General features: G+C 42.2%; 3 protein-coding genes, 1 long non-coding RNA gene and 1 other non-coding gene across 13 annotated transcripts; 3 read left to right on the forward strand and 2 right to left on the reverse strand.

The window, feature by feature from the left end:
- Nucleotides 1-2,115: 2,115 nt before the first annotated feature.
- DENND11 (DENN domain containing 11) lies at nt 2,116-51,264 on the reverse strand. 3 transcript variants are annotated; one of them, XM_063641674.1, is made up of 9 exons: nt 50,969-51,264; nt 33,930-34,029; nt 32,829-32,987; nt 21,484-21,637; nt 11,644-11,782; nt 10,544-10,675; nt 10,261-10,411; nt 9,527-9,595; nt 2,116-8,357 (listed from the first exon to the last, which is right to left on the reverse strand). In XM_063641674.1, exons 1-9 carry the CDS (start codon nt 51,234-51,236, stop codon nt 8,339-8,341), a joined length of 1,191 nt encoding a protein of 396 aa, XP_063497744.1. In that variant the 5' UTR covers nt 51,237-51,264; the 3' UTR covers nt 2,116-8,338. The 3 variants fall into 3 exon arrangements, with proteins under 3 accessions (XP_063497744.1, XP_063497743.1, XP_055140241.1); XM_063641673.1 differs by having other exon boundaries at nt 2,116-9,103; XM_055284266.2 differs by having other exon boundaries at nt 2,116-8,230; nt 50,969-51,263.
- A 6,836-nt stretch (nt 51,265-58,100) lies between these two features.
- Nucleotides 58,101-96,691, reverse strand: LOC134736927 (uncharacterized). 2 transcript variants are annotated; one of them, XR_010121423.1, is made up of 6 exons: nt 96,578-96,691; nt 95,800-95,984; nt 82,689-83,328; nt 82,396-82,570; nt 79,126-79,234; nt 58,101-60,193 (listed from the first exon to the last, which is right to left on the reverse strand). It is a non-coding gene; the product is annotated as an uncharacterized lncRNA (long non-coding RNA). The 2 variants fall into 2 exon arrangements; XR_010121422.1 differs by lacking the exon at nt 82,396-82,570 and having other exon boundaries at nt 83,175-83,328.
- On the forward strand, nt 63,299-86,839 carry WEE2 (WEE2 oocyte meiosis inhibiting kinase). The gene is made up of 12 exons (XM_055284270.2): nt 63,299-64,104; nt 69,116-69,312; nt 71,112-71,157; nt 74,277-74,449; nt 76,117-76,238; nt 78,332-78,478; nt 79,151-79,258; nt 79,404-79,489; nt 80,241-80,411; nt 82,496-82,638; nt 85,016-85,158; nt 85,795-86,839. The coding sequence occupies exons 1-12, from the start codon at nt 63,763-63,765 to the stop codon at nt 85,818-85,820; spliced, it is 1,704 nt and encodes a 567-aa protein (XP_055140245.1). The 5' UTR covers nt 63,299-63,762; the 3' UTR covers nt 85,821-86,839.
- On the forward strand, nt 83,167-83,331 carry LOC129485619 (U1 spliceosomal RNA). The gene has a single exon (XR_008658748.1). It is a non-coding gene; the product is annotated as a U1 spliceosomal RNA (small nuclear RNA).
- SSBP1 (single stranded DNA binding protein 1) lies at nt 96,383-110,796 on the forward strand. Of its 6 annotated transcripts, none has more exons than XM_055284277.2 (7): nt 96,383-96,790; nt 97,954-98,020; nt 101,000-101,060; nt 102,395-102,535; nt 102,735-102,822; nt 104,310-104,398; nt 109,112-110,796. In XM_055284277.2, exons 2-7 carry the CDS (start codon nt 97,997-97,999, stop codon nt 109,153-109,155), a joined length of 447 nt encoding a protein of 148 aa, XP_055140252.1. In that variant the 5' UTR covers nt 96,383-96,790; nt 97,954-97,996; the 3' UTR covers nt 109,156-110,796. The 6 variants fall into 6 exon arrangements, with proteins under 6 accessions (XP_055140252.1, XP_055140248.1, XP_055140251.1 ...); XM_055284276.1 differs by having other exon boundaries at nt 96,700-96,970; XM_055284274.1 differs by having other exon boundaries at nt 96,700-96,883.
- Nucleotides 110,797-117,101: the final 6,305 nt, after the last annotated feature.

Raw genomic sequence — 117,101 nt, forward strand, 5'->3', positions numbered from 1 at the left:
CCTGATTGATTTGCCAAGGCTTTGCCAGCCAGTCATTAGCACCATTTACTTTTACTACCGCTGATATTTTCCTTTGTTCAGTGCCCCTGAGGTTCTTACACTCTAGGGGGCAGTGCACCACAGGAAGATCAATGAGGGAGGATTGCGAGGGGGATGGAAGCAGAGCTGGCAGGCCTTAGCTACAGGCTCACTCTCAGGCAGATCCCTTTTAAGATAGAGTACATACACCATGCCCACACATCCCATGGAGAGAGACCAATGCTTTAGTAGATTACAGAACAGCTATGAAAAGTCCATGAATGACGATCACAAAAAGGAAGGCTTATTTCACACTGTATTCTTCAAGGTGGTAAAAGTTCTGCTTTTAGTAAAAACAGATGGTTCCAAACATCAGCATAAAGATCACTCCTCCCATACCACCCACAGGTAGGGAGGAAGGATGCTGTGGTATATGAAAACAAGTTTTCACCTGAGCTGAGAGCATTTAGCATATCCTGGTTCTGTAACAGTATCAAGGACCAGTGCAGAATCTGGCTTTCTGCTCTGATAGGCTACCAGTGTGTGTTTATGTGTGCTCATTTTGTGGTTCTAATCATAATGGTACATATAATTAGGGAAGGATATGGAAGCCACTTTAGAATCTTATTCATTTTTAAATATAAATAGGCCTTGTTTCAAACTTTGTTTTCTTGATTCAGGCTCTTTCCTATGAGGGCTTGGTTTCCTTATTGTTGACTGCTTTGTTCTTTGCCTTGTCCTTCCCTATAAAGCCTGCATTGAAGACGTTTAATAGTGCAACTAAAAGAGAGTCGGCTGAGTGAGGCTTGTCAGCCAAAGCTGGAATGCTGAGCTATCTGGAGGAGAACCTAATAACCCAATTTGGGGATGGGGCCCAGGAATCTGCATTGGGAAGTCAGCCACCCTTCCCAGGTGATTGTTTAGTACAAACTTTTTGACAGATTAATTTCACTCAAATGCAAAGATTAATCCCAGCACTTTGGGAGGCCGAGGCAGGTGGATCACCTGAAGTCAGGAGTTCGAGACCAGCCTGGCCAACATGGTGAAATCCGATCTCTACTAAAATTACAAAAATTAGCTGGGCATGGTGGCATGTGCCTATAGTCCCAGCTACTCTGGAGGCTGAGGCAGGAGAATCGCTTGAACCCGGGAAGCAGAGGTTGCAGTGAGCCGGGATCACACCACTGCACTCCAGCCTGGGTAACAGAGCAAGACTCCGTCTCAAAAAAAAAAAAAAAAAAAATACCGTAGTTGCTTTCTATGAGATAGGGTTTAAAATAAAGCTTTTTTCCTTTCCCTCACAGCTGTTTTGCACATATTTGGATGCAGTTATATTTCCTAAGTGCCAGTGCTTCACATATGTAACTGATGCATCAGTTCTCACAACAACCCTAGGAAGTAGCTACAGGTTGAGCATCCCTAATCTGAAAAGGTGAAATCTGAAATGCTCCAAAATCCGAGTTTTTGAGTGCCACCATGATGCTTAAAGGAAGTGCCCAGTGAAACATTTTGGGTTTTGGATTTATAATGCAAAGATTCTAAAATCCTAAAACGTCTGAAATCTGAAAATACTTCTAAGTCCCAAGCATTTCGAATAAGGGATACTCAGCCTGTAATAATATATGGTTACATAGCACAGAAAATAGGAACCTGGCTTTGAATCCAGGCCATTTGATTTAGAGAGCCGCCGATAGCAATGTACTCTATACCGGTTCTAAATACATACTGTAACTCCCCAAGAGGTTAAAAATGAAATAAAAGTTTAGAATATACACATACACCAAATATATACCAAATACATAGTTTTAAACTGAACTTTGATAAGAGAGTTTGTAAAGTAAAAGGGTGGTGGTCTCTGTGGGATTCTAGAAGTTTCCTGATATAATTAAGGGTACACAGCCCTGGCTCTTCTGGGTGGCACAGTTATTCCCAACTTTGTTTCCCATTACCTGGAGAAAGTTTGTCCAGACCGTGGCTTCTAGAAGGACAGGTAGCAGCTCCCCAGTCTCCTCCATCAGGCTCTGCTCATGGGGTGGGTCACCATTCCTTTCTACCACAAACCACATTTCTTGGACTGGAGAAGGTATTGCAGCACGCTTGTTCATGTTAAAATGTGAACTTTAATTGTAAAAATCATTTTCTGTAAATATAGTTATATCAACCTCTCTGCACACAACTTGGTTCAGATATATACAGACATGATATTCAAAGATGTTATTTGTACCACAGAACAAAATCAATTCAAGAAACATTTACTCTTAGCTTCAGGATTAACCCCAGCTTTCTTTAGGCCTTAAAATGACCACCACTGGACGCGGAGAGAGAGCACGGCATACCTAGGCACACCAGTATTCAGGGCAAAATTTATGAAGTGTCTTACTAATTTCATAATATGAGGTAAAGACCCAAAACAAAAATAGATTCAGTCTCTCGTATTGCTATAACTCTTAGGCTGGGGTATTAATCAAAATAGGATTTTTACATTTAAGGCGACAGGGAGGCTATGCTGATTCTAACTCAGAAAGAAATGGGAAAACAGTTTTTCTAAGGCTACAACTATTTGTTTAGGCTTATTTTCCCGGACCTATACAAAAATTCAGTCAACAAGCTTTGGGTAAATAAAGAAAATTCATTTTGCTTTCCTCTGCTCTGTCCCTGAAGTCACTCATCCAGGTTGGCTGCTCAAACGCCAAGAATCTCCACCATTCTTCACTTGACAGTCTTCGTGGACGCGTTAGAACCAAACTTTTTTTTGTATAACACCATCTAAAATTTTTTAGTATACTTTATCTTTCTTTAGTTTACCCAAAGGAAGGAGTTTTCACTCTAATGTCAATATATTTGCAACCATCCAATTCAATGACCTCTGTGTGGACTATTCACTTTGTGGATCATCTCTGGCTAATTTAAAACATCCTGCCTCATCCCCACATTCGCTGACTAGCCTTAGAAAGCAAAGTAAATTTATTATTAGTCTAAATAAGCATTCTACAGCAAACATAAGTAATTCACACCTGGCCTACTATGGAAATTAAATTTTCTGAATTTAGATCATATTAGCTCTAAAAGCCCCACAGTATGCTAAAAGTCGAAAATAAATTCTAAAAAGAGGAAAGCAAGGCTTTTTTCTCCATCATCATTTCTTTATATAGCAATAGAAAATTCTTATTCCCCTTCTAAATTTGCAATTTCATCCAACTGCCCCTAAATTCTAGTTCCAAAAACAAATTAAAGTGCCAGTTATAACACTACCTCCCACTCCCACCTCTCTCAAGAAAGAGGCCTAAAAATAAGAATGATGACATTTACCCTTTTTTCTACTAGAGCTTTACTGAAGGTTGGTATTTTTATGTCAACCTTCCTAGGACTGTCAAGACTGCCTCCTAAAGAACGCTGTCAAGATTTCATAGCACAGTCTCCTTATTCACTCTCCAAATTATTTACATAGTAAAACTTCTATGGGGTCTCAGCCACCACCAAATTACAAAACTGCCCATTTCTTCTAGAATAATAGTTTTAAAATTTCCTTCCATTTCAGTATATGCATACTCAGTTCATCACATAGTAATATCAATAAAAAAATAAACTTCCATTTCTTATAAGAAAAACATTAACTTAATTCACAGTTAGCCTTTTCCCACAACACTCAACACTCCAGTAGCTTCTAGGAAGAGAGGTATATTAGTAATAAAAATGGAATATTAAAAATTCATGACTTGGGAGTAAATGGAGCCCTTAACTCCTCCTCTCCCCCTACCTGAATCACAAAAGGGTTTTCCTGAAATGAGAGGGGACGGGACTGGGGTCAGCAGGATTCTCACCTTGGTCTAACTACAAGGTACGGGGAGAAGACAGGAGGGCTGGCCACTTGGCAGAATCCAAGCCTACTAGCTTGGGATCTATTAGGGAGATAAAAGCCCATGCCTGGCATATTGGTCCCCATTCTAATTGTCTTGCCCATGTTAGACCTGTCATCACACTAAGGCAAGTTCACTGCCAAGCTGAGCATTATCCTATTTTATTCATCCACCTGCCCCTCCTCCTTTACCTCTGCAAGGATAACCTATACAGGGACTGGAGAAAGCATCTCAATCCATTCCCTGGGCTATGCAGTTTCAAAGGGAAATAAATGGTCCCTCGGGTCTCTGCCTCTTCTTGGAGGGTTGATGTCTTACAACTGAAAGCCTAATTCATTACTGTCCTTTACAAAAGCTTCCCTGAAGGCCTCAGTTTAAAGGTGAGTGACTTCATCTTTTATTGTGTTTGAATGGCTTTCAGTGTATCAAGACTGAGAGCAAATTCATCCTCATAGCCACCAGAACGAAAAACAATGATTTAGCTAAGATTTAATTTATCTTCTAGCTAAAGTATCATCGGTAGTCACATGATCAACAAATGTTCACATGTGGCATCTGGAAGCATGTGCACCTGTGTGCTATCTTAACTTTCTTGTCTTGACTTTAAAGTGGAACAAAACAAGGTAAGTTATAGATGCAAGTTCCTGTGCTATATTACTTCTATTGATACATCAATGATTTCAGCTTCCCTCCCCTTAACCAGACGGAAGCACAGATGCTATAATGGATGATGGATATGGAAGGCAAAAGCCTTCTAATTCATTGCAATCATAATATACTGAGGACTGTACAGGTCCCAGGTGGGACACTGACACTGGAATGGTCTCTACCAGGCATAAGGAATGTTTCATGTTTAAAGGCCAAGCAAATTATAAACACTTTAATTTGGGCCATACTTTTAGTCTGGTAGGGGATAAGCCCTACCATTTCAAACTCCTTGTGGAGAGTCCTAAGCCGGGGCCAACTGGACATTTTCCCAAAGGCTGGGTAGTATCATCTGCTGAGCCTACAGAATTGAAAACACCCTCTTGAACAGGCCTTTGTCATATTTTACATGGATACCAATGAGCCCCAAACCTGAATTCTACTCCCACCTGGAATTTCTTCTGACTTATTCATGAACAACAGGGCGGCCCAGCCAGCATCTCAGGTCAGCAATTATTTCCAAACTGGCACATGGTTCATTTCACAGTGTGGCATGAGATCAGGCTGAAAGCTTCACAAGAGAACTAGGCCTGCTCAGGCAGGCGAGGGCTGAGGCCCGGCAGGAGATAGTGGCAGAAGGTGTCACGCCACAGGTTTCTAACCCTCCTCCAGGAGGCCAATGGTAATCATAATGCCCGCCCCTAAGGAGCGTACAGACCTAGAAGTCTGTGAACGATGTTCAGCACTTTCTTCTGAACAAAAGCAGATGGTTTCTCAGAAAGTATTTCAAGACTGGCAGAAAAGCAGGTCCACATGGCTCCTAGCTTCTGTTGCCACTGTGGGATTCCCTAGTAAAGAACTGGTAGCAAAGGATCCTGGGTTGTGCCTGTTAATTTCTCATGTTGGGGAGCAGAATCTGGCACAGAGCAAGGCTTCAAAAGGTGATTTCCAAGGCCACAGGCTCCACTTCATGGCCCAGGCAAGACATACTCTGAGGATGCTCAACAGTGGCAAAGGTAACCGAAGAGATAACGCACACGCTGTTCAGCCAAGCAGAGGCTCTGCGCAAGATTTCTGATCCTATGAAGAAGCTGGCAAGGTAGGGAAGAACCGATTTATTGGAATCTCTCTTAAAGGGAGAAGTTCTGCGTTGGGGTCAGCTGAGCCCAACGCCCCTATGACCTGAAACATGGCACTGCCTCACTGCCACATTCTCCTCTGGGGCCCCCCATACCCTGGCCCTCTACATGAGCAGGAGGGTGGACATGCGGATATGTGAGACAGAAAGCTACCGAGACAAGCACAAAGTTAAGGGAACCCAGAAGCCCTGACTCACCATTCAAAGGAAAATACAGGAACTTCATTCTCACCCTGCTACGTTTACAGCAGCACTTCTGAGCTTGCAGCTAAAACCGCAGTGTTTGCATATAGAAGGCTCAGAGCAGAAATGCCTAAAACAGCTCCTTCCGGCAGATTCCCTAATTCCAGAAAAAGGAGGTCTTCTTGTGTCCTCTAGGAGAATCAGACCTTTCCTTTCACTTCTACTCCTGCCTCTAACCACCTACCCCCAGCTTAAAACACCCTGAACCTCAGGATACCACGAAAAGTAACCATTACTTGGCCTAAGTTAGAAAGGACCCCTCAACCCTTGAGAGGCAAGAGGAGAGGGCTGCATGTAAAGGAGAAAAAAAGGTGAGGCTTCAACCTCGAAACACAGATTTTTTTTTTCTTTTGTAAACATACACATTACTGAAATGACAGCAACCCACATTGCAGAGGAGAAAAGTCTATTAGCTGTACAGTTTACATTTCAATGCCCAAACTTATTTATATATTTACATAAAGATGCTACCTTGATTAATCAATGTCTATTTGCATTTCCACATGTGAATTTCTTCAGTTTTGATATTCCATATGAAGGAGCTACAGTGAAAATACTTTTGAATAAAGCAGTGAACCCTAAGAACCTTATCTTGAGATGAGATGTGTGACCCACCATCTGAATGTTATTTCTCCCTGCTGTGTACATTATTCTGGCTGGGTCTTGGTCACAGACATGCATGCACTGACGGCTATTCCCATAACCGAGCCAGGCGGGAAGGGGGAAGAGGAAAATATTATTTGTCACCAACAACCCAGTATCCCAAGTCAAAATTCTCAACTATGGCCAAAAAGGCCTAAACTCGACCCACAGGAACTGGCTTTCTAACTGGTTGACAACATGTAAGCTGCCCTCCTGCAGAAGCCAACCAGAGAACAGGCAGGTGGCAACAGGACCCAGCCTAGAGCAGAGCACTTCAGAAAAGAATGGATAAATCCATCAGTGATGCTCAGGGCTTCCTAACCACTGTCCTGGGTGAAGGCACTGCCACATTTTCTCTCAACAAATCTATTATGTCCCTGGATCCAATTATTTAGCCTAAGGAATGTCACCTCTGCTAAAGTGTGTTTGTGAGGGGTCCAAAATGATAAATGCATCATGCTCCACCCTCTGAGTTAACCAGCTCAGATCCTTGCTAGATTTTGGAATCCAGTAAATCTGTGTTGACCCAGAGGTGCTGCTGCTAATGCCTCCAGAGAACTCGTGTCCAGATGAAGAGACTTAGAGTGGCTTCTCCATCCTGCTCGAACTTCAACTGCTCTATCCTCCAGTAGCCGAAACTTCAGCCTTTAAAAAATACCCAACTTACTCCAAGAGCATATTGAACCCTTAAGAGACTAAATTGGAAAATTAATTTGCTTGCAAGCTCCAAGGCCAGCATTGGCCCTTAGCAATTTACCAATTCATCCCAAGAGGAGGGGTTCAGAGAAAGGAACATTACATTGCATGGCCACCGCGAAGTTACTTTGAGGAAGGTTTCAAGGCTTCATTCTACAATTTTAGTTTTCAGCTCACTGATAAGCAACCTCTGTCATTCTGACCATAAGATAACCTCAAATTTGTTGTCACAAACATCCTTTTTTCCCTCTTTATGGTCCCTACTCAAGTAAACAGAGAAGACATAAAGTTGCCCTAATGAACAAGAAAAGGGATTTGATCCCAAGACTACAGACTTCCTAGAACTACTAAAAACTTTAAAAGATCATCTGGTCTAGTTTCTGCCTTTAGGAAGATGAACATCTAAGGCCACAGGGGACAGATGGTTGTCTTATTCTTAAATACATCAAGGGACAAAGACCACAAAGACTTTCTGAAAAGCCCATCCCAATGTTTCCAGAGCTCAGCCTACTCCTAGTGATACAACTCCCATGACCAAGCCCAAAGGACCAGCAGCTCTGGGAGAAAGTGGCAGATTCCAATATCCTAACACAGCAGGACACAAAACCAAGGCGATCTCACCTTATCTCTAGGGAAAGGGGCAGAAAGGAAATTGCAAAAATTATGTTTGTTGGAAAGTATAAACAATATTCCTTTGTGTCAACTTAATAAAAAATGAGGCCCTCTGGGGGTCTGGGGTGAACTCCAGGCTGCTGACATCCCATGTGAAGCGGCTCCCAGTCCTGTTGGCTCCTCCTACGGGCAACAGGGGTTGTCGATGACCAGCATGACATCAATGCCATAGGCCTCCAGCAGGTCCAGGAGAAAGCTCCGGTCTCCTTGGGGGTCTAGGCCCATGCCCCGGGCATGCTCTGCTGTCAGAGTTTTGTCCTGACTGGCAGACACCTCCAACAAAGTCTGAAATATCCGGTTGTTTTGTTCTAGGAAAAACCTGCATTTGGAAGACAAGACACAGGAAAGGAAGCGGGGGGGAAATAAAGCTCACCAGGTAATCCACATATGGGGAACCAAAACTATACTGTTTTGTTTAATGTACTTTTCAGTGGATTCGCAGGTATCTTTTAAAAGAAGAAAAGAGTAAAAGTTAAACAATTATGCAAGTGCCACTAAGGTTAGCAAAGAAACCATTTGGCATTAATTATGGTGTGATTAGGGAAATCTCTAAGCAGGATGGCCTGTCAAAATCCATTTTCCTGTTGAGGGAAGTGACCGGGGTTTAAACACAGCCTGAGAAGAGGCCCCCACACACTGCTTATCTTTCTGCTTAGTCCTAGGAGGAAGCAAAAATTCAACAACAACAAAATGAACCTGAGCCAACGTTACCCTTGGGTGTTTGCTCTCCCTTGATGACTCTGTGGGAGGAGTGAGATTATGCACAGATCAGGATTTAAAACTCACTGCTTTAGAGTGCTTTATGAACAAACAAGCCCCGTTCAGGACAGAGTCCAGGCCCATACAGCTCTCAGGTCGGCAAAGTGCCTGGTGCCTGTAGCGGCCCTGGGTGCTCAGGAATTTCAGACACAGTGGCACATGTCATACCTGGATGAGACTGTGGCTGTGCTCAAGTCTCACATACCTTCCACCTAAACAGGATGTAGGTTTTAGGAAGTCCACTATTAGAATCAAGGTGCTGCACCTTTGTAGAAATGCCCACATTAAGTTTTCAACATCAAACCACAACCTCACCCCTGGAAGACCAAACAGGAAGCTGGGACAATTCAGTTGATGCCACAGAAGGCTGCTTCACCCAGCTGTCTAGGAATGAAAACAGTACTGTGAGGTGGAAAGGCCCTGGCTTCTGCACCTACGGGGCAAAGAGATTTCATTTGATTCAAGAATCAAAATTTCAGATTATCCCATAATATTCAGTGCAAGGAACTACTCTATTCAAAGGAGGCAATGGAAATGAGAAGTCCCTGAGTCCTGAGGGACAGACAGAGCTTCCAGGCGGTGGACATCCTCGATGTAAAAGCCCAACAAGGAAAGAAATACTAAGACTTCTGTTTTCTCTTAAGGGCCCTGCTTCCTTCCCTAAGTCCTCTGGGTTCCCTCTAATGGCATTTCAGGGCTCAGGTTTGCCTCTGTAAAGAGCCCGGCTCTAAGTACCCTTGGCAGCAATAAAGGGCATCCCTGGCCCGCAGTGAGTGACATGGGAGGGATGCAGGTCACTCAGTTAGTGCTGAAGGGATCCTCAGAGAGACCCCACGCCCACGGCCCCAGGACTCACAGCACGAAGAGGTCCTCTTCACAAGGGTTGTAGTCTTCTTCTACTTCCTGGGAGTACAACAGCATCTGCCTGTCGGGAAGGAGATCACCGTTGAGACTCTGGTGCAGGTACCAGGACCCCAGTCACAGGTGAGGCCTCAGCCAGGCATCTTCAATGGGCCACCTCCTCCCAGGAAGCAGCACCAGCCAGGAAAGGGATCAACAGGGTTTGGACTCAAAATCCCTGGGGTCCAGGGCCAGTTCTGCCCCTGGTAATCTTAGGCAAGTAACAATCTTTCCTAGTTGTCTATCAGAAGGAGATGATGATGATGATAACATTTCATAGGATCACCAGATTATTGAGAATGGCATCAGATACATATAAGCAAGCTTCTAATACAGCAACCAACACAATGAAGGTGCTCAGTCAAGCTGCTTCTAAGCCGCACACACAGGTAAATCTAAAGGTCACGTGGAGAGCATGTGGCAGCTAAGGTAATTTCCACAGATTCCAAAGTCCATGAGAAGAAAGAAACCAGCACCGTGGATCTACTCCCCTCCTATCAGGGCAGCATACAGGGAGCCTAGCCTCTTCCACTGCGGGGCTTCCCTTCATTTCCATCTCCATCCCAGGCAGCATGGAGACTGGGAGAAATGTGGCAGGGAAGGGGCAGAAGACAGGCTTGGCAGAGACCCCCAGGCTGGAGCTGCCCTGAGGAGGGTGGAGCCCCTGGTTCTCCCCTTAGCTGCCGCGACCTCTGCTCGTTGAGCCGGCGGTACTTCTCCCTGTCAGCACTGTTGATCTTCAGCAGCGGCTGCAGGTGGTCATGGTGTGTCTTCACATTCTGGTTATCCACGTAGACGTCATACAGCTCCCGTTTCTCCTCGAATATCTTCTCTGTGGTGCCTGTGGAACCCGGGGTTAGAGAGGTGGGAACCCACCCAACCCCGCTGGGAAACAAGGCGCCCACAAGCCCCGGGTCTGGGAGGAGCAGGGCTGGGACCTGACGGCAAGATGAGGGGAGGGCCCCATACTCACAGGCCACATAGGACACCTCTACCTCCAGGCTCTCGATGTCAGCCACGTTCACGTAGAAGAAAGGCTTGGACTCAGGAATGGTGCCCCCGATGCCAGGCAGTGAAACGTTGGCCAAGCAGCAGCAGCAGTACACTGTGGGGACAGAGGAGGTAAGCGGGGAGGGTGTGGCCCCTCCACAGCCCTTCCTCCCTCGGAGCCTGCGGCTCAACACCTCGGCTCCAGGCTATCTGGTGCTTCAGGAACCAGGTGGTCCTGGCATTCTGAGGAGACTGGAGGTGGCAAGCCTTTTGGGGTCCCATGGCAGAAATTGACCCCTCAAGGTGACGTCAGCAACGTGCTTCCCAAACCCAATAAACATTTCTCAGTCTTCTCTAGCTGTTCTTGCTTAGAATTCGACCTTGTCAGAACTCCGGCCTCTGTAACCCTTGTGTCTTCTGGTTCCCCCTTCTGCCTGTCCCTCCCTAGTCCTTTCTGTCCTTCCACTTTTCTGGTCCACCTCCTGCGCCTGGAACGCCCCTCCACACTTGCACTTTCCTCAGGTAATGCTGTCCATCCCGGATATGAGTGCAGAAATAATCTACCACCCTCAAATCTTTATCTCCAGCTCAAACGCCCACACGTCCCGACCCAGCTATGCAGGGTGGGCAGACCCTCCTGCTGTGAAGGTCTCAAGGCAGCACACCCTCATCACATCCCACACTAACCTTATCAAGCCAGCCCCCGGCTCCTCCTCAGTCCCCCATCTGGTGGCCCCACCACCCTTGTTATCCTTGACTCTTCTTCCACTGCAACCTCACACACATCAGAACCTTTACAACCCAATCAGACGAGAAGTTTTGTCCAGTTTCTCTTAAATACATCTAGAATGCATCTCCTCTGCTTTAATCCAGCCCTAATCTTTGGCCAGGCCACTGATGTGTCATCCAACCCATCTTCCACATTGTCACCAGCGTTCACAGCCAATCAGGTCACTCCCGGGCTTAAAACCCCATCCCCTGGATGTGGCCCAAGCTCTTCCAAACTTGGTCAGTGACAGAAAGACTCAAGTGGTTTCTGCTCCAGGGATTTAAGCAGCACCCCTGACTCTGGCTTCTGGTTACCTCTATAGCACACCACGCCCACAGGTGGGGGAGAAAATATCAAAATGCGCTTTCGGAGTAAGGCAAATTTCCAGAGGATGAGGATCTGTTCTCCAAAGAACTTTATAAACTGAGACATGCAGCCAGCTGGGTGTGTGATCTGAAAAAATTGAGGGGAACAGGGAGGAGAAAGAGTGAGGAACAGCTTGTTAGAAATACAGCAAAAGGTATCTAATCTCTCCCTCCGAAATTCTAAAGTCCATCCAAACAGATACATTAAAGGATGCTTATTTCCACACACAATGATGTTTTTCACTTTAAAAGTCTTGCCTTTAAACTGGATTTCTATAATACAACAGCTCCCTGATACACTGATGTCTGAGTTGAGAGATCATTATTTTACTCAGGAGAACAATACAAAGGAAACAAAGCTAAATTTAAATTTTAAAAAATCAGAATAAAAGCATCACTGAAGACACATTCAGCTTCAATAAGAAAACTCAACTCGAAAACATTACTAAGCACTGTTAAGTAATAACATGATGAGCAAACAGTCCCCAGTCAGATCCCAAATCTATGGGGGCTGCTACTGTGCAAAGTGAGGTGTCTACAGAAGTCACAGGTAGGAAGGAGCCCCTGGCATAATCCCTGCTGTACTTCACCTCTGACCACTCTTCCTTCTTTTTTTGAGATGGAGTCTGACTCACTCTGTCACCCAGGTTGGAGTGCTGTGGCATCATCTTGTCTCACTGCAACCTCCACCTCCTGGGTTTGATTTTCCTACCTCAGCCTCCCAAGTAGCTGGGATTACAGGCATGCACCACCATGCCCGGCTAATTTTTGTATTTTTAGTACAGACAGGGTTTCATCATGTTGGCCAGGCTGGCTTTGAACTCCTGACCTCAAGTGATTCGCCCACCTTGGCCTCCCAAAGTGCTGGGATTACAGGCGTGAGCCACCACGACTGGCCCCACTCTTCCTTCTGACACTAACTGGCAACCCCTGAATTGCCTTCTAGGAACACTGAGCCAAGGAGTATCATAGGGGTTAAGAGCATAAGCTCTGATCCCAGGAAGAGCTGAATTCCAGTCCTGGCCCTGCCATTTACTAACAGGGAGATCTGGGGAAAGTTAGCTAATGTTTCCGGTTCACTATCCTTAACTGTGAAATACGGAATCATCACCTACCTCGTAGGGTTATAAGGACCACCTGAGACGAAACATGAACTAGCACATAAAAATAGCACATAAAAATAGCCAATATGGGGTGGCCACTACTGTTGCTTTGAAAAACAGAAAGGCTTCAAACCCTGGGCCTTGTGAGCTTTGTGAAAGGTCATTTCCATGCCAAAGTGCCAGAAGAAAGAGCTCATCACCCATCAGGGAGTCAGGCAGGAGCACTTCTGAGAGAGGCACCGACTCTCAGGCAGCATGCTAGGGTTTAACAACTACTAGCCTTCAGGGGCACCTACACCCGAGCCTCAGGGCAGCCTCTGCACTCTGCCTGTCCAAGCCAGGGCTATCCTGGGCCCTCCGAAGCTGCGTCTGCACTACCCCGAGAGGATTCCCCTTTCTAAGGCATCACTCCTGCACTGATACCATACCCTATCCCATGCCAGGATAAAGGCGACCCCGCACTGAACATGTCCTGTTTGCCACCCATGCCTACTCCTCTGCCACCACATCCCAAATCATGAGGAGGAGAGGCACCAAGTAACCAAGACTGGTTGCTTCCCTCCAATCACTACTTCTCATCAAAGTCTAACAGCAACCAGATAGGAAAGGGCGCCAAAGCACACCCCAGTTCCTCCCAGCTTTCCCACTGGTTATCTTCAAGCTCTCAACTTGTTCTTCCACCACACAGAGGCCAGGCGGGGCTTGCCCAATGTATATTTTATAGGCTAGTGGGAGAAACAGGTAAACAAGCAATTAAAATATAGCCTGACGGGAGCCATGATGGGAGAAGAATGGGGGTTGGTGGAGCAAACTGGAGGGTGCCTGATCCCACTCTAGGAGAGACAGAAAAGACTTCCTGGGGGAAGTGATGTTGAAGCTTCGACATAAAGATCAATCTGAGGCCGGGCGCCGTGACTCATGCCTGCAATCCCAGCACTTTGGGAGGCCGAGGTGGGTGGATCACTAGGTTAGGAGTTCAAGACCAGCCTGGTCAACATGGTGAAACCCCACTTCTACTAAAAATACAAAAAATTAGCTGGGTGTGGTGTCGCGTGCCTGTAATCCCAGCTACTCGGGAGGTTGAGGCAGGAGAATCGCTTGAATCTGGGAGGCGGAGGTTGCAGTCAGTTGAGATCACACCACTGCCCTCCAGCCTGGGCGACAATGTGAGACTGTCTCAAAACAAACAAACAAAAACAAAAACAGATGAATCTGAGGGAAGGTGTTCACATACAGAGGCCTGCAGGTAAGAGGGAACATGGCCCTTCTTGGGACCTGCAAGTAGTTCAGGTCCTGTGCCCAGGCCCATGCCAGGGAAGCACTGCCCACAGGGCCACCTCCTTTCTTCTAAAAGAGTCAGCTCTAGAGACTTCTCACACCTCCTCACTTTACCAGGCTCACTGCACATGCAACAGAAATTTCTCCTGCTTTCATTGAAATCTCTTTCCCTTTTTCCAGCCTTGTTTCTCTGTGGCTTTTACAGAGAAGCCTCTTTTCTTGATGTCTCCAGTGCGTACCTTCCTGTTTTCCCTCCAACCTTTCAAGTCCATACTCCATCCTCTTTTCCCTCCAATTTCTTTTTACTCCCTAACCACTGTCAGTTCAGTCTCCATAGCAGGCTCTGATACACCCATGCCTGCCACTAGGGAAGCCCTCCACTCCTGGGGCCCAACCCCCTTCCCCTATATCCCTCTCCCACTCCCTCATTTTCCTGAGGGGAGCATTTAGCAGCCACATCTGGACCTCTCAGAGAGGTCTTCCTCTTCCCTCTGCTTCCTTTCCAGTTTATTTTTTTCCCTCTGAAACAGTCCTATATCTGACTCCTACATTAAAAGCTTACTTCTTTAAAGTTTTTTTTTTTTTTTTTTTTGAGAGGGGGTCTCGCCCTGTGGCCCAGGCTGGAGTGCAGTTGTGCTATCTCAGCTCACTGCAACCTCCGCCTCCTGGGTTCATGCAATTATCCTGCCTCAGCCTCCCAAGTAGCTGGGATTACAGGCGCATGCCACCATGCCTGGCTAATTTTTCCATTTTTAGTAGAGATGGGGTTTCACCATGTTGGCTAGGCTGGTTTCGAACTCCTGATCTCATGATCCACCCGCCTTGGCCTCCCAAAGTGCTGGGATTACAGGCATGAGCTGCCATGCCCAGACTAAAGCTTCTCTTTATACGTGTGTTCACGTTGTAAAAATTCATTGAATTAATTCCTTCCTTCCTCCCTTCCTTCCTCCCTCCCTCCCTCCCTCTCTCTCTCTCTCTCTCTTTCTTTCTTTCTTTCCCCTCTCTGGCCCAGGCTACAATCTACTCTGCTTGCTGCTGCCCGCGCCGCAGACTGCCTGGGACTACCGGCGCCCGCCACCGCTGCCTGCCTTTTCTCCTTTCACTGCAGGCACGTGTTCGCCATCTTGGCCACGCTGGTCGCCAGCTCCTCACGCCGAGTGCTCTGCCCGCCTCAGCCTCCCCAGGTACTGGGACTACAGACGGAGTCTCGCTCACCCAGTGCTCGGTGTTGCCCGGGCTGGAGGGCAGTGGCGTGGTCTGGCCTCGCGGCAGCCTCTACCCCCCGGCCGCCTGCCTTGGTCTGCCAGGGTGCTGGGATTGCAGTCCCTGCCCGGCCGCCGCCCCGTCTGGGAGGTGAGGAGCACCTCTGCCTGGCCGCCCCGTCTGGGAAGTGAGGAGCGCCTCTGCCCGGCCACCCACCGTCTGGGAAGTGAGGAGCGCCTCTGCCCGGCCACCCACCGTCTGGGAAGTGAGGAGCGCCTCTGCCCGGCCACCCACCGTCTGGGAAGTGAGGAGCGCCTCTGCCCGGCCACCCACCGTCTGGGAAGTGAGGAGCGCCTCTGCCCGGCCACCCACCGTCTGGGAAGTGAGGAGCGCCTCTGCCCGGCCACCCACCGTCTGGGAAGTGAGGAGCGCCTCTGCCCGGCCACCCACCGTCTGGGAAGTGAGGAGCGCCTCTGCCCGGCCACCCACCGTCTGGGAAGTGAGGAGCGCCTCTGCCCGGCCACCCACCGTCTGGGAAGTGAGGAGCGCCTCTGCCCGGCCACCCACCGTCTGGGAAGTGAGGAGCGCCTCTGCCCGGCCACCCACCGTCTGCGAAGTGAGGAGCGCCTCTGCCCGGCCGCCCCGTCTGGGAAGTGAGGAGCGCCTCTGCCCGGCCACCCATCGTCTGGGAAGTGAGGAGCGCCTCTGCCCGGCCACCCATCGTCTGGGAAGTGAGGAGCGCCTCTGCCCGGCCACCCTGTCTGGGAAGTGAGGAGCGCCTCTGCCCGGCCGCCCCGTCTGGGAAGTGAGGAGCGCCTCTGCCCGGCCACCCATCGTCTGGGAAGTGAGGAGCGCCTCTGCCCGGCCTCCCATCGTCTGGGAGGTGAGGAGCGCCTCTGCCCGGCCGCCCATCGTCTGGGAAGTGAGGAGCGCCTCTGCCCGGCCACCCATCGTCTGGGAAGTGAGGAGCGCCTCTGCCCGGCCTCCCATCGTCTGGGAGGTGAGGAGCGCCTCTGCCCGGCCGCCCCGTCCAGGAGGAAGTGAGGAGCGCCTCTGCCTGGCCACCTATCGTCTGGGAAGAAGTGAGGAGCGTCTCTGCCTGGCCGCCCCGTCTGGGAAGTGAGGAGCCCCTCTGCCCGGCCGCCCCGTGTCTGGGTAGAAGTGAGGAGCTCCTCTCCCTGGCCGCTCCGTCTGGGAGGTCTACCACAGAGGCCAGAAGCAATGTGGGGGCTGGACGTGGTGGCTCACGCCTGTGGTCCCGGCACTCTGGGGGGCGAGGCGGGTTGATCACTTCGGGCTAGGAGTTCGAGACCAGTCTGGCCAACTTGGCGAAACATGAAGAATACAACAGACAAACCAACCAACCAACTCAATGACAACAAAACAGGTCTACCCTGGAGTCATACTCTAATTTTTTCTATTTTCCTCCCTTTCTGATCCTTTATCCCACTTTCTTTTTCTTCCTCTTCCTTCTCCCTCTTCTTTGTCAAATAGAGGATTGAGTTATTATCACTGATCCATATAAAGTCCCTCTCTCATTTATTTTAACTCCCACCCCCATTTCTATTCCCCGACTTCCCATGTGCAACCTTCCTAATATGTTTGATACGCATCTTTTTGTTTGTATGTATTTTTAGAAAATGTTTATTGTTTTTGTATGCAAAAAAATTAATAAAAATCACTCTAGTAAGGAAAAAAAAAAAAAAAAAAGAAGCCAATCACAAAAGACCATAAATTGTATGATTCCATTGATATGAAATGTCCAGAATAGGTAAATCTATAGAGACAGAAAATAGATGAGTGGTTGCCTAAGGCTATGAGCAGAGTGGGGAGAATGGAGAATGACAGCTAATGGATATGGGTTTCTTTTAAGGGGAACAAAAATATTCTAAAATTAGACTGACGATGGTTGTAAAACCCTATGAACATACTAAAAAACACCGAGCTGTACACTTGAAATGAGTGGAGTGTATGTTATGTGAATTTTTGTCTTAATAAATCTGTTAACAAGAATAAAAAAAGAGAGAGAGAAAAAAAAGAACTGGAAAAAAAAAATTCATTGAATTATATACATATGATTTTTGAACTTATTTCTATAAAGTTTTATATTTCAATAAAAAGCTTAAAGATATATATATTATTTTCCATACATGACAAGTATATCATATATACTATTTTTGAACTTATTCCTATAAAATGTTATATTCCAATAAGAACTGACAGATATATTACGTTATTTTCCATCCATGACAAGTATTCTTATATCATATATGCTATTTTTAAGTGCTGTCATTTTTTTTCCTGGTCCCTGCCTTTTTTATACGTGTAAGCCTTGCCCTACCCCATCCCATACTTTACCTCATCCAGGGAATACATATCTTAATAAGCTCATATACACCCATCAATACTTTCCATGTTTATGTCTGGGTGTGTGTGTGTCTCTATCTAGACAGACACTGATTGTTTAACAACAGTGTAATCGTATCACAGGTACAGTCGGCCAGATCTCTGTATCCCCTGATACCATACTCTCAGATTCAACCAACTGCATGCAGATCAAAAATATTTGGAAAAATAAAGAATAACAATAAGAAAATTTAATATGTGTAAAAACCAACACGGTATAACAGCTATGTGTGTAGCATTTCCATCGTATGAGGTATTATAAGTAACCTAGAGATGATTTAAAGCACAGAAGGTCCCTGATTTACCATGATTCAACTTACCAAGTTTTCAACTGTATGACGGGTTTATTAGGATGTAGCCCCACGTTAAGTCAAGAAGCTCCTTAAGAGTTTGATGGGATTATGGCTTCTACTGAATGCGCATTGCTTCCGCACCATCATAAGGTCGAAAAATCACACATTAAGTGGACCCATGGTAAGTCAGGGACTATCGGCTGCATTGCCAGCATTAAATGCACTTTTGACTTACAATGTTTTCAACTTACAATGGGGGTGTAACCCCACAGTAAGTTGAGGAGTATCTGTATATGGGAGGATGTGCATAGGTTATATGCACATACTACACCCTACTATATGGGGACTTGGGCATCTGCAGATTTGGCTATCTGAGGGAGGGTGCCTAGAACCAAGGCCCTGCAGATACCAAGGGATGATGAGTTTTCTGCACCTTGCTATTCTCACACAAATGAGATCTGGTGGTCCTTCCATGTCACCTCCTTATGCTCTAATTCACTATTCACTGCGGCTTTCTAGTTTCCTACCACTGTGAACAATGTTGAATTAAATATTGTTACACATACGTCATTCTGGTGGATAGATCCTGAGGAGTAACATGGCTGAAACAAAAGCCATGTTTTATTTATTTATTTATTTAGAGAAGTCTCACTCTCGCCCAGGTTGAAGTGCAGTGGTGCGATGTTGGCTCACTGCAACTTCTGCCTCCTGGGTTCAAGCAGTTCTCCTGCCTCAGCCTCCCGAGTATGTGGGATTACAGGCGCCCACCACCAAGCCTGGCTAATTTTTGTATTTTTAGTAGAGATGGGGTTTCACCATGTTGGCCAGGCTGCTCTCAAACTCTTGACCTCAAGTGATCTGCCCGCCTTGGCCTCCCAAAGTGCTGGGATTACAGGCGTAAGCCACCATGCCTGGCCGTGTTTTTTATTTTGATGTGCTGACATACTGTTTTGTAAAAAGAAGACACTCCACATTTGTATCTGCAACTGTGACAGTACCCTCTTCCCTGCATCTCCTAGGGTCTAACAGTTATGTTAATGAGCTGCCCTCAAAAGTATGGGCCATTTTCTTTTTTCTCTCTTAGTCCCTCATCCCTGGACTCTTATGGGGAAGAATACGAGTACATTTAGGTCAGATACTGGTCACCTCCCTGTGGATTTGGAGATAATTCCAACAGAAATTGGACTCTGAAGGAAAAAATGGGTCTAAGTTATGAGCAGACAGAAAGAGAACAGGACTCAGCTCAGTGCAAGCCCAGAGTACCTCTAATGGCCCTCTGACCATTTCTTAATGATTGTCTCTCAGCCTATGCCACGGGGTTGGGAAACCTGCAAACGACAATTCCTAAACTCATACGCCAATTGGCTTCCTGTTAGAGTTCTTCAATGGAGAGCATGGACTGTAGATTGAAAGGCAGAAGGAAATCTCTTCCGTTTCTTGCTCCAGCTAGTATTTCTCCAGCAGCAGAAGATACCTATGACTCCAGCCTCCAGCTTTCCTTAGCATGCACAGCACAGGTGGAGCCACACCTCCTGAGAGGTCCCAGGATAGATGCGCAGTGCCTCCCTCAGAGATCTGAGCACTGGCTGTGCGGGGACACCTCCTGCAGGCTCCCATGGTTTTGATCATTCTGCTTCTCTTGCTTTGTTACCCTAGCCCTAGGGAAGGGTGGCAGGCAGCCTCTAAGATAGTCCCCAGTGATCCCCACCTCTTGGTATTTACAGCCTTATGCAATCCCCTCTTGCTCTTCAGTAATTTGCTTCTAAGAAAATATGGTGACATTGCAGGGCTGTCACTTCCATGATTAGGTTACAAAGGGTTCTGACTTCCATCCTGCTAGTACACTGTCTTACTGGCTTAGATAAAGCAAGCTTGCATAGTGGAGAGACCCACATGGCTAAGAACTGAGGGGAGCCCCCAACTAACAGCCAGCAAGGTACTGAGGTCTTCAATTCAAAACAGCCCTCAAGAAATTCGATCCTGGTAACACCCACATGATCTTAGAGGTGGATACCTCCCCAGTCAAACCTTCAGATGAGCCCCTAACCCTGGCTGATAGCATCTCATGAGAGATCATGACATAGAGAATCTGGTTAAGCCATGCTGGGATTCCTGACTTACAGAAGCTGTGAAATAATAAATATGTAGTGTTTTAAACCATTAATTTGGGGATTTCTTCCACAGCAATAGATCACTAATATAGGGTGTTGGTCAGGCTATTATCTATAATTACTAAATATAGGTTACCTATTCCTTTTCTACTCCTTCAGCCTTCCAACTCCTATATTACTGATTTCCTGTATTAAATTAGTTTGAAATACCTACACGGTCTCTTTTCCCAGTTAAGTCCCTAATTGGTACTTATTAGGATCCAAGTTCCAAGGTCTACTATTTAAGGCTCTCTACAAGCTAATTTCAGCCGAAATAGTATTTCTCCAATCACTTCCCTCATGCCAGCTGACAAATATTTAATCCCAGCCAAACTAGTTTGCTCATGTCCCATGAACTTGTGTTGCATTTTTCCGTGTCCACATCTCTGCAAAGACAATGAAGTGGGGCAGGAAACATGCACTGGCTGTGGCACTAGACCTCTGTTTAAATCTTAGCTGTAACTCCTATTAGCTATAAGACCTAAAGCAAGTCACTAGCCCTTTATAAGCCTCGGTTGCTTTTGCTGGAAAACAAGGATTAAAAAAAAAAAAAACCATTTACTTTTATTTTAGAGAATGCTGCAACAGGTATAGATAAATAGCTGGCACAATGCATAACTCCCAGAAGGTGCTGAGAAAGTGACAGACCATGGTTCTCACTGCCGCTCACACCTTTCCTGGTTCTGGAATCAGCATTCCTCACTTTCCACCTAGCCAAATACTCGGGGACCACGTCCTCTCCCAAGGCATCTTCCCAGAGTTCTCCCTTGGACTTTTGGCATAATTTCTCTACCAGGGGAGCCCTAGGTTTCCATGGAAATATCCTGTGACCAACCACAGGGGACAGAGAGGGAAGAGAAAGAGGAGATTCATGTTCTTAGTCATATTTGCACCCTTCCAACACCTAACGCTTCGCTGGGTGTTTTGCTAACTGTAAATAGGCATATTCTAGTACCAAAGCCAAAGTACTTCAGGAACAAATACAGAAAGAAGTAACATCAAAAGTGTCTTAACTAAGAAATGTCATACTTCTTCATCAGACTCTTCATCTTTAGTTCAAATGTCTAGTGTTAAAATATCAGAAGCAATCAACAGAATTAAATCTATCTTTTCACAACTGGCCTATCACACACGCCTTTATACTATGATTACAGAAGTGTCTAGAAAGCATATTGTTTAAGATAACTTGCCTTATGTTTTAAACAAACCAAATGCTTATGTTGCAACTCTGTTCTATCAAAAGTAGACATTTTTTATGATCCAAAGACAAATTTTGTATTCATTAAAAATTAATCAACAGCTACTATTCCCAGATACAGATCCAGTATCGTGTAAGAAAAGCAGGGCTAACCTCACCTTCATCTCAGGGTACATGTATCGGTGGATGGAAGGCAGCCAGTAGACAGGGGGCAGGCTGCTGCCTCTGCCGGGACCAGCATGGAGCACTCCCTTTTTGTCCTCATAGAAGGCAGCCAGATGAGAGTAATGTCCTGGCATCTCCAGCTGGTGCCTGCAGAAAAACACACACACACACGCATGCATACACACACACACACACACACACACACACACACACACACACAGTGAGAACAGCCCTGGTCACAGCTCTGCTACCACTCCTACCTCCCGCCCACCTCAAGGGCTGTAACACTCAGGGGCAAAGGCCCTGACATACTCCAAAGATCCCCATTTGGAGGTTGCTTAGGTCACCTCCTTTGATGTTACAGAAGATCCTTAGGAAAAGTTCAAACATGGGCCTGAAACTCCCTGACAGCACCATGGAACACATTCTTTTTCTCATGGGAAACAGACAGAATTAACAGACTATGACTAATGTCTATTGTTTTTGAGCAAGGTACGCCGGAGACTGGGTGCCACTTCCCAGAGAATGGCTGCTTCCTGTGAGAAGGGCCAGCTTGGAAGCCTAAAATTCCCTGCTTAAAGCCGCTCTTTGTTTAGAGAACTCACGCTTGCCTGCTTGCTTTGTTGTTACGGAAGAATACAGAGAAGCTTACCCCCAATGTCTCAAATAAGGGAAAACAATTATTATTGGATGTCACCAGGGCTCATAATTTCTGCATCAAGTATAATAATAAAGAAATAAAAAGCATCAGAATCTCGTCTCTGCCCGCCCCACCGGCTCGGGTCGCAGAGCCTGGCTGTGGCTGGCCCTGCTGGCCAACCCCAGACCCCAGAACCCAGAAGGCAGCACCGACGCCCTGGGCCATTTCAACAGTGGAGAATCCTGCCCCCCAGTGGAGCGCAGGAGCACTGTCTGTCACTGTATTTAATGGGGGTGTTATAGGTTGAATTTTGTCCCCACAAAAAAGATGGGGCCCCAGCACCTCACTCAGAATGGGACCTTATTTGGATAGCATCTTTACATAGGTAATCAAGTTAAAATGAAGTTACTGGAGTGGGCCCTGGTCCAGTATGAATGCTGTCCTTATAGAAAGGGGACTTTTGGACACATAGACACACACATACAGCAAACAGCGGGTGAACGGGAAGACAGAGACTGGGATGATGCATCTACAAGCCAAGGAACCCCAAAGATCGCCAGCATCCACCAGCAGCTCAGGGAGAGTCCTGGAACGGATTCTCCCTCATAGCCCCAGAGGGAACTCACACTGCCGAGACCTTGACTTTGGGCTTCCAGCCTCTAGAACTGTGAGACAGTATGTTTCTGCTGTTTTAAGTCACCCAGTTTTTGGCACTTTGTTATGCAGCCCCGGAAAAGCCCTAATTGAGGGAGGAATAAAAGGCGCCAAAACCCTCTTAGCCCATCTTTATTCTCTCAGTGTCCTACAATTTCCACCAATCAATGAACAAAAAGCAAAATATAGCTTCACTGAGCAAGGGAAACATCCCTAATTATGGTTGGCCCTGGAACAGCAGTGATTAAAAATAGGCACTCCCTGCTGCCACACCGCCTCTGCAAACTGCCACAGTGGCTTACCCCAAACTATGACACAAACCGTTCAGAATCAAGATTTTCACCAACCAACTATAGCCTTCTATTCTCCAACTATCTCCACTCCAGAGTGACTTACAGCTCTTATGTCAACGTGATGACAAGAGACCTTCAGACAAATTTATATTTTAAAAAGGAAAAAAATAATCACTATATTCATATAATGATTACTAATGTAAGATGGATGATAGCTCCAATTTCAGGGCTTCTATACGTTTTAAGTTTTGACAAGGAGGTAGTCCTACTGTAACAAATATAGTCCTCCTATAACAACTAGTTGGGAGGAGGTTGCTTATAATCACTTAGCTCACTTTTACAAATGTTCATGAGCTAGACAGGAAACCCATGGTCTAAGCTGTGTCTGACTATTCTGAGAAGATGGCAGATTTCAGATACTTTTTAGGGGAGTTTGTCAAACTGATGAAAGTCTGATTCACAGAAAATCATACAAAGTCAACTATGTTCAAAGTTGTTTTTAATTAGGATGGAATTTCCCTAAAAAGAACACTGAGAATCATTTTATTTTAATACTGTATTTTCTGTGTTATAGGGGGCTGTGTCAAGGGTAATTTATATTTTTTCATTCAAAGATGTTTCATTAGGATCAAATTTCCCCAAAAAGAATACTGAGAATCATTTTATTATATTTTTAATACTATATTTTCTGTGTTAAAGGGGGCTGTGTCAAGGGTAATATTTTTTCATTTTCTAGGTTGTTTGCTGATTTGCTGCTCAATTGTCTTTTCTGTTTGACTACATTAAACTATATATTTGAACCACGATTCTAAAGAAAAGTTCAGTACAAAAGTTAAAGTCCTTTACACAAAGAACTAATATGAGGATTCTGTCCTTTGATTGCCTCAGATATTACTGACAGATGGGACAGAACAAGGCAATAATATGGAATCTGAACATAGACACAAATATAAATCGGCAGTTCCTGGATGAATGTTAAGCAACTGTTGTATGAAAAACTCAAAATTTAAACACACTACAGATTTTGCAACAAACAAGATTGTCAAACCACAATATCAAGAAAAACCGAAAAGTACTGACACAAGGCTCAGAGTGCTGGATGATAAGTTAGTCTTCAAAGATGATGTCAAAGGAGCCCTTCCTGGTGAACTCACCTACAAGAATGCAGAAATTGAGAAACCACCACACCGAAATGTATGCCAAACCACCTGTGGAAACTGTCCAAGAGCCATGACACTGCAAAAACTACAGAATAACCGGCTCAATATATATTATTAATCTGAAGCCATAGGCTGCTGGGCCAGAGACACTGGGATTCTCCTTAAGCCCACAGCTCCTCCACTGATAAAACACAGCCATATGTGGCCATGCAGATGCCCAGGGCAACTGACCCTGCCTGTCCCTACCACACTGACAATAATTCATTCACAATCAGAATCAGAGATGCCTTTGTGCAACAATTACACTTCATCACTCTGGTGTGTTAATTATTGGTCTGAACAGGCCAGGCGTGGTGGCTCACGCCTGTAATCCCAGCACTTTGGGAGGCAGAGGTGGGCGTATTGCTTGGGGCCAGAAGTTCGAGATCAGCCTGGCCAACATGGTGAAACCTGTCTCTACTAAATATCCCAGCTACTTGGGAGGCTGAGGCACGAGAATTGCTTGAAACCAGGAGGAGGAGGTTGCAGTGAACCGAGAGAGATCATGCCATTGCATCCAGCCTGGGTGACAGAGCGAGACTCTGTCTCAAAAAAAATATATATATATATGTGTGTGTGTGTGTATTTACATATGTGTATATATATTTATATTTATGTGTGTGTATATATATATGTATATATATATCTGTCTGAACAAATCGTCTTCTAGCTGCTGGCTTTGCAAATGCAGAAAAATAAGCACTCCCATTTACTGCGGGTGCAGGGATACCATGGCACCACCTTCTGAAGGGTAACTTACAGCTTGTATTAAATTGTACATTGTATACATCCTCTGATCCAATGATTCCCTTTCTTGAAGTGAGGCCTAAAGAACTATTTCTAGATGTGAACAGTCATTTACTCACAAGGATGCTGATGTTCACAGTGGTGAAAAAAACAAGGAACACCCTAAAAGCCCAATAACAGTGAAACAGTTAAATAAATTGTGATGTATCCATATATTGAAATGCTGTGAAACCACAATAACGTTGAGGACATAATTCATGATACACCAGAAAGGTTAATACACCAAGTTACAAAACTTACATACTGAATGACCTTAATAATCCTTTTTTTTTTCTTTTGGAGATGGAGTCTCGCTCTGTTGCCCAGGCTGGAGTGCAGTGGTGCGATCTCAGCTCACCGCAACCTCCGCCTCTGGGTTCAAGCGATTCTCCTGCCTCAGCCTCCCAAGTAGCTGGGACTACAGGCACACGCCGCCATGCCCAGCTAAGTTTTTGTATTTTAGTAGAGACAGGGTTTCACCATTGTTGCTCAGGCCGGTCTTGAACTCCTGAGCTCAGGCAATCCGCCCGCCTCGGCCTCCCAAAGTGCTAGGATTACAGGCATGAGCCACCGCACCCGGCCAATAATCCTTTTTAAAAAAAATAAATAAAACGTATATGTATAATATATATTTGCACATGGGAAAAGACTAGAATGGTATAAAACGAAATGTTAACAGTAGATATGTCTGGCTGGTGAGATCATTTTTTTCTTTGAGCTTTTCTCTATTTTTTAGTTTCCTATAATAACTATATGTTAATTTTATACTTAGTCATTTTAAACTTTTCACTATGAACATTTTCAAACATATACACAAAATGTAGAAAGAGGAGAATGAACCCCATGTATTTATCATCTAGCTTCAATAATATTTGATCCATATGGTTCTATCTATACCCTATACCCTACCATCACCACTTCTTTCCTAGAATGTCTTAAACAAAATCCCACCTCATAACATTTCATTGATAAGTGCTTTGTAAGGCATCTCTAACTGATAAAGTCTGTTTAACGTAACACGTAATCACCATGCCATTATCTCATTTAACAATAATAATGCCTTAATCTAAATATCCAGTCCACATTCAAAATACAGCCACTGTCCCCCAAATGCTATTTTACAGTTGGTTTGTTTGAATTGAGATTGGAGCAAGGTAAAATGTGGTTATGAGTTGTAGGTCCCTTTATTCAATAACAGTCCTTCTTGCCTCTAATTTAATTTTTTAAATTATGAAACAGTTCTCCAATATCTTCTGATTAAGAAATAATCTTTCAAAAGACTCTTTAGAGAGATACTGAGGGCAAAAGTTGTAGATGAAATACAAGTAAATAGGTTTGGAACATCAGAAGTCAGAAGAAATATAAAACACAGATTAAGTGTTGCAGAAATGAAGACTAGTGAATTTATGTAAAAGTTGCTGCTGTATTCAAGTATTATCCTAACCTAGACCTAAGCTTATCTAACTATGCTTCTTTCTTTTCCTCATACTCTGTCATACAAGTCTCTTCTCTTATGTTACCTACAGCCCTCTTTAATCACCAAGCTGCAAAACCTTTCTAGCTATGACTCAAAATCTAGAAGCCATAAAAAGATGAATTCAAAGAAAAACACCTACATGACAAGAAGGTAATGTTAAAAGACAAATGATAAAGTGGTAAAATATTTTCAATTTATACAACAAAGAAAAAATTTCCCTATTGTACAAACTCCTAGAAATTAATAAGAAAAGGCAGGACATGGTGGCTCATGCCTGTAATCCCAGCACTTTGGGAGGTTGAGGTGGGTAGATCACCCAAGGTCAGGAGTTAGAGACCACTCGGACCAACATGGAGAAACCCCATCTCCACTAAAAATACAGAATTAGCCAGGCATGGTGACACATGCGTATAAACCCAGCTACTCTGGAGGCTGAGGCAGGAGAATTGCTTGAACCCAGGAGGCGGAGGTTGCGATGAGCTGAGATCACACCATTGCACTCCAGCCTGGGAAACAAGAGCGAAACTCTTTAAAAAAAAAAAAAAAAAAAAAAAAAGTGAAAGAAATTAGTAAGAAAAGGTAAACAACAAATGTAGCAAAGGCTAGAAATGGTTCACAGAAAAGGAAATACAAACGACTCAAACATATATAAAGGCGCTTAACCTCACTTATAAGAAAAATACAAATTAAAACTATACTGATGTACTGTTCTTTTATCCATCAGGTTAGAATGTTCAAACTTTCATTTTGTCTTGGCAATGTTGAGATGAAACAGGCATTCTCTTGCATTACTACTGGGCATGCAAATGGCACAACCTCTATGGGAAGCAATTTGACAGAATCTATTAAAATTACATATACATATATCCTTTGAGCCATTAATTTCATTTCTGAAAATTTAATATACAGATATACCCCTCACGTGTGAAATGCATGATATTCAATACAGCATCATTTGTAGCAGGAAATGGACTGGAAAAAACCAAATGTCTATTAATAATGAACTTGATAAATGCTATAATTCTATAGAAGGCATATGACACAGCTGAAAACAAGGAAGAAACTCTCAACGTACTGATATGAGATCTTTCATACTGTTGAATGAAAAAGGCTAGGTGCAAAACAACACGAATAACATGCTATCTTTTGCAAGAAAAGGGAGACAGTAAGAATATACATTTGTATTTGTGTATATATATACACACACACACACTTTGGGATGATACATGAGAAATGAATTGTGATTACTGAGATTATTTGAATAGATATGGGAACTGGGTGAAGATTTTTCACTTTATGTGAGTGGTAGTCTGCCACACTCTTCTTCCTTTAGTAATAGAACCTTCCAAATTTTAGATGGACACATGGACACCCAGCTAAAGGCCACATTTCCCAGATTCCCTTGCTACTACGTGTGCCTAGTAACCAAGAACTGGTCAATGGAATATGAGCAGAGGTGGTGTGTTCAACTTCCAGATCCCTCAAATTCCAGATCTTGGAAGTTGAACACACCACCTCTGCTCACATTCCATGGAGTCAAGGTCTTTCCCTCTTTCTACATGCTGGAAAATGACAATGTAATGGGGAGACAGCTTCTACCATGTGGATGAGGACAACACTCTAGAAAATGACATAATGTAAGACTGAATGACTCAGGTCCAAGAATGACCAGTGGAACAGAACCACCTACCCACAATGAACTACTACAACTGCCATGCTGGAAAAGCTGTAATTCTATCTTACTGTGTCACTGTATTGGGGGTCTCTTCTTCATTACAGCAACTTAGCCTATACTCTAAAAGCCAAAAACCATACCTGGAAATGAGTTACTACAGTATCAAAAACCATATAGAGACACTGGCTTTGTTGTTGGAAGGGGAGGGTGGTGAGAAAATAGATATTGCAGACTAGAAAGCTGGCAACCCTTGTTACACCTGTAGCAAAACATCTGCTAAAACTTCAATAACTTGGGAGACCCTGTGTCATCTGAATTTGTAGCTTTACGGGAAGCAGTTGGAAATACAATGCTGGTGTGTGTTGACTGCCCCTTGTATGCTTTTAGTGAGCTACTATAAGAATAAGATAAAAACAAACAAGAACTGGCTGGTTTGCAAGGAAAAATGGAATAAAATACAGCCTACTAAGGGTCATGTGTTCTAAATTTGGCAATATAAATCCATTGAGATTCCAACAATTTAGGACCCCACAGGGCTAGAAAAGCCAATGCTACTGTACCCCAAAAGCAGGAGACAGGAGTCTCTCTCAGGGCGTCTATGAGTCTCCAGTTTAATATTCGTGGGCAGACAAGGGAGTCAGCTTATTTACAAAGATCAGATTTAGGGAATCACCTCAAGGAAGTCATTATGAAAATGAGGGAGAAAGAGAAGGGCCAAAAGAGAGGCCAGTAACTATAATCTAGTCTGCTAATTAAAAACCACGACTCAAAGAAGATCTTTGGCCATGGATACTTTTACCTGGAATTGACTGGAAGCAAACAAACCAGAAGTCAATTTAGTTTTTGAGGGACATGTATTGCCACATGCTTGGCTTATGAAAGCCTGTGACTTCTTGACCCCTTAAGGAACCACTAGACCTCCAAATCTACACCAGCAGGAAAGATGTGCTAAAGCTGTACAGCCTCAAGAAGGGCATGTTCTCCAATGCCCACTGCCGATGTGGTTATGGAGGAAAATGAAGAAAGAATCTTCTAGAAGACAAAGTCAAGTGCCATGGAGGAAAATGGACAAGGGATTCTACACAACAGAACCAAAGTTGAGCCAAGAGCATACTGACTCTGCAATTCCTGCTCAGCAGAATTTCACTGTTGTTATGAACTAGTGACCATCTGTATTTCTCATTCTTCCCTTTTCCAAACAGAAGCTTGTATTGTGGTTCCTACTTTACCTCCTATACTGCATTTGGGAGATAGGGAGTAGAGGGACTTGTCTATTCTAAGTTTTCATGGTAAGAAGAACCATGCCCTGGCCTAATGTAAAGGACTACTGCACACCACAGAGAAATCCTAGATTTTAGACTGGAAGCATGAACTGAGTGAGACTCTATGATGTCTCCTTTGGGGTGGGAAGAATGGCCTCAACAAGTGGGAAGAAGAGTATACATGGATACCTGAGTGGCCAGAGGGGCAAACTGAAGCAGAAGCTGCTTTTTCTCAAAGTCTTCCCTTCTTCCTGTTTGTAACCAATGCCCCAGAGTTCTAACTGGTCACAGGGTCACCCACCTAGTAGTGCTGCCTCCCAGTCTACTTTGCTGTTGGGTGTGTCTCTGTGATTGAGAACTTGACAATGGAATATGAGAAGTGAGATATGTAAATTCTAGTGTTTCCTTCTTCCCTATGGGCTGAAATGCAAAGATAATAGTAGTGAGCAGCTTTTAACATTTGGGAAAGAGCACCTTACAATACAAAACCATTCTTAGGATATGGTGGAATAACAAGAGATGAATGTGGGTCCCTGAACAATTGTATGGAACAGAGCAGGCTACCCAACTTGACCACTTGCCTACCTCTACGCTATGACATGAGCAATAATCTTTTATCTTAATCAGGCCACAGTAATTTTGGACCTCTGTTCTTGCCTTTTAGCCAGGACCCTATCTAATACAATACCACCTTAAAATTTTTGGATTTTGAACCATGAGACTGTATTGCCTACTCGGAAAATTTGCTTTTTAAAACGAATAATATTGTTTTAAAAGTGTCAAAATCCCAATAAAATGGTCTTTTTTAGAACTTCATAATATTACTTCTGAGACAAAAAAAAAAACTGAGGAAATATTTTGAGTACAGAAAAAGATATATGTGCAAATGTATTTTCCACAGCTCCAAAAGGTAGAGGAGCAGCTAAAAAAATAAACAGTAAACAGAAACATGCTGCATATTCAGCCACAGAGAATAACCAAGTAAATGTATGGGACAGCTCCAGCAATGAAGCGCTATTAAAATAATCATCGAAATAACAAACAGGGAAGACAATGGGGGGAAAACATATGCATAATGGGTATTCCTGGAGAAGAAAAAAACAGAATGCAAAAGTTAAATATTTTATTACAGAAGAAAAGGTTCCTAAAATTAAAAATAAAAGACCTATCTATTGAGCAAAGGGGACAAACTATCCCACAACATACTGATATGAACTAATAAACATTTGGCAAGTTCAGGCCAGGCGCAGTGGCTCATGCCTGTAATCCCAGAACTCTGGGGGGCCAAGGCGGGCAGATCATGAGGTCAGGAGTTTAAGACTGGCCTGATCAACATGGTGAAACCCTGTCTTTACTAAAAAAGTAATAATAAATTAGCCGGGCGTGGTGGTGGGCCCCTGTAATCCCAGCTACTCAGGAGTCTGAGGCAGGAGAATTGCTTGAACCCAAGAGGCAGAGGTTGCAGTGAGCCAAGATCGCACCACTGCACTCCAGCCTGGGTGACAGATCGAGACTCCATCTCAAAAAACAAAAGCAACAAAAACAAAACAAAACATTTGGCAAGTTCAGAAACAGCACAAAGACAGACTCTATAGGTATCTGGATGGGGAAACTTCTCCAAAACGACTAATTTCAGATAACAGTAGAACAACATCTATAGCATCCTGAGGGGAAGAAGAAAGCATTCAAGAATTGTACGACCAGCTGAGGATAAAGGGAACAGGCCAATAGTATTAATCATACAAGATCCTTTCAAAGAAAGAAAAGTGCTTGATGGTAAAATTCAACCATTCAAGAATTTTTTTATTTGTTATTTATTTTTTATTTTTTAAACAGCGCCTTGCTCTGTCACTCAGGCTGGCGTAAAATGATGCAATCATAGCTCACTGCAGCATTGAACTTCTGGGCTCAAGCCATCCTCTCACCTCAGCCTCCTAAGTAGCTAGGACTACAGGTGCACACCACCATGCCTGGCTAATTTTTTTGTTTTTGTAGAGTTGGAATCTTGCTTTGTTGCCCAGGCTGGTCTTGAATTCCTGGCTTCAACTGATCCTCCTAAATTGATCCTCCTTGGCCTCCTAAAGTGCTGGGATTACAGGCATGAGCCACCATTCCTGATCAGTTTTAATGTTTATATATTGATTCTCAGTAAAGTACTGACACCATATTGTCACATTTTTCATAATCTTTTTTCTTAATTTTGGAGGAATATTTCAAGGAATAATATATCTGTGAAAAAATATTTACTTGAAGTTATAAGTAAAATTATGTTTAATATATTTCATTAACACAGCCTGCTATTTGAGAAAATTAAATCCATAAAATATTAATCCTATTTTTGTAAAGATATTTGTATTCTAGAGTCACATTCATGGAATATTGTCAATGGATATCTGTGAGTGTTAATATATGAGAGGATTTTTAAAAATCCTTTGTACTTTCATATAAATTTTTAAATAATAAACATGTGTTTTCCACAAACAATAAAGTTCATGCTTTCAAAGCTGAAGATCACAATTATGTTGCATAAAAATGTTTAAACAGTGATAAATTTTAAAAGTATAGACTATAAAAGAGGATATATATTGCATGATGCCAAATATATATTTTAAACGTATACACATACACAGAAAAGAAGTGATAACATTTTATCAGTGCTTCAGGGATTAGGGATAAATTTGCCCCTCAAAATCTGAAATATAATTAGGTTACTTGCATGATGAAAAAAATGTAAAGTAACTAATCGTTTTGCGGCTTCTGTTAGAAATTCTCTTCCTATGCCAGGCACCTTGGCTCACGCCTATAATCTCAGCTCTTTGGCAGGCTGAGACAGGAGGATCACTTGACTCTAGGAGTTCAGGACCAGCCTGGGCAATATAGTAAGAGCCTGTCTCTACCAAAAAAAAAAAATATATATATATATATATATATATATTTTTAAGTTCTCTTTCTATTATCCCAATCATAGTAAGAATCCCAGTAATAAAAGGAGTAGGCTTTTAAAAAGTTTAGGATTTCTTTGCCTACTTGGGGCAAGGAGGTAACTATTGTGGCTCTGCATAAACAAAGATAATGTACCTGTCAACGAATGACTTAATTTTTAAAAGTGATGGCAGTATTAAACCGAACTGAAGGCAGAATATACCCCAGCTTTCATTATAAAGTGAAGACTCATCATGCAGGACGTTGGCTGAAACGAAAGGACACCACCCGAGGCGTGAAACATCGCCATGGATGTTCTTGGAAAGACATCTGCTGCTCTGGCACACAAGTGCTGTCTCCGAGGGCTCGTGCCATATGCACCAGCTGGTGGATCCTGCTGCCTCCCTGCACATGTACGGAAGCCACGTACCGAACCTGGTTCTCCAAGAAGTGCATGTAGCGGTAGAGCAGTGTGTAGGAGGGAGACAGGATGCCCACAGACTTCATCCGCGCGCCACGTTCCAGCTCGCTCTCCACTGGCATGTTGGCAAAGCAGGCCAGGCCGAAGAAGGGCCCCTTTCGGAAATAGCTAGAAGAGACCAAATACGTAGTGTGGTTCAAGATCAGAGAGGAATTTTGAGATGCAATCCTAAACAAAACAAATGAACTGTGTTTGGGGCTGTCAATGACAAAGCTCAGCCTCAAGAAAACAAGTGGGCCAAGCCACGTGACCTCACTGATGAGACAAGCAAGGCTTGATTACAGAACTTGCCAAGGGTCACCCGGCTGGACCTGGGACTTAGTCTCTGGCAAGCCTGCCACTCAGCTGCCCACAATCATGGACACATCTCTTCTCTCCTGCACCACAAATAATGACTTGGATGGCAGAAGCAGAACCAACATTCCTCTTCAGGCTCCTCTGGAACTAGGACTCTCTTTCGTAGCATAAACTGTAGTGATTCTTCCCTTACTTCCTGAGGCTCTGATATTTTTCACTGAGCTGCCATTTCATTTCCTCCTCTTCATTTCCTCCTCTTTCTCACACTTGTATCAGTCATGAATTCAGCCCCATGAGGAGATTAAAGCCACTTCATTACCCTTAAGCTCTTTCCATTGTTCCTTCTCACAAAACTCTCTGAATGCCCCACTACACAGGACTAAAAAATGGCCTTACTTAAAGCTGGAATTTCAAGGTTGAACACATAGATGTTCTCAGTTAACTCACACGGGGCTGAAACTGTGCACTTCCATTAAAACCAGACCTCAAGTGAGGTCCATGTAATTTCTGAGAAAGTGAGAGAACCTCTACAGGTAGGGATTCTTAAGATTTGCAGGTCATGAAGCCCATTGAGAATCTGATGAAAGCTAGCCATCTCACTAGAAAAATGATGTAAACACAAAACTATCCATGTATTTTCAAGGCATTTACACATAGCACATGAAGACCTCCTAATAAGAGCCCTTCTGCTTTGGGGAAAGTGTGGAGGTGGGGGGAATGGTACGAAGAAGACTCCAGTTCAGAAGTACTTACATGAAATCAGACTGGATTTTATGGGACCCACTGGCCATAGACTTGAACTCAACACCTTCAAGGTCAATATCTTGAGGTAAGCACCATTCTACCATGTTTCCTGTAGGAAAAGGAAGGTGCAAGTTAAAAGAAACAACATCATTCAAAGAAAATGGCTTAGTACAGGGCTTAGCACACATGGCTTCTCAATAAACTGACTGCTGACTCAGGCTGACACAGACCAGCGAGATGTTCACAGCTCAGCTTCTCCATCACCCACAGGGGTGATGCCGGAGGACCTGGAGATGGACACTGAAGGAATCTCCCATCTCTGCCCCCAAACACTGTTCTCCCTCCTGAGGATGCTGCCTTTGATTCTGTCATTCTGCTCAACCACTTCCAAATCTGCCTTTCGCGCCCTCACTTCTCTGCGTGTTTTTTTAACCTTCCGCCCTCATTTCCTTATCTTGTGTTCTTTCCTTAATCCCTTGAGATCTTGATTCTATCTATAGCCACTAATGACTGGGAAAAATCCCAAAACATTTTTTAAATTCTCATTCTCGTTTACCTCTAGGTAGCATTTGCTAATTCCTCACACATTCCTCATCTTTTTCCTAGATTTCCATGATAGAATACTATTTTAGTGCTTTTCCTACCTCTCTGACCAATGTAACTCTGTTTCCCTCCCTCTCTCTCTCCTCTCTAAGTGAGGTCCTTCTTCAAGGGCCAATGATATTTGCTTCCAGAATTTTGGGACTCATTCACTCATCATTAATTATTCAGTTTCTCCCGAGCTAGATGCTGGAGATACAAAGTCCCTGACCTCAGTGAGATTAGATTCCAGAGAGAAATGAGGAGAGCTAGAGGAGATCAGCAGTTACAGTGCAGGGGGATCAATGTTATGACAAAGGATAAGGTGCGATTTTTTTTTTTTTTTTGAGACAGAGTCTCACTTTGTCGCCCAGGCTGGAGTGCAGTGGTGCAATCTCGGGTCACTGCAAGCTCCACCTCCCAGGTTCAAGGCGATTCTCCTGCCTCAGCCTCCCGAGTAGCTGGGACTACAGGCGCATACCAGCACACTCGGTTAATTTTTTTTTTTTTTTTTTTTTGAGACTGAGTCTCGCTCTTGTCACCCAGGCTGGAGTACAGTGATGCGATCTCGGCTCACTGCAAGCTCCGCCTCCCGGGTTCATACCATTCTCCCGCCTCAGCCTCCCCAGTAGCTGGGACTACAGGCGCCCGCCACCACACCCAGCTAATTTTTTTGTATTTTTAGTAGAGACGGGGTTTCACCGTGTTAGCCAGGATGGTCTCAATCTCCTGACCTCATGATCCGCCCACCTCAGCCTCCCAAAGTGCTGGGATTACAGGCGTGAGCCACCAAGCCCAGCCACGCCCAGCTATTTTTTTTTTTTTTTTTTTTGTATTTTTAGTAGAGATGGGGTTTCACCATGTGGCCCAGGCTGGTCTCCAACTCCTGACATCAGGTGATCCACTTGCCTCAGCCTCCCAAAGTGTTGGGATTACAGGCGTGAGCCACCGCTCCAGGCCAAAGTAAGATTTTAAAAGTACAAGCATGCCTCAGGCTGCGGGAATCAGGGAACTACACAATAGCAGTGTTATCTGGAGTCTTGAGAGAACACTATAGAATACTCCCCGTTGTTTTCATGCATATTCAAAAGGGTTTAAAGCAAAACACTAAGCCACTTGTGAGATTTCATTTCAGAACAAACTTCTTATTAACACTCCAAATCCTAATTTGCTAGGCATTAGAAAAACCTTCGATAATCTCAGCCAAACAATGCTTTCAGATAATTGTTCAGGGCATCAGGGAATATACAATCTAGTCTCAGGACATGGTAGATATCATAGAGCATTGTGGAATCTCACACTCAACAGCCCAAGGCACTTTCAAATAGTTTATTTTCAAAACAGGAATGATGATTCTGATCATCTAGTCAATTCACTAAAGTGAAAAGCATGAAAAAGGAATTAAGAGTTCATAAAACAGAAAGCCTTGAACAATGTCATGTTTGTCAGGGTCAAAGATAAGAAAAAGCACTCAGAAAGAAAGAGGGGTGACCTTGGGGATAAGATGAGTCTTTTAAGCACCAAGTTCCCCCATGCTTTCCTATATTTTCTCCTACCATCCATGTCTATTACCTCCACAGGCCAGTGGTTTTTTTTCCTGTGGAATGCATCAGGACAGCTAGGGAGCTTTAAAAGGTGCCAGGGGCTACCCTAGGTCTACAGAATCACCATCTTCCCTGCCCTGCCACAGGGTGATTCTGCTGCTGCATGCCAGCAATAAGAGCCCCTGCTTGGGCCTCTGTATACACGCTCCTAACGCGTAACAGCGGCAGTATATGGTCAGCAGAGGAAAGGGACAGTCTGGGACAGAGCTACAATGACCCTCAATAGGCTCTGTCCTCCTCATACTCAACCAACCTGCTTCTTCTAATACTTACTGCCTTGTTTACCCACACGCCACACATTACGGGGTTCAGCTAGCTCAAACTTAGCTTCTTTCCTCCAACCCAGCCTGCCCATGACTACTCAAGTGTCTTAAAACTTTATTTACCCAAATGTTATATTGAAGTATGCATAAGTATAGAAAAGTGCAAAGATGTTTATTGCAGCACTATTCACAATAGCAAAGACATGGAATCAACCCAAATGCCTATCAATGGTAGACTGGATAAAGAAAACGTGGTACATATACACTGTAGAATACTATGCAGCCATAAAAAGGAACGAGATCATGTCCTTTGCAGGGACATGGATGGAGCTGGAAGCCATTATCCTCAGCAAACTAACATGGGAACAGAAACCCGAATACTACATGTTCTCACTCATAAGTGGGAGCTGAACAATGAGAACACATGGACACAGGGAAGGGAACAACACACACCAGGGCCTGTCAGCGGGGAAGGGGAAGAAAAAGCATCAGAATAAATAGCTAACGCATGCAGGGCTTCATACCTAGGTGACAGGTTGAGAGGTGCAGCAAACCACCATGGCACACGTTTACCTATGTAACAAACGTGCACATCCTGCACATGTATCCTGGAACTTAAAATTTTAAAAAAAGAAAAGTGCACAAAGTACAACTCAATGGATTTTCCCAAAGTAAACATATTTGTGTAAGTAACACCCAGATCAAGAAGCTGAAAGAACATTATTTGTACATCAGAAACCTCCGTCATAGAGCCTCCAAATCATTAACCCTCTCTCATGAATTAGCTTAGCCTCTTCTGAGTTTCCACAAATGTAATTATAGTTTTATTCTTTTATGTCTTTTATGTCATGCATGCTGATGTGTGTAGCAATAGTTTGTTCATCTATTACTTCTATCATATGCATGTAGCAGTTTACCTGCTTAACTGGTGATGCATACTTAGGTTACTTCCAATTTGAAGTTACAGCAACGAGCACTGCTGTAAACAATCCTGTATTTGCCATCTGCTGAAATAGTGTAAAGTGGCATTGTAATGCATTGACCTGGTTGGGCTGAACTATCCTTCTCAGAATTCCCTTCTTTGTATGTTTCCAGCTGAGATTAGGAAGTGAATCAGTAGCCATGTTATGTTTGCATCTGTAAGGTCAGTGCAGAAGGTCTACTGCATAGGCGCTTCTCTGCAGGCTTACTACAGTGGTGAGGGGCAGCAGCCAGCCCTGATGATGCTGCAGCCACCATCCCTTGATCTTCCTTCAGTTTCTCTGACTCCTAAGCCAGGTGTATGTTTAGTTCCATAATAAAGGGCATCAGCTTCTCTTTAGGACACCCACATCACCAAAGCTGGATACAGTAACAGCCTGATCCACGTTCCCATCTATCTTCATGAGTTTCAGCTTCTTATTCTTCCTTTTCCTCCTCCTTCTACTCTTCTTCACAAGTTTACTCTTTTCCTTCATAACTGTCTGCCCAGTAGACTTCAAACTCCAACATCAGACACAAAGAACAGCCTTATATAGATTGTCTAACAGCTCCCACAGTTGCATAAAACCAAATCCCTGCAACAAATTCCTTTATGTATCTCCTAGTTTTTCTGTTTCTGACTGAACTTTGACCAACACAATATGCACATTTCTACTGACTACATCCCTAGGAATAGAATTGCTTTAAAAATGTTTGCATCACTGCAAACTAAGACACTTTAAATGATTCCCAAAGTAGTATTTCCCAAGCTTATGTTAATAGGGCTTCTGCAAAAAAGAAAACAAAATTTTGTGAAATGTGTGTGTTTTTGGCCAAATTATCTTAGCTTAAACAAAGCTAGACACATTCCTTTATTGCAGAACTTCTCAGAGCCTTTCATATGCCACTCTGCATCGTGAATCTCCATGAGAGCAATACAGTGCTTAATGTTTCCCTAAATTATCTTTTTTAAAGGAGTATCTTAAGACACTAATTACATAGAAGGCATTTTATTATTATACTTTAAGTTTTAGGGTACATATGCACAACGTGCAGGTTTGTTACATATGTATACATGTGCCATGTTGTTTTGCTGCACCCATTAACTCGTCATTTAGCATTAGGTATATCTCCCAATGCTATCCCTCCCCGCTCCCACCACCCCACAACAGTCCCCAGTGTGTGATGTTCCCGGAAGGCATTTTTTTAAAAAAATAAATACATTTGGGTTGGTTCCAAGTCTTTGCTATTGTGAATAGTGCCGCAATAAACATACGTGTGCATGTGTCTTTATAGCAGCATGATTTATAGTCCTTTGGGTATATACACAGTAATGGGATGGCTGGGTCAAATGGTATTTCTAGTTCTAGATCCCTGAGGAATCGCCACACTGACTTCCACAATGGTTGAACTAGTTTACAGTCCCACCAACAGTGTAAAAGTGTTCCTATTTCTCCACATCCTCTCCAGCACCTGTTGTTTCCTGACTTTTTAATGATGGCCATTCTAACTGGTGTGAGATGGTATCTCACTGTGGTTTTGATTTGCATTTCTCTGATGGCCAGTGATGATGAGCATTTTTTCATGTGTTTTTTGGCTGCATAAATGTCTTCTTTTGAGAAGTGTCTGTTCATGTCCTTTGCCCACTTTTTGATGGGGTTGTTTGTTTTTTTCTTGTAAATTTGTTTGAGTTCATTGTAGATTCTGGATATTAGCCCTTTGTCAGATGAGTAGGTTGCAAAAATTTTCTCCCATTCTGTAGGTTGCCTGTTCACTCTGATGGTAGTTTCTTTTGCTGTGCAGAAGCTCTTTAGTTTAATGAGATCCCATTGTCAATTTTGGCTTTTGTTGCCATTGCTTTTGGTGTTTTAGACATGAAGTCTTTGCCCACGCCTATGTCCTGAATGGCATTGCCTAGGTTTTCTTGTAGGATTTTAATGGTTTTAGGTCTAACATGTAAGTCTTTAATCCATCTTGAATTAATTTTTGTATAAGGTGTAAGGAAGGGATCCAGTTGCAGCTTTCTACATATGGCTAGCCAGTTTTCCCAGCACCATTTATTAAATAGGGAATCCTTACCCCATTTCTTGTTTTTGTCAGGTTTGTCAAAGATCAGATAGTTGTAGATATGCGGTATCATTTCTGAGGGCTCTGTTCTGTTCCATTGATCTATGTCTCTGTTGTGGTACCAGTACCATGCTGTTTTGGTTACTGTAGCCTTGTAGTATAGTTTGAAGTCAGGTAGCGTGATGCCTCCAGCTTTGTTCTTTTGGCTTAGGATTGACTTGGCGATGCGGGCTCTTTTTTGGTTCCATATGGACTTTAAAGTAGTTTTTTCCAATTCTGTGAAGAAGGTCATTGGTAGCTTGATGGGGATGGCATTGAATCTATAAACAACCCAAATGTCCAACAACGATAGACTGGATTAAGAAAATGTGGCACATATACACCATGGAATACTATGCAGCCATAAAAAATGATGAGTTCGTGTCCTTTTTAGGGACATGGATGAAACTGGAAAACATCATTCTCAGTAAACTATCGCAAGGACAAAAAACCAAACACCACATGTTCTCACTCATAGGTGGGAATTGAACAATGAGAACTCATGGACACAGGAAGGGGAACATCACACTCCGGGGACTGTTGTGGGGTGGGGGGAGGGGGGAGGGACAGCATTAGGAGATATACCTAATGTTAAGTGACGAGTTAATGGGTGCAGCAAAACAACATGGCACATGGATACATATGTAACAAATCTGCACATTGTGCACATGTACCCTAAAACCTAAAGTATAATAATAAAAAAAAATAAAAAAAGAAAAAGAAAAAAAAAAGAAATACAGGTATATCAGGTGTGCAAGCTGTCCTTCCATATCCACTCTTCCCTTCTTATATGAATCAGAACCTGCTATTTTTAGCTTGGTGCATGGCCTTCCAAATGAAGGCTATGTCTCTCAGTACCTTCATGAGTGAATTCTGGTCAATGTCATGTGGACAGAAATGAGGTGCATCACTTCCAGAAGGTGCCTGAAAGGCAAGGAGCACACTGCCCCTTTCTCCACCCTGCTACCTGGAACGTGGATGTAGCATCGTATCACTGAGGGGATGCTGGAGCCATCGGTCAACGTGGGTCTAGGTCCCTGGATGACCCTGGAGATTTGGGCCAATGTTCCAGCCCTAGGCTGCTATCACCTGATTGTTACATGAAAAAGAAATAGACTCCTATCTTGATTATGCCACTGTTGATTTGGGCTTCCAGTATTCATGTCCAGCCTATGTCCTACTTAGTACAGCTGACCTAGAAGATAAAGTCCGCATTCCTTAGCCTGGTTCTCAAACCCTCTTCCTTGCTCCTCTGTGCCTACCAAATCTAATTGCACAGAAAGGGAAAGGAACAGAGGGAGCGAATGACATACTGTTAGTTACATCCTTCACTTCTAGGTGGACATAAGCCCATCTGGGTTGGGAAGGTCCATTAGAGGCTGGCAAATCAAAGAACGGGGCACAGGTTCCAGAACACCACTCTAGGGAGAGGTATCCTTATCCCATGGCAAGCACATTCCCGCTGACAACTCCTTGAATGAAAGGAAAGTAGGCAGAGCTACTATGGCCCTCATCTCTACATATCATAATCATGTCTTCCATGTCTGTCTCCGCAGGAGTCTGTGAACTTTTACAAGGTGGGAATTTTCCTTGTCTTCACATTTCTATATAGTATCACGCCTTGCACAGGACAGAATGGGTATTTTAAAAAAAACAGATTTATTAAGGGCACGCATGTGTTTAAAAAAACTGATGAATTAGTGTTAATTACCTTAGAAATAGTAATGATATTGTAGTTACACAGGAAAATGTTCTTATCCTTAGAAGGTTTATACTCAAACATTTAGGAGTGACATCATATCTGTGACTTACTTTCAAATGGTTCAGGAAAAAAAGGCATATCCATATTTGTATATAGTCAGTTCTACTTTTATCACTTACTGGATTTATGTCAATGCAACAGATGTACTCGAGAGCAATTTAAGCACAGGGAATTTCACATTCACTTATGCTATAGACTCAATGCAATCCCAATCAAAATCCCAGCAAATTATTTTGTGTATATTGACAAGTTAATTCCAAAGCTTCATGGAAAGGCAAAAGACCCCAAATAGCCAACATAATACTGAAGAACAATAAAATTGGAAGACGAACAGTGCACCCAACTTCAAGACTTACATAAAATTAATCAAGAGAGTAAGTATTGGTGAAATATCAGACAAATAGATTAATGGAACAGAATAGAGAGCCTTGAAACAGACCCACACAAATTAATCACGTAATCTTGCCAAAGGAACAAAGGCAATACAATGGAGAAAAGATAGTCTTTACAATAAATGGTGCTGAAACAAGTGGATATCTACATGCAAAGAAATGAAACTAGACACCTACTTTATCCCTTTCACAAAAATTTATTCAATATGGAAAGTAGCTAGCCTAGGTAACACAGCAAGACCCTGTCTCTACAAAAAATTAAAAAAAAAAAAAATTAGCCAGGCATGGTGGTGTGTGCCTGTCGTCCTAGCTACTTGGGAGGCTGGGGTGGGAGGATCACTTGAGCCTAGGAGTTCAAGGCTGCAAGGAGCTATGCTCAATCCACTGTATCCCAACCCGGGCAAAAGAGTGAGACCCTGTCTCTAAAAGAATAATAATTTTTTAAAATATGTAAACCAAATGTAAAATGCAGAATTATAAAACTTCTGGAAGATAACACAGGAGAAAAATCTGGGTGACTTTGGGTTTAGCAGTGAGTTTCTAGATATAACACTAACAGCACATTTCATGAAGGAAAAATGGATACACTGGACTTCATTAAAATTTAAAACTTCTGATCTATGAGAGACACTATTAAGGGAATGAAAACACAAGCCACAGACTGAGAGAAGATATTTGCAAAACACATATCTGATAAAGGACTGTTATCTAAAATATACAAAGAACTCATAAAACTCAACAATAAGAAAACAATCCAACTTTTTAAAAGGGTAAAAGATCTGAACAGACACCTGATCAAGGAAGATACACAGATGGCAAATGACATATGATGTTGAATATTTTTTCATATGCTCATTACGCAATTGCAAATTAAAATAACAATGAGATATCATGACACACATATCAGAATGGCTAACATTCAAAACACCAAAAACACCAAATGCTGATGAGGATGTGGGACAGCAGGAATTCATTGCTGGTGGGAATATAAAATGGCACAACCACTCTGAAAGACAGTTTGGCAGTTTTTTACAAAACTAACTTATTATTATCATATGACCCAGCAACGATGCACCTTTGTATTTATCCAAATGAGCTGAAAACTTACATCCACACAAAACCTGCACACAGATGTTTGCAGCAGCTTTATTCACAATGGCCCCAAACTAGAAAACCACCACGATGTCCTTCATAGGTGAATGGATAAAGAAAACGTGAGACATCCATACAATGAAATACTCTTTAGCGATACAGAAAAATGAGCTATCAAGCCATGAAGAGACATGGAGGAACTTTAAATGCATGTCGCTAAATAAGAAAAGCCAGCCTGAACGGGCTACATACTGTATGATTTCAACTATGTGACATTCTGGGAAAGGCAAAATTATAGAGACAATAAAAAGATCAATAGGAAGGGAAAGATAAATAGGTCAAGCATAGGATCTTTAGGGCAGTGAAACTATTCTGTATGATACTGTTATGGTGGATACATAACATCGTGCATTTTTCAAAACCCTGAACTGTACAACAGCGAACCTTAATGCAAACTATGGATTTAAATAAACAATAATGTGTCAATATTAGTTCATCAATTATAACAAATATACCACACTAATGAAAGATGTTAATAAAGGGAAATTATATGTGTATGAGTGAGGGGGAGGTAGTATATGGGAACTCTGTACTTTCTGCTCAATTTTTCTGTAAAACTAAAATTGCTCTAAAAAATAAAATATATTATTTAAAAAACCCTAATTGATGAATTAACCTAAATTAACTGCCCTAAGAGTGGCAATGATACTATGGTGATGTGGAAAAACAGCCTTATTCTTAGATTTATACTGAAGTTATTTTTATTTTATTTTATTAAGAGACAGGGTTGCCCAGGCTGGAGTGCAGTGGCCCAATCATAGCTCACTATAATCTCTCACTCCAGAGCTCAAACGATCCTCCCATCTCAACCTCCCAAACAGCTGGGACTACCGGCACGCGCCACCACACCTGGCTAATTTTTTAAATTTTTGTAGGGCTGAGGTCTCGCCATGTTGCCCAGGCTGGTCTTGAACTCCTGGCCTCAAGAAATCCTTCCACCTCGGTCTTCCAAAGTGTTGACATTACAGGCGTTGGTATACATATTCACGCCCAGCCCATACTGAAGAATTTAGAAATGAAATGCCATGACATCCACAACTTACTTTCAAATAGTTCAGCAAAAAAAGAAAAGTCTATTTATATCTCTACACACAGTCAGTTCTGCTATAGTGCTTGTTGAATCTGTTCCAAAGCAATCGATGTATTAGGGAATTTGACATTTGCTTATGCACGATTTCAATGACGAAAAACACAAAGTCAATGTGGAAAACTACACCCAGCTGAATCAAGCCATGTCGGAATATACAAAACATACCCACCTTAAGCTTCTACCTGCTACCTCAGGTCACCTCGTTCTGGGCCATGCCACGCACCTCTAGCGTCACAGTTTTGCCTCTGATTTCAGACAGCCCCCGTCCCACCACACATAGTAATTCACAGACTCAATCCTTTCAGCACTCACCTCCAGATACAAACACCAGGTCTTTTAAAGGTACAGTTCCATATTTACTGAGTATGTATTTCTTAACCATTTATCATATGCAAAACTGTCCTATAGTTTTTGGTAGGTTCCTATCTTTTAAACAAAAAAAAAAAGTGCCACTGACAAAGTTTTTCTCATAAGCCCTGTGATTTTTACTTCATTTTTTTTTTTTTGCCACACAGTGATTGATTTTTGGAACACATATTTCATGTTACAGGGGAAGTGACTATGTAAGAACAAGGCAAATGGGGCAAAATGTCAATAAACGGGGACTCTAAGTGAAAGACATACAGGTTTTCACTGTACTATTCTTTCAACTTTTCAAAACATTTCAGCTTACAAATTGGGGAAAATAACTGAAATAATAGCAATGTGAAAAAACCTAAGGAGAGCATAAAGGCCTTTGCAAAAGCCAAAAATAATTGACGCAATATACCACAGATAATAGGGAATGAAGCGCTATCAGGGCTTGAGGCTATCCTACGGAAACACTACAAATGAAAACCAGCTTACATATAGAATTTGAGGAGGCTTAATGGAAAGTGATTTTGCATAATTAGTAATCCTTATGGGATGCCATTTAATACCAGAAAGAAACTCATCCTGACTGCTACTTATCCCAGGCTCAGTCTTCACATTCCATGCTTTTAGGTTTGCCAAACATCCTCACTGTATTAAGAACTCAGCCAGGGAGCTGGGGCCTGGAAGATTCAACAAAAGAGGTCATCTCATGGCAAGTCCATCAAAGAGAGGAACTGCCACTGACAAGTGCCTTTTTCTCCCCTAACTTGCTCTCCTTCCATCTCTGTGTCCTTTCTCATCTTGGACCATGACTTGGGCCTATTACAGGTACTTACAGGCACTTCCTGGCCTCTACTGCAAAGAGAACTTCTGAGGAGGGATTCACATGACCACGGGAGGCACAAATGTGGCAATATGCATTGTGTACATTCAGCTGGTCATTGAACAAATATTGGTGGAGCACAACTTGGCAGCATGGTGCCTGCCAGGTGCTGAGCTCATGCAAAGGCAAATATGTCTGTGTTTAAAGGAACTTAGACTAACCGACTATGAGGCTGGCAGCTCAGTTACCCAGGGAAAGCCAGAAGGCCAGTGTCGCGCCTGGCTGAGGATGTACAGATGGTCTGAACCCTGCCGCTCCACAGCTCCGAAGGTCAGCCTGACAGCTCTGTGCACCAGGGCCTCCCAGAGCTGGAGTTTTACAAGCCCATGGGCTAGGCCAGATGTAGGCTGTCCTATCTAGGTTGACCACTGCCTCTGTCTTCCAAAACTAGTTCTGTTTAAATAAGAAATGACAAAACCCCCAGATGTCTTAAAATTCATCACTATTTCCTAGGGAGATTGGACATTAACTGCAGTAACTGCTGCCTGCTAGAAAGTTCACCTCAAAATATTTAAAATAGAGAAAGCAATGATCTTGAACCAAAACAATCTCTTTTTAATAGGAAATATGTGAATTTCTTCTTCCTCCTCTGTTAGATGGCTCCCAAGCAAGCACTTCCTTCTGAGCTCTTCATTTCCTATCCAGAGACTGCCTCAGCTGGAGATCCTCTTCCAGCTCCTCTGACCTCAGGAGTGGAACGCCCACCCCAGCACGTGCCTGAGGTTTTACTCTTTCCACGGGCATCTTCCCATCTGTGTATACATATGGCCTGATTCTAATCAGGAAGTCAAAACAAATCCTGTTTCAGGAATAAAGGCATGAATCAGAGTATTCTAGGTCCCAACAATACATTCCCTTCACATAACCACCTAAAGGGGCCACCAGATCCCACAGGTGGAAACCTCCAAAGAGTATTTGGTTCAGACCCTAACACCAGAAAAGTAAATAACCCATGTGAGTTGACTCTGAGTCTTACACGGTTTGAAACAGTCTTAAAACCACCTAGGCTGAGAGCACATCCAAAACAAAGAGAAAAGCATCAGGATAAAGAATCCTGAGTCAGGAAGAAGCTAATCCTGCTGATTTAAAGTCAGCTATATGCCAATCCATGGCTAAATTCCAATGCATTCACTTTACAAAGAAAGACCTTCCCCTTCACAGATCCCGTATCATTCTCCACTGGGTGGTGGTGTGGTGTGGATAAGGGGTGCAGGTAGACTTGGGCTCTGGCCCTAACTTTAGACAACTTAATGGCTCTGTGCACCTGTTTTTCTCATGATTATGGTGAGGCCTGTTGGGAGGATCAGAGGCAGGTCGTTGAAACATGTGGCACAGTCCTTGGCACACAGCAGGCACTCAGGAGGTGGTGGGTATTACAATTACCATTTTTATTTTCCCCTCCTCAATTTTCAAGAGAAGAAACTGACTTCACAGCAGATGGCTACAAACTGATTTCTCCCTGAAAACCACAAGCAGGTGAATCACCAACAGCCTAGGAAAGATTCTGCCAGGGTGGGATTAAGCAAATGAACCACAGTTGTATTCCACTGGCATTTGGTGGAAATACAGGGGAAGGATGGCGACATGACAGAGTTTCTCTTCCTGCGAGACTTTCTGGCCGGATATCAGAACAGGCTTTATCTTTGCCTGCATTTGAGCTGTCCATGCTTACGACTGCTCTTTGCATCTTAAAATCGTCCTCCAAATTTTCCATTCGCATTCTACTTTGTCACTTTCCCACCCATTGCTGGAGCCACTTATTATTTGCCACGAATCAGATGACCTGGGCAGCGCTCCAAGTGGTGCCTCAGACACCAGACCTAGCCCTATTCTCACTGGGCCTCCATCATCTCCATTGTTTAAAAAAAAATGCTTATGTTTCATAGACTATACAGGGAATCTACAGAGATTAAAATTAGTGTGTGTGATTTTAAATATACTCATCTGACATAAAGATAGAAGCGCTCAGATACATTAAATTAAGTAGGCGTTTAGATGTAATCTGGGCACTGGCTAGAGGCTGAGGGAGGAAGAGGTAGAAATTCATTCCCAAGAAGAAAGGCAGAAACATCTTGAAAACCTCAGCAGGTGATCTGCCTCTCGCCTTACCCTTCCTCTTGCAAGCTGCCCCAATACAAACACAGGGAGCACAGGAATTTCTCCCAGACACCCACAATAAAACTCTAAACGCAGCAGTGTAAAGTGAGTCTCTTATAAACAGTCTAATGAGGCAGATGCAAAGATGTCCAGACATTGTATGTTCAAAGCTTCGTCGGCCTCCATCCTGCCCACACACAAGTCCTCAACCACACAGTGATACCGCTCTTGCCACCATCTGGGGGCAGGGGTGTTCCCCAAGTGTGACGATATCCTATCCTTTAATTAAGCTGACTAAGAACATTTTACTAGAAGCCCAAATAACGAAGTAAAATTAAAATCAAGGCTCTAAATCATGGGGTTGAACAAAATGAAATAGCAATATTCTGGCTTCCAACATCTTCCACCCAGCTTGCAGAGTTAGCATCTGGGTCTGGTTTCAATAGCAGCTTTGTGGCCCAGATGATCAGCACCACCATCCTAGGGCCCCCTGCTCCAGATGAGGACTGAGTGTATGTGTAAGCCTCACTTTGAACCTGAAGCCCCTAGTTCTTAAGTCATCTGTAGACTCAACAACCATAATTTTCAATCCATGAGTCTGATGGAAATAAGCTTTAAGACTCTTTCTCTGATTCTTCCCACAGATGGCCAGCCTAGCTTTCCAAAACTTGTATCTAAAAGTGCAAAAGGATTACTCTTATTTCCACACCTTATAGAATCACTGCATATATTCCTGCTCAAACACATACACACACACCCTTTCTAACAAGAATCCGCCCCTCCTTTTCCCGCTTACTCTACTTCCTAACGAATGTACCACAGCTATGAATTCTCTTCTCCCTCTTTCACACTCTCCCTTCTCTCTCATGCACACTGATTTGGACACATGCCAACAGTTACTCACATTACGTGGGAAGATGCACAAAATGCCATGGCCTGGGCAGTAAGTGATGGGGTGGGGGAGGGTTGAGGTGGGTGTGGGGTGGGGGGGAGGAAGGATCTCCTAGGAGTGGAAACCAAGGACACAGGTGGGAGAGACATGGGGAAGTGGCTAAGCAGGCAGGCCAGCGAGAGAAACTAAACAGCAGACAAATCACACTTATGTAAGAACTTCTACAATATGCTCTAATTTTGGTAAATAAGTCAATAGTCACTTTACCGCTTTTGGCAACACAGGTGAAGGAGGGGCAAAAGTCTGGGTGGGCCAATATTAAATAGTAACAAATAGCAGATCTGCCTCAGCAATAGAGAGGGGAAAATGCTGGGCCAGTGATGCCTCCAGCTCACTGTGCCACTATGGGCCTTACTCCACTGGAACCATCACAGAAGGGGTATATCAGGCACTCTCTGAGGGCCCTGTCCTAGTGCTAACCTTGAGGCCCTCGGAAGCTCAGTAGCATTCATTCACTACATCTCCTATGTTTAAAATAAAATTATATGGTACAAGGTCTATCAGAGTATTTTTACAGGATGCAAAGTGCCATTTAGGAGTAGGATAGATGACAAAAGAGACAAACACATTTATGGGCAGGAAAGGACTGCTTCCCCCACCCCCACCCCAAAAAAAAAAACAAAGTTACAAGTGCTCCCTCTCACACTGCACTCTCTTCCTCCCTCCACCCCTGGATAAGGATCAGATGAGAGGGAGCAGGGGTTCAGACAGTACAGTATACTAGAAAGACAACGGGACTTACAGTCAAGTGTGTATTGGCTACTTAATATTCCCAAATTACCTAACCATCCCTGGTATGTTCCCTCATTTATAAATTGGGTATAAATGATCATCAAATTACAGAGCAGTGACCAGAATAAATCAAACAGCATTATAGTAAAATGCCTGCACAAACTGTCTAAGTATCTGTTACAACCCCTTCTTTGCACAGTAGCCTTGGTCTGAAAACCATCACACACACACACACACACACTCCATATATACAAATTCACAAAGCCATGCTCACTGCCTGTAACTGACAAGGAATGGGGGCAGGTACTAGTCCTCTGATGCTTTTATCAATTGATAAATATCAATTGGCCAATATCAATAATTGATCAATTATCATTATCCACTCTGTCTGTGATTAGTATAAAACTTTCTTTTCTCTTTCCCTTCCCTAAGACCCTGCCACTGGAGCTACCAATACTAAATCTGACCGTGTGAACGTGCTCTTTCCATTCCTTCTAGCTACTCTGAAATATTTCCCAGGGTAAGTCAAATGCTGGTAGCTGTTTACCTGTAAATGATGGGGTATGGTATAAGCAATATGATTAGTTACAAAGTATTGGTTTTTGTCTAGCATTACAGGTTACTTTGGTCAAAAAAGACCAATATTTTTCAAACTACTGGTATCTAGGAATCTCAAATGCGAGTCAACCAGCATGTGTGATGAACACTTAAATAAAAGAGCCACTGCATTCCAGCCTACGCGACAGAGTGAGACTGTCTCAAAAAAAAAAAAAAAAAAAGAGAGAAGAATGCAATACATGTAGGAGTCAGCACTACTTCATGAAATGTCTGTTTCAGTTACATAAGTACTGTATGTATGTGAGCACATTGGTTGTGATGTAAAATTAACTTCACATGATAGGTCAGTCAAAAAAGTTTGAAAGCCATGGAAATGGGGCAAAGGAACAAGCAGAAGTCACAAAGGCCTGAATTGTCCCCACAAATTCTGTCCCTGCAAATGGAGCTCCACAGTGAATCCCACATTCTTCCTGTGTCCTACAGCTGAGAACCCCAAAGTTACCGGCCTGGAACCCATCATCAGCTGCCATACCGGATTCCCCTTCTCCAGATCCTAACCCCTTTTTTTCCCCACTCCATCCCACCTCATCCCAGAAAGCATTCAATATTTTCCTGCACGAACAGGCACTCCACACTCCAGCAGCTGCCCTGGAGACATTGACAGTCACACCTGGGTTTCCTCAAGCCCTGACACCACGACTCCTGCGATAACACTTCCTTCCCCCAACACCGAACAGCAGAGCCGCTCTCAGAGTCAGAAGTCCCCAGGTGACCCTCCAAGGCTTCCTGGGCGCGCAGGGTCGTTCTTCCACTTTCTATCCCCCGTGGACTCTCACCTGGAAAACTAATCACCTGCCGGGTGGTTAGGCTAAGATTATGTGGGATAAGACTTTAATTATCCAAGCATCTCCGAAAGACAGCCTATCCCGGGAGGCTTCTCCTTTAATCAGCCTTCAGCTGAATCCCTCAGCCCCATCCCTTAATGCTCTCGGCGTTAATTCCTCAAAATAATGCAGTCAGAGAAAGTGAACTTGGCCGCTAGGAAAGTTACCCCAGAGGAAGCGACGGGGAACTAGGGCGAGCGGGGAGCGGGGGACGGGGAGACCGGGGGTGGGGCCCGGGGAGCTCAGGGCGCTCGCCCGGGGCGGAGGGGGGGTTTCCTCCGCTCAACGTGAAAAATCTTCTAGCCCCCAAGAAAAGAAAACAAAACCCAACGTGGCCACAAACCGGATCCCCTGTCACTGGAGAAGTACGAACAGCACAGTGGGGATGGGACTCAGAGGAGAGGAGAGGAGAGCAGAGGGGAGGGGAGGGGAGGTCAGCGGGGCTGGAACAAAGCCCTCCGGGCCGCTCCGAGAGGCCGCGCGCCAGCACCCAGCTGCGCCCCGAGGGAGAGAGCTGAGGACTGGGCGACCCCCGACCTTCCGGGAGCCCGGGGCCGGCGCTGGTGCCGGGTGCGGGGCCAGGAGGGCAGGTGCGCGCGCAGCGAGCCCCTCCCCCGCGTCCCCAAAGCCCGGGGGCACCCCGACCCTCCCCGCGCGCCTGGCCCCGGCGCGGCCCTCACCCGAGCGGGGGTCGAAGGTGACCACGAACACGGCCACCACCTGGTCCTCCTCCACGTCGCCCAGCTCCAGGCGCCCGGGCTGCAGCAGCACCTCCGGGGCGGCCGGCTCCTCGGGCTCCCGCCTCCGGGGCGGCTCCGCGGCCGGCCGGGCGCCCCCGCCGCCGCCCCGGCCCCAGCCTCCCGCCTGCGGCTCCGGGGCCTGCGGCAGGGAGACGGCGGGGCCCTCGGCCCAGCGCAGCAGAGGCGCCGCGTCTCCCTGCTCCACCATGGCGAGGCGAGGCGGAGCCGCGGGCGCGAGGGGCGGGGCGGGCGGGCTGCCGGAACCCCCCTCGCCTGGCAGCTCCAACGCCGCCGCAGCCCGCCTGGTCTGGCGCTGCCCGGGGCCCCGCCGTGGAGGCGCTTTTCCCACGGAGCCAAAGCAGGCGTCCGCGGAACCGGCTTCGGGAACCGCGAGCCTGTTCGGAGGCGCCCGTGTGCACGTCCGTGTGTGGGACGCGTGCGGCTGGAACGTTCATCCTTGCGTCCATACACCTGTGTGCGGGTGGAGGTGCCTTCTCACCTAGGGTTCCGTGGTATAGCTACCACTGTGAGTTTTTATGTCACCATTATTTTTTAAAGTCCCCTGGTCCTGTGGACCGTGACAGATATGTATTACATAATCCTGGATATGTGGCAGAAGCTGCTTCTAAGTAGCGGAGTGAAGTAGAGGGGCCCTGGCTACCCAGGTGTTTGCAATATAATCATCTATAAACACTGAAAAGGCCATAGGGTTAAGGTTTGAGAATTTTGCTCTTCCTTTTCTATTACAAACTGATTAGGATGGAGATTATGAGTTTATTTCCTGGTATATATACAACTTGAGGGTATTAAATTAGGAGGTGCTGGAGCATTTGTGGGGTGAGGGATATTCCCTCAGAAGATCAGGAAAAGGAAGTTGCTCAGGGGAGAAAGAGGAAAGTCAGCTCTAAAGCTGATGGCTTTGGAAATTGATTAGGGGTTTTCTATGAACCTCCATTTTATATTTAAAAATAAATTTTAAATGCCTCAATCCTTGAGGTAAATCTAGCAACTAAGTAACTCTTTAAGAGGAGATGTGTATAAAAATAGGAATAGCTGTTAAAATAGTAAGAAAGAAGGAGGTGGCAAGAGAAGGAGGTACACAGTTCATCCAGGGTTCAGCAAGGCTCCACGGTTTGCCCGTTCGCAAAAGGACCCAGTAGAGCTATGTGTTGGGTGTTACTCCAGGGGATGTTTATGAACCTCTGTGTCCTACACGCCAGCAGTGCAATGATAATGTGATTTAACCCCTATCCCTAAGGAGAAAATCAATGACTGCCCTAGGCTGCCACTTCTAGTCTAAAATCTATGATATAACAATAAAGAATGTACTTATGCAACATTTTACCCCCAAGAACACGGTCTACTTTCATTATTTACATATTTAGTTCAGCCTTTCCCCGACCTTACAAGGGCAAGTTTATAAGGGCAAGTAAGTGACCATTCAGCGCTCACTCCCTGGAGTATGTAGACAGTCACTGAAATAGATGGGGAGCCCCAGGCATGGTCCAGCCAACAGCAGGGCCGGGGCATTATCTGGCTCATTCAAAGGCGCACCAGACTGGACTATATCCAAACTACTCCAAGCCGGATTCCAAAGCCCGCTACTTCAGAAGATCAGGCCATAACCAAAGCTTTTCAGGTTGAGGCATTCAGAATTTTATTTTTAAATATGAAGTAGAGGTTCACAGAGAATAAACAATTTCTAAAGCCATTGGCTTTAGGGCTGATGGACTTTCTCTTTCTCCCTGGAGGGACTTCCTTGTCCTGATCTTTTGTAGGAATAGCCATCTTCCACCGCCCCCACCCCCCAGCACATCCTAGATTTAATACCCTCAAGCTGTGTATATACCAGGAAATAAGCTCATAATTCCCCTCCCAATCAGTTTTTTATATAAACAGAAAAGCAGAATTTCCAAACCTTAAGCCTATGGCCTTCTCCAGTCTTCATTTGTGTGTATATCCTGGCTCATGAACCACAATGTCTATCTTTAAATTCCTAGTGCATAATAAGTGCCCCAAAATACTTGTCAATTAAATATATGAATGAAAGTGGAGACAATTCTGTGCAATGGGCCCTCTTGTCAGGCTTTATCTAATATCTTGGACATAGTAGGTGTTCAAAAATGTTGATGACAGTGATGACATCCCTCTTAGCACATGCATTCACAGTCTGATTGAGGTAGTATACCTGACCATCAGAGTTATCTCCTCTTTGATGACTGAATTTCACAAGATGATAAGGAGGGAACTAATTGAATTTAGCTGTTAGAATAGCTCTGCTGTTGACGAAGAGAGGAAGGGGCAATCATACTCAGGGACCCTAGTCTGATGTAATATTTCAAAATGATTTCACCTAGGACACCATATGTGTAAAACTGAAAATTTATTTTACTTCCCCAAATACTAAATATGTTTGTTATATAAAATACAGAAAAATACCTTTCATCTATAATCTCACCACTGAGTTGGCCACTGTTAAGATTTTGCTGATCCTATTTCATCAATTCTAGGATGCAAAAATTTTTAGTTTTTAATGTTACCATAGTGACTCACGATCGCTGCTGGTCCCCACTGAGGTCTAGTTCTCACAGAGGACATTTTGACTTGCTTTTGTCAGCCATCTGGAGGCACCACCAACCTGAGACTGCTTTGAATAATTCTCCACTGAGGTTCATTCAACCATGCAACCTAGCTTCAATACTGACTTGTAGTTCACATTCTTGGGCAAGACTTTATTCTCCTTTCATCTAGTGACCCAGTTGAGACAAGCACGTTTTCTTGCTTGTCAAATCTCTCCGTGTGGGAGGTTTACCTGCCACAGTTTATTCATGGTACCCCATTAGACTTCTCACTTTTTTATTCTGAAGGCACATAAATATAATAGAACAGTCGGCTCTACACCTTCACAGGTTCATCATCGGTGGTAATGTTACCTTGTTGCTGACATGTACTATGTAGTTAGGCCTAGGAAGGTTGCATCTGCACTGAACATATGCAGATTTTTCTTGTCATTTTTCCCTAAATAATACAGTAGAATGACTGTTTACATTGTATTAGGTGTTCTAAGTAGTCTAGAGATTATTTAAAGTACATAGGATGATGTGCCTAGATTACATGTTAATACTATGCCATTTTATATCAAGGCCTTGAGCATCCATGGATTTTGGTATCCATGGAAGTCCTGGAATCAGTCCCCATAGATACTGAGGAAGGACTGTATATCTTAAAATAGATATATTTATGTTTACATGTTGAATTTATGTTCTATATCCATTTTGTGTTCTTTTTACCCTTAACATCAGAATATGAACATTTTGAGATCCAATTTAGAAACTTTTTATATGCATTCTTTTTTTTTGAGATGCAGTTTCCTGCATCATTCTTATGTATGTTTTCCATTGTATGTGTGTTTGATATTTTACTTAGCCATCTTTCATTTCTAGATAGTCAAGACCCTCCCTTTTTGTTATGCCTAAAGTTTTGACCAAATATCATTCTTACTAAGCCCTGTGGTACTAAGCCCTGTGCATAGCACTGGGACAGCTGGGAAGAAAACAGACGCTCTTTCTCATCAGGCTCACAGCCAGGCAGGGAAGACAGCTTCAAGGCAAGAAATGAAATATAGAATGAGGGGTGACAGGTAGGGCAAATGTGATCTGCCATTCAGGTGGCTGGCTTATGATAGCTTGCTAAAGGTGGCAATGCTGGGTTAAAGTGCGTTCACAATTTTAAGGTTCTCTTGATTGTGCTGCCAAAATTGTTGATTCACCAGTGTATATGAGTATCAATTTCATTTCACCCTTGTCTAAATGAGGTATTGCCACTTAAAATTCTTTTTGCCAATTTGTCAGATGAAAATAACATTTTGTTTCATGTTTATGTTTTGTAATAAATCTCTAATCATGTTTTCAAACTACATGCTGGCGAATTGTGGTTCCTCTTCAGTGCACCGTCTGTCCGTGATGCCCTTTGCTCGCTTGTCCTTTGCCCATTTTCGCCATCTGTCTGTGATGCCCAATACTCATTACCAATTTGTATGAGTTCTTTATGCATAAGAATATTAATCTTTTATCTGGCATAATACTTAATATTATTTAATTGTTAATATAATGTGTTGTATGTTTCCAATGCCATTTATTTGCTACATAATCCATTTTTTTGTGACTTTTTATATTGCTTTGACATTTAGAAAGTTGGTCCCCCACCAAAAATTTGATCAACATTCACTTTATTTTTATTTTTTATGTTTTTTAGACGGAGTCTTGTTCTGTTGCCCAGGCTGGAGTGCAGTGGCACAATCTCGGCTCACTGCAACCTCCGCATGCTGGATTCAAGCAATTCTCCTGCCTTAGCCTCCCTAGTAGCTGGGATTACAGGTGCACGGCACCACGTCTGGCTAATTTTTGTATTTTTAGCAGAGACAGGGTTTCACCACGTTGGCCAGGCTGGTCTTGAACTCCTGACCTCAAGTGATCTGCCCGCCTCAGCCTCCCAAAGTGCTGGGATTATAGGTGTGAGCCACCGTGGCCGGCCCACTTTTTAAATTTTTTTTTGGTTATTTATAAATTGATTTCATACATTTAATTTCTTAATCTATTCAATGCCTATATTGATATGTGGTAAGACGTGAGACTAACAATTTTGCATTGAACAGTTAATCAATAATTCCTACATGACCTATTGAATAGTTATTTCACTTCCTATGACTTATAATTCTCCTTTAAGTACAATAGTAAATTCCTGTATGTATCACTCACCATTGACCTGTCTGTTCTTACACTAGTACCACACTAATTGCTGTACATTTTAAACTTTTATTTCCATGACAAGTAGTCTTGTTCCTTTACTCTCTTTTTAAAAAAAATTATTCAGCTATTCTTTGACTATTATTTTTCCATGTGAACTTTAAAATCATTTTATCTAATTTCTCAAAAAAGTGAGTTTTCATTCAAATTGCATGAGAAATATATATTTACTGTATGTAAAGAAGGAAGAAACAGCATCTTTCTATCATTGAGTCGTTTTGTTCTATCTTGCAGGAACAGTAAGGAATAGGTAGCTCTGCATTCATAATTAATATGCATAATTAGTTGACCAAGACAAATACTGGTGATCCAGACAGGAATCCAAATTGTGAGACAAGCTGAGGTGTTGCAGGGATGAAATTAAGAATGGACAAGATGAAGAAAATAATCTTTGTAGCGGTCTAAGGAATATCTATACCCTTATCTGTCCTGTGAATTGAAGTTCCACAGTCAGATTCTGAGAGGACCCAAAGCCCAGTGCATCCAGGGACATCCTGGGTGCATCTGCTCCAGTCTCCCTGTTTCCTAACATCTACTTTATACATTAGACCACACTAGTTGTAATATCAGCCCTGTCTGCACTAGTATTTCCTTCCCAAGTCATCTGTGCTACAGGTGCTTGTTGGTGTGGCCCAAATTTAAAGCACAGTAAATCATATCCCGCAGAGGTTACATTCAAGTTGTGCCAGAAATGGTATAGAGATTCATAAAATGACGTAGATTTTAAAAATTAATACATTATTTAATATCAGGACATCCTTCCCTTTTAGTCCTTTTAAATTTGTATTGGGGCTGAAAATTAAGTTTGAAACCTCATAAAAGCTATCCATTCTGCAGTGGTGTCCATCATGGGGATAGATAGAATATATAACATACTTGATTCACTCTGGATGTATTTATTGAGTCTACCGTGTGCCAAGACTTGATCCAGGTAATGGAAATAGAGCATCGAATAAGAGTTAAGCCCCTCTCCTCATGGAATTTAGATTCTATTGGGGGTGGGGTGAGGGAGACAGACAATATTAAAAATGAACCATTAAATATATAATGCATGATTTAAGGATTCTTGCTGTGAAGGGACGGACACAGGACAAGGGGCCAGTGAATGAGTGTGGGTACTCTTCAGGGTTATCAGGGAAGACCTCTCTGACAAGTGACCTTTGAGCACACACCTGCAGGAAGGGATGGGGCGAGTGAGATTTGGAGAAAGGGCATGCCAGCAGGAGCAAAGGTTCTGGGGCAAAAAGGATTTTGGCATCTGAAGGAATAGTAAAAAGACTAGAGCAGAATGCCTGATGGGGAAGATGGCAGGAGTCAGACAGGCTGGAGATGGACCATGTGGCCCACGGGCCTTGGTGTGGGGGCTGGCTCTGTCTTCTGAGTGAATTGGGAGGCACCGGAGGATTTGAGTCCAGGAATGTCAGCATCTGGTTTACCTTTTATTTTTATTATTTATTTATTTCATAATAATAATTACTATTATTATTTTTGAGACGGAGTCTCATGCTGTCACCCAGGCTGGAGTGCAGTGCCGCCACCTCAGCTCACTGCAACCTCTGCCTCCCGGGTTCAAGCAATTTTCGTGCCTCAGCCTCCCCAGTAGCTGGGATTGCAGGTACCCACCACCATGGCCAGCTAATTTTTGTATTTTTAGTAGAGACAGGGTTTCACCATGTTGGCCAGGCTGGTCTCAAACTCCTGACCTCAAGTGATCTGCCTGCCTCAGCCTCCCAAAGTGCTGGGATTACAGGTATGAGCCACTGCACCTGGCCTTGGCTTACTTTTTAAAGGGATCCCACTGGTTACTAGGTGTGGAATAGAAAGCAACAAGGCAAGGGGAAGAGCAGGGGACGCCCATGAAGAGGAGGCTGTTGCCTTCAGAGGCAGGAGAGGACTGAAAGGATCTCTTACGGATTTGATGTGGGGTTGCAGAGAAAGAGAGGAGTACTCACTTGTTTCCATTTCCTGACACAGTAAACATCACAGGAAGAGTGGATGTGATGGGGACATTTTGGACATGTTAAGACTGAAGCCTTGTTAGACATCCAGAGGCAATTTGATAAGGCAGTTGCAAATCTGAAGTGTAAGTTAAAGTTCTGTGACTTGGATACAAATTCAGAGGCTACCAGCTTATGGTTGGTGTTTCAAGCTGTGGGCTGAGTGATATTCCAAGACAGAGAGTGCATACAGAGAAGAGGAAAATTTGAGGGAACTGAGCTCAGAGGCCTCCAGAGTTTAGAGGTCAGGAAATGAAGATGAGGGAGCAAAAAGATTCAAGCACTTTATTCACCAGTTTAAAAAACATGTGCATTTCTGTGTTTGCTTGATTACATTTAAAAAGTTTATTTTAAACATTTTAATGAGTATGTATTTATGGCAAAAAGTTAAATGATCAAATTGCATGCAAGACACATCGTGCAGCAACCACCTCCTCTAACCCCGCCATCCCCTTCTCCATCCTTAGAAACAGCCACTTTTGACAGTTTATCTTCAGTTTCTAGTAGTTACCTCCTGCGGAAGAGCTTAAATTCTTCTTTACCACATTTCAAAAAAATCACAAAATGTTTTATGAAGGTAAAACTTCAGTGTAGGAATCTCTTGATTGGATCAGAAGGATGAAGAAGTAGCTGGGGATGTTTGACCAAGTTACTGGTGACCTCCAGAGCTCATCCCTTGGAGCACTGACAGCAAATAAGTCAAGACTGAGCGCAGTACAGATCCATCTCTGGGAATGTCTCTTCCATACCTGCTCATTTCTTCCCAGCGAGGTGCTGTGTGTGTGAGTGTGTGTGTGTGTGTGTGTGTGTGTGTGATGTGGGAGAGGCAGAAACAGACATACACACATACATACACACACACACAGAGACAGAGAGAGAGATCTTATTTCTGTGGCCGGGGGCGGTGGGGCTGGCCTTGGTGCAGGTCACACAGGTGACCCATTACCTGTTCTAATCTTAGGGAATGTGGGAATGACTACAGCCCAACTGTGACTAACAGAGAAAAGGTCAGACTAGTGGGTCTGTACCGTCGTTTTAAAATGTCTGCTCCTTAAAGTATCGGTAGGATATCATCAATCTCTAAATTACTGGGACATCAAATCAGAGATCTATTCCTATTCTAAGTATGCTATGTCTTGTGTGAGTAGACAAGTGGTGTGTTTCTACTGTCATAGCTATTTTGATGAATAATCTCTAGTTCTAGCAAATGGGAAACTTTGGCAAGAGAAGCAATTTGTTAAAATCTGTTTGATTTATTCATCAGATAGATTTATAGTAGATTTCAAATTAATAGAATAACCTAGGGGGTTTTTATTAATGGCACCAAAGTATCCATGGGTAAAATATGTTGTCACTGATTTGCTTCAGAATACCCCAGCACTCACCCTCAATGAAGTTGCAGTTATGAACTAAACAAGACTGTAAAGCCATACATAATTTTTGAAGCTAGGTTATGGATACATGAGGACTCATTATAATATTTTCTCTATTTTTGGTATGTTTGAACATTTCCATAAGAAAAAGTTAAACAAAAAGGAGGAAAGTGTTAATAACAGACTCCTAAGCTTTAAAGCAGCCTCCAGGCTTTATTTACTTAGCCCATAATCTTCCTTGGAATTCTGTTGTGCCGGCAGCGCCACCCATAAGATATAATTTTACGAGCACTTTGAAATGAGAAATGTGATGGGCACATATCAAGTATTGTTAATGATTTATGTAATTATCATTGGATTCATCGCAGCTGACAGGTGGCTGCTTCTGTACACTCTCTCAGCAGGCAGGGAGGAGATTAGGAGAAGGTCCCCCTTCAAGGTTGCTGGCTTTGCTGACCATCCTTGTCATAGGAACAGAGCTGTGAGGAGTCAGGAGCACTGGAGACCCCTGGTTTCAATGGATTCACATCCACTGCAGCAGATTTGTCCAGGGAGCCGGAGAACATATGCTGGTGATTAAAATAATGTTTTCTCTAAGTTACTGCAAACTTTCTCCTGTGTAGTTGAGGCAACACTTCCAGTTGTGGTGAGAGATTGAACAAAAGAAAAAGCATACAATGTTAAAGCTGGCAGGACCTTAAAGACACTGCCTAGCCCTCTCACTCAGCAGTGAGTAGTAGATGACTCCTCCAGATCTTGATGAGGCCCACAGGCCCTTAAGAAGGTCACTTGCTGCTTGCTTTGTTGCTTCTATGGGGCACGTTCTGGTGATAAAGGCCAGCTGTTTTTCTCCACCAGCCTGGAGTTATCTCAACTTTGTTTCTGGTTTTTAGAGTCCCTGGCCAATTGTCTGGAGGCCCAGAGAGCCACTGTTAGTCTAAGGTCACTTCATAAATAAGGGTAATCCCGGTCCTGGATTCTGCCAGATTCCTAGAAAGATTGACAGTGAAAGTGTCATTTCTTGCTTGGGAAACCAGACTTCACAATGGTTTTCAATAGGGCAGTCCCATCAAATATATAAGACTCCAACAACACTCTTTTTTCAGAGTTAGAATGACTCAGTCCTGATTCAGTCTTAAATAAATAATGTGCTGGACTTTTACTTAGGCCTGTTTAATTGTTTTTTACAATTCTCTCTCCTGGCTTGGGGGACAATTAGGCCAGCATGTTCTTCCTTGGAGTGACAGACTCTCAAATAGCTCATTTTCCATGGCCTTAGCTTTACTTTGACAAAGGAACAGTCTATCCAGGAAGGTGAATAAAAGTTTCCACCTCTTGCAAATTTGAATAGATAGATGTTCCTGCTTCTGTTCTTCCCATCAACATTTCATAGGCCTCAGAACCAAGTCTGATCAGAGTGGAGTCTAGGCGCTTCCTTAACACTCAGCAGTGTGTCTACAAGGGGAGAACTTCCCTCAAGCACACAGTTTAGGGAACTCAGCCCTGAGATGCAAGGTTGCCTCCTTCTTGCACATCTTATTCCTGGGAACTTCGCTTTCCCCCTGTGCAGCAACTCCTGACACATTAAGAAAAAAATTCAAACTTTTTTTAAAAAAGTCAAATATGGAGTATTTTAAACATGATTGAAATATATTAATTTATTTCCCCAAATTCATCCTAAAACAATTTATTGAACACCTACTATATGTTAGGCATTAAGGGGAAAACCCTCCCCTTTTCCTCTTATTGCCACAGATTACATGGGTCCCCCTTTTGACACATCATCTCAACTATGACCTGAAGCTTTGTGTCAGGATGGATGCCTGTGGATTAACATATACTGAAGCAGAGATGAAAGTTTTCATAATGGAAAGAGGCTAAAAATGAAGAAAAGGCTACAACATGACCAAAAAAATAGTGAGGCCATGGGCCAGAGGCCATAGGTAGCACCTCTAGGGATTCCCTTGGGTCATCCAGATCAGCAACTATGCAATTCTTATTATTTAGTTGTCCAAATTTGGGATATCTTTTTTGTACTCATTGTTATACCTTTCTTATTCTGAAGACTTAGCCACAATCATTATCTTCTGAGTGATGATACATGAAAAGGTGAATGATGCAAGTTTCTAACAGTATTACTGCCGATAACATGAGACCTCAACCATTGCAATGGCATAGCTGCCTCCCTAGGCAAACAATGTAGTCATAAATAAGGGTAATCAAGAGTTATAGCAAGAGAGAGAGAAAAAGCAACAGGTGATAGAAAAAAAAAAAAGAAAACCTGTTCTACTTGGGAAATACCTAACAAACCAGCCCCTGTGCCCTGTCTCTAGGATAATAATATAGCCAGTGTTTTGAGTCAGTCCTGTTTTACTGAGAGCAAAGCCAGCCTCTAGCTGGCCTGGAGAGGCAAGAATGACAAGCCATGGAATGTGAGGGGAAATTCATCAACATCAAGGCTGTAGAAAAGAAATCCTATTATCTGGCTTGCTGATTTGTAAACAAGACACTCCTAGGCTGAGAATCCCAGTTGATAATAATTGCATTACTGGTAACCTACGAGTTATCCTTTTTCTTTGATGATTCTGTTTTTATTGGCCCCTGTGGGATACTGAATCTCTGACGAAGGTGGGCAGTGAGTTACTGCATTTTGTGAGCAATATTTTACTCCCTGTTGAATTATCTGGGATAGTTTGTGTGGGTGGGAGGCTGTAGGGAAGGGCCAAGGAAGGATGAATTGGTGTGCCCACCTACAAAGGGCTGGAGCATGAGAAGGCTTTGAGCTGAAAAAACACTTTGAAGTCTCCCCAGTTAGTTTTCATCTGGATTACCCTCGTCAGGAGTTCTGGTTGGGACTGGGGAAGGAATTAGGAGAAAGTGGTGAAGAGATCTGTGAAGAGAGGGAAATGGAAGAGGGGTGACAGGTAGCAAAGACTATAAAGAGAAAGGAAATAACATTTGTCTCAAACTCATCAAGCTGGCCTTGGTTCCTGTCTCTCTTTGGGCCCATGTTTACCATATAAATAATTCCTCATTTGCGGTCCCTCTGAAGCCTCCTTGAGGGGCATGAGTGTATTATTTTCCTTTTTCATGGACTGCCTCTCACATAGTTTTCTTCTATAATGTGATATCAGTGAGGCCTTTTTCCTTTGATATACCTATATATTGTGTAATGATTACCAAAAAATTACCACACTCATACGCACCCATGCTGTACATCAGGTCCCCAGAATTGTTCATCTTATACCTGAAAGTGTGTACCCTTTGATCAGCATCTCCCCATTTCCCCTGCCTTTCCAGATCCTGGTAACCACCATTCTACTCCCTCCCTCTAGGAGTTCAACTGTTTTTGATTCCACATATAAGTAAGATCATGTAATATCTGTCTTTCTGTGCCTGGCTTATTTCACTTAATATCCCCCTGGTTCATCCATGCTATCACAAATGGCAGGCTTTCCTTTTTTATGACTGAGTAATATTCTATTGTGTGTGTGTGTATCCACCACATTTTCTTTATTCATCTGTCCATGGATATTTAGGTGGTTTCCATATCTTGGCTGTTGTGGATAATGCTGCAATGAACATGGGTGTGTTGGTATTTTTTTGAGATAGTGATTTTATTTCCTTTGGCTATATAACTGGAAGAGAAGAGGGACAGCTTGATTGTGTAATAGTTGTTTTTTTCTTCAAAGAGTTTTTCATCCTTCTCATAGGGGCTTCTCTGAGAAAGAAATTAAATAATGTGTACTAAAGATATTAAAAAGCATTTTACAATATAAGGCATTTTTGGCAGAAGCCATTGCTGTTTTCCCGTGATCAATGTCTGTTTCTATGGGTTGCTGATCTTTCTAGCCTTGCTTTTGTCAGTTTAAATTTTTGTTCAATTCCCTAGAAGCTTTAACTGCTAACAGCTAACAGCTGCAGGAGGGAGATGCCTGAATTAGGGCAGGTGTGTTTGGCACAGAGCTAAGCTGTGTCTGTCAGGGATATAAACTCCAGTCAAGATATGTTAGAGGCTGTTTAAGGATCATTATGATAGCCAGGTGATGCTAAATTGTAATTACCTGCTGTTAGCTATTGGGTGGGTGCGGAGGAGAAGGGAGGAGAGGGTGATATTTATAAATGGCAGGTGTAAGGAGTGAAAATAATTTCTTTTCAATATGAGCTTATTCCCAAATTGGCTAATGGGTATTTTTAAAGCCATGCTAAATTAAAGGAATCCAATTTTCTCACTAGTATTTGGTAACACATGGGTTCAGGGAGACTATGTGTCATATCCAGAAGAGTTCTGTACATGAACTGCATTTAATTGCTCCGAGAGTCATTGGAGCTTTCTTTAATCAGAATGGAAATCAGGATAAGCTGAGGTCTTATAGACTGGTGGTACTTAAGGCAGAAAATTAACACCGTGTCTTGTAGCTGTTAGTTGGTAGAGGGAAATTCAGGCTACCGTCACGAAACCTGCAGGTTAAGTTATTCTCTCCTCCCTGCTTCTGTAGATTCCCAGGGTTCCCTTCCGATAGAGCTTTTTGTCTGTGTTGTAAAGCTCTTTGGCTGAGATGGATGACAAAGATATTGACAAAGAACTAAGGCAGAAATTAAACTTTTCCTATTGTGAGGAGACTGAGATTGAAGGGCAGAAGAAAGCAGAAGAAAGCAGGGAAGCTTCAAGCCAAACCCCAGAGAAGGGTGAAGTGCAGGATTCAGAGGCAAAGGGTACACCACCTCGGACTCCCCTTAGCAACGTGCATGAGCTCGACACATCTTTGGAAAAAGACAAAGAAAGTCCAGATCATATTTTGAGGACTCCAGTGTCACACCCTCTCAAATGTCCTGAGACACCAGCCCAACCAGACAGCAAGAGCAAGCGTCTGCCCAGTGACAGCCCCTCTACTCCCAAAGTAAGTAAGGGGTGGGGGAAAAAGGGATGCAGTTCGCCAAGCTCTGCTTTCCTGTAGTTTAGCTGATAGAGTGGATTCATGTGTGTATGACAGTCACCTCCAGGTTGTGTATATCCTCAAATATACATTTATTGATGAAAATGAAGAAATTAAAATTACCAGGAAATGGACAGAATTAAATGGTTTGTCAGTTGTCTTTTCAAAACCACTGGTGCCAGTAACTATTGGCTATTGGCCACAAACAAATCCTGGATAGAAAAAAGTTCCTAGTTAAAGAATATTGGAACTGGAAGGAATATTGAGATTTAGAGCCCCAGCTGTGCAGTTTACATACGAGAAAATGAAGAACCCAAGACAGAAACTGTCTCATAGCTCAGCCAATGTTAGAGACAGGACTAGAAACCTGATCTTTTTGGCCTAGTCTATTGTTCTTTCCATTACACCAACTGGCTCTATTTTTGTGTGATTATTTACCAATACTTTCTAATATAAGAATATCCACACTCACTGTTTGAACACAGTCATATCTCTTTGCTGCTGCTCCTCGCAGAAGAAACTCCTCTCCCCTCCTTGGTCTAATGAAATACAGGTTCTTCTATTATATGTCAGCAAAGAGGAAACTTGTTGATACTTCTTCATAGGCTGAGGATGGCAAATAAGCAAGAGTCCCTAGTGGCATATTCCTTTATTCTTGTTGTAATTGGTGTCCTGTTGCATCGTTCATGTTATTAAAGCCATAGTTGGGGCAGGGTTACCTCTAATCAACTCTGGTGCCATGGTGTGTGAGTCCTAGGATTGGTATTAGCTCAGCTTCCTGCTGGCTCAGCTTGAGGCACTTAAGATCATCATAATAACATCTGTGATCCTGACTGTGGCACAGTTGCTTTCAGCAGGTCTCTTTAGTATCTGCTGCATGTGGGCACCATGTAGACCAGGAAATTCTAAGCTGCTTGTTTGAATTGTAGAAAAACTAATATGCTCCGATGTCTATGTCTGGGTTTTTCAATGGTCACAGCACCAACCAATTAATCACTCATTTATTCTTTGAGAATTCCCTGTAGGTAAGGAGCATATAATACAGTCTCTGCCCTCAAAAAGCTTACAGTCTAGCAGACAGAGAGGAGTTATGCCAATAGGCACTATGTGATAAGTGTGGTCACAACCCGCTGGACAGATTCTCAGTGCGGTGATCAGGAAAGAAAGGTATAGAAGGGCAATGAAAGTTGGTCCAGTTTTGATATATGGGGGAGAATGGGCTGAGAGAATGTGGCTTTGAGTAAGAATACACAGGGAAGAAAACAAGACATTCATTTAATCATTCACAGCTTAACTGAACACCTTGATGTGTTAGCAGACCCTCTGCTGGCAAAACCCATTCACTGCCTTCAAAAAGAGCCCACAAAATGAATAAAGATGAAACAATAAAGTTCAAACCATGTGTACTAGAGGAATGGTTGAGCATGATGAGAAGGAATTAGGAATTAAATCTCTATCAGGGAAGACTTTCCAAAGAAAGTAATGTTTGAGAGATGTCTTAAAGGATATTTGGAGTTAGCCAGGCAAAGAGGGGAATAGGAATTCTAGGCAAAGGGAAAAGCATCCACCAAGTTATGGAGGGGAAGGAGCTGCTACACTTGGAAAACAGCGTGTTATTCAGTGTGAGAGGGGCCTGTGCATGAGAGAGTGCAAGAGATGAGGCCAGTGTAGGTGGGCAGAAGCTAGATCAAGATTTTAATCCTGAGAGTGTTGAGAGAGCCATTACCATGGTTTTGAGTAGAGGGATTTTTTTTGGAAAAATCATGACCTTGGTACATATGATGGGATGGAGCATGAGAGAGCCTGGAGGTAGAGCAGTATTTAGAATAGCCCTGTTGAACAGAGAAGAGCCTGGACTAGGAGAGACAGTAAAAAATTAAGAGATGACTTGATGGAGGGGTTGAGGGAAAACGAAAACAATCTGATGACTGAGGTTTCTTGCTTGGTTCAGTAGACAGAATCAAGATAGATGACACTAAGGGATATATGGGTTTGGAGAAAAGCAGAGATGTGGTATAAAAAGTTGGGTAACTGGGTCTGGGGCACAAGAAAACAATGAAAATTGGAAATCCGTATTTAGATATCTACAGCATTTAGGAAGTAGGTGAGGCCATGGGTAGAGATAAGGTCACATAGCCTGAGTGCCAGAGTAAGGAGAGAAGTGGCCCAGTTAGAAATCTTGGATAATGCATTTAAGGGAGAGGCAGAGAACAGGGCTTGGGAGCAAAACTGAAATACAACTGGGAAAGTACATACTTTATGAAAACATAGTTTGTGTTAGAGGAAAGAGGCTTGGCGGCTGATCATTGTTATGCAGAAGACAAAGCTGCATGGGAAAGGAGGATTGGCTTAGTCAGTCTTGTCCAAGGGATTGAATGAGAAATCATATGAAATTCAGTTCACTGTAAGGACTTCCTGACAGAATCATCTAGAGATAGAAGAGCATGCTTAGGAGGTGTATGCTCCCTGTGGCTAAAAGCATAGAACACTCATTGATGACCATTTGGTAGGAATACTGCAGAAGGGATTTGTTAGTCTGTTTGCCTTGCTACAAAGGAATACCTGAGACTGGGTAAATTATAAAGAAAAGAGGTTTATTTGGCTTACAGTTCTGCAGGCTGTACAGTAAGCATAGTGCCTGTATCTGCTTCTGGTGAGGGCCTCAGGAAGTTGACAATCATGGTAGAAGGTGGACAGAAATAAGGCAGCTTGTTACATGGTGAGAGAAAAAGTGAGAGGGTGGAAGCAAGACAGGAAGGAAGTGTCAGGCTCTTTTAAACAACCAGATCTGGCGTGAACTAACAAAGTGAGAACTGGCTCATTATCATGAGGATGGCACCAAGGAATCCACCTCTGTAATCCAAATGCCACCCACCAGGCCCTACCTCCAGCACTAGGGATTATATTTCAACATGATATCCAAATGATATCAGGATTCAAGCATCAGGGGACTAATCATATTGACCGGGCCTTTAAAACATCCAAACATCCCAATAATATCAGAATTTAAGCATCAAGGGACTAATCATATTGACTGGGCCTTTAAAATCCTTCTCTGTCCCAAGATACTACGTTTGTTTTTGTGAGAGGTTGCCTTCTCTTCTCATCATCTTCGTAAGTCAAGTAGCTATCCCCCAAATTTCCCTTATCTCCCTCAATCATCTGTGCTAGAGCTATTCCTTATGGAATTATTTGCCCTCTCTGGAGCACATTTTATACTCTCAACCTGTGTCATCTTTCAATAAATTTTCAAATTCCTCTACTTCCAAGCAGAAGTTCTTTTCATATGTCTTATCTCAAACTATGTTATTTGAGATTTTGAAAGGGTTACTCATAATTCTACTATTCCAGCAATAACGACTATACTAACATAATATCCTTCCCTACATCATAAGTGGTGCTCACAAATTCTCTTGGCTCTCATATTTCCTGACTGGAAATTCCAATATTGTCTTCCCTGATATGAATAATTTTTATCTGAATATTTTCTAGGCCCCTTATATTTTCCTTGAGATGTGGCAACTAGAATTATGTGCTGCATTCCAGGTGTGGCTACCCACTGTTTCATATGTAATAGATGCATTTTACTTTCCATATGATAATCAGCATTACAAAAAACTAATTCTCAGAATGACTTACTACAAAATTCTAGGTTCATTTTGTAAATCACATTGATAACTGAGAAATATCATTATAGTTTCACTTATTTTGAACCAATACTCAGTCTTCATGATAAACACGCAGGAAAGCTGTGAGTCTGTCAACGAGGGCTTGTCTACCCCCTGGATTCTTCAAGTAGCCCTATGAACTCCAAGATATGAGAAACACTTGACTCTGGCAATGACGTCATTTTTCTTCACTTAAAAAAAAAGGCTAGGTTACTGTGTGTATTCCATAGCTTCCTTCATTCCTGCTTATTCAATCATTTATTTAGTATTTACAATAGATCCAGTATTCATTTTTTGTAGACTCACGTTCTTTAATGAATCACGCAATCTAGCTTCTGCTTCTACACTAAAATATCAAGGGCAGAGATGATCAGAACTGTAGAAGTCTTTTAGAAAGAGCCTCACAGTACAGTGCTTATACTGTGGCCCCTGTGTGTGCTGCCATCCTCCTGAAGATCCATAACACAGCTACTTCTCTGGCCCCTGACATCAGGTCAGCATTCTGCCTTGGAATTCTTTGGCTTTTCCCTTTGCCCTTTGGTTTCATTCTGGTTAGGTTTAGGCTGATGTTCTCGTATCCCACTTGGAGTGGTACATTTGCCTATTTGTTGGTAGCTGGTTGTAGCCACTGCAAAGATCTGAATCTTAAGGGCTTAGAGTACTAATTTTCAATCTCATTACCCCACTTCATGAAGCACTTCTCAGTTAATGCTATATTTTAAGTGAAATTAAAAACTTTTTTCATGTGTAAATAGTCTATGAAATCTTTTCCTTACAAGGTGATTATTTCTGAAACACTGATGGACTGCTGAATAATGAACTATATATTCCTTAAGATTTAGAATTCACTTCTGTACCACTTGGCATCTAACCCAGCATCTGCTACATAGTAGGCACCAAACAAATATTTGGATGAATAATTGAGGGGAAGTTAAAGCATAAGCTCTGAGTATATAGAGTCATTTTTATTTGTCTAAACTTAATGTCCTTGTCTTTAAAAACTGGAGATAGGACTACAACTGGTTTTCATAGCCAGCTAACAGACTTGCCCAGGGGAAGGGGTTGGAGCTTGACTAAAGTACAGATTCCTGTGTTGACTTCATGAATCAGAATATCTAGAGGTAGAGACTGGGATTCTATAGTTTTCATAAGAGGAGCAGTTACAGTGCAACCAGTTCACATGGAACCAGATAATCTCTAAGGCCCCTTCAGCAAAAGCATTCTTAGATTCAAATATTAACTAGCTAACTGATAAGGAATGTCTTCACTAATGCTATTATGACTTGCCTTTTGTCATCCTCATTCAGAGCATGCTGAGCCGGTTGGCGATTTCTCCAACAGGGAAGCTTCCTTCCAGAGGCCCTAAGCATTTGAAGCTCACACCTGCTCCCCTCAAGGATGAGATGACCTCATTGGCTCTGGTCAATATTAATCCCTTCACTCCAGAGTCCTATAAAAAATTATTTCTTCAATCTGGTGGCAAGAGGAAAATGCGAGGAGATCTGTAAGTGCTCTATTACTTATGACTTTTGAGAACTGACCCTACTACAGTCAAGCAATAAGAAGTGAGTGTTAAAGTAAGATTAGGAACGAGAACTCTATTTGAATGAAATGTGTATGTTTACATATTCTCCCCTCCCTAGATATCAGTGCTGGTTTTACTTGCTTTATCACAGAGATTCCAACATCTTTCCATTCCGATGTGTACTGTAGATGCTTTCTCTATAAAAGGATAAGACAGAATAAGCAATAGATCTCTGGCTTCTATTAGGAAGTTGAGTGGGCTATGGAATTGCATTCAAGGGCCTCATGAGGCTGGCAGTTGGGGAAGGTGTAGTTCAAACTTCAAAGAGTATGTTGCTGCTTTGAGTCTTGTGTGACTAGTGATGAAAGCTATAGAGCAAGGATTTGAACTTCTCTGCGGGTGATGGAAGATTGGCTGAAGCAAAAAAGCATTGCTGTCAGAGCTGCTAAAGAACAGAAAGCCAAACTACACTATTCCATAAAGGGCCCTGAATGACAGAAATCATCCAAATAAGGATTGTGCATATTACTCAGGAACATTACTATGTCTCTTCAAGGCTTTTTTATAGAATGGAATCACCTCCAAAGTGGGGCAGTCATTTATGTTCATATGTACTCAGCGAAATAAATGGACAGCTAACAATGTAAACTTTGCAGAGAATTTAATGTGCTATGTCAAGTTGTTTCTTTGGAATCAATGAGTATGTGCTAATCAGTCTTTGACCAGGATAGCTTCTCTCAACACAATCTCCTTCTTCCTTAAATAAACAGGACTTCAGCACAAGTCCACCCACCTACTTTGGCTACCAAGAATTCAATTGGTTTTAGTTCTTTAGGAGTCTCTGTAAATCATTACACTCTCACTGAAGCCAGCAACAAAGACAGCTAATTTGAAATCCTGACACTTTTGTAGCGTCATTTGGTGCTTCTAAGAGAGTATTTTTCCTTATTTTTATAATTTATAAACACTTCATAAAGTATTACAATGTGGTACTAAATCACAAATACCAAGCATCGATTTATTTCCATGAATGTAGTGCCTTCCATTTGCCATTTCTACCTTGTGTTTCTCCAAAAGAAAAATATATAGCTAGTTGAAATCTTGCTTAAGGATCCAGAATACAAGTATGCATGGCAAAGAGGATGTCTGCTGGTCACTTAGCTTGTTGAAGAGTAATTGAAAATCTCATCCCAGGTTAGAGCAGATTCTGCCCTACTTGTAATCTACCTGTGAACTGATTACAAAGCCAGATTCTGGGGGAGGGGTGGGTATTGGAAGGAGAGTTGGTGTGGCAGTGAGGAGCAAATGCTTTGGCGTCAGACCTGGCTCCAAGTCCCAGTTCTGCCACTTGCCAATTGTTTGACCTAGAGTTATTTAACCTCTCTCTGTCTTGGTTTCCTAGTTTGGGGATAATGATACCCATTTAACAGTTGCACATATGTTCTGTGCTCTCTTGCTCCAGCACATGGTGTTCTACCTGCTGAAAACCTCACTCTTTTCCGTTAGCTAGTTCCTACTCATTCCCAGAATCTTGGCGTATATATTCTCTCTTCTGGGAAAGCTTTTCACTCTTGAAATAATTGAGTGCTGTCCATGGTATCCTTGTTATCTTACCTGGTTCTAGGTTCTTGTATTGAAATTTCCTGGTTATCCCTGACTCCACATATAAATCGAAGAGAAATGAATTGTCTTATTTACTCTTACATCCCTAGAACCTAGCATAGTTCAGGCTCAATAAATATTAAGTATATATTGATAAACTTTTTTTTTTCTTTAAGTGAGGAAGCTGGTCCAGAGGAAGGCAAGGGAGGGCTGCCTGCCAAGGTAAGCGTGGTTCTTTGTTCCAGCTGCCGCAATATAGGCAGCTTATCCTATTCTCTCTCTTCTTCCCCTCCCCTTCTCCCTCTCTCTCCTCCCTCCTCCCTTCTTGCCTACCTTCCCTTTTCTCCTTCCTCACCCTCCCCTCCTCTCCTTCACCCTGCACCCTCCCTTCCCTTCTTCTATCTTCTCCTTCTGCCCTTCTTCTGCACTCTCTTCCCCATCTCCCCTCCTCCCCTCCTTTCTCCTACTCTCCTTCTCTCCTCTCCTCCCCACCTCACCCCATCTCACACTCCAGCTTTGTAACTGTGCTTTGCAGCTGAATTTATCTGGACCCTAGTCAGGGTCTATGTTCTCAGCTAGTTGTAACTTTGCCAGGCAGTGTCTGATAAGTATATGCTGAATCGTTACTTTAGAGTATTTTAAAATTAAATATTTCTGCTACTATCTCTAATCTGGAGAAAAATTCTACACTCATAGGGTAGAGAAGTGAAGGGAAAATTAAGATATTTTTGGTCTCAAAATAGAAAAAGATAATGGAAAAAAGTGGCATAGAGCCAGAGATTTATATGTAAAATTTTAGCTCTTAAATGTATCAATATTTGATTTTATAATGTTCACAATCTTTGATCTATCCCTCATTTGATAAACTAACCTAAGAAAATAATACTGTAAACATTATCCTTAGAGATGTTTATTGTAACAGCAAAAAAGGGGGGAACCAAATGCCTGATAATAGAAAACTGGCTAAGCTAATTACAGTTTTAAGTCAGTGAAATATTAAATTGCCATTAAGATGTTTATAACAACCTTGAAAACATGCATATGTTTAATGTTTAGTGTGCAAAAGACTCAAAATTTTATATGCTGAATGACCATAACTATCTATTGCACATTAATCACAGGGAGAATGAAATGGAGCTATAACCACTGCTATTTCAACATTTTTGAATGGTGGAAACTTAATATTTGTTTTTCCTTTAAATTTTTTAAAGTTTTCTGAAGCAAGTTTTATTTGTGTAAATAAATATGTTAATATGTTAAAATGTTAGCACTTGGCTATTGTAAACATCATAGAAAAAAGGTCACTGGCACAGGTGTTCCTTCATATACAAATGTTTCTGACTTATGCCTCCATTATTTTACTCTTGGATTTTATTCCTCACTTATTTTATAATTTATCTCTTGATTTCAGATAGAAATTCTAATATTTATTGAACATTAAATAAGTTCAAAGCATTGTATTTAGTTAGACCCTTTAAGGAAAAACATCTGCCCAAACAGGAGTTAAAACCTTTGAAATTTCAAAACAATTTATACATAAATAAGAAACTATAAGCTATGTGTATTTGTGTATATGTGTATGTACATATGTGCAATGTGAATATACATATGTATGTATATATTTAAAATCTAGAAGGGGTTAGTAAATACTTCTATGAAATAGGACCTGGGTAGGAAAAGATTGTATATTAAGATAATTTAGGCTAAATAAGTAAATAACTTTTAATGCTATCAAGGCAGGAGAACAGAGTTCATGTGTAAGAGGGGTACGGTAGGTGGGGAGTGGTCAGGGATAGATGCAGATGGTACACTGGCTTTGTTGGTATCTAGGGGGCAGGTAGTCAAGTAGTGAGTGTGCAGTTGGTAGAAGGTCTTGAGGCTTTCTTATCAGGAGTTTGAATTTCTCATGGGAAACAATTGGGCATCTCTGATTCTATGGTATCATTTTGCAAAAATAACTCTTATTATTAGAAGAGTTGAAGAGAGGGCTGGTAGCTGTAGCAAATCCAGACAAGAAGGGAACAGAGCTTGAGACTGGCTAAGGGTAATGAAAATTAAGAGATCTTGCTGATGAAAGTGATTGGAATTAGATGATGAAAATGAGGAAGTAGTAAAACCCAAGATGTTTCAAACTCATAAAGCTGGAGAAAAATTCTTCAGGATTGGGACACTGAGAAAAGGTGACTTTGGGAGATAAATCAGCTTGGATTTAGATTCATATAAATTTATGGAGATTTTTGGTCACAATAGTTTAATGAGAATTTACTATATACTTGACACTATCCTAAGATATGTGTTACTTATAATATATGTAATACTGTATATTCTCATGTAATATTTAAAAGAACCCTGAAGAGTAGTTGCCATGATCTTCATCCTACAGATGGGAAAACTGAAAGGAGTTAGATTGGTCTGGGATTATTTACTACCTGGGCAATGAGTGATGTTGCTAGTTGGCCAGTAGTGGGAGTGGTTGCTAGACCTGAGCACATAGTCTGAACTAACCAAAATTGTCAAAGTTTGACAATTTTGACAAAATCTTTTCTCCAGGCTAGTATTTTTGGGAAAAGAAACAGAAAGCAAGTATGCTTATTCAGCTTGAGATGGAAACATTAGCATTCAGACGCTGAGACACGTAAAGGGCGGGGGGGTCTTTCATTTCTTTCTTTCTTTCTTTTTTTTTTTTTATGAGACAGAATGTTGCTCCGTCACCCAGGCTGGAGTGCAGTGGCACGATCTCAGCTCACCGCAAGCTCTGCCTCCCGGCTTCATGCCATTCTCCTGCCTCAGCCTCCCGAGTAGCTGGGACTACAGAAGCCCGCCACCACGCCCGGCTAATTTTTTTTGTATCTTTAGTAGAGACGGGGTTTCACCGTGTTAGCCAGGATGGTCTCGATCTCCCAACCTCATGATCCTCCTGCCTCGGCCTCCCAAAGTGCTGGGATTACAGGTGTGAGCCACCGCGCCTGGCCTCATTTCTTTTAATTTGCTCCACCCAGGTCCCAGCTATTTTTTGAACTAAGGGCTCTGGGTGTGAGAAGTTGTCTCCCCTTAGGAACATGTAGAAAAGAACAGTATGCCCAGATAGAGAAAAGAATATTGAAAAATAAGTGAGAATTGTCAGTATAGGGTTGTACAGAAGGTTACAAAGAAAACAAAGAAGATAGTCAGCAATTGGGGAGTTCTTGCTACCATGAATATTGACCCAGGTAGAATTCATTGCAATCACCTCAAAAGTCTTTTTGAAAACTTGGGGCAATTTAGGACTGTAATATTGTTTAATTTTATTGCTTACAACATGTTAGAATTACTCTAATTTCCTTTTTATTAAAATACTTTAGAGATGTGTTTTACGAGAAACCAACATGGCTTCCCGCTATGAAAAAGAATTCTTGGAGGTCGAAAAAATTGGGGTTGGCGAATTTGGTACAGTCTACAAGTGCATTAAGAGGCTGGATGGATGTGTTTATGCAATAAAGCGCTCTATGAAAACTTTTACAGAATTATCAAATAAGTGAGTACCTTTTAAATGCACTAGAAGTATAAACTTAGATTTGGAGCGCTGTTTCTTGACAAATTATTAAATTATAGCACTGATGTCATTAAAAATCATTTGTGTTTTAAAATCACCCCACATTATATGTTGTCTTATATTCATAATCTTTCTGAGTTTTCCAGCTCAGAGAGGTTACTTCCTAAAATATAACATGATCATTTTAGATCATGATGTGTTTCTGTTTGTTTGTTTTCTGTGACAGAGTCTCGCTCTGTCACCAGGCTAGCGTGCAGTGGTGCGATCTTGGCTCAGTGCAATCTCCACCTCCCGGGTTCAAGTGATTCTCCTGCTTCAGCCTCCTGAGTAGCTGGGACTACAGGCACGCGCAACCACACCCAGCTAATTTTTGTATTTTTAGTAGAGACGGAGTTTCACCATGTTGGCCAGGATTGTCTCAATCTCTTGACCTTGTGATCTGCTTGCAAAGTGCTGGGATTACAGGCGTGAGCCACCACACCTGGCCAATCATGATGTGGCTTTTTTTTTTTTTTTTTTTTTTTTTTTTTGTGGCTTTTACTTTCTACTGCTGGTCTTTCTGACTTTTAAAAAAATGAATAGATTTGTGGAATTGTCCTCTGGTGTCTGTTTCATCTATCAGAAATATTACCAAATAGAAAGTTATTATAAACTCACTGGTTTATCTTTATGTTAACAATGAATTCAATAGTAAAGTTTCAGAGACTACATGCACGGGAAAATAAAAGTTTGTTTGATTCCCAGAACTGTTCAAAAGTTCTTCCTTAATCACAAGGAAAACACATATTTTCAGATCAGCCAAGGCTTTTTATGAACTGTGAGGATATACTTAACATGCAGAATCTAGAATTACAGGTTTTAGAATTCCTCTTTTTTTTTTTTTCTTTTTTGAGATGGAATCTAGCTCTGTTGCCCAGGCTGGAATGCAGTGGCACCATCTTGGCTCACTGCAACCTCCGCCTCCCAGGTTGAAGTGATTCTCCTGCCTTAGCCTCCCAAGTAGCTGGGACTATAGGCATGTGCCACCACACCTGGCTAGTTCTTCATTTTTATACTGAGATTCATCAAGTACTCTATCTCGCTTAATTTGTGTTGGGATTTTCTATTCCATAAGGAATATCTCTCCCCAAGGCTATTCCTGGGAGTATATCATATTGGCCGAGGCTAACATTCACTCTAATGACCGCCTAGCCTTCATAGAGATGAATCGAAGGCCCATTACAATATCCACAATCTGGTGTACAGTGGCCTTCTCATTAAGCCCATTAAAATGTTTTGATTGTGATAGGATGAAATGAAGACCTGATGCACATCTGCCATTGAGGCATAACTATTTAAAGCGTCTCTTTACATATGCCATGTTAAAATCAAAAAACAACGGACTTTGGCACCAGGCTGACCAAGGTTCTGCTCTTAAGTCTACTATTACCAGTTCGACTTTGGGCCACTTAACTTTCAAGAGCCTTCATCCTTTCCACTGTATATTACCAAATGATTATTAAGATTCAATGAGATAAAATAGTAGGCAAGCAGTGAGCTCTCAATAAATATTCTGCCATTGCTAATAAAGCCTCATATTTTTAAGAAACATTTTTGTGTACATTATCTTGATTGATGTTTTTATTCCTCAATGCTTTTCTGTCTCGTAGGAATTCGGCTTTGCATGAAGTTTATGCTCACGCGGTGCTTGGACATCACCCCCATGTGGTACGTTACTATTCCTCATGGGCAGAAGACAACCACATGATCATTCAGAATGAATACTGTGATGGTAAGTAGTACATAGATGAATATCTACGAAGAGGGAGATGAACTTTATAAGCCTTCAGAAATAAACTTTCCCTCCTCCTCATAGTTCATTCCATGGATAGCAGACATACCTAAAAAGTCTACACTATATATTATAGTCTTGCTTGGAAGCACAGAGCTTCTATACCTCTTAAAGGGGTCCTCGACTTATTCTTTCTTTCCCTTCTGTTGTCAGGATAATCATTCAGTTCAGAAAATATTTATTCCATGCTAGACCTTGGGCAAATGAAGATGAGTTAGATGTGCTCCCTCCCTTTAAGCAACATCCAGGCTGGTAGAGAAACCAGAGCTTTGGTGGTTACAGCCCTCCTCCTCATTGGTAGCACCTCATGACCTCACCTACACACTTTGTCTTGGAGGTGACTTCATTTTTTTTTTTTTTTTTTTTTTTTTGAGATGGAGTTTTGCTCTTGTTGCCTAGGCTGGAATGCAATGGTGCGATCTCGGCTCACCGCAACCTCCACCTCCTGGGTTCAAGCGATTCTCCTGCCTCAGTCTCCCGAGTAGCTGGAATTACAGACACCTGTCACCATGCCTGGCTAAATTTTTGTATTTTTTTTTTTAAATAGAGACGGGGTTTCTGCATGTTGGTCATGCTGGTCTTGAACTCCCAACCTCAGGTGATCCACCTGCCTCGGCCTCCCAAAGTGCTGGGATTACAGGCGTGAGCCCCCGCATCTAGCCGAGTGACTTCATTTTTAACAAGCTCCAAAATGCTCTCTTTCCTTACTTATTATTAATAAGTCATATATAGTGTATAAATTCTAAGAAGACTCACAAAAAATAAAAAAACTTTACTGTAGCCCTCCTTGTGTTTCTGAAAGGAGCTAAATTTTTCTCCCTTCTGAACTTACATATCATGCTAAAATAATTCTTTAAATTCAATTTTACACAGAATGCATTTAAATATGAATTCCCTCAAATTCCATGACTATCTCAGAGCTCAATGAGTGGAGCTATGGTCTTTGTAACTGCCAGTTAGAGCTAGGTCTCTATAATTTGAAGAACCTGCCAATGAACACTAATTAATAGTGTTCAGAGGCCAGGCGCAATGGCTCATGTCTGTAATCCCAGCACTTTGGGAGGCTGAGGCGGGCGGATCACGAAGTCGGGAGTTCGAGACCAGCCTGGCCAAATATAGTGAAATCCCGTCTCTACTAAAAATACAAAAATTAGCCGGGTGTGGTGGCATGCACCTTTAGTCCCAGCTACTGGGGATGCTGAAGCAGGAGAATCGCTTGAACCTGGGAGGTGGACGTTGCAGTGAGCCGAGACCATACCATTGTACTCCAGCCTGGGTGGCAGAGTGAGACTCGTTCTCAAAAAAAAAAAAAAAAAAAAAAGTGTTCAGAAGCATTCTAATACCTTAGAATCAAGATCAGATAGCTATATGAATCCAGGCCTTTTATTTAATTGATAACAATAAATTGAGTACAGTTGATGTACAAATACTGTGGCTTAAATAAGATTTAGGTGTATAGGCAGCTTTTATATTTTCCTTGGGTTAGCAGTCATTAAATATTTTATGATGTATTTCTAATGAAATTAGACTTAGACTCAATTAATTAAAATTACTGATGGCCTATAACTACTAGCTCGACACTGACAAGGAGCTAATCATTGACACCAATAGTAGCTATATGACTATGCCTGATTGATCTTCTAGTTAATAATTAGGTAAAACTTTTAAAATGTTAGCTGGTAAATACTTGAATCAATGGGGCCATACACTGGATACCTGAGATACTGGCATTTTCTTTTCCTCTTTGGAAAGCCCTGTAATTCTCCTTTCCAACATGTCTGTGGTATAAATGGGGCAGATATGCTTTGCACTGACACTGAAGTAATCTGTTTGTTGGACTGAAGCCATTCATGAGGAATGTATTGATCATAGTACTATGCCATTTTATACAAGGCTCTTGGGCATTTGGGGCTTTGATATCTGCAGGAGGTCCTGGAACTAATACCCTGAGGATATGGGAGGCCAATTGTATTTACTATGCTTTCATCTATAAGACTCATACTGTGGGGCTATTCTGTGTTGTTCTTTCCCAGGTGGGAGTTTGCAAGCTGCTATATCTGAAAACACTAAGTCTGGCAATCATTTTGAAGAGCCAAAACTCAAGGACATCCTTCTACAGATTTCCCTTGGCCTTAATTACATCCACAACTCTAGCATGGTACACCTGGACATCAAACCTAGTCAGTGTGATTCCCTTCTGCCACTTCTACCGTATTTTATTCTTTCTATGCTATCATCAAAATCTAGGTCTGTATGTCTATCAAGTGTCAAAGACAGTGTTTGCTGGCAGAACCCCTTTCTTCCATTTGTGTTCCTTAAAAAAAAATCAGTTAAGTAGCTTTATTCTCCCCTAGGCCCAACAGACATAGAGAAAAAGACACTTACCCATATAGTAGTAAGGCCAAAAAAGTAAAATTAGGTATTTAATTTACTACAAAGGCAAGTGACAGCATATCAGCTACATTCTGATTGTGTTTATGACTAGGGCTATACTCATTCTAACTCTGCACTGATTAAGGAGGAATGAGTAACTGTCACTCATTAATGTAAAACCCAAAGACAAGTTCTTACTAATTTTTTAGTTTGGGGACAATAGTACTCTGATACCAGCCCCTTCAGAGAATGGAGAATATATGAGGTCAGTTCAACTTAAATAGGTATTATCAATCACTAGCTGTTCAGAAGTGATGTGAGATTTCACAGAAAAAAAAAAAAAAAAACCTTAGTAGTCTTGCTATGTCCACACAAAAGAAGAAAGGAGATAAGCTGAATTGTCAAATACACAAAAGAATCTTTGAGAGGAAAAAGCTTAGAAATCATTACTTACATCTATCCTGTCTTTATTTTTTCAGGTAATATCTTCATTTGTCACAAGATGCAAAGTGAATCCTCTGGAGTCATAGAAGAAGTTGAAAATGAAGCTGATTGGTTTCTCTCTGCCAATGTGATATATAAAATTGGTTAGTCTGCCTTATAGCCTTACCAGTTACCATTATCCTATAAAATTTATACTGGTGACTCAATTTATTCATTTTAAGAAAGACATGCTTTTAAAGCTCTTTTGTTCTATTTTATTCTTTTTTCCTTTTTCCTATCTTTTTTTAGGTGACCTGGGCCATGCAACATCAATAAACAAACCTAAAGTAGAAGAAGGAGATAGTCGCTTCCTGGCTAATGAGATTTTGCAAGAGGTATAGATTAGGGAAATGAGGGTATTTTATAATCCATTGAATCTTTGACCTTCAAATGGAGGATCTCAGTGCAAAAAATTAAAACTGTATATTTATCATTATAGTACCTCTCTTCCTATTCAGAATGGAGACCAAAGATAGGAGAGAAACTCTTCCAAAAAAGTGAGGAAAGCTGGCTCAATCAAGGATGTATCAGTATTCAGACTATTCTTTCTAAATGTCCTTTACTGTTTCCCAATATTTCTTAGACTTCCTAACCTCACGGATTGCCTACTAAGAAGGAAGCCTTTTCCTCAAGCCCATATTGGTCCAATCCATCTTTATCATGCCATTATTGTTCTGATAGCACCATCAGTTTTGGTTATTGAAATGACGTTTAGTCATTGCCCATCTTCTCCAATGTCTGTTGAGTCAGGCCTAGAAAGGATATAACTTCTTCCTGGGTGATAATCAGGTAAAAATGAGTATTTCCTTCCTGTGATCAGCCAAGTTATGTAGCAAGCCTTTCTGAGCCTGATAGCAAAATGGCAGTAAGTTTCTGCCTTGGACTCCTCAGGGCACAGCAGTGTTAATCAGGTAGGTTTATGTTCTCTCTCCTCTAGAAATCACTAACTACAGTGAATGTACCTTTGACCATCGTGTCTGTTTAGACCTTATATGCACTCGAATGAACCTTTCCTACCAGTTGTATTTTAATCTAGACTCACTCTGCTTGGCATAGTAACTGGCCTTCCTGTCTTCTGTTTTGAAGGATTACCGGCACCTTCCCAAAGCAGACATATTTGCCTTGGGATTAACAATTGCAGTGGCTGCAGGAGCAGAGTCATTGCCCACCAATGGTGCTGCATGGCACCATATCCGCAAGGGTAACTTTCCAGACGTTCCTCAGGAGCTCTCAGAAAGCTTTTCCAGTCTGCTCAAGGTGATATCTCTTATGAAATGAACAGAAGATGCAATATCTCTTTTTTTAATGCGATGGCAAGTAGTTGGGCAAAGAAAAATGGAGATGCTGGTAGTGTCACTAACAGAAAAAGGAACGTGACTAGAAGTCCAGAAAAAATAAGGGGTGGGGCCAGGCACAGTGGCTCAAGTCTGTAATCTCAGCAATTTGGGAGGCCGAGGAGGGTGGACCACAAGGTCATAAGATGAGACCATCCTGGCTAACATGGTGAAACCCTGTCTCTACTAAAAATATAAAAAATTAGCCGGGCATGGTGGCAGGTGCCTGTAGTCCCAGCTACTCGGGTGGCTGAGGCAGAAGAATGTCTTGAACCCGGGAGACAGAGCTTGCAGTGAGCCGAGATCGTGCCACTGCACTCCAGCCTGGGTGACAGAGCGAGACTCCGTCTCAAAAAAAAAAAAAAAAAAAAAGCAGGGGGCGGAGGGGGTGTGGATCGAAAATTTCTTAAGGAAACTCGGAGGATATTGTAAAATCTTTTCATCCTTAGTTTAAAAATCCTGTTACAAACATTTTTTCATTTGCCCTTTCTAACAATGCTATAAGGTAGACAGGTGGCATCTTATCCTGCAATTGAGGAAACCATGGCTCAGGGCAGCTCCTTGACACCTATAGTCACAATGAATGACTGGCTAACTCCAAAATCAAATCTGGTCCTTTAGCTCCTACTTCAGGGTTTTAACTATTGTTAGTGATAACAGTGATAGTACTAAAAGAATGAATTTCTGTTATGTAAGAAGGTATAAGACTACTTTATTGATAATTGATAATACCAATTATTTGAGCTAGTAGAAAAAAGGCATAATGTCCATTCAAAAATCTATGTTTTACTTGTACTTAATGACATCTGAGTAGTGTCGGGACAAGAAAAGAAAGATACTATGTTGAAATAGACACAAAAAGCTTATACTGTCAAGAAGCTTAATCATGTCAAGAAAAATGTATATATGACTTCAAATCATGTCTAAAGGAACAGGATTGGTTAGGATTCCCAAAACAGCCTTAGAAATATCTACTTCCTTGGAGATTCGATTTTTTTTTTTTTGGGACAGGGTCTCATTCTGTTGCCTAGACTGGAGTGCAGTGGCACAATCATAGCTTACTGCAGCCTTGAACTCCTGGGCTGGAGCAATCCTCTTGCCTCAGCTTCCTGAGTAGCTGGACTACAGGTGTCGGAGATTAGTTTCACAGTTTACCTGCAAACTTCAAATGTATTTACAAATCTGTCCTTCTTCCTGACTTCTTTTGCTTTCCTGAAAGGAGGCAAACTCTTCCTGCTTCCTTTTGTTCAGTCTAATCACCTATTTCCATGTGTAAACCGCTTTTGCATTTAGTTGATAGTTCAGTACCTAAATGCTGGCCCTATACTAGATAATACATATAATAATTCATTAAATTCTAAAAATAATTCAAGAAAGTAAATATAATTATCCCAAATTTCAGGTAAGGGAAATGGAGCTTCAGCAAAGTTTATACAACAAATAGTGAGGTTGGCTCTGAATTTGGTCTGAATTTGGTTCAGTGTTTTCTTCATTATATGACAGTGTCAGTTGCTGTATATAATTAGGTATTTTCTACTATATTCAAATCATGGTAGGTTACATCTTCTACCTTAAAATAAATGCTTCAGGAATACTGTCATGTTGGGTTATTAATACTAAGTGAAAAAACAACATGATGTGGTAGAAAGTAAATTGGAGTAAGAGTTGGGCAAACTGGGTTTTGGTCTTGGCCATTCCAGTAATTTGGATAATTTTTATCGAGGGTTTCAGTTTTTCTGCTTTAAAACTAAGGCAATAGACTAGTTACCCAGCCAGCTCCAAAATATGATTAAAGACAAATCAAAGGTGTGGACAACTGGTGCTACCAGACATGGACAATCCTCCTGCCCAAGATGGAGCTCAGTTTTCATTTCTTTCCTCTGCACAAAGCAGAAGCAATGTCTTACAAAATCCACCAGGAGAAGCTGGGTTGGAGTTGGCTTGAGTGGGAAGATTTTTCCCAATAATGAAGCTTCTGTTTCTTTCCTCTTGGTCCTATATCATCAGAACATGATCCACCCTGATGCTGAACAGAGACCTTCTGCAGCAGCTCTGGCCAGAAATAGAGTTCTTCGGCCTTCCCTGGGAAAAACAGAAGAGCTCCAGCAGCAGCTGAATTTGGAAAAGTTCAAGACTGCCACACTGGAAAGGTATATTTTTGGATGATGGGGGGTCAAGAAAGAATCTGAGCACTACTCACAATGGTATAACTAGTCTGTGTCTTCTCTGTGGATTCAAGTATAAATCTATTCACCATTATAATACATAGGTCCCTGCCCACAAGGAAACTGGCAGCATGCAGCTCTTTGTAGCATCGGGCTGGGAACTCTGTGATTAGGTTGCTTGAGAGAGAAAATTCCAGTTAATGCAAACAAAGGAAGCAAGAGTGAGGAATACAAGGAAATACCAGTAAAGAAAACTTAGGAGTCTAAGTGACAGTGGGTATCTTAGTAACTGGTCGGTGATCACCTAATATAAGATAACCACAGGTAAGTTGGATAAGACCTATTTTAGAAACCCATTAAATTTCAGGGGAGGCAGGTAGACAGTATGGTACACATTTGGAAGAAGGATTATTTTTCTGAGCAAAGAAAACAATCTGTTCCCCTACTCATGTGGGCTTGTATTCATGCATATATTTACCTGTTAATCCATTCCTTCAATAAATGGGAATTCGAATACTCACCTGGCAGGGAAGATACCATGATCACGAAGGTGGTTTTTTTCAGGGTGAGGCTCACCGATTGCACTCCGGATGTGCTGACCCCTGCGATGTCCCCAAATGTGGAAAACTCCACTGCATAATTTGTGGTAGTGGGGGACTGCATTCACGCTTTTCCCTGAAAAACGAAAAAAAAAATAGGAATTTGATGGAGTAGGGTTGGAGATGAGCAGTGTTCTGAAGGCATTTTTGAGTAATTATTACATATACTGTACACTGTTGAAAATACAAAAGAAGAAGGCCGGGCGTGGTGGCTCACGCTTGTAATCCCAGCACTTTGGGAGGCCGAGGCGGGCGGATCACGAGGTCAGGGGATCGAGACCACGGTGAAACCCCATCTCTACTAAAAATACAAAAAAATTAGCCGGGCGTGGTGGCGGGCGCCTGTAGTCCCAGCTACTCAGAGAGGCTGAGGCAGGAGAATGGCGTGAACCCAGGAGGCGGAGCTTGCAGTGAGCCGAGATTGCGCCACTGCACTCCAGCCTGGGCGACAGAGCGAGACTCCGTATCAAAAAAAGAAAATACAAAAGAAGAAAATGAAAAACCGTCCTTGCTTAAAATAAGCTTAGAAGTCCAACTTCTCTTGGCTATACAGTCATCCATCTTGGCAAGATTAGCTTTGAAGCATCCCTAACCTGATTTCTTAGTATTAATAATAACTTGTAGAGACTCTCGGCCTTTAGTCAGGTAAATCTTCCTAATAAGCCACTTAATATTTTTCTGTTCTAGTTTTGAATTCCATTGTCCCAGCTAATAAAGAAAGTACAAAGTACTATACTTACATATGTTACTCACAAGAATATAAGTACCTCTTAAGGTGTGGTGTATACATTCTGGGAAGCCAGCTATGGAGACACAGGTGACTATCATCAGCCAGTACCAGTGATGGGCACCTATCATAGAGATGGGGCAGACAGCATCTTGAAATTGTCTAGACCAGGGGTCCCCAGCCTCTGGGCCATGGACCAGTACCAGTCTGTGGCCTGTTAGGAACTGGGCTGCATGGCAGGAGGTGAGCAGTGGGTGAGTGAGCACTACCGCCTGAGCTCTGCCTCCCAACACATCAGTGGCAGCATTAAATTCTTACAGCACAAACCCTATTGTAAACTGTGCATGTGAGGGATCTAGGTTGTGCACTCCTTCAATAATCTAATACCTGATGATCTGAGGTGAACAGTTTCATCCTGAAACCATCTCCTCCCCCGACTCCCCACCCATGGAAAAACTGTCTTCCTTGAAATCAGTCCCTAGTTGGGGACATCCAAAAAGGTTGGGGACCACTGGTCTGGACCAAGTGTTGGAAAACTTGTTCTGTGAAGGGCTAGAGAGTAAATATTTTATGCTTTGTGGGCCATATGCTTTCTGCTGGAATGATTTCAACTCTGCTGTTATATGTTGTCAATGGCTGCTTTTACACTATAAATGAGTGGCTGTGTTCCAATAAGACTTTATTTATAAATACAGATGATAGGCCAGATTTGACTCAGAAGTTGTGGTTTGTTGACCCTGGTACCTTTCATATGTAGCCTGAAGAGCTGCTCACTTAATTTAAAACATTTTAAAGATCATTTATACTCCAATCAGCAGAGCCTGGGGAGCTAAACCTACCATGTTGTATGACATGTGTGTGTCAACCATTTTTTATGACAACCATAGTAACTGAATTTTCTATTCTGTACATAGCTCAGGCTTTTTGTTTCTGTAAATGCTGAAACAAAAAGAAAAACATTTATATATTAGTTTTGATCATACATATCTCTGATTGGAGATCAAGTAGCCTTTGCTTTTCCCCCCTTGCACTTCAGGGAACTGAGAGAAGCCCAGCAGGCCCAGTCACCCCAGGGAGATACCCATCATGGTGACACTGGGGTCTCTGGGACCCACACAGGATCAAGAAGCACAAAACGCCTGGTGGGAGGAAAGAGTGCAAGGTCTTCAAGCTTTACCTGTGAGTAATCTTCCCCTTAAGAACTCATTTTGCAGCTGGGCACGGTGGCTCACATCTGTAATCCCAACACTTTGGGAGGCCGAGGCAGGCGGATCATGAGGTCAGGAGATCGAAACCATCCTGGCTAACACGGTGAAACCTTGTCTCTACCAAAAATACAAAAAATTAGCAGGGCGAGGTGGCAGGGGCCTGTAGTCCCAGCTACTCAGGAGGCTGAGGAAGGAGAATCGCTTGAACCTGGGAGGTGGAGCTTGCAGTGAGCCGAGATCGCGCCACTGCACTCCAGCTTGCACGACAGAGCGAGACCCTGTATCTTAAAAAAAAAAAAAAAAAAACAAAAAAAAAAAACAACTCCTTCTGCACCAGCCAACCTTTTTGCTGTAGAACCTCTGTAAATAGATATCAGCTGTCCCAACCTTCCTCTTATAAAAGGAAAAAGTTAGCCAACTTGAATGCCCAAGGATTTCAAAAGCTACTACTAATTTACCATTTATAGCCAAGATCCTAAAGCTAGTAAGGCTTTGTATTCACAAGGGTCCCAGATACAATAATTGGAAGCCATTTCTCTTCTCTATTGTTATATTCCTAATGCCACTGATCAATAACGTATTTACTTCTCACACTTTCGATGAACAGCAGGAGAGCGTGAGCCTCTGCATTGAAGGAAGAAAAGGAAACAGCCCTTGGTTTGGCCTATGGATTACGAGGTTGCTGTTGCCGATTCCCCACCAAGGATCCCAGGGACTCATTGTACATAGAAAGGAATAGAATTTAGTTTAGAGTTGAAGTCATAGCTTACAGAAAATGTGCCTGGATTTCCACAGTGCTTCCCAGGTTATATGATGCTGTTCCTAAGAGAGAATTCCCAGCTTCTTTAAGGAAGTGGGTCTCCTAATGTATACCCTTTCTGATATTGTATTTATTAAATAAATGGTTTCACCATTATGTGAGGTGGGTAAAAGTTAGACTGTATGCAACTTGGACATCTCTGAGCTGGTTGTTAACTTGCAGAACAAAAATGCTGTGGGGAGAGGCTTCAGGGAAAACTTATTGTGCCTGTGGTTGTTCTCAATCTATTTGCCCTGCCTCTCTTCTGGCTGTTCTGGTTGGTTTGATATTCTGGGTCTCACCAATTTCTCTTGATTTTTGTGAGAATTTGGCTTTGTTTCCTGTTTTTTAAAATCATATTTTATCTAAATCCTTTTTCTGGACACATTTTTAAAGGAAGAGAATACTGTATTTTTAAATAAAGGTTTTTATCTTGTCCAAAGCCTAATTACAGGTAAAATATCCTTTGTAAAATGTAACTAACAAAGAATGAGAAATTTATGTTGGAGAACATTTTATGAATAAAAGGGTAAGAGAATTCAGTGGGTTAGTAGTAACAGGTCTTGGTGGCAAGTCTCAGCTTCACAGATCCAACAGTTAATAATGGTCAGGATCTGCTAGAAAATTATGTTGGTCATAAAGGTATTTGATAAGCTCTGTTTGTGTCATCTTAGTGAATGCAACCTGTTAATGATAATGGCTTTTTTGCTGCTTGATTTTCTTCTTTTCCCTTCATTTTTAAAAGCTAATTAAGTTTTTTTAATTGAATAAACCCTAATACTATTCTTTGTTCTGCTTTGGAGTAGCAATTCTTTCCATGCAATTAAGTGTGGTGGTGGTCTTCCTATAGCCCATTGCCATTTTTCTTCACTAGGCTCTATTCAAAATTATAAAATGGGGTTAGTTTATCTCTTGCCACCTCCCCCTCAACAACACACACACACCAGGCCATGTTCCTCATAGTATAGTACAAGGTCAACCACAATTTGTGATTTAGAAACAGGGAAATTATTAAGTACATCCAATGTATAGATGAGAATTGTTTGGTTATACTAGTCTTCTCAGGCATTGATAACTATGACTATTTGGGTCTACAGCCTCTTCTCTACTGTGTTCCTCAGCCTAGCTTCGCATCTGAATGGACCTGGTGCCAGGTCCATTCACTCTGGCCTCGCGCTCGCTCTGGCTCTCTCTGGCTCTCTCTCTCTCTGGCCCTCTCTGGCCTGCCCGCACTTGCTCTGGCTCTCTCTCTCTCTCTCTCTGGCTCTCTCTCTCTCTCTCTGGCTCTCTCTCTCTCTCTGGCTCTCTCTCTCTCTCTCTGGCTCTCTCTCTCTCTCTCTCCCTGGCTCTCTCTCTCTCTGGCTCTCTCTCTCTCTCTCTCTGGCTCTCTCTCTCTCTCTCTCTCTGGCTCTCTCTCTCTCTCTCTGGCTCTCTCTCTCTCTCTGGCTCTCTCTCTCTCTCTCTGGCTCTCTCTCTCTCTCTCTGGCTCTCTCTCTCTCTCTCTCTGGCTCTCTCTCTCTCTCTCTGGCTCTCTCTCTCTCTCTCTGGCTCTCTCTCTCTCTCTCTGGCTCTCTCTCTCTCTCTCTCTCTCTGGCTCTCTCTCTCTCTCTCTGGCTCTCTCTCTCTCTGGCTCTCTCTCTCTCTCTCTCTCTGGCTCTCTCTCTCTCTCTCTGGCTCTCTCTCTCTCTCTCTGGCTCTCTCTCTCTCTCTCTCTGGCTCTCTCTCTCTCTCTCTCTGGCTCTCTCTCTCTCTGGCTCTCTCTCTCTCTCTCTGGCTCTCTCTCTCTCTCTCTCTGGCTCTCTCTCTCTCTGGCTCTCTCTCTCTCTGGCTCTCTCTCTCTCTCTCTCTGGCTCTCTCTCTCTCTCTCTGGCTCTCTCTCTCTCTCTCTGGCTCTCTCTCTCTCTCTCTCTCTGGCTCTCTCTCTCTCTCTCTGGCTCTCTCTCTGGCTCTCTCTCTCTGGCTCTCTCTCTCTCTCTCTCTCTCTGGCTCTCTCTCTCTCTGGCTCTCTCTCTCTCTCTCTCTCTCTGGCTCTCTCTCTCTCTCTGGCTCTCTCTCTCTCTCTCTCTCTGGCTCTCTCTCTCTGGCTCTCTCTCTCTCTCTCTCTGGCTCTCTCTCTCTCTCTCTGGCTCTCTCTCTCTCTCTCTGGCTCTCTCTCTCTCTCTCTGGCTCTCTCTCTCTCTGGCTCTCTCTCTCTCTCTCTGGCTCTCTCTCTCTCTCTCTCTGGCTCTCTCTCTCTCTCTCTGGCTCTCTCTCTCTCTCTCTCTGGCTCTCTCTCTCTCTGGCTCTCTCTCTCTCTGGCTCTCTCTCTCTCTCTGGCTCTCTCTCTCTCTCTGGCTCTCTCTCTGGCTCTCTCTCTCTCTGGCTCTCTCTCTCTGGCTCTCTCTCTCTCTGGCTCTCTCTCTCTCTCTGGCTCTCTCTCTCTCTCTGGCTCTCTCTCTCTCTCTGGCTCTCTCTCTCTCTCTCTCTGGCTCTCTCTCTCTCTGGCTCTCTCTCTCTCTGGCTCTCTCTCTCTCTCTCTCTCTCTGGCTCTCTCTCTCTCTCTCTCTGGCTCTCTCTCTCTCTCTCTCTGGCTCTCTCTCTCTGGCTCTCTCTCTCTGGCTCTCTCTCTGGCTCTCTCTCTCTGGCTCTCTCTCTCTCTCTCTCTCTCTGGCTCTCTCTCTCTCTCTCTCTGGCTCTCTCTCTCTCTCTGGCTCTCTCTCTCTCTCTCTCTGGCTCTCTCTCTCTCTCTCTCTCTCTGGCTCTCTCTCTCTCTCTCTCTCTCTGGCTCTCTCTCTCTCTCTCTCTCTGGCTCTCTCTCTCTCTCTCTCTCTGGCTCTCTCTCTCTCTCTGGCTCTCTCTCTCTCTCTGGCTCTCTCTCTCTCTCTCTCTCTGGCTCTCTCTCTCTCTCTCTCTCTGGCTCTCTCTCTCTCTCTCTGGCTCTCTCTCTCTCTCTGGCTCTCTCTCTCTCTGGCTCTCTCTCTCTGGCTCTCTCTCTCTCTCTCTGGCTCTCTCTCTCTCTGGCTCTCTCTCTCTGGCTCTCTCTCTCTCTCTCTCTCTGGCTCTCTCTCTCTGGCTCTCTCTCTCTCTCTGGCTCTCTCTCTGGCTCTCTCTCTGGCTCTCTCTCTCTGGCTCTCTCTCTCTCTCTCTGGCTCTCTCTCTCTCTGGCTCTCTCTCTCTCTGGCTCTCTCTCTCTCTCTGGCTCTCTCTCTCTCTCTGGCTCTCTCTCTCTCTCTCTCTCTGGCTCTCTCTCTCTGGCTCTCTCTCTCTCTCTCTCTCTGGCTCTCTCTCTCTCTGGCTCTCTCTCTCTCTCTCTCTGGCTCTCTCTCTCTCTGGCTCTCTCTCTCTCTCTCTCTGGCTCTCTCTCTCTGGCTCTCTCTCTCTCTCTCTGGCTCTCTCTCTCTGGCTCTCTCTCTCTGGCTCTCTCTCTCTCTCTGGCTCTCTCTCTCTCTCTCTCTGGCTCTCTCTCTCTCTCTGGCTCTCTCTCTCTCTCTGGCTCTCTCTCTCTCTCTCTCTCTGGCTCTCTCTCTCTCTCTCTGGCTCTCTCTCTCTCTCTGGCTCTCTCTCTCTCTCTGGCTCTCTCTCTCTCTGGCTCTCTCTCTCTCTCTCTCTGGCTCTCTCTCTCTCTCTGGCTCTCTCTCTCTCTCTCTGGCTCTCTCTCTCTCTGGCTCTCTCTGGCTCTCTCTCTCTCTCTCTCTGGCTCTCTCTCTGGCTCTCTCTCTCTCTCTCTCTGGCTCTCTCTCTCTCTCTCTCTGGCTCTCTCTCTCTCTCTCTGGCTCTCTCTCTCTCTGGCTTTCTCTCTCTGGCTCTCTCTCTCTCTGGCTCTCTCTCTCTGGCTCTCTCTCTCTCTCTCTCTCTGGCTCTCTCTCTCTCTCTCTCTGGCTCTCTCTCTCTCTCTGGCTCTCTCTCTCTCTCTCTCTCTCTGGCTCTCTCTCTCTCTCTCTCTCTCTCTCTGGCTCTCTCTCTCTCTCTCTGGCTCTCTCTCTCTCTCTGGCTCTCTCTCTCTCTCTGGCTCTCTCTCTCTGGCTCTCTCTCTCTCTCTGGCTCTCTCTCTCTCTCTGGCTCTCTCTCTCTCTCTGGCTCTCTCTCTCTCTCTCTCTGTGAGGGACTGGGTCTTCACTGGCCTTGGAGTTTCATCCCTTCCATTTCAGTTAGAGGCTTATTTCTTACCTCAGTAAGTTTTGTTTTTTGCACAGAGATCATTATATAACTTGGAAACTAATTATCCCAATTATTTCATTAACATCATTGGGCTGGTAACATTAAAGAAGTTAAATTAAAATACTTTAGAAAATATGTTACTTCTCTATGGATGTATTCTAAATGTCAACACTAACATTAAGGTACCAACAGATAATCTTGAGATCTAGAGGAACACTATTGCGCTCTACTGGCCTAATAAGCTCTAACACAAGTACCAGTTTAGGGAGGCCATTTACTGAAAGTTGTAGAAAGATGAATATTGAAAGGTATGAACCTTTCAGCCTGAACAACTAAGGCTTTTTATCTCTAGATGAACCATATTTTCAATCTTGAATCAGATAAAAATTGTCAGGTTTTTGTTTTAAATTAAAAAATAGCCATAATAACTAAGTATTGCTAAAATTGCTTTCAAACTATTCTAAAATATATGCAGGTAATCAGTGTAGGTAATAAGTGCTGCAATTTTTCAGCAGTTATGAGGCTTTAGAGAAGCTGATTTAAAATCAAAGTAAAAACCTGATTAAAATTTCTTTAAAAATGGATAATTTACAGCAAAACTGTCCAAGGCTTCCTATTTATGATAAAGTATTGCCAGTCTTGGTCTCTACCAATGGATGCCTATAGCTGGAACCTTTTTAATTTAGGTAGAAATAAGTCAGGCCAAAGGTGACTTTGCACCCCTGGGCATTTATGATACACATTTCTTTCTCATTCATCTTTGCAAATGATAAAAAGCCCTGTGTCAGTCTACTACTGCCAGGCATTAAAGCTGATTAAAGCCATAATGCTACCTGTCACCACTTCACAGCATTGGGAAGGCCATCTCTGGGTCCATGGATGAACTACAGAAAGGGTATGTGTATCCTATGGAGAGGTTTCAGGGCTTCCTCATCAAAATGCAAAATTTAGGTTTCTGAAGGGGTATCTCTGATACAAAAATATATTGGAATCACTATTCTAAGTCCTCGATTAAAAAATAATTTTAAGGCTCTTTGAGCATTCTTCTGGATTCTTCCTAGAAATAAGAATGCTTATTTGAGCATCCCTTCTGGATTCTTATTTCCATACCCTGGCCTGTGACCTGGGCCCTACTAGCCTGTCCTTGTTTTAAAGTATAATGTGAACTGGATATTTACAAGTTCCCTGACCTCTAAGAGCTCACAGTTAACAGGAGGGATGAGGTAGCTTTGTGATCATTTGTTATAAGATGGACTGACTGAGGAAAGAAAATGAAATGGGAGAACAGAAAGGAAGGACCGTTTGAGTAGAGAAGTCTGAAAGTGTGTGAAGGGAGTGCAATTCAGATCCTGAGGATGGAGCAATGCAACAGAAGCATTTGTTGTGTTAGGAAGAGGGATCCATTTGATAATAGAAGAAAATGCTTTAATTTCTCCATGACATTTTACATCTAAAAAACTGTGTACATTTTATCATGCTTTTCTTTGTCAAACAAAAAACAACTGAAGTGGCAGCACTGTGACTCTCTCCAGCCAGCAATCTCAGGAGAATGTGTATTGGCAATTTCTGTCTGAGAATTCAGAGTAGTCCAGATTCTCCACTAACTTTATAAATAACTCTCCATGTTATTTACAAAGTTGTAAGAGTTTGCTCAAGGTTGTCTGTTTCCAATTTGCATGATGCTTTCTGCATTTTTCTTTATACAACTTCTCCCACAATCCTTAATCCAAAGTATGCAAATAGAAAGGGAGATACTAGTGGCATCATGAAGAAAGAAGTTTTAGGACCAAGTGATTGGATACAGGTGAATGGATGTGGTTGGTCAGAGTGAGATGAAGATGATTACAAAGTTCAAGTCTGGGAGAATCTTGGTACCATTAAACAAGGAGCTTAGAAGGGAGAAACTGACTTTGGGCAAAAGGATGAATTTAGTTTTCCATTTGACTCTACCCCTCAAGTGTAAGCAGGATTTTTAAAGAGAAAATCACTGGAAGTCATTGACAGTAGTAACATAGCGGGTGGGGTGTGGGATTACTAATTCTTGTGCAAGGCTTGAAGGCAGTATAACATGGTATGTTTTAGGAGCTCAACATTGTGAAGATGCCAGTAAAATGGAGGTAAGCATCTAGAAATACAGTATACCAACTGGTGAGCAAGACCTTCAGGAGTGGGTTAAAGTGTGTGTGTTGGAAGCTATCTTAAGATTTTATCCCTAAATGGGAAAAATGGGCAGATGAAAGGTTTTAGGTAGAGGCCTGAGGAGGTGATTTGCCTGTTAGAACAATATGGTACCTTCTTTCTCCACAGTCTGGATAGTGCCAGGCCCAGGAGAAGGAGTGGAAGGGGCAGCTCCCGCTGGTGTGGGTTCTGCAATTTATGGGGCTCCATACATCCTTTTTCCCACTAGGCCCAGGATTAGCGTGAATGAGACAGAATTTAAGGGGCACCAAGGAACTCAGCAATCAAGATTTGTGATACTTTAATGAAATATTCTTAAAATATTAAAACTAATGAAAAAAATTCATGATGAATAAAATACCAAAATTTTAAATAAAGACAAGATCAGTAAGCTGAAGTTAATTAAAATTATTTAAGATTGTTACTTGGTCAAGAAAAATTGTGAAGGCATAGCAATTCTCTCAAAACAAGATAAGCAAAGTAGATTTGAAAACATTGCTGATCAGTTTACTTCCATTAAAAGTAAAGTTATATTACATCCATCTTGGCATAAATAAAATATTTAAACTTAAAACAATGTTGTGAATTTTAATACACCTGTAGTGTAACAGGTCCACCCCCACCCCGGGTTACTAAAGAGTGTATGTCCACTGCCCGAATCCTGAAGGCCAGGCCATGTGCCAAGGCCATGATGACCAGCCAAAGAGCAGGTGTTTCTGAGAAGCCAAACATCCCAGAGAATATCTGAGAATCTACTAAAGAAAACAGCTCCATCACACACAGTAGGCTAAAAGCCAGAAAATTCGCTTACAAGTAGCTTAGGGACTCGAGGCCAGGTGGGTCTCTACAGCTGTCCTGCTGCCATCCAGCAGTGCCTTGTATGGAAGTTTATCAGCTCCTCTACTCGCCAAGCTGGACTTGTCCGGGTCAATCTTTTGTTTCTCGGCTTCCTCTCAGTTTGGGGGAAGGTTTTTATTAATGCAATTCTGGGTTTTTCTTGTTACAATACCTACTTTAAAAATTTTCAGTATTCTTCAACTACTTTAATGTTCTGGAAATATATGTGTATATAGATACATAACACATATACGTATATATTGATATATATACACATATATACATACATATATTTTGTGTGATGATATATATATACCCTGTCTCAAAAAATATGTGTATATATATTGATATATATATACACACATATTTCATTGATATATATTGATATATATACACATATATACACATATATATATATTTTTTGAGACAGCGTCTCACTCTGTTGCACAGGCTGGAGTGTAGTGGTGTGATCATGGCTCACTGAAGCCTCAACTTCCCAGGCTCAAGCGATCCTCCCACTTCAGTAGCTGGGACTATAAGCACATATCATACGCCTGGCTAATTTTATTTTATTTTTTTTATGAGACGGAGGCTCCCACTGTCGCCCAGGCTGGAGTGCAGGGGCGCGATCTCAGCTCACTGCAAGCTCCGTCTCCCAGGCTCTCGCCATTCTCCTGCCTCAGCCTCCCGAGTAGCTGGGACTATAGGCGCCCGCCACTGCACCCAGCTAATTTTTTGTATTTTTAGATAGAGACGGGGTTTCACCGTGTTAGCCAGGATGGTCTCAATCTCCTGACCTCGTGATCGGCCCGCCTCGGCCTCCCAAAGTGCTGGGATTATGGGCGTGAACCACCGCGCCCGGCCGCCTGGCTAATTTTTGTATTTTTTATAGAGACAGGGTTTTGCCATGTTGCTCAAGCTGGTCTTGAACTCCTGGGCTCAAGTGATCCACCCCCTTAACCTCCCAAAGTGCTGGGATTACAAACATGAGCTACTGGACCTGGCCAAAATTTTTTTAATTAAAAATTTTTTTTGTTTTTGTCTTTTATTTTTAATTTTTGTGGGTTCAAAGGAAGTGTATATATTTATGGGGTACATGAGATATTTTGATACAGGCATGCAACGTGAAATAAGCACATCATGGGGGATGGGGTATCCTCTTAATCATTTATCCTTTGAGTTACACACAATCCAATAACACTCTTATTTTATTTTATTTTATTTTATTTTTTTTTGAGACGGAGTCTTTGCTCTTTCACCCAGGCTGGAGTGCAGTGGCGCAATCTCGGCTCACTGCAAGCTCCGCCTCCCGGGTTCACGCCATTCTCCTGCCTCAGCCTCTCCGAGTAGCTGGGACTACAGGCGCCCGCCACCACGCCCGGCTAATTTTTTGTATTTTTTAGTAGAGACGGGGTTTCACCGTGGTCTCGATCTCCTGACCTTGTGATCCGCCCGCCTCGGCCTCCCAAAGTGCTGGGATTACAAGCGTGAGCCACCGCGCCCGGCCAACACTCTTATTTTAAAATGTACAATTAAGTAATTATTGACTGTAGTCAACCTATTGTGCCATCGAAAATAGCAGGTCTTATTCGTTCTATTTTTTTGTACCCATTAACCATCCCCACCTTCCCTCCAGCCCCCCACTAACCTTCCTAGCCCCAATTTTTAAAAATACATAAGCTCACATATATACAAGGGTGCATATTCTTCCTTGTGCCTCAGGCTCCAATCTGGCTTGGATCCTGTATTCAGTTAAAATTTTAATACAGTCATGCACTTCATAATGATGTTTTGGAAAAAGACAGACTGCATATACAACAGTGCATAAACAAAGGTGGTCCCATAAGATTACAATGGAGTTGAAAAATTCCTATCGTCTAGTGACCTCATACCTGCTAATACATCAGAATGCAATGTATTACTCGTGTTACTTGATATTAATAATGACTATGTCACTGGTTTATGTATTTACTATACTTTTTATTATATTATTATTTAACTTATTTTTTAAAAGTTAACTGTAAAACAGCCTCAGGCAGGTCCTTCAGGAGGGATTCCAGAAGAAGGCATTGTTATAGGAGATGACAGCTCCCTGTGTGTCACTGCTTCTGAAGACCTTCCAGTGGGACAAGATGTGGAAGTGGAAGGCTGAGATTGATTATAATGACCCTGTGTAGGCCTAGGCTAATGTGTGTGTTTATGTCTTAGTTTTTTTAAAAAATGGCTAAAAAGTTAAAAAAAAAAAAAAAGCAAAGGTAGAAAAAAGCTTGTAGAATAAGGATATAAGAAAAATATTTTTGTACAGTGGTACAGTGTGTGTTTTAAGCTAATTGTTACTATAAAACAGTTAAAACGTAAAAAAAATTGAAAGATTTATAAAGTTATAGTAAGCGAAAGTTTACTGAAGGAAGAAAAGTATTTTTTCTAAACTGAGTGTAGCCTAAGTGTACAGTGTTTATGAAGTGTCTAGTGGATACAATAATGTCCTAGACCTTCATGTTGGGCCACCACTCATTCACTTACTCATCCACAGCAACTTCCAGTTCCGCAAGCTCCACTCATGGTAAGCGCCCCATACAGGTGTGCCATTTTTATCTTTTATACTGCATTTGTACTGTACCTTTTCCATGTTTACATATGTTTAGACACACAGATACTTACCATGAATTACAATGGTCTGCGGTATTCAGTACAGCCCCATGCTGTAAGGTTTGCAGCCTGGAAGCAACACGCCACATCACACAGCCGAGGTGTGTCCAGGCTCTACCATCTAGGTCGTCAAAGTACATTCTGTGGTGTTCGCACGGCAACAAAATCGCCTAATGACGCAATCCTCAGACCTTTCCCTGTTGTTAAGGTACACATGACTCTTATTTTGTTCCTCCCGGATTTCCTGCATTAATTTTTACCTTTTAAAATATTACATTAGTATATTATTTGATTGCCAGTTTCTCTGGTGCTCCCTTAAATTTCACAGCCTGTCAGCCCTTCCCCGGCTCCCCTTTCTTTTTCTGCTTTTCTTAGTGCTTTAACAGACCTGGGACGTTTTCTTTTTCTTTAATTTTCTGCTTTTTTTGTTTTGTTTTGTTTTGAGATAGAGTCTCGCTATGTTGCCCAGGCTGGAATGCAGTGGTACGTTCACGGCTCCATGCAGCAACGACCTCCAGGGCTCAGGGGATCCCCCGACCTCAGCCTCCCAGGAAGCTTGGACCAGAGGGGCGCGCCACCACGCCCAGCTAATTTTATATTTTTTGTAGAGACAGGTCTCACTATGTCGCCTAGGCTGGTCACAAATCTTTTTGCTTTTTTTTCCCCCGGGCAGAGCTAGTCTCTGTTTTGCCTACCTCGCCCCCTCCCGGGCCCAGTTAGAAACCTCACCACATAATTTCATTTCTTTCCAAACTTGAAACCTTCCAAACTTTAAACCCACCAAACTCACCACTTGGCGGCGTTGATCCATCCGCCCACGCACAAAGAGAAGATCGCAGAACTTCAGAGTTAAGGGGAGGCGTTTCCCGAAGCGCTAGCCGGCAGTATTTCCAAGGCGCAAGTTGCGGAGTTTCTGTTTCCTTTTTCCTCTAGCGAGCTTTGCGTTCCCTGTGCACCGGAAGTGATCCCCTGCGTGGCTGGGCTGCTCGGGTTAGAGCGTCAGGTGAGGGAGGAAGGGATAGCCAGCGCGAAGGAAGTGCTGGAGTCGTGTGTTTTGGCTGCGCGTGATCCTGCGTGGGTCGGGAGGTGTTTCTGTGTAGGTGTCTGGCCCTTTCATCAATCGTGCGGAGGACCGCGTGATCTCCTTCCAGTTCTCGGTTTTCGGGTGGTGGCGCCACCTTCGGTAAAGGGTGCCCACCTCTCCCTACGGTGTGGCTGGGTATCCCGGGGGTCTCTACGCTGCTTGGTCTTTGCTAACGGAGATGAAGGCAGTAATTTTTCAGCAACAGGTTTCAGATATAAGTCCCTTGGTGATGCTAATATTTATTGAGCCCTTACTATGCATTAAGAACTTTTTTAGAAGTTTAGAAATGGCAGTGAATAAAGCAGATAAAAATCTCTGCCCTAAGGGAGCTTGCATTGTAATGAAATTTGAGAAGACAGTGGATTGGAAGTGGGATCAACTCAGAATCAAAATTTTGTCTATGGGTTGGAGGAAGAGGAAGTTATTTGGGGCCCAAAAGACATACAGGTGTGAGTTTATTTGGGAGGGAGGAAGGAATCCTCATCAGATATGCAGGAATGTTGGTACGTGTTGGTTTTCTTGCGCGTCCGTGTGAAGAGACCACCAAACAGGCTTTGTGTGAGCAACATGGCTGTTTATTTCACCTGGGTGCAGGCGGGCTGAGTCGGAAGAGTCAGCAAAGGGTGGTGGATTATCATTAGTTCTTACAGGTTTTGGGATAGGCGGGTGAAGTTAAGAGCAATGTTTTGCAGGTAGGGGTGGATCTCACGAAGTACATTCTCAAGGGTGGGGAGAATTACAAAGAACCTTAAGGATTGGGGAGATTACAAAGTACCTTCTTAAGGGTGGGGGAGATTACAAAGTACATTGATCAGTTAGGGTGGGGCAGAAACAAATCACAATGGTGGAATGTCATTTAAGGCTATTTTTACTTCTTTTGTGGATCTTCAGTCACTTCAGGCCATCTGGATATACACATGGAAGTCACAGGGGATGCGATGGCTTGGCTTGAGCTCAGAGGCCTGACAGTGGTCACAAAATTGGAGTGCATAAAAATTATGAATACAGTTAGGAATTTAGGACCAGTGAGTTGTACTTTTGCCATAAGTAATGCTTTTTCTTATTTTGTTTTTTTCCTTCAGGAAGAGCCTAAAGATTAGACTGTAAGAAAAGAAAATAGAAGCCATGTTTCGAAGACCTGTATTACAGGTAGTCACTTGTCTGTATTAATACTGAGATGTATTACTATCAGCCACAGTGATCAGAAGACTTCTTTAGGCTTTTAACTACAGGGGCAAAAGACCTTTGAGCTCACCCACGCACCTCTGTACTCATTTGATATGGAGGATTGGGGATGATTTTGCCAGTGTAAATTATGTTCACTAAAACAAAAAAAAAGTTCAGGTTTATTCACACATGTAATAGGAATCATTAATTTTTAAAACGTGTGTGTGTTGCTTGAATTTAACCGGTGATGAGAGGACATTAAAGGTCTTTAGTGACCTAAAGACTGTAGGAATCATTGTTCCAACTTTTTTCTTAAGGCATGTGGTTGCTTTTTTGGCCATCTACCTCCTGTGTTGCTAAACGGTCCTCTTCCCCCATGTTTCCACACTGAAGAGAGCAGCTCAAGTCTCAGTGGTCACCACAGATTTCACTATGTAGAAAATGCCTTCTCATTCCACTTAGTATGGCTCCTCACTTTTCCAGTCACTCTAGCCCACCTTGAACCAGCTTAGACTACCATTTTTCCTCACCACATTCGGGCACCAACTCCTGTAGATTCTTCTTTGGCTCTCCTACTCCCCATCCTCCTGTGAATACCGATGAAGAATCGGTTCCTCCATGACTCTGTCATTTTCCCTGCCTTAATCCTATATTCTTGGATCCCCACTTTAACCTGTATGTATCTTTAATCTATTTTTTTCTGTATTGAAATGTGAAACATGAAAAAGTTATTACTTCTTAATAACACTAATGTTAAAGTATGAAAATGTCTTTAAATAAGAGTTAAAAGTTTAATTTAAAAAATTTTCCAAGTTAAATAATCCTTTCCTAATCTTCTCCAGTAGGTCTTGATTTTTGTGTGCCCCAAATGTGACATTGCTATTATAAATCTCTGTGTAAGATTTATGAGCTCTAGCTTGTCTGAGCACTCAAATGAGTACATTTCCAGAATCATGACACAGGTTCTCATTAGCAGTTTGATTCTATAGTATGTTGTACTCGTATCTTTATTTTCTTATCCACCCTCTGCTCCTAAGTTTAGTGATAGGATTAGATAGCCAACAGCACCCTGGGGATTGGTGTTTGTTTGGTTGGTGGACTTAACAGTACTGCCACTTCAAAAATGTTTCTCTGATAGAATGGCTAGCTCTCTGAACTCTGAATTCAGTGATGTGTACTCCCATCTTTACAGTAGCTCTTGAAATTAAGGAGGCAGCAGAGGGCTTTGGGAAAGCAGTAGCATTGGTGTCAAAGGGCCCTGGGTCCTTGAGATCACTTGCCACATACTTCCTGCAGGATCTTGGGCAGGTTATGCAGTCTCTCTGAGGTTGTTTTCTCAGCTCTAAATGGGAATAATTTTACATAACTTGTAGATTTAGTTTTAGAATTGATAATAGATAAATCCCTTAGCTGATACTCAGTAATGAATGCTGCTATTATGTGGTAGTGACTACCTTTTCCGACAATGATGTGACTTTGACTTGGACAGTCGAGTCTTTATGTTTAATCAAATAACCAAATTTATTAGACCTTTTTTGATGCACTGAAAACATGAAATTTCCCATGAAATATTTATAAAAACTGTATTAGGCTAAGCTCACTACTGAAGCTGTTTAATTTTTGCAATAGCCTTGTGAAGTAGATATTATGTATCATAATTTTTGCTTATTTTAAAATGAAACACTTTAGATTAATCATATTAGGTATCCTAATTCCTTTTAAGGTCTGAAGGAGCAACTAGGGGAAGGCAGTTTCATAGACACAGGGAATCTGACTTTGGAGTATGTTCCTGTTGCTGTGTCAGAAAGTCATTCATGTGATTAGTTTAAGAATGTATTGTTTTGTTGGAATTTAACCTATTTCTTGTTCTCTAGACCAGCAGACCCCAACCTTTTTGGCACCAATAACTGGTTTCATGGAAGACAATTTTTCCATGGAGGATGGGGGTGCCGTGGGGATGGTTTCAAGATGAAACTGTTCCACCCCAGATCATCAGGCATTAGTTAGATTCTCATTTAAGGAGTGCACAACCTAGATCCCTCGCACGAGCAGTTTATAATGGGATTCTGCTCCTGTGAGAATCTAATGCCACTGCTGATCTCACAGGAGGCGGATCTCGGTCTGTAATGCTTGCTCGCTGCTTGCTGCTCACCTCCTGCTGTGCAGCCAGGTTCCTAACAGGCCACAGACCTCTACTAGTCCTCGGCCCTGGAGGTTGGGGACTCTTCTCTAACTGGCTGTTCATTATGCCTGAGAGTGAGGCTTTGCATTTATTCCACACCTCCTGACACTTGTTTGATCATTGCATATGTTATTAATGAATCTACTTATTAAATTATTAATTATAAAACATCTCTTTTAACTCTCCTTTGGTCTAATGATGGATTAAATCAGTACCCATGTTGGATCTAAATTTCTTAATTTCTAAAGTCTACTGTAGCCAAAATATAGTAATAATATACCAGTTGTTTATACTAAAAAAAAAATTAGAGGATGTATATATTGGATATATGTAGTACTTTTTGTCTCTTTTTGTCTCTCCAGCTAATGAAAGCTGGATTTTGAAAATACTTGGCAGCAACTCTTAGGTACAGGTTGGATTTACAAATATTATCATACTCTGTAATGTTAAAGTGATACTATTTTGATTTTTCCTTTTGTGTGCAAACACAGAAGTGCCATAATCAAGGAGATTGTCGCAAAATAAACGGGAGTACTATAACTTAACTCTTGAGCATGCCTTCTAGTACCTTCCTTGTACCTTTGGGCTTCTGCAGTAGGCTGCTCTTGAAGTGTTTGCTGGGGCCTTCTGGCACTCTGTTGGGAGAACATGAGAAGAGCTTCTCTTCTCTTCTGGAATTTACAGGAACTACTGACTATGTGGTGAATGAACGTGAGTAATTCTTCTGTTTGCATTTGCCTTTCCTAAAAAAGCCACGTTACTCATTTCTTCTTCTTTAGGTACTTCGTCAATTTGTAAGACATGAGTCTGAAACAACTACCAGTTTGGTTCTTGAAAGATGTAAGTAGCTAATTTCCAAGTTTAAAATGTTATTTTTAGTAATTTGCCAATCTCAAATGTGTTGTAGAAGAGGTATGCTGCTTGGGTTAACCATGTTGTCATTGTGCTTTTAGCTCATGTTTGCTCTTCAGATCTTAGCCTTGACCCATCAGGCTGTGGAGACATTGTATAAACTGAGCCCCTATTCTCCTTATCAGCCAGTTACTACTCATTCTCATCAACACTGTCCTGCCTAAGAATTTCCTTGAGTCATATTTGGTTATCTGAGTCTTCCCAGGTTATGTTGTATTAGGCTGAGATTGTAAAAGATATTGTTTCTTCACAGAAATATTCCCTTGTGTTTATAAAGATTTTCAGATCTCAGATTTGTTCTTTTAGCTCCACAGTCAGTTAAAAAAGATATCTTAATGAAGAATTTAAGATCTAGAGCTTACAGTTTGTTTTGTGGGGCTGCTTTCTGTATGACTATTTTCTTCTTTCTTGCCAACTCTCTTTTTCTCTCGCAACCTCTCCTTATTCATTCCTTATTTTCTGATCTTCCAGAACTTGGGTTTTACTTAATACAGAGATTGAAGTTGAAGTCATATTTATAGCATTTCTTCTGGACATTTCTCTCAATCTTGGGTGTGGATTTCTTTTTTTTGAGACAGAGTCTCGCTCTGTCGCCTATGCTGGAGTGCAGTGGCGCGGTCTCTGCTCACTGCAAACTCCACCTCCCAGGTTCACACCATTCTCCTGCCTCAGCCTCCCAAGTAGCTGGGACTACAGGCGCCTGCCACCATGCCCAGCTAATTTTTTGTATTTTAGTAGAGACAGGGTTTCACCGTGTTAGCCAGGATGGTCTCAATCTCCTGACCTCATGATCCACCCGCCTTGGCCTCCCAAAGTGCTGGGATTACAGGCACAAGCCACCGCGCCCAGCCAGGTGTGGATTTCTTTAATGGTCAGCTTAGAGGCCGCTATAAAAAAATACCATAGACCAGGTGGCTTCACCAACAGCATTTATTTCTCACAGTTCTGGAGGCTAAAAATCCAAGATTTGTGTGCCAGTATGATTGAGCTCTTGGTGAGGGCTGTCTTCCTGGCTTGCAGATGGTTGCCTTCTCACCGTGTCTTCACGTGGTAGAGACAGAAAGTTCTGAACTCTTCCTATTCCTATAGGGACACCTCACCCTCATGACGTCATCTAAGCCTAATTACCTTTAAGGACCCCACTTCCAAATACCATTACATTGAGGGTTAGAGCTTCAACATACAAATTTTGGGGGAAGGGGCACAAATACGCAGTCTATAGCAGGTTGTCTGTCTCATTTGGTCTTGATGTTGCGTTTCAGCCTTGAATCGTGTGCAGTTACTTGGGCGAGTGGGTCAGGACCCTGTCTTGAGACAGGTGGAAGGAAAAAATCCAGTCACAATATTTTCTCTAGCAACTAATGAGATGTGGCGATCAGGGGACAGTGAAGTTTACCAATTGGGTGAGTAGAAAATACTGGGGTTTAATTTTATCAGCAATAAATAGATATTATTTATTGCCAGTTATCTAATTTAGAGATAAACCACTTTAAACAAGATCTGTCTTTCATTCTGTTTGTTCTCTTAGAAATTGTGACATTGGTTTTCCTGGACATGTTGTCTGTTGGCATTTGTAACCAATTTCCTATTTTTATTATTTAGGTGATATCAGTCAAAAGACAACATGGCACAGAATATCAGTATTCCGGCCAGGCCTCAGAGACGTGGCATATCAGTATGTGAAAAAGGGGTAAGTTGAAGGAAGGATCTTATGGATTGAAGGGTTTAAAGAACTGATAAGAAGTGTTCTCATGGCAAGGAGTGTGCAATCTCTTAAATCCCTGAGTACTACTAATGACTGTATTAATTTAAGAAGTATTTACTAAGTCCTTGATACTATATGCATGGCATGTTGCCATGTGTGACTAATTTGAAGGTGTATAAAACATAGTTTTAGCTTTCTAAGAACTTACAGTTTAGGGCAAACAGGGTGTGTACATAAATAGAAATAGATGAGGCAGGAGAGAAGGCAAAGTGTATCAAAAAGCATTTGAGCAAGTCAAACATCTGCTTTGAGGAATTCCTGTGCCTCTGTGGCCGGGGATGCTGAGGGTGGCTTCTTGCCTGTTGGCTGCCACATGGTGTTTCCAGCAGAGGATCTGGAATGTCTGAAGCCTGACACACCAACTTCATCTTCATGGCAGTTATTTTATATTTGATGATTTTCTGTAGGCTTAATAGTTCCCTTTTGGAAGGCTTGGATTGAGTATGTATAAAAAGTATGTTTTCCAAACTCATAGAAGGACAAAATGGTGTGTGTAACAGCAGTTGTATTGATAGTTAATATGTTTAGAAATGTACTTGTTTTGTAGAAATAAAACATATTTTATGAAAAATAGTTTAGCAATCACTAAAATTTTTCTTTTCAATAACTGTATAGCTTTCCTTCCTATGTATCTACATTGCCCTTTATGTATGTATTTATGAATATGTGCACATACACACACAAACACATATAAGGTATTTCAAGGGAAGTGTCTGCACTTCCACTTACTGATGGATGGGTGTGTGTGTGGGGTGGGGAGCACCTGACATTTCACGAATCTTTCTGTGTTGTACTTTTTTGGTGGTGGTAGACTCTCAAAACTGGTGCTATTGTCATCTTTCCACTCTTGAAAATCATGGTTAGGTTTGTTATCTAGTTTAGCCTTCTAGATAGTGTAGAAGTAGTCTTAGTAATTACCTCTAAGTGGTATACTAAGCTGATACAGTGTAGAAACAGTCTTAGTAATTAACTCTAAGCTATAAATCCATATTTTGAATTTTAATTATCTAAGTTTCAAAGGTCATAGAAAAGAATTGATAAATAAGTGAAAATCAAGTCTGTTAGGGACTCCAAAATCAAAGGTCAAGGAAAATGATACATTGGAAATTATTCCTAGAGATTTAAAGGTTGCCACTAAATTGCCCTTTGAACTGTTTTGTTTTATTTTTTAACTTCCATAAGAGAAATAGCTGACAGATGAAAACATTGTTTGTTTTACCTAGATGTTACCAAGTCTGTTTGTATACTCTGTTTCAGTACTCCTAATCCTGAACCTTGAGAAGTGGTAGCAAAAATTAGCTTATGTATGATTATATATTTCATCCTTGTGATATACTCAGTACCACCCCGACCTGACTCTTATAAAGCATATTAGGATCTCAACTAAAAACTGTACATTTTATTTATATCAGGTCTCGAATTTATTTGGAAGGGAAAATAGACTATGGTGAATACATGGATAAAAATAATGTGAGGCGACAAGCAACAACAATCATAGCTGGTAAGAAGCTTGTGAAAATATCTGTTTTTTCTTTTTCTCCTTTTCTTTTTTAAAAGCTTGGCTACATTGTAACTAACTAACTAGAGTTGAGAGTACTAGTACTTACGAGGTAAGGCAACTCACTAGAAGATGTCCATGACTCTGATTTCTCTACTTGCTAAGAGTTTCTACATTTATCCATTCCTTTAAAAAATTATTTTTATACTCACAGTTTTAGTCACAAGTAACTTTTGAATAAAGCCTAAAACTGAATTGTCCATCCCAGTACTTATTGTTGAGAATTACAAAAACTGAATGTATTGTGTTTTGGAAGGATCTAGCCCTAACCAGGAAGAAGCGTATGCCAAGATAAGAATTACACTAATGTGAGTGTGCAGATTTATTTGGAAACTCTTTGGTACTTAGTATGCGAAATTTCTATTTGAAATTAAGATTTTTTAAATTTTATTTTATTTTATTTTATTTTTTTTTTTTTTGTGACAGAGTCTCGCTCTGTCACCCAGGCTGGAGTGCAGTGGCGCAATCTCGGCTCACTGCAAGCTCCGCCTCCCGAGTTCACACCATTCTCCTGCCTCAGCCTCTCCGAGTAGCTGGGACTACAGGCGCCCGCCACCACACTCGGCTAATTTTTTGTATTTTTAGTAGAGACGGGGTTTCACCATGGTCTCGATCTCCTGACCTCGTGATCCGCCCGCCTCGGCCTCCCAAAGTGCTGGGATTACAAGTGTGAGCCACTGCGCCCGGCCTATTTTTTTTGAGACAGAATCTCACTCTGTCACCCAGGCTGGAGTGCAATGGCATGATCTCACCTTGTTGCAACCTCTGTCTCCTGGGTTCAAGTGATTCTCCTCCCTCAGCCTCCTGGGTAGCTAGGATTATAGGTGTGTGCCACACCGCCTGGCTAATTTTTGTAATTTTCGTAGAGGCAGGGTTTCACCCTGTTGGTCAGGCTGGTCTTGAACTCCTGACCTCAGGTGATCCATCCGCCTCGGCCTCCCAAAGTTTGAGATTACAGGCATGAGCCACTGCGCCCAGCCAAGAAGTTTTTAATGTTCTCTTTTTTGGTTTTTGTTTTGAGACAGGGTCTCCCTCTGTCAACCAGGCTGGAGTGCAGTGGCGTGATCACAGCTTACTGCAGCCTCTACCTCCCCAGGCTCAGGTGATCTTCCCACCTCAGCCTTCTCCCGAGTAGCTGGGACTACAGGTGTACACCACCATGCCTGGCTAATTTGTCCATTTTTTTGTAGAGATGAGGTTTCACCACGTTGCCCAGGCTGGTCTCAAACTGCTGGGCTCAAATGATCCTCCCATCTTAGCCTCCCCAAATACTGGAATTACAGGCATGAGCCATTATGCTCGGCCTAATATTCTTTTTAAATGAAATACAATACAACATAGAAAAGATGTACACGTAAAGGTTAAAGAAGATTAAGAAGATATCCCTTAGGAAAGAATTTTTAAACTTTTGAAAATGCTGTAAGAATTTTGAAAATAATATACCCCTCTGGATGTCTGCAAGCGACATTAAGAAATTTTTTTCAATATAAAATTGTGTTATTTTTAAATGTATCAGTGGAATCTAAATAGCATAGCAATGTGATACCTACTATCCTGTAAAAAAATACCGATAAAGCATTTGGAAATTTTACATTATTCTTTTTTCTTTGAACTTGTTTTAGTGTTTTTATTTTCCCCCCAGAAGTGTATCTTAATAATATATGGTATAGTTAAGAATTTTTTATTACCCTATTTGTAACAAAAATGCATGCATAAAAGAAACTTTAAAATATTTAAAAGAATTCTATGACAAATTCTCCTCAATTGACTTATCATTAAAGTTGTTTTTAGTACCTAATTGACCAAAACAATTTTAATGTATTTAAATTATATTGGAAATCTGTCTTTAAATGAGATAGATGGTGCTTTTTTCACTTCTTGAGTAAATTGCTAAAATTAGACATTGTGAATTTTGTGTTTTTGTTTGCTTTTATGGATATAAATACTAAGAAAGCTTGTTAAAATAAATACATGGCAATAAACTAAATTTTACTATAGTAATGTCTCTGTGTTTACAAACTTCTGAGATATGCCCAAATTAGATAATATTTTTAAAAATTAATTTTTGGGCTGGGTGCAGTGGCTCACGCCTGTAATCCCAGCCCTTTGGGAGGCTGAGGTGGGTGGATCATTTGAAGTCAAGAGTTCAAGACCAGCCTGGGAACGTAGTGAAACCCTGTCTCTACACAAAATGCAGAAAGTAGCCAGGTCTGGTGATGCGTGTCTGTAGGCCCAGCTACTCAGGAGGCTGAGTCATGAGAATTGCTTGAACCCAGGAGGCAGTGTTTGTAGCGAATTGAGATCATACCACTGCACTCCAGCCTGGGCAACAGAGCAAGACTTGTCTCAAACAAAAGAAAAAAAATTTTTTTTTTTTACTATGGAAAATGTCAAACATATATAAGAGCAGAAAGAATGGTAAAATGAACTCCTACCATTTTGCTTCAGTATCAGCTGATGGACAGTGTTTTATATCCATGTCTCCAGCGACTTGTCCTACACTTGGATTATTTTGAAACAGATGCTAGACATAAGTTTATTCATAAATTTCCATAGGAATCTCTAAAAGATAAGGTGTCTTTCTGAAAATGTAACTACCATGCTATTATCACACCTAATATTAATAAATTACTGTTAATTTTGTTACTAAATATCATAGTGTTCAAATTTCCTTGATAACTTCATAAACATTCATACATTATATTACATGATTTCTACCTTAAGTCTCTTAGATTTTCCTTTTATCTTTCTTCTTTCCTTTGCTCCAGAGTTCATGTCTTAACCACCATACCTTATTAATAATTTATAATTTGTTGTATAGAATGCTCACATGTTTTCTTACTGCTAAGTTTCTTTGAAAGTGTATTGACCTTGAAAAGCAGTGTAGGTATTTTCCTACCCTCCTGTGGGTCCCAATATAAACCAAGAGTGTGGGCAAACTTTAGATTGTTCGGATTATTGAGTTGTTACTAATCAAGCCAAATGGAAGCATTTCAGATGATCTGCTGTTTTGTTTTTTTTTCCTTGTCACTAGGTTCCACTAGCACAGTCAGTTTAGTTTAGGTTTATGTCTAATGGTAAAATTGAAGAGCTCTTCAGTGACATTTGAATTGAAGAAAATAGAGTTTATTGGTTGATCTGTTTTATTGGTGTTTTTTTTTCTCCTAGGGATCCTATCTGTAACTAAAAAACCACCACCAGTGGATGGCACTCTTGGCTTTTTCCACAGTGATATTAATTCGAATAGTCTCTTCTGAAGTAACCGTTCTAGACCAAAACATTCTAGTTTTTGGAAGACTATGGTCATGAACAAATATTCAGTCCTTGGTGGATAATTTTATAGTTACAAGAATCTTTTGGAATTATAAAGGAAATGCAGTCATTCCTCCATGTCCCTTGTTTCTGCATCTGTGGATTCAACCAAGCACAAATTGAATATATTTGAAAAAAAGAAACCAATAAAAATAATACAACAACAACAAAAATACAAGTGAAACAATACAGCGTAACAGCTGTTAACATAGCATTTACCTTGTATTAGATATTGTGAGTAATCGAGATGATTTAAAGTATACAAGAGGAAGTACATAGGTTATATGTGATTACTATGTCATTTTATATCAGGGACTTGAGCGTTGTGGATTTTGGTATCCATAGGGGTCCTGGAACCAGTCTCCCAATGGATACTGAAGGATGACTACTACTTGCCTCTGTTCTTTTGTTTATCTTTAGCTAACTCCCTCTGGAATAGCGTTTTAAGAGCAACATCTGATATTTTTGGATAAAAATGCTAACTCTGTGATGTTGATTCATAAAATATTCCCAAGAATTGGTATATTAAAATTATTCTGGGCCAGGTGTGGTGCTCACGCCTGTAATCCCAGCACTTTGGGAGGCCAAGGCAGGCAGATCACTTGAGGTCAAGAGTTCAAGACCAGCCTGGCCAACATGGTGAAACCCTGTCTCTATTAAAAATACAAAAATTAGCCGGGCATGGTGGTGCACACCTGTAATCCCAGCTACTGGAGAGGCTGAGGCAGGAGAATCGCTTGAACCCAGGAGGCAGAGGTTGCAGTAAGCTGAGAACGCACCACTTCACTCCATCCTGAGTGACAGAGACTCCATCTCCAAAGGAAAAATAAAAAGTTATTCTGTTTTATAATTTAAAAATAAAATTTCTTCTATTTGAATTTTTAAAGTTAAAAACAAATCCTATCATTGCTAACAGGGCCGCATATGGACTCTTAACTCTTTCCTCTAGACCTCCAGAGTGTAGAATGTGATACACTTTTGTCCTTTTCTCTGAGGATGTGCTGCCTAGTGTCATGGAATCTGCCTGACCATTGCAAGCATCCAATTTTGTGACCAGTTCTTTTGCAGGAAATTGTTTCTGAGAAGACTGGAAGACAAGAAATATCCCACCTCTTCTAACAAGATCTGAATTGTTCAAAAAGCAGCCAGTGCCTAACTTGTAGCTCCACTTATGCCAACTGTATATATACCTCTCGTGAGCATAGCAAGTTATTTAATATTTTGAAAATATGTCTAAAATCCTTTTAATGAACAGCACTAAAGTTGTATGTATTAGAGGAGAATTATTGAATGAGATGGAGAAAGAGTTCTGAAATTAATATTTACATTTTGGCTTTTTTACAGATAACATTATATTTCTGAGTGACCAGACGAAAGAGAAGGAGTAGAAAGGATGATTCTTCTTTGGCCATCATTTGGTACAGTCTCATTTCCAAGTCATGTATAATCTTTATCGCTCCCAAGGACAAGAATTAAAATACTCTTTTACATAAAATGAGTGATAATCTTTTTTCTGACTGTCGTTCTCGCTCTCCTTTTTGTGGTATAATCTTGGTAGCTACTATCTGTTATGGCATTTACTAGTTGTTTATTCTTTTGGGGTGGTTTCTATGTACAGGTATACAAAATAGTAAACTTTCAGGCTCATTTGTGTTATGGCAAAGGGATAAATACGCTTTGGGAAGGTCTCCTGGTTTTTGTATACACTTCTATTACAATGTTGATTTGTCCACTCAATGAATTTACTGAGCATCACTGTATGTGAGACATTTATCCCATGTTTGTAAATATTGATTTTCTTACCGTTTTGCTCTGTAGACATGAAGGCAAGGGCTGAATCTTCTGTTTGCCTGCACTTTAAACAGTGCTTTACATAGAATAGCCACTCAGTAAGCATTGATAGATGGATCATCCCAGTGGGATTCTAAGCTTCAGCTCAAATTGAAGGGAGTTGCTGAGCAGTGGTTAGTGTCTAACCTAAACATCTTTAAGACTAACCTACCTTCTTCATATCTTTTGTTTTCAGACAGTTTCACTAGTAGAATTGACGAAACATAGTTTACCAGCAATAAGGACCTGAAATATAATTAGAGATGAAATTGTTCATCTCCAGGTGATGCCACAGGAGCTCTGGTTCTATTCTTTCTCTGCCCCTCTTATCTGTGGGGAAAAGAGAGAGATCTGACTGTTACTGTGTCTATGTAGAAAGAAGCAGACATAAGAGACTCCGTTTTGTTCTGTACTAAGAAAAATTCTTTTGCCTTGAGATGCTGTTAATCTGTAACCCTACCCCCAACCCTGTGCTTGCAGAAACATATGCTGTGTTGACTCAAGGTTTAATGGATTTAGGGCTATGTAGGATGTGCTTTGTTAAACAAATGCTTGAAGGCAGCATGCTTGTTAAAAGTAATCACCACTCCCTAATCTCAAGTACCTAGAGACACAAAACACTGGGGAAGGCCGCAGGGACCTCTGCCTAGGAAAGCCAGGTATTGTCCAAGGTTTCTCCCCATGTGATAGTCTGAAATATGGCCTCGTGGGAAGGAAAAGACCTGACCGTCCCCCAGCCCGCCACCCATAAAGGGTCTGTGCTGAGGAGGATTAGTAAAAGAGGAAGGCAGTTGAGATAAGAGGAAGGCATCTGTCTCCTGCTCGTCCCTGGGCAATGGAACATCTCAGTGTAAAACCTGATTGTATATTCCATCTACTGAGATAGGAGAAAACCGCCTTAGGGCTGGAGGTGAGACATGCTGGCGGCAATACTGCTCTTTAAGGCATTGAGATGTTTATGTATGTGCACATCGAAAGCACGGCACCTTTTTCTTTACCTTGTTTATGATGCAGAGACATTTGTTCACATGTTTTCCTGCTGACCCTCTCTCCACTATACCCTATTGTCCTGCCACATCCCCCTCTCCGAGATGGTAGAGATAATGATCAATAAATACTGAGGGAACTCAGAGACCGATGCTGGCGCGGGTCCTTCGTATGCTGAGCGCCGGTCCCCTGCTCCCACTTTTCTTTCTCTATACTTTGTGTCTGTGTCTCTTTCTTTTCTCAAGTCTCTCGTTCCACCTGATGAGAAACACCCACAGGTGTGGAGGGGCAGGCCACCCCTTCATCTGGCGCCCAACCTGGGTCTAAGGGATCTATTCTATTTATTTGCGCTGACTGAATTTTTTTCTTCCACTAATTTAATTTCTTTTATTGCCTCTGGGGTTAATATTCTTTTACTATTTAAGTCTGGGTCTCCCTTAAGATAGAGAACAAATTTGACATGGCATAAGTAAGAATGCCTAAAGTTGGCTGAATCCAATTAATATCTCCTAGCAGTTTTTGAAAATCATTTAATGTTTTTAATGTGTCTTTTTTTATTTCTATTTTTTGTGGCTTAATTTTTCTATTTTCTATCTGCATCCCTAAATAATGAAAAGGAGTAGAGGTTTGAATCTTACAGATGCCATTGCCAGTCCTGCGTTGGCAACCTCTGCTTACAGAAATGTGTAACAGTCAGTTAATTTGTCCCGTTTCTGCAGCACATAAAATATCATCAGCATAATGAATGATATAACAATCTGAAAACTTGTCTCTAACTGGTTGAAGAGCTCGACCTACGAAAGTCTGACAAATAGTTGGACCATTAAGCATTCCCTGAGGTAACACTTTCCACTGAAATCTGGTGGCTGGTTATTATTTATGGCTGGTATAGTAAAGGCAAATTTTTCACAATCCTGCTCCACCAGAGGAATGGTAAAAAAGCAATCCTTCAGATCAATTATAATTAAAGGCCAGTCTTTTGGGATCATGGCTGGAGAGGGCAACCTGGTTTGGATAGGTCGCATGGATTGAATTATGGCATTTACAGCCCTTAAGTCCGTTAACATACACCATCTGCCGGATTTTTTCTGAATTACAAACAGGAGAATTCCAAGGCGAGAATGAAGGCTCAATATGTCCCTTTTCTAATTGTTCATTTGCTAATACATGTAAAACCTCCATTGTTTGTTTTGGTAGCAGCCACTGATTTACCCATACGGGTTTTTCTGTTATCCAAGTTAATGGAATGGGTTTAGGAGGCTCTACAGTGGTATCCTAAAAAGGATACCCTATTCCTTTTCTTTCTTGATTTCTTTCAGTCTCAATTGGGACTTTAATGCCATTTTCATTTTTTCCTAGTCCATTTCCTGGTATATATCCCATCTTAGTCGTGATTTCTTGACTCGTGGGGCTGTGTAATGGAGTGGGCATAGTGATTTCCGCACCCCATTGTTATAATAAATGTCGACCCCACAGATTAACAGGAATTGAAGTAATCATTGGCTGGACAGTACTTTCTTGATTATCTGGCCCTAAACAATGTAAAATCATAGTACTTTGATGCACTTCTGAGGCTGTTCCTGCGCCGCCAAGTCCTGTAACAGCCTTTTGTTTAGGTCAATTTTTTGGCCACTGATTTAAAGCAATGATAGAGACATCTGCTCCAGTATCTACTAACCCTTCAAACTGTTTTCCTTGAATAATGGCCTTACACACAGGTCTGCTCTCTGAGACCTGACTTGCCCAATATGCAGCCTTTCCTGTCGGATCAGTGCTTCCAAACCCTCCTGTTCTTTTTATCTCACTGTTTCCAACCTTAATATAAGGCAGGAGTAATAATTGAGCAATCCTGTCTCCTGGACTGGCACTCCAAGGAATTGAAGAGCTAATAACCAGTAGAATTTCACCTTTATAGTCTGAATCAACCATACCAGTATGAATTTGAACTCCCTTTAGATTTAGACTTGATCTTCCTAAGATTAGTCCTACAGTCCCCTCAGGCAGTGAGCCATATACCCCTGTGGGGATTTTTTGTGGGGGGTTCCCCTGGAAGCAGAGAGACTGCTTGTATAGTACATAAATCTACTGCTGCACTGCCGCTTGTGGTGGGGGACAATTGTTGTATTGTGGTAACTGGCTCATTCCCTAAGTCACTTGGGACAGTGGGGGTTGTCCCCGAAATCCCTGAGGAACAGAGGGCTGAATTGGGAATGCCCCAGTTTGTTGCGGGGCCTGAGGCTGCCACCTTTTCTCATTTTCCAACAATGGTTGCCCATTTCTATCAAATTTAGAACGACATTGACTAGCCCAATGTTTTCCTTTTTTACATCTTGGACATAAGTCAGGTGGCTCTTTATCTGTTGTAGTAGTAGCTTGAATAGTTATATTTTGTTTATTTGAGACTGGGCAATTCTTTTTTAGGTGACCAATTTGACCACAATTATAACATTTCCCCCAAATGTTCTAACTTGTCTTCCTAAAGCAACTCCCGTTATTACTTGAGCCATGAGCATAGCTTTATGCATAGCTCCTCCTCAATCACAGGCTTTTACATACTCTGAGATTACATCTGATCCTGTGGGAACCTTACTTTTAATGGCTTAATGGCTGATTGACACTCAGGATTGGCGTTTTCGTATGTCATCAGCTCCACTCTGACCTTACGGGCATTCTCATCGGTAATTGACTTTTGAGCAACATCTTGGAGCCTTGCCACAAAATCAGGGTAGGGCTTTTTAGAGCCTTGCTTGTCTTATTGTATTGAATGGGGGGCAGGCGGTTCCTGGGTCTTGGATTTTTTCTGAGGCCCTAAGGCAGATAGCTCTAACTTGCTCAATGGCCTCATTTTGCATTAATGCTTGTTGACTAGTAGTGCTTCAATTTTGACCTGTTCCTAATAGTTGATCTGCATCTATGTTAACTGGAGGATTGGCCCTATTTCTTTGGACCGACCTGTTGTTCTGCCCCATCAATCCACCAAGTCTTAAATTGTTAAAATTGAGAGGGTGAGAGAGACGATTTGGCCAGAACTCCCAATCATAAGGAATGAGTCTATGTCCATGAGCAATGGAATCTAATAATGTCCTCATATAAGGGGAGTTGGGTCCATACTGTTTTACTCCCTCTTTCATATCTTTTAGCATTTTTATAGAAAAAGACTCATATCTGGCCTCAGCTAGGGGAGGCTCTCCCTCTTGGGCCCCTTCTCCAGGTGGTATCGGTTCTAATATTACTGGGAATTGCCACGCCTCAATATCTCCTTGTTTTCTTGCCTCATGAATAATTTTATGTAATGTGCCACCCTGCCCACTAGGTGGTGCTGTAGGATTAAGTCTCATAGTGGGCGGCTGAGGGTATGGCGCCCTGCCCTGTGGTGCTGGGAACATTCCCGGCTGTCCATACTGATTTTCTGGGGGCGGCCGATACTTAAGTTCGGCTGGCGGCCAGTATTGATAGGCTAGTGGCAGTTGGGTCTTATTTTCTACCGGCTGATATTGTGGATACTGTATTTGGATTGGCATTACTGTGATAGAGACTCTGTCTTTCTCTATTTGATATTCTCTTGGGGTTTGTACTTGTCTAACCTGCATTTGAAGTTGTAATGTTACAGGCACCTGAACTGCTGGAAGAGGAGTTGGCCCTCGTGGTTTAGACTCTGATGGCCCCGCTAATTCTGGACCTTTTTCTTCTAATTTTAACGTTTCAGTATATATCACCTCCTGTAATTGATTATAGTCAACATTTTGCGTTGACTGAGCCTTTACCGGCTCTGCTACATATTCACAATGTAAACTTTCCTTTCCTTTCCGGGATTTTATCCCTGCCTCTTCTTTACAATCTATTACATAGCTTTCAGGGGCATCAGAAACTGAAACGCTATATTCTTCTGTTTGAAATGGTTCTAAAGCTAATAATGACCCAATCCTTCCATACTGTAAGTGGGATGATTTTACCCTCCCTACTTGCTTGTTTTAATTCTTTGCCAATTTTTTCCCAATCTTTTAGATCTAAAGTTTCCTGTTCTAGAAACCATGAGCAAAATTTTCTATTGTTTGAAATAATGTGATTAGATTTTTTTGTAGAAACTCTAACTCCCCCTTTTTTTTTTAAAGAATTTTAATAGAGTTGAGATGAGAGGCGTATTTACTTTTAATTTGCCCCATTGTTACCCTGCCTTTTTCCGAGCGCACAAGCTTACCGCAAGGCTGACTGTAGACGTACTTGGGAATCTCTCGTTGACTTGTCCTCAATGACCACACTCGAGCGTACCCTTACCCTAGAGAAAAGCACTGACGTTGGGCACCAGGTGAAGGGGTGGCCTGCCCCTCCACACCTGTGGATGGGGCATTGATAGATGAATCATCCCAATGGGATTCTAAGCTTCAGCTCAAATTGAAGGGGGTTGCTGAGCAGTGGTTCATGTCTAACCTAAACATCTTTAAGACTAACCTACCTTCTTCATATCTTTTGTTTTTGGACAGTTTCACTAGTAGCATTGATGAAACGTAGTTTACCAGCAATAAGGACCTGAAATATAACTAGAAATGAAATCGTTCATCTCCAGGTGATGCCACAGGAGCTGCGGTTCTATTCTATCTTTCTCTGCCCCTCTTATCTATCCTTTTAGAGTCTTCTTCAGAACTCTTGGGGAAGGTAGAAGAGGATCCTCTTAACCACCTCTGTCAGTGCCTCCCTTAGAGCCTTAGGTCCTACATTTTCCTTTTATTTTTCCACATGGATCATTATGTACATCATGTAATCTTACTTTTTATTACAAGATTCAGGAAATTTTAGAATACTAATAATTTACCAATAAAGATGAAACAGTAACTCAGTTTTTCAGTGCATCTTTTGCTCTTTAAAGTTTGCGTCAGCCCTCTCGAGATCTGCTTGCCAGTTTGCTGCTGTATCCCAGAGGTTGGCTGCCACTGTGCAGGTTGTTCTGTTCAAATGGTAGAAGTCTCTCATACTGTCTAGGCCACTCTGTCTCCAGTTTGGCCTCTGACCCAGCCTATATATTTGCTCCCCAGCCTACATGTTCTGTCCTCTCTGCCTGAGAGTACGAGTACAGTGCTAACTGCAGCTTAGGTCATATTGGACTTTATTAGGTTCAGAATTCACAAGCTATGTTACAGGTCCATGACTTTTTTGTTTTAAGGTATTTTCTGCACACGAGTAGCTTTTTTATACTTACAATGCATTTTGGTTGAGGAAAGATGGAATTTTTTAGCTTTATCCTGTCCTTGCTCAGAACAGTAGAAAATTCATTGCTGTTTTCTCCTGCCAGCCATCTTTCTTTCTCCTGCAGCTGGGACAGTTAATCAGCATATTAACTCTGCTCTCTTAAGTTCACACGTTAAAACTGCCTGGTGATGTAGTCTTTATTCCTTTATGCCACATTCCTTAAGCAAAATTGGGAAGTGTATAAAATTTATCTTTTGAGCAACTCTATTTCTTCCATCAGCACAGCAGCTTTTATACTCCTTAAATGTTGTGAGAAATTATGCAGATTAACTGTCCTGTTTAAGCAGGGTGATAAATCTCTGCTTTGGGAAAATGACATGGTGAACAAAACAGCTTAATTACCAACCTGGAGCAGTTTCTCAGTCCAGAATGCAGAGGCGGAAGAGGATGCTGTGCTGGACCACTGTGAGCCCAGGGGCTCTGCTTTAAACTCTCCCCTGGAGGTTGCCTCTTCTCTCCACGCCTCTGAAAGGCTGTGGAGCTGAAGCAGTGGTGCTTTATCAGACTTAGGTGTATAGCATGCAGTCCTCAGCATGTGTATGATTCTAGCAGAATGATTCTCGCCTCAAGTCAGTCAGACTTGCTAGGGAAACTTTGCCCACCCCTGGGAAGCCCTATCTGCTGAGAAACTTTCTTCCTGCTCCCTAGCTGGTCTAGGAAGAGCGCATTTGGAAATATGATAGCAGTAAATAGCACTAAAAGACTAGGGATCTTCTAAACCAAGTTTTAGGTCTTGCATTTCCCTTTTTGATGTCATAGTGTCAGGGAATAAACCTCAGAAAACTGCACTGTGACCTCGATTTGGAGGTTTCCTGTTAAATGGTAAGATGAATAGTATACCTAGAAGAATGGGAGAAAAAGTTTCAAACAGTATGTCTGGAGTATCCCATTTTTGAAAAAGAAGTTGTAATGAAGATAGGCTTAATGTCTGCAGGGAGAAACATGAGGATGTTGTTATCTCTAGAGAGGGTGATTATACGTGATTTTCCTTGTTTCTTTACAGTTTTATATATATATATTTTAGCATTGAACATATATTACTTTTATAATAAGAAAAAAATAAAACTTTTTATTTGGGGAAAAAAACCTTTCCATTATTTCTGAGCCAGACTTACTTTACTCATTCACTTTTAGTGAGTACCACTTCACTGGATATGAACAAGAAAATCTTTTATATATTTTCCCCCCACCATCTGTATTTTAGCATCTCATGCTTTTATAATTCATTCATCTGTTAATACGTGTACACAGCCCAAAATGATTTACTTTAAAC

This window comes from Symphalangus syndactylus, chromosome 6 (genome assembly GCF_028878055.3).
Source record: "Symphalangus syndactylus isolate Jambi chromosome 6, NHGRI_mSymSyn1-v2.1_pri, whole genome shotgun sequence".
NCBI lineage: Eukaryota > Metazoa > Chordata > Mammalia > Primates > Hylobatidae > Symphalangus > Symphalangus syndactylus.

Bases quoted from the DNA above. Each gene is read 5' to 3' on its own strand.
- SSBP1 (XM_055284273.2), top strand. From the start codon at position 97,997: ATGTTTCGAAGACCTGTATTACAG. The intron at 98,021-100,999 runs GTAGTCACTTGT...CTTCTTCTTTAG, and splicing joins TTCGAAGACCTGTATTACAG to GTACTTCGTCAATTTGTAAG. The intron at 102,536-102,734 runs GTGAGTAGAAAA...TTTATTATTTAG, and splicing joins CAGTGAAGTTTACCAATTGG to GTGATATCAGTCAAAAGACA.
- DENND11 (XM_055284266.2), bottom strand. From the start codon at position 51,236: ATGGTGGAGCAGGGAGACGCGGCGCCTCTGCTGCGCTGGGCCGAGGGC. The intron at 32,988-33,929 runs GTAAGTACTTCT...GGTCTCTTCTAG, and splicing joins AAAATCCAGTCTGATTTCAT to CTATTTCCGAAAGGGGCCCT. The intron at 9,596-10,260 runs GTCGCGGCAGCT...CCTTCCCGACAG, and splicing joins CGCCGGCTCAACGAGCAGAG to GCAGATGCTGTTGTACTCCC.
- WEE2 (XM_055284270.2), top strand. From the start codon at position 63,763: ATGGATGACAAAGATATTGACAAAGAACTAAGGCAGAAATTAAACTTT. The intron at 79,259-79,403 runs GTTAGTCTGCCT...ATCTTTTTTTAG, and splicing joins CAATGTGATATATAAAATTG to GTGACCTGGGCCATGCAACA. The intron at 80,412-82,495 runs GTGATATCTCTT...CTATATCATCAG, and splicing joins GCTTTTCCAGTCTGCTCAAG to AACATGATCCACCCTGATGC.